General features: G+C 35.8%; 1 protein-coding gene and 1 pseudogene across 9 annotated transcripts; both read left to right on the forward strand.

Annotated features, from left to right (window-relative positions):
- The first annotated feature begins 6,952 nt into the window (after nucleotides 1-6,952).
- Nucleotides 6,953-7,555, forward strand: LOC111758244 (leucine-rich repeat-containing protein 57-like; annotated as a pseudogene).
- An 11,412-nt stretch (nucleotides 7,556-18,967) lies between these two features.
- Znf292 (zinc finger protein 292) lies at nucleotides 18,968-105,430 on the forward strand. Of its 9 annotated transcripts, XM_003474885.5 has the most exons (9): nucleotides 19,003-19,142; nucleotides 19,339-19,535; nucleotides 62,182-62,336; nucleotides 62,519-62,597; nucleotides 65,119-65,254; nucleotides 81,321-81,523; nucleotides 86,102-86,238; nucleotides 89,260-89,401; nucleotides 94,791-105,430. In XM_003474885.5, the coding sequence occupies exons 2-9, from the start codon at nucleotides 19,368-19,370 to the stop codon at nucleotides 101,922-101,924; spliced, it is 8,154 nt and encodes a 2,717-aa protein (XP_003474933.2). In that variant the 5' UTR covers nucleotides 19,003-19,142; nucleotides 19,339-19,367; the 3' UTR covers nucleotides 101,925-105,430. The 9 variants fall into 9 exon arrangements, with proteins under 9 accessions (XP_063089251.1, XP_003474933.2, XP_063089250.1 ...); XM_063233181.1 differs by lacking the exon at nucleotides 19,339-19,535 and having other exon boundaries at nucleotides 18,968-19,142; XM_063233180.1 differs by lacking the exon at nucleotides 19,003-19,142 and having other exon boundaries at nucleotides 19,233-19,535.
- Nucleotides 105,431-125,235: the final 19,805 nt, after the last annotated feature.

A 125,235-nucleotide genomic window follows, 5' to 3' on the forward strand; every position in this document is an offset into this window, starting at 1 on the left:
AAGGTGACATTTTGCTTCCAATCAAGTGAGAGAAACAATGCAAGAAGCTGTTATCTCAGTGTTGAAATTTGGAGCCTGTGCATCAAGGACAGTGCAAACACAAGCACTGTGTTTGCAGTCATTAATCTCAGAGGAGATTTAGAGATGGAAGTTAGTTAGTATTTTCTTGCTAAATTCTCCTTCACTATCATGATATGAATCAATCATAAACAATGCAGAGGCTTTTGTGAGTGAAAATGATCTATATAAAAAGATGTGGAAAAAAGCAAAATTAGCTGCTGCTGAAGTTTTAAAGAGTTTACTAAAAAATTAACCACTAAAAAGTGGTTAATTATACATTTTTTGTCCAATGTTTCTGCATTGTCATTATTTCTAATCGGTTATGTTACAAGAGGAATATGTTACATTCATTGTATTCTCATTAGTATTTTAAAATTTAATATATTTTTGCATGTTACTTTATGGCTATTTTTTCTGATACACTATGATTCGTATCATAAAGCTGAAATCAATGACATTTCATCAGTCAAAAACCCCAAGGACCTAATACAGAACATAGTAAAATTGAATTTGAATTTATTTTTGCTACTGTATTTTGTAGGACATAAAAAAGGCTGGCTTAATTTACTGAGAAAATAATGCAATTCTCAATATCAATTGACTAAAAGAATTAAAGAGATATAATTCACAGTATTTCTTCCTTTCTTTTCTTTTATACCTGCCAATACCATGTTTAAAAAATGGACATCCTGTGCTTTCTCTCCTTAAAAACTTTTTTATTTTAAAACAAAAAAATAAAATCAATGACACAGACTTTCAAAACAAAGTAATAGGACACTAACACTAGTTGATTATTGCATATTGTGATCTTCAAAGTAGTAGTAGTTCAGATTATGAGATACAGGCATGGAAAAAATGATTAAACAATCAAATGATGAAAGCAAAACTGCTTTTTAATGATCTAACAGAGATTTTTCCCTATCTTGTGTGAATGTATATGAAAGAGTTTTTGGCGCGGTTAGAAGACAGAATATAAAGTGGCCTTTATTTTAGGAATGCGGAGAGAACCCCGGCCACTAAGGTCTGGCTTTCTCCCTGCTGGACACGTGGTGTGGGGGCATACACGTAGCTTACTGGGGTGGAGCCTAAGGGGCGTTAGTGGTGCACAGGTAGCCCATTGGAATTTATTTCAAGCCACAGGTAAATTGCTTAGGGGTGGGGAAGGTGACCTTCTGCCTCCCAGCGCTGCAGCGTTCCCTTTAGGGCAAAATCCTTTCTATATATATATATATATATATATATATATATATATATGAATATATGATCTTTTCTCTATCCCAGTTTTCCCTTTTGAGCAGTTTCTCTCACTTTCACAATATCTATTGCACATTTTCCACCTTATTTACTCTTTCAGTTTTGTACACGAGGGGGACAATACAATATTTACACATGAGAGTCTGAATCATTTCACTTACGAGTATGGTCTCAATTGCATTCCTTTTGCTGCACATTATCTTAAACCTCATGACAACCCATGAGGTTGATTTTAATTTCTCATCTTAAGAAACATCCAAAATCATAAAACCTAGAGGTCAAAAGCAAAGATTAAAATCTAAATTCTCTTAAAAAAAGAAACATAATCTAGAAAAAAACTACTGCACATAACTAGAATGTGACATTTAAAATCTTTTTCTTCCATATCCCCACTACCTCTAATATTACGGGATAGCAAGATATTTTTGAGATTAGTTCTATTGTAATTTTTACATAGAAAACCATTAACTCAATAGATTTACAAATTCCACAGACTTCAAATCTCAAAGAAAAAGTACTATTCAATGAGTACTAAATTCCTAAACTTCAATCACATGCAAATAGTCCACATTCCAACCCAGCCCACCAAATTGGACAGATACCAGGAATATACATCCTAAATGAGGACATTCCCAAGAGCACAAAAAGAATCCCAGCCCAGGACCATCGTGCATCTCACTCAAAGTTCTCACATTCTCTTCTTTTTGTGTAATAAAATTTCCTACACCTCTCATTGACACATCTTCAGTGTTTTTATGTGACATAAGTCAGTGAACCTCAGCCTACTCATGAATTGAGACCCCATTTCTTCTCCGGGGTACCTCCTCGGCTCTTGTCCTATGGCAGAAACTCTTGAATTAGAATATGTTAATAGTAACATTAGGAGTAGAAAGGGAAATAGTTAAAATTAAGGAAAATAGAAAATATGTTCTTAATGGGTCCACATGCCAAAAGAATCTGGCTAGCAATCACAGGTCCTCATAATAAAAACTAGATAATTTCAGGCCTAGAATATATAAATGGAATTGTTCTGTTTTGTTTTGTTTTTTTCTTTTGTTTTGCTTTGTTGCTTTGTTTTTGGCCTCAAACTTATTTTGTAGCACAGACTGGCCTTCAACTCACAGAAATCCTCCTGCTTCAGCCTTCTAAGTGCTGGGATTATAGCCATGTGCCACTACTCCCAGAAAAAATAGACAGATTACAGAAATCAGGCAGTATCATATCAGGATGCCAAGCTTTTCACTTTTAGGTTGTTTGTGTACTAAATGCCTATACATTCCTGTACCCCATATGTGACATAATCCTTCTTGATATGTGTGCCCATTATTTAAACCTAACCCATCATAGTTCAGCTTGCCCCTACTTCTTTGGATTCTGGAAACCATCTGCAGGTTTCTCTCAGCTGTCAGGAGAAATTTCACAGTTGAATTTTCCCAAAGAATAATGCTCACATATATTGACATAGCATTGTATTATCAGAGCTGGAAGCATTCTTCTTTAATTAACATAAAAATTTACAATAATTATTTTTATGTATTACCCCCACTAAAGTAATCCAGCATTGTTTGGAAGGTCTACGTTGGTTGCACACGCAAATAAGCTATTTTAAAAAATGCTTCCCAAGAAGTATTTTGATATTAGGGTAAAGGAAAAGGAAGCAAGTGGTGAAATATTTTGTGCAGAATAAAATTTAGCAATTCGGAGTGAATCTCTAAAAGAAGTTGACAGTTGTGTACGATTCATTATAAACTCTCAGGGCTCACAAAATCTTCTGTAGTCTGACTTCTCCATAGGTGTTCTCCAAGAGCTATCCTTCCCTCTTCAGTATATAAGTAAAAGACCATTAATCAAAGGCAAAGTTACAACATTTGAAATGCGCAGCTTGTGAGAAGTCAGGGCCTCTGATCAGAGCCATAGGCTTCTTGACTTCACTATTGCTAATCTTATTTTTTCAGAATATGATGTAGCTACAATATATAGTAACCTACTGAAATTAAAAGTCAAATTATGGCAACAATAGTCACTGCAAATGGCAGTATTCTTTTAGAATAGGATAATTTTTTTTAGAACCTTACATGCTGCTGACTGAAAACAGCTTTTATGAATAAGAATAAGGCAGGTTCTTATCAGATCAATACCTTGTTTTCGAGGAGCCAGATTCTCATTCTGTGTAACTGTAAAATCAAATCACACACTAAGACAGTCTTCACTAGGGAAGTTGCTTGCACAGGTGAACTTTCTGATAGTGCTAGTGAGATTGAAATTCTAAATCCAGCTCTGTTCATTGAATTCAACATTCTGTAATGGGCACACACATAATTTTACTAATTGTTGTTTAAGTGAGAGAAACAAACACAAATCATACAATCAAAAGGCCATCATTTTGATTACTATGACACTCTAGTATCCAAGCACACACTACTGAGAAAATGCAAAAATGCTCTTTACCAAGAATCTCTCGTCTGTTTAATTAGCATCATTTACTTCCAGCAGTTAACACATTAGTAGTTGATTTTCATAAACTATTATATGAGTCAAATTACTGTTTTCTAATATCTGCTTTATATGTCTATTTTAAAACCTCAGAATGTAATTATTGCTCCTAATTACACAAAAATCAGAGGGTTTAAAGAGCATTGCAGAGAGAACCACCTCTAACATTTTGCTAACATTATTTTAACAAATTTCTCCAAATTTAATGACATAACCCAATACATGTTTATTATCTTTCTGTCCTGGAAGGTCGGAAATCCCAAACAAAGCTCTTTGTGCTAAAATCAAGGTGTCTACGTGACACCTTCCTTTTGGAAGCTGAAGGAGACAATCTATGTTCATGACTTTTCCAGTTTCTAGAGGTTGCTGCAATCATTGGCTTGTACTTTCTGACATACAATCTCTCTCTCTCTCTCACACTCTCTCTCTTTCTTTCTCTCTCTCTCTCTCTCTCTCTCTCTCTCTCTCTCTCTCTCTCTCTCTCTTGTTCTCGCTGTTGCTCTCTCCTACACTATGCAAATTTATAATTATGTTGTACCCAGCCAGATATATTCTGGTAATATATTGTGCCAAGCCAAACATAATTCCAATTATTGCAGAATAATTATCTCAGATTAGCAATCTTAATTTCATCTATTACCCTAACTCTTTTTTGTTATGATGTCTAACACATTCACATGCGGACTAGTTTGTAGACATTTATAGGGTGGCCATCATTTTGATTACTATGATACTCTAGTATTTATTATATTTTATATACTCCAATCCTCATTTTTAAAGTAAAATCTATTTCAAATTTAAAAGATCTCCTGTAGAGTCTAATCAGCTATGGGTCACATTGTGTTCTCCAAAAAACAAAATAAAACAAAAAACATATATGTATACTGTAGTTCCTATCCTTTGTATCTATGAATGTTCCTTTATTTGAAACTAATAATTATTGGGAGTGATATATATATATATATATATATATATATATATATATATGTAGTTGAGGACTGACAATCACCACCAAAAGCTAGGAAGAGGCAAGGATGAATTATCCTAAATCAGTTTTAGAGGACACAGGACACTTGGCTCATCAATAATTTGATTTTGGACTTCTGGTCTATAGAACCATGAGCCAACACAGTCCTTTTGTTCTAACTCACACAGTATTTTGCTACATTGTTATAGCAGCTCTAGGAAACTCACATATACTCTAATCTTTTATCACACTTATCAATATGCTGTATGACTACCTTTTAGTTGATCGGTGTCTTTTTTTATAATGCTTTCCAATATATCCAAAGATTTACACAAAATAGAACCTGGCCAAAGATGAGTTAAAATGACTTCCTGCATTTTTTCAAAGTTCTCTACTTAGATGTTCAAATCTTTTTATTTTTTAACAAAAATTTTTTTCCTGCATCGTAAGATCTTATAGCTCTTATGCAAACCTATGGCCTCTCTATAGGCTAAATAAAATTTAATTTGTTTTAGCAGTACTGAGGATTGAGCTGGGACCCTTCATATGGGTTCCATCCTAGAACTTTATTTTAAATAAATTTTGAAGCAAGGTCTCATTAAGCCACTAAGTTTTCCAGCCTGGTCTCAAGTTTGTGACCTTCCTACCTCAGTCTTCCAGACTGCTGGCATTATAGGCATGTGCCACCACACTCAGCTGAAGTTCACTTTTCTACTGGTATTGCTTCAAAGGGTATATGCAAGTAAAGCACAATTGCAAAAACAATGAGAAAATATAAAGGTGATAAAATTACTACTTCATAGTATAATGAACTTATTTCTGATGTATTAAGCATCTTCAGAGCATAATACCCTGACTGAACTTTCTCTGAGGACTGCCTAGTACACATATGGGGAGCTTCCGGCAGCTGTGTTCCTGTGGTATGACCTGTCTGGCAGATGTGACTGAAAGGATGCTCAACATATTTTCTTTTGTAGGAACCTGGAATTGGGGTGCAGAGTTATTTGATCTGTGTGTAGAACTAAATTGATGAAGAAAGGAACTATGAATGGGAAAGGCACATTATTTCTGGGCTCTCAGAGAAGCAGAAAAGCTAATGTGCAGTGTTAGAAAATAAAGTTGATGGAGGGCTGGGGATTTAGCTCAGCGGCATAAGCGCCTGCCTTGCAAGCAGGCAGTCCTGAGTTGGATCCCTGGTACCGATAAAAACGAAAAAGACCAAAAAAAAAAAAAAAAAAAAAAAGAAAGAAAGCTGGTGAAGTGCAGTGTGCAGGCCCCAGAATGACAGTAACTGAACCAGTCTTCTGTGGTTCCTAATCGCTTCACGCCTCTGGACAGCCCTCCCATGTAAGTTAATGATTTCCCTCCTTCTGTACTTAACTTCTTATGAAAAGAAGGTAAGTCAGTTGTAACTGAGGGAATGTTAACTAACACAAGGGAAATTATGTAAAGAAATATAAGGCAAACGAGAAAATAAAGAATAGTTTGGGCAAGTGAAATATGTATAGAGAACACTTAAGCATTCATGACTGGAAAAAGTTTATGAATGCAAGTGAGATTCAGATATAGAGTCACATCATCTGGCAGACAGGTACATTGTCAATGATGGTTTTGTGTAACAAAATGACTGACATTTTCTGAGTGCTGAGTGTCAGAGAGAAACATATTATGTGCAAATTTTCATTCATTCCTAACTACCTCAATTGTTGAATTATCACTATCCACAATGGAACCAAGGAATTAGGGAATGAGAGACAAAATGACATATGCAATTCCCCATACTTAACTCACTCCAGATTTGAGAGTTCAACTCTTTTTAAAACATTCAAACTGTATTTCCTTAAAAATAAATAATCCTTTAGAATGACATCTCTAGTGTATCCTGCAGGCAGAAGCCCTGGGAATACATCCCCGGCAAATACAACCAAGTCTTCTGCTGAAAGCTTCCTCTCTTCCAAGTGGCTATAGGTGATCAAGTTCTGGGATTCCTGGTCACCCAGAGTTGCCAGAGTCAAACCTAATAGAAGCCAAAAAAGCTACAGGATTTGCTGGTAAGATTATGTGTTCTTTGCTTTCTTCCTTGCCTCTCTTGGCTGGTACCCAGGATCTAACAATTGCAAGAAAGGATCTGAAGCATGTATTAGGATGGGAAAGAGTGCCCTCCACACACAACTGGAAATGGTGCTGAAAATTGGTGTCTTTTAGCTTAAGGACCACAGACTGACCAGGTTCCCCTAAAAGCTGTAAAAATCAACAAGCAAACTTCGGGCCATCAACTTGTCCAACAAAGAAATACCGTTGCCTGCGTCTGGTAGTATGGAATTTCACTCTGTTGAAGAGCTTCTCCTGAATAGCTACAAACAGTTCTACCCAATGAGTTAGGCAATCTGAAAAAAATTGATATGCTTAGCCTAAAGAACAATCACTTGAGAGAACTGCCATCTGCTTTGGGCAGCTCTCCTCCCTCAAGAACCTGAGCCTCTCTGGGTACCACCTAGGAGTACTAGCACCCCAACTTGCTCACCTTTGGCAGCTATGTGTGGTAAAACCTCTACAAACCAGATTCAGAATATACCTGACATAGTATAGTTCACAACCTCAACCAGAGCAAGATACCTCAGCTCTCAGTAAATTTATCTTTCTGTCCTCATCTTAAAGGTCTCCTGAAAGAGAGTGTCTTGAACTCAACATGCTTCCCCCAGCACCCTCAGTGATCCCCAGATCTGCCTGCTCACTGCAGAAAGTAATCTTTGGGAAATAAAGAACCTTCAAGAACTGTAAGGCTCAGATAACTACATGGGGATGTTCACAGTCACTGAGAAGTTTGCATGATGTTCTCCAGGTCTTTGGGAACGTTGCAGGACATGAACTCAGAACCTTACTTGGAAACTGGCTGCATCAAAGGCTCCTGTTGTTGAGGATATCTGCAGTAAGAAGACAATACTCCAGATCATATTTCATTCAATAATCTTCCTTTTCAGAGTCATCTCACATAAGCAAAAAGACAGGAGTCAGGAGACTCATGAAGAATGCTTCATCTTGATGGATAGGGCAATGGACAGTGTTGCTCTTCAACACCAATACCTAGTTGTACTTATCAGATGAGGGACACTGCCTGCTAATCCAATGGCTGCAATACACTTTGAGATTATGCTTAATGTCAATAGGAGCATTCGTAAAGTCAGCTGCCATTCCACTTCTGTGTTCACACTTCATATTTTGACAAAATTCATGTAAGTTGTAAGAAGTTTCTATTGCTAATCTAAAGATTTATTATACTTATATGTATTATATAATATGTAATAAGTGATATATAGTATATAGTATATATCTATATATCTGATGTCCACTTTATCAGTGCAATGTTCATATTTTGAATTTTAGACATACCTATTTGTCTTGATTAAAGTGTGCTTTAACAAAGAAACACCAGTGCCACACCAAAAAATGTTTCCAAAGGCTGCAGTAACAATCTTTTTACTATTGCATGTTCTTTATCAGTGGAAGGCTCTGAATAACTAAAACTCTATATGCAACACATATAAGATTTAAAAGCGATTTTAATAATCAAGATTTTCCTGAAACTTTATTTTAAAAATTATGACTTATTTCTGGTAACCTCCCCCACCTTTTTTTTGGATTTACAACTCTACTAATAAAATTACCTTCAGGAAATCATTGCTTACAAATATTTTAAAATGACTTATGTTGCTGGAAAAATAAAAGGGAGAGGAGAGTGAAAAAGAAGGTAACTGGAATGGTTTTGTACATGTATCAAAACCTTACAGTGAATGTAGTCACTATGTATTCCAAACAGATGCTAACAAAATTTTTTAAAACCTTACATTTATCAGGTTTATTCTCTGAAGGAGAATAACACATTAGTAAATAAATAATGTTTAATGAAAAAAAGACTGCTCTAGGTGAAAATACTTAATACAAAAGGAAGAGTTAGAAGATAAAGAGATAAGTAAACCTTTCCTTATGAAATATTTATTATGAAAGCCACTGGGAGATCACATATGGAATGAAGACAAGAATTGGTAGAAAGATGTTACTCCTAAATCTGCACACAGATGGCACTTAAAGGAAAGGGAAAGGAAACAGTCAAAGTGGAACTGAAGCTTTGGGACCAAAAACTTTGAAAGATGATAATTTCCTGAACAGAAACAGGAAAGCCAGGAGAAATCTTAGCTAGGTGCTATGGTCTAAATCTAGAGTGTCCCTCAAAGACTTATGGGTTCAGGTCAAGTTGATTGGATCAGAGAGGCACTACGCTCATCCATGGATTAATCCACTGATCAATTAAAATCCAATTGTGCTAGTAGAAGGTGAATCTGGTCAAAAGAGGATGGTACTAGGGAGCATTACCTGGAAGTGTGTCTCTCCCCAACGTGTCCCTTCTCTGTTCCTGACTGCTGTGACATGAGTAGCTATTCCTCTGCTCAGGTCCTTCCATCATTCTCTGTCTGCCTTGGAACCAGCTAAATTTGGTCTGAAATATCTAAAAACCAAGACTCAAAATAAACTTCTCCTCCTTTAAATTGTAGGTGTCAGGTATTTTATCCCAGTGACACGAAAGTGACTGAGTCATGGATGAAAGGAAGAGTGGGAGAGACCTTGAATTCACGTGGGGTTGACATACTGGCAAAATATCAGGAGGAGCTGTCCACCAAGCAGGCGCGTACATAGTTATACGAAGTTGTAGCTTAGGAAAATTTCAGAATGGAGATATCAGTTTGGGAATAGGCTCACAAAAATGAAAAGCAAAACCACAAAAACGGGTGAGATTGCCAAAAGATGGTGTAATGAGAAGGTTGATGGCAGAAGTTTAGAAAACACTTGGGGGCTGGGGATTTAGCTCAGCGGCATAAGCGCCTGCCTTCCAAGCAGGCAGTCGTGAATTCAAACCCTGGTACCGATAAAAACTAAAAAGACAAAAAAAAAAAAAAAAAGTTTAGAAAACATTTAGCAACCAGAAAGAGTTTCTAGTAAGATCAAAGACTCAATATAATAGAAACTTTTGATATTTACTAGAAGCAAAAACAAGGAAAAAATATTAACCATCACTGTTTTAAACAACTCTAACAGAAGTGTAAGTGTTAATGTTCCTTGAAGATACGACCTCCAAATACAAACAAATTTCTACAAGACATTGGTAAATGCAGCACAAGGAAATTATTACCTAAAATACTGCAGTTGTACAGAAAATGGCTTTATGAGATCAAAGATAGGAGTGATAAGCTTTGGCTTAATTCATGAAAGTCTGCAGATTTTATGGATGCTCTATATTACAGATTGTCAAGCACATATAATAAACTCCAACTATCTTAACCAGACTAAAATGGGTTTATTTTACTATGCTTAGGAGGGAGAGCATTTCAAGTAACTGTGAGAGTTTGTAATGCAAAATAAAAGCAAACAAACACAATTTTACAGGAAATTAATGTTGGCGAATTACCCTTCTAAAATTGTCTTTTGCAGACAGAAAACAGAAATAAGAATACATGGAAGGAAAGAAAGAAGGAAAAAGAGGAGGGAAGGAAGAAAAGAAAGAAAAGAGAAGGAAAAAGAGAGGGAGAGGAAAAAGGAAAGAAGGGAGAGAATTAAGGTGTTGAATATGCCAGTTAGCTTGATTATGGTAATGATTGCTCTCTCTCTCTCTCTCTCTCTATATATATATATATATATATATATATATATATATGGAGATATTTATGTATATATGTAAACATTATTGTACACTTTTAGGAAAGACAATTTTTGTTATTATATGTTAACGAAGCTTGAAAAAAATAAATGAAAAAGAATAGCCCGTTGATTCTCTTATAAATAGCTCAAGGTCTGAAGATATAGCTCAAAGGCATAAGCGCCTGCCTGGCAAGGGCAAGGTCTTGAGTTCAGTTCCCAGTACCAAAATAAATAAATAAGTAGCTCAAGTATATATAAAAGATGTGCAACACTCCAAAAGACTGCATTTTTTATAAAACTAGTTTTCATAGCCAGGCCTTATAACTTCAAATAAATATGCACAAAGTAACTTTTAATAACTTTATGAGGACCAAAGCACAGTGATTTTTTGGAAGTTAAGTTTTACTTTAATCTTGGAAATTCATTAGACACACATGGTTTATTTTGAAGTCCTCATTTTATACATTTGACAGAGAAATAAAACATAAATTTCTCATAGTTTCTTCTTTCAGATTTACACCCCTGCTGCGCTGTGCCAGTCAGAGCTCAGCAAGGGATGATTCTTGCTTTCTAAATTATTCACCGAAGCTGCAGAGAGCTGAATGCTAAGTGTTCATGAGTATTCTGTTACTTTCTAGACTCGAAATAGAATGAATCACTGGGGGGTGTAAATTCTATAGTAGAAGGGACAGCAAGATGCAGGCCTCCTGAGTTGGGTGTGCAGGCACACGCAGCACTCAAACAAACAAACAAAAAATATAGGGGCTGGGGATATAGCTCAGCGGCATAAGCACCTACCTTGCAAGCAGGCAATCGTGAGTTCAATCCCTGGTACTGATAAAAAGGAAAAAGACAAAAAAAAAAAAAAAAAAAAAAAAAGATACAAATACCCTAAAGTAAAGGAAGTGTCTTCTTGTATTTCTATATAGTTACAGTGTAATAACCAATTTTTAATAGGAATCTAGACATTTTCTCTTGTGTCACTAATTCAAAAAGGGAATAATAATCCAGAAAACATTCTACTGGAAGAAATTTTAAAGAAAAATAGAAACATTAGCCCTGTAGGGGATTTTTGTTTGTTTGTTTTGTTTTGGCACTGGGCATTAAGCTTAGGGAATTCACACTGAACTATATCCCCAGATTTTATTATATTATTTATTTTGAGGAAGAGTTTCACTAAGTCGCTAAATTTGCTCAGGGTAGGCTTACAATTAAAATCCTGCCTTAGCCTTCTAGAGTGCTAGAATTATAAGCACTTGTTACCACTCACAGTTTAGCCCTATATCTGTATTCATCTATTGATTTAAGAGAATAAATTGTCCTCTTTGTGGTAATTTGAGCATCTAATTAATAAATAATTTCAAGCACAGAATATTAATAGAATCTCATATTAGTAATTGTTATGGTTTGTGTCTAGATGTCAACCCAAAGCCTCATGAACTAGATGGGACTTTTTTGGAGGTAGCTGAATCTAGAGTGTGTGATTGATTCATGGTTCTAAGACAGGATTAAAGGTGCAAAGATTAAGGATGGGTGATTGCTGAATCAATCCACTGATTGCATTGGCTCCATCATAAGCTTGGTTGACTAGATACAATATAAGGAACAGAAAGAGGTCTGTTACCTCTCTCTTGTTGCTTTTTGCTGTCTTCTGCCTTTATGAACTGTGGCCCCTCTGCCATGTGCTACCTTACCTTGGAGCCAATCATAGACTGATAGCTCTACAAACTGTGAGCTAAAGAAATCTTTCCCCCTTTAACTTTAGTTGTTAGGTATTTTGTCTCCGCAACAAAAGAAAAGCAACTATGACAGTCATATATAGGGTTAATAATTTTTTTTTTTGGTACCAGGGATAGAACTCAAGACTGCACGCTTGTAAGGCAGGCACTTATGCCGCTAAGCTAAATCCCCAGCCCCAGGGCTAATTATTTCTTAAGATTATGTAAAATTTTAATTGATTATATTATTTTAAAAAATCATGCATGGTATTACACACCTACAAATTTAGGATTGTAGGAACAGATACAGAAAGATTGGGAGTCCAAGTCCAATTCCAGTCTGGGCACTTTAGGGACTTACTGAGACCTGCCTACAATTGTAAAAAAATGTGGGAATATAGCTCTGTGGGGTGACCTTGGGTTTCATTCCTAGTCCCAAAATAATAATAGTCATAGCTTTGAACATCTTTTGTATCAAAAGATGTTTAATTTGAATTAAAGTTTAAGAAATGCTCATCAAAATGAGATTACTTTGAAACTATGAAAATGTTTGAAAAGTTTCATAGACCAGTCTTGTCTCTCAGTCTCCCAAGTACCATGTACCACAACTCATGCTATCATTGTCTTTTTTTAAATACCCATTTTATTCATAGGTAAAAAAAAGAAGAAGAAACCCACAACAAAATTACAAAACACAACAATCAGGTACACACACAGAGCATGGTATAACTGTTTGTGAAGGGGTTTGTGCCCCAAGAGTAGATGGTATAAGGAGGGTGGTCAGGCATTTATGATTAAATTGGTAAAAGGACCTTGAGATAGAGGGAAGAAGGAGAGCAGAACTAGACAGCAGAGGCTATATCAGTATAATTTGAAAGACTTAGGAGCGATGGTTAGAAATGCAGTCTTCCCAGGGCCCAACCTCAGTTTGCTAAATCAAACTTTGTAGAAGTGTAGACTGAGAACTTGCACCTAAGTGTTCCTTACACAGGATAAACTTGAAAAAGCTCTAAGATTATTCTCACTCTGCAGAATAAATCCCACTTGGAGTCAGAAATTATATTTTCTCCTTACAGTTCTAGAAAGGTAGTAAGGGCTCCTAACAGTGCACTAGACGCTACTGGTAAACTCATGGTGAAGAAATTGAGAAAAGAATCAATCATATTATGAAAAAAATAGGATTGGAAATTTAGACCGTCTTGAGAAAATGATTTTTTAAATCAATATTTTAACAAAATACAACAATGATAAAATTAAATTAAACCTGAAAGGCAGATTAAGTTTGTGAGAGATAGCTAGAGTCCATCTGTCTGTAGTTCATCAGCTATAGGGTAACAAAACAGTATATATCTTGTCTTCTTTTGATTATATTTGCATTACACTCCCTTCTCCCTCCTCCCCAGTCCTCAGTTGCTGGGATCAAACCCAGAAATAGATGCTAGGCAAGGTCTCTAACACCAATCTATATTTCCATATTTCTTATTATAATTTTATTGATAAAATACAGGCCTCCTAAAATATTTTAAATACTTTTGTAAATAAGATCCTGAAGTTTAGAGGGCATTTTCTCTCTCTCTTGTGCTCTCTCTATACACACACACACACATATATATATATATATATATATATATATATATAATTCAAATTAATTCAATGGACATGTATAACCCACTTTTTTTTTTCTTTTTTCCAGTACCGGGGATTGAACTCACGACCGCCTGCTTGCAAGGCAGGTGCTTATGCCGCTGAGCTAAATCCCCAGCCCCTATAACCCACTTATTACATTGCAACTTGCCAAAGAGTATTAGAAAAGGAGATTGTATAAGATACAGTCTCTACACTCAGAGAGCTTAGAGGCAGGAGAATCTCTAGGCCAACCTGGGGTACCTACCCAAAAAGGAGGGGAGAGAGGAGGGCCATCTATATGGTGACTATACTAAAAGGCAAAATTATCCATTTCAAGTAAAAAAAAATAGTAAATACTATACAATGGGAGCTTTGAAGAGTGTTTATTTTGATGGGAAGGGACATAAGAGGAAGCAAAATCTGCTTTGGCTGTAAATATTGCACATAGCTTTTTACTCCATCAGCACAGAACAAAAAAGTCTTCACTGAGGAGCTCTAGTTACAGAGGAACTCAAAAGGAGGGGGATTCAGGAGAGGAACAGTGAGTAAATGAACATTTTTCTAAAAGTGTGATAGAAGGTGCTTGTTTGATCTTTGCCCAAAAATATCAATACAATACTCATGCTCACATTTGTAGCTGTTACATTGCCTAAGAGTCAGGGAAGTAAGCAAAATAGCTCCAAGTCAACATGCCTCAGTAGTCCTGTCTTTTTAAAATTTAAATGCCACAAAGATGAAATTCTCTAATATTTTATTATTGCCAGGTTTCCGACAAATGACATACAATGATTAAAATGTAGCTATACAGGGAAGGAAATTATATATTTCTCTCTGCTTCTTTGGAGAAGTGCTGTGAACCAACCCTGGGATCTACACCAGAAATGATATGCAATGCATTTATGCTTCTGAAGGCTTTATTTTGTGATTATTTTCATGTTTATTAATTTAGAAGTCTGGATAATTGTGTTCCCCCTCCCCAAGCTACCGCTGAGGACTTAAAACAGGGGACCCTCTGAGCTACACTCCCAGCCCTTTTTGATTTTTTAATTTTAAGAAATCCAAGATGACCTTAAATAATGTTATTATTGATCCTCATTTTGCATTTGGCTTTTCCTCATGAAAGAAAAAATTCTTCTCTTTAAAATAAAATAAAAACACAAAAAAGGGAAGAATCCAAGTAGACAATAAAAATGTCCTTTTTTTCTTTGTTAAAACTTCAGGAATAAAATTAATCCTCTTAAATGCGTTTTTTGGATTCATTTCAGTATGAGATCCGCCACTTGTCTTTTGTTTTCAGCATTTTATTTGATTCCTTTGCTCTTTTTCTTACGAAAATGTCTCGTTGGAAAAGTGTGATTTGTTTCAAACAGATGTCCGCGCTGCTTCGGTGGATGCTCCCTCGGCGCCAGGGTCACGGCACCGACTCCTGGGCTCTGGAGCGCTTTGCATTGGACCGAACACCACACAGACGCCGGCCCTCACCTCCTCGCGCCCAAGATCCCGGGTTGTGGGTCTGAGGCTGGGCCGCCCAGCCCCTCAGAAACAGACCGAGAGTGCCCAAGATCACGCAGCAGTGCGCGCGTGGCGGCCTCGGCTGCACAGCCCGGCCCTCCCCTCCCGAGCGGTTTCGGGGGCCCCCAGCCCGGGGTGCCCCGGGGAGGCTGCACAATTTCCCGACCTGGAGGTCCCGGCAGGGCAGCTCCTGGGCCCGAAGGCGCAGCTACGCTGAGGGTTTGATTCTGAACTCTGGGTGGAGAAGCTCGGGCACACGAGTCGGGGTGCAGCCGCCGGCTCTGGCCCCTGAACGCGAGCCATCGCGCGGCTGCGGGCGGTCGCGCCACCGACCTCGGCTGGGAGAGCCGCGCCCGGCCTCGGCTGGGTGGGAGGCGCAGGCTGGGCTGGCGGAGCCGAGCTCGGCCTCAGGCTTCCCGGTCCTCCGGGGCTGGGTGAGGCCACGGGAGAAGAGCCTCGCTCTTCCTCCCCGCGCGCTGGAGGGAGGGTCGGACGCCGGCTTCCCGGGACTGGGGTGGCCAGGATCAGGCGAGCCTTGGAGACGAGCACCATTCCTCTCCTGACGCCGAGATCGCCGAGTCCTCGGCGCCACCCCCAGGCTCTGCGGGGGCGCTTGCTGGCTGTCAGCAGAAAGCAGCCCCCTTCCTGTCCTCGGGCCTTATTATTTCAAGAATTACCAGAGAGTCCACCACCCCGTTTAGCCCAGGAAGTCAGGGGTGCAGCCGAAGAGTGCGGGTGAGAGGCCCGGAAGCGAGCGCATCTGCCCCCCCCCCCCCCCGTGTCTCCCCAGTTTTATTGATGGTCAGGGTTGGGATAGTGGTCTATATCTGACTCCCAGTTATACAATATTCTGAAATTGTCTCTCTTGGGAGTGAAGGCCCAGGCCTATAGCAAATCATGTCTCTTGGCGCTGTGTTCAAAATGAGCGAGCACTCACTTCTGCAGACATCAACTTCCCCAGAGAAAAGGAGATAGACACTCGGCCCTGGGGCCTTTTCTTGTTTATGGACCAGGCTCCTGACATCCGCAGTAACTTCTCAGTAAGCGGTCATGGTGGTGGTGGTGGTGGTGGTGTGTGTGGCGCGCGCATGTGATAAGGACAGTGTGTATATTCATATAAACTGATGGTTTGGTAAAGTGCAATGTTAATTAGACAGTGTCACATGTACTTGTTGACACGTCTTTTATGACTAACAATATTTCTGGATCCTCAAGATTGATCTGTCAAGGCACACTATTTCTAATCCTGCCCTTTAAATTATAAAATAAAATCTGGATTTGAGATCTGTAGGACATCTAGTCCAATTAGACAACACCTTAGACTACTTCGCTGTTCTAAGTTAAATCTAAATGCATTTTCATTAAAACATGCTTCTATATATTGCCATTGCAGGTTATCTTCCCACAGAACTGTTTTTTCAAGGCAGAGATAGTTTTTATACATCTCTAATTTTCCCAAATCAAATACCTTTTGAGAATATTAAATACTCAGTGTGAATATGAATGAAACCACTTTCAGTTCTTAATTTCCTGGAGGCTCTAAACATTCTTACTGCATGCAAAGGAAAAGGAATGGAGAAACAGGCAGGCAGGCTTCACAGACAACAGATAAAAGTGAGAGACAAGGCTTTCCAGGCTGACAGATTTTTATCAGACACTAAAAGTGCTCAGAAACAATTTGCTAATCAAGTCTCCTTAGCGATAGGCTTACTATCAGGAGGTAGAAAGGCATGCGATACAAATGACCTAGAGTAGTCATTTGTTTGATTGATTGATTGAGATGCAGGCATCCAGGCCAGGGGTTCTCCACCACTGAGCTGCATATACAGCCCTTACATCCACTCACCCACCTTGCCCTAGCAATTTTTTAAACATCAACAATTGGGGTTTGCCTCTCTTAGATGTGTTCTTTTCTACCCCTCCTCGCTTTTTTCCTTCCTTCTATAAATGAGGTGTAATGTAAGCTATTACACTTAGTTTAAAAATAGGTTTGTTACAGGGTGTGGTGGCACAAGCCTGTTAATCAGGGCACTCCAGAGGCTGAGGCAGGATGATTGCCATGAGTTTGAGGACAGCTTGGGCTTACATAGTGAGTTTAAGGCCAATCTGAAGTACATAGCAAGGCTTTGTCTCAAGTAACAAAAACAAACTAAACCAAACAAAAACAAGACCCTACAAAATCAGTGTGGTTAATTTTAAACGAACCTATATATACTTGAAGTTACTGGTGTATTTAGCTAATCTCATAATTCTTTTTATATTTTTCATCTTAATGGTAAGAACAAAAATTGTGAAACTTTTTTTAGATATTTGAACTACTAAGGAAAGTGAATAGTAAATATTTTAAAAATATGCAGCTCAGTGGTAGTGTATAGGAAAAGATCGCGGCAGCTTAGTTGGGGTGGGGGTGCTCTGTTATTTTTCCAGCTCAGATACTATTGTATCCCTTCTTTTTAGCCTTTGAATGTACTCTCCGATTTCTTCTGTAAGTAACCATTTGAACATTCTTCCTTGTTATTATGTAAAACAAACATATTCTTTTTGATAAGGGTTAATCCTGGCTTCTCATCCTGCATAATGCTGCATTTAAAACCTAACCACAACTGATACAAACATTCTGGATAATACACTATTTTGAACATTTCTCTTTAAAAGTAGAATGCCCTGAAAGGTATACTGCATCAACAGGAATTCTTTTTTAGGGGCTAGAGGTAGAAAAATATACCTCAGTCAGAACACAATACTGAAAAGACTACATACTCCATCTATAACATTTTTTCTTAATTTCTGTAGATCATTCAATAGTATAAAAGCCAGGCCTCTTTTTCTAATATAACAAAAGATTAGTTTAAAAAAAAATCAACTCTACAGTTAAGCACTTGCATTTCTGTTCTATCTCACCTACTTAAAATGCCAAGTATCCATTCATTCAAGCTTATACGTAAATATGGTTCAGAATGCCATCGCTATTTGTAGCACCGGGTGGAACAATGCTGTTATTTATGATTCTTGACAACCTTGTTCTATTATTTTAGCATCAATTTCCTCTCCTCCATTACGATTTTTAATGGAGTCTTTAGTGCTGTTTTCTCCTTGACCTACTTTCTTTTCAAGAGCTTTCATACACGGTATATGCTGTTTTGGGTGAAATAAATTAGTTGGTTACCTGTAGAAATATTTTTGAGGTTTAAAAATCTTCTGGTACAACGTTCATAATACCATAGTTTGTCTGGATTGTTGTGTTTTTTTTGAATTCTTTTTAAAACTAAGCTCTTTATGAGTTTCTTCCTTCTCCACACTAAGGATTAAACCTCATTCTGTTCTGACCCAATTGCTATTTTGCTTTGTTGCCTCCACCCCCCTAGAGAATGTGTTTCCAGGGGAGAGGCGTTCTTGCAGCTGAAGAGGAGAGTCAAGTGGGACGAGATCTGGTGCTTCGCTTACTGGATTCCTCCTCTCCAGCCGGGTGAGAGAAGTCAGAGAATTTTGACAGTTCGGACCGGCCTCGGCTCTCACGCTCGTGGTCCATGGATGCGTTTTATCTTCTCTCTCTCTCTCCTCGCTTTTGGCCGGCCTACTGGCCGGCTGCCAATGCAAGGATTGCTCCAGGCCACCGAGCGCTCTCCCGATGCCACCCACGTGGGGGACCCGGGTTTCTGACCGCGGAAGACTCCGGGGGCTGGAGAAAGCCTCGCCGAGATCGAGATGCCTGAGAGGGCAGCCACTCCCCAGGCTTTTCCCTGTCGCAGCTCCCACGTGACCTAGAGGAGGCCTCCCCGGCCCGCCCCCTTCGGCCTCCACGGCCCACTTCCCGCTCCGGGGTAAGTGAACCGCGGTTTTCCGCACCGCCTCAGCCCCGCCCTTCTCCTTTCCCCAGCCCTCACCTCCCTCGGGCTCCTTCGCGCCACTCTCCCCCCACCCGCGGCCCACCGGGCCCTTTGTACGTGCTCGGCGGCGTGCGAGCGCGCCCGGCACGTGACCCTGCCGAACGTGGCATTGTGTTATCACGTGACCCAGGTGCGTACGCGACGGAGCGGGGTGTGAAGATGGCGGACGAGGAGGCCGAGCAAGAGAGGCTGAGTCGCGGCGGAGGCGGTTGCGTCGCGGAGCTGCAGCGCCTGGGCGAGCGGCTCCAGGAGCTGGAGCGACAGCTGCGCGAAAGCCAGGTGCCGGCCGTGGAAGCGGCCACCGAGTACTGTCAGCAGCTGTGCCAGGTGAGGGGGCTCAGCGGTCCCCTCCCCCTTTCCCCAGCTCGGGGGGACGAGGGCGAGCGAGCGCCTGGCGGCGGAGCAGCGCTGATCGCTGCCTTGGCGTCTTCGGCGCCGCCGCCCGGACGCGAGCTGGGAGTACGAGGAAGACGCCTTTGTGTGGCCGCTGCCGTGGTGGTGGTGCTGGTGGTGGTAGTGATGGTTGTCTGCAGCTCCCTGCTGGGGGAAGGGAGTTGTGGTCAGGGTGGAAAATTCCCCCTCCTCTTGCTCTCCGCGAACTCGGGACTGCGCGGTCCCCGCGGGCGAGATGCCGTTCGCGAAGACCGGAGAGGGTGTGAGGCACAAGGCGTCCCGGTCCTCTTCCTCTTCGTGCGGGTGCACAACGGATTACAGTGCTTTGCTCCTCTGCTTTCCACTCCGACAGGCCTCCGCCCCCACTGGTTTGAGTCTTTTGCTTTTGCATGCTTTCATCCGTCCCGCCCCCGGCCCGGTCCTCGCTGTCTCCAGGCCTTTGTTGTTCGAGTTTCGCCTAGCGACTGAAGGGGTCTTTGTTGATGTACCGTGGGGTAGTCCCTACCGACCCCTTCTAGCTAAGCCAGGCGTTGGGAAAGGGGCGGAGGCAGACCTTGTCTGCGCCTTCCTTTGCTTAGCTTGGTCCACCGCTTCCATCATAAAGGTTGCTCTCCTTGGTGGAGAAGACCTGTCTGTACGTTTAGCCCAGAGACTGTTGACGACGGTGGCACTTTCCCATAGGACGTTTCTTTTTTGCTTTCCTTTGAAAAGTGCAGTTTTTTCCCCCTTTCACCTCCACCTCACTCCTCTTTTCTTGGTGTCTTTCCTATTTGGCCTCTTGGTGAGGGGAGAGAGGACTGAAGCTCGTGTAGATCTGTGCTTTTGTCAGTTGCAGAATTGCATTTCTTTTCTTGCCCAAGAACACTGTTGACCAGGAACTGCGTTCTAACCTGGTTTTAGGATGTTAGTAACACTGCTCATGACAAAAATCAGAGTTTGCGTCTGCATTTGAAGTTGATCACTAGTTAGGTTTCAAATTCTAAGGGGCTGTTTTTGGCTCTGGTGAAGGTTTTCGTTTGTTTAAGATGGAAAAAGACATTATATAGATCACCTTTAAAGTTAACTTTTGAGTGTATGTATCATTACGGAGAATTTGTTTTGGAAATAGTGAACTTCAGGTTGAACATTGGTGAGTCATTTTAGCATTTCAGAGTAAATTACAATTTTCGCTTGTTTAGTCTTCAGATTTTGAAATCTTAAGATTGTAGAGTACTTATCAAGAATTATTCCATTGCTGTGTGCACTTTATTGTCATGAATTATTTGATGTTTTATTATTTTAACGAGAACTTTGTGAGTGAGATCAAGCGGTGAATTATCAAGAGTATGTGCTATCAGAAAGTTACCCACTTAAGGTAATAGGTCTTCAAAATCAGAGATGCTTTCATTCTTTTGAAACATAACCTTAAAGAATTGTTAAATTTGCCAATTTCTCTGTGCTGGAAGTACCCACTTTTCTTAATTGATCTTTAGATATAAAGATTATTTAAAATATGAAAAAATTTCGGTAAAATAGTTATCATAGGAAATCTTAGATTTAGAACTAGTGTGTTAAAATTGCTTGAAGATATCCTTACATCAGTACTGTCTGTTGGTGATCTTAAGTGTAATTACTGTAAGTACTCTTGGTACCCAGTATTTTTAAACAGGATTAATAATTCTGATAAAATGGGATATCATACAAGCTGAACTTTTTAAAAAGGGGTGTGGCATCATGATTATAAAAGAATTAAATGATATTTCAAAAAACCAGAATGAAAGTAATTTTATATATTTTATTAAGTGGTCAGTCTTACCACATACACATTGTTTTTACTGACTGGTGCTGACAAAAATATCAAACAATAATAAATGCTGAATGGATTTCAGAAATTGTAAGATGTTCCATGCACTTTAATTCCACAATAATTTGAATGCGTTTAAGAGTGGTTGCTATTTTGATAGATTGTGTTTTGATGTTTGAGTCCCTCTCGAACATAGTTAAATATTTTTTTTAAAAAAGCTATTCGTTTTAGTGATCTTGTCAAGTAGGCAGTAACTTAAAAGATTACTTTTTGTTGTTTTGTTTTGTTTTGGTACCAGGGATTGAACTCACAACCTCACGCTTGCCAGGCAGGCACTTGTGCCACTGAGCTGAATCCTTGGCCCAAGATTTCTTTATAATTGTATCTTAGTTGTTACTGTGTTGCATTGTGATAGGAAGCCAAGCAAAGCATTGGTTAAAAATTACAGAATTTATTGGAATAACCTAACTTTAGTGTTGGAAGTAGTAGGAGGTAGAAATTAGGTCTTGGTTTCTAATCTTGAGATTATTTAACTTTTTCTACACTTACCCTTTAAAATTGTGCTATTTGCATGGTTCAATGAATAAACTTAGAATGAATGGCTTCAGAGTCACTAATCTGTCAGTGATGCAGCTCTCTGTTGTGTTTTTTAAATTAGTTTTTTTGTTTTGTTTTGATTTTTTTTTTTTTTTTTTTTGAAACAATGTCTCACTATGCAGTTCAGTCTGGCCTTAAGTTCACTTTGTAGCCCAGGTTAGTCTTGAGCTAGCAATGATCCTCCTGCCTCGGCTTCCCAAGTGCTGGGATTACAAGTGTGAGCCACCAAGCCCGGCTATTTTTTTTTGTTTGGTTTTTAGTTTTTTAAAATGGACATGACTTTTTTAAAATTGACATGAAGCTTGACATGACCTGGCAAGCTAGTTCATCCCTGGTACCAAACAAACAAACCACCAAACCCAAAAAGAAAGTCGATACAAAATAATTGTACACTTTTATGGAGTACAATGTGCTGCATCAGTTTGTATTACAGTATTAAGCAACATTTGAGTCAAGGTAATTAATATATCCATTACCTCAAAAAAAAGAATTTCAATTTCTCTTTGATGAGACCACTTAAAATCTTCTTGCCTAGTTATTTGGCAGTTATTAACTGTGTTGCTTACTGTGTGCTCAAGCATCTTATTCCTTCTAATCGTGACTTTACACCATTAATTGACATCCTCTCATTCCATTTCTCCTTCCACTCCCCAGTCTTTGGTAACTAGTGTTTTGAGATTCCAAATGAGTGGATCATGTAGTATTTGTCTTTGTGCCTGGTTTATTACACTGAACACAGTTTTTTCCATTTTTGGCTGTGTTGTTGAAAATGAAAAATTTCATCCTTTTTTATGGCTGAATGATATTCCATAGTGTATGTATACGCAGTTTTCTTTAGCCCATCCATCCTTTGATAGATACTTAAGTTGATCTGAATAGTGCTGCACTAAATAATGCAGCTATGGCTTCACAGTAATTGAATATATATTCAGTAGTGGAATTGCTGGATCATATGGTAGTCTTATTTTTTGTGTTTTTGACAATAGCCATGAATTGGGGGTGAGATAGTACCTTTGTGTGTTTACTTCTTTTCTTTTTGGTGTTGAGGGTTGAACTCAACCCAGGGCCTTGTGAATGTTAAGCACATGCCCTAGCACTAAGCTATTCCATCAGTTACTTTTTTTGTGGTTTTGATTTGCATTTCCATGATAACTAGTGAAACTGAGGATTTTTCATATACTTGTTGGCCATTTGTATGTCTTCTGAGAAAATTCATTAGTCTTTTACCTGTTTTTAATCAATTCCTTATGCATTCTAGACATTAACTTCTTTTTGGATCCATAGTAAGTATTTTCTCCTCAGATTATTGCTTTTACTTTGTTATGCAGGAGCTTTTAGTTTAATATAATTCTATTTGTCTAATTTTGCTATTGTTGCCCCTGCTTTTGGGGTCATATCCATAAAGGCTTTGCCAAATTCAGTGCTATTTACCATTTTGTGTTTATTTTCTTGTAGTAGTTTTACAGTTTCAAGTTTTATATTTAAGTCTTTAATTCATTTTGAATCGTTCTGAGAATAGTGAGAAATAGGGGTCCAGTTTCATTCTTCTCAATGTAATTATCCAGTTTTCCTTGTGCCATTTATTGAAGAGATTGTGTTTTCCCCAGTGTATGTTCTTGGCACCTTTGTGAAAGATCATTTGGCCACAGATGAGTGGATTAGTAATAAATTCATTCATATTATTATCAGTGTGTAACTCAGCAAAGGATTAGTTGCAGAATACAATAAGACCCACATAAATTGAAGTTGCTTACCGTCTTTATGAATTTTTCTTTTTTAATGATGTAATTTTTCATTTTTAATGATGTAATGATAATTCTTCAGTTAAGAAATAGACTAGAAATAAAAGGCATTAAATATTTTTCTTATTTTTTTAAATCAGTTGCTTCTTGGAAGGAAGCCCCACTTTTGTTTAAATTAATATTTAATAAAGTTTAAGTGTGAAGTGGAAAAGAGTAATTATAGCAAAGACCTAGGAGAGTGTGTGTCACAAGTCTTAAAAGTTAGCTTAATATGGGTAATGTAGCTAACGTTTATTAATTTTATGTGAATGGACTTAGAATGAAAACATAGAATATTGAGAAGTAATTTCTTGACTTGTTTCAAGATCATTACTTTATTTACTATATGGACCAAGCAATTGTTATCAAGGTCCCTAACTTCGTGAAGCTTACAGTATGGAAGAAAGTAGACAAGTAATTATAGTAAAATGTGATTTGTAGTTTTTATTTGTGAGATGAGTACAGTATAGTGGAAGGTTACATTTGGGAATTTAGACAGAAACATTCAAACAGGAGTGTTTAAAAGGATTTTAGAATAATCATTCCTTGAAAAAAATTAAGCCATTATAATTGAAGAGTGGTTTGTTAGAATATGATGTTCACCAACAGCATTTTGTATTGGCCTGAATTACCGATTGGTTATTTGTAACTGGTCATTTATCGTCAGGTGGCCAACCCATACTTAGCTGTTTTGCAGTGCTGGGGACTACAAAACCAAAGTATCAAATGTGCTAGGCAAGTGATGTCAGCGAGCTACAGCCCCAGCCCAAACCTGTTTGAATGGTAGTTCTAGAAGTATTTGTGTGTGATTAAAAATGTGTTTTGCTTTTATTTATTTATTTGGTACTGGGAATTAATTTAGGGCAGCGGTGGTGAACCTATTACATGCATGCCACAGCCAGCTGTTATTATTGAAAGCTCTAAAAGATTTGCCATCACTGACATAGGGCATTCACATTAAGGTACATCTTCAGTTTTCATTCATTCATTCATTCATTCATTGAGACAGGGTCTCATTAAAATGTCCAGGCTGGACTTGAAGTTTAAATCCTTCTGCTTCAGTTTTCTGGTGCTGGATTATAGGGGTGCATTCCTATGCTTGGCTAATTTTCTGCTTTTTATTGAAAATGTAGTACAACTGTATGCTGCAACAATGGACTGTATGTATGATGATATGTATCATATAGCCTGGAAATGTAGTAAGTTGGTACTAAAATTTATGTAAGCACACTGTAATGTTAATACATGCCTTGTGATACATTTTGCAAAATGTATTCCTGTCATTAAGCTGCTCAAGACTACATTGTAATGTGTAAAAAAGAGTAGACAGGAATAAAGTGTAATCAAAGAAAATTTGCTGTTTGTCATATAGACATCCACTTTCTCTCCACAAAGACAATTCCCTATTAGTTTTTCTGTGTATCATTTCAAAAACAATTTGCTCTGGGTGGAGGGGGAGAACCTGCTCCACAGTGCATCTTGCTCTTTTCTGTTTATTTTTGTGGCACAGGGATTGAACCCAGAGCCTCACACATGCTAGGCAAGTGCTTTATCTCTACCTAGCTAATCTTCAGCCCCATCTTGATTTTGTTTTGAACCTTAAAATGTGTCATTGAGATCATTCCATGGTTGTATAACTATGGATTTTTTTCCTTATAACTGCATGATTGTGGTCTGTGGTTATGTCAGTTAATTATTGGCAGATATTTAAAAGAATAAGTTAATTTTATGTATAGTGATTTCAATAGAATTCAAAATAGGCAGTAGTCTCTTCAGGCTGAGGTTAGAATTGAGGTAGACCCCATTACCTTTAATGAACATTATTCGTTCTTTACTGCTGTAAGAACTAAAAATTGGACTTAAAGCTGCGTATTTGAAATAAATACGTGTGTGTGTGTGTGTGTGTGTGCGCGCGCCTTTTCTGAACCAGGGATCAAACTCACAACCTTGTGCTTGCCAGGTAGGTGCTATGCAGCTGAGCTATATCCCCATTCCTGAATTGTATGTTTAAAACATTTCTGTGTTTGTTTCACCCGTATGATACAAGTTGATTCTTTTTAATCTGTATGGTTTGCTTAGCTTTATAGTAATTGAGTCCTTGATAATGTGAAAGTATTTTTCTTGAGAAAATAGCTCTTCTTTCCTGCTTTTCCTCCTTTCCTTCTCTCTCTCTCCCCCCCCCCCTTGGTAATAAGGATCAATCCCATGTCTTACACATACTAGACAAATGCTCCATCAATGAACTACATCCCTATCTCTTAAGAAACTAGCCTTTTCTCTGCCTTTTTTGACTGTTAGAAGCTATTTTATTTTGTAAGGCACATCAAATCAAAAAAAAGATGTTAACTAGCGATAATTACTTTACATATTGAAGGAGTAATATGTCATTTAAATTTTGAAGTTTAGATAATACTCCTGGGAAATAATTTTTAAGTGTTCATAATGATTGCATGTCAGAGATACTAAATTCACTCTTGAGACTATATGCTTATGCCAGTTTTACCAAAGAGAAAACTTTACCTAGCCTTGTTTGCCTACTTCTTCATGCTTTTTGGTCCTAAATTAAAATGAGGGATCAGAAGATGTATTTTGTAGTTGTCTTTAATTATTTATAAATAAAACTTTATTTAGTGATCCTGGGGAATTGAACCTGTAATATCAAACATGCTAGGCAAGCACTGTACTGCTGGGATACCTAGCCTCATAACATTTATAACCTGCAGAACAGAATTTTTAAAACATAGTTTCTTATATTTATGTGATGGAAAGTTTGTTTTCATTCTTGCATTTGTCACATGTATCAGATCTTTAAGTATTGTTTCCCAGAAACACTTCTGGTGCACTGTCTAGGAATGAATGAATGGTCCTAGCTGGTCTCTTTCTTATGTCTGGTGATTGTCAGAAGAGTTAGTTTTGGGGTTTCAGGCTGATTCATCTTTTCATTCCTATGCTAATCTTCTAATAAAGTAACTCAACTGTATTTTATGCAGCAGCAGCAAGAGAGTAAGCACTATTACCGAGGTGCTTTACCCTGCAGGCCACTCTTTGGCGTCATGTTTGTTAATGGCTTGTTGAATCTGTAAGTTGTATGGTCAAACCTAGCTTCTTTGTGAGAAGGGAATTACAGTGCCATGAGTACAAAGAGATGTGATTCTTTGGGGAACATTACTGTAACTGTCTATTTTATGTCTAATTTTTCTTTGTTCTTCACTATAATCCCAGCTGCTTTTATAGGTTAAAACTTTGCTCTTCATTATATGCTTTCTTGTTCTTCTGTAACTAAACATGGTCAAATTGTCCCTTTTCTCTTACATGGGCAAAAGGCATTCACATTCCTGCTTTCTGATTTCAATCTATAGATAAGGTGTCCTAAACCCATTACTATGACTTTGAAAGATTTTGGGAATGACTTCTTTCATTACTTAGTCTGAATTCGGACATTAGTATTGGTTCCACCTTACACAGCCGTAATGTTCTAATTCTTGTCCTAATCTTTAACCGATTATCTTGTTTTTAACTTTCCTTTGAGTTGGTGAATTTCCTGTAAGTCTTTGTTTTGTCTTCTTTCCTCAGTACTTGTAACAATGTTTGTCAAATTTCAAAGTATGTAGATACTCTGTATTGTTAACAAGCTTTAACCTAAGCTCATATGGTAAGGTGTGACTGCTTCACATGTCACAATGAAACAAAATTATCACAAAGCAATACTTAGTGTGCCTAATGTTGCACTCTATTTTTACTTTTTAAAACTGTTTTTCTTGATTTTTATTGTCCACTAATCATAATCAGTAGTTTAAAAAACACTGGTTTAGGGAATCTTTGGGCTTCAGTTTGGCATTATCACAGGCCAAGCTGTTCCTAAATTTAAGTGGGTCTTTTGGTCTAATTGACCCAGAACATTTTTACACTTTAAGAGAAGCATCACAATTAAAATATAGTTTTAGGGGCTGGGGATTTAGCTCAGAGGCATAAGTGCCTGCCTGGCAAGCACAAGGTCCTGAGTTCAGTCCCTGGTACAAACAAAACAAACAAAAATCAAATAAACAATGAAAATACAGTTTTAAATTTCTTACAGTGAGTGCAAAAAGCCCAACATTATGTCCTCATAACCTAATTTGAGAAATATTGTAATATTGGTGAAACCTAAATTAAGCATACGTCATTTAAATTGATGTATTTGGTATATGCAAGTATATCTATTCAGGGGTGTTTTTTTGTTTGTTTTTGTTTTTGTTTTTTTTGTTTTTTGTTTTTTTTTTTTGAGATGGAGTGTCACTATGTAGTGCAGGCTGGCCTTGAACTCATCCTCCTGCCTCGGCCTTTTGAGTACTGGCTTTACAGCGTGTCCCACCATGCCTAGCTATCTCTGTTACCATCATGATTTGTTTAGATAGCATGCAGTGTTATATAGTGGAAAGCCAAGTGGCTTTGAGTTCACATTTGAGATTTGGTGGGATCTGGGAAAGCAGGTTAGCTGTCCTCCTAAGTCATGCTTTTTCAGAAAAATTAAGCTAGTTCAAGGAGATGATAATGATTACTGATATGAAGTAGTTGACAGTTAAAGCACTTAAAACAGTGTCTGGCACAAGGAAGGCATTATAAACAAATATTTATTAATTGTTTCTTTAACTTACTTTACCTTAAAGCTCAATGTGATCAAGTGTTTTCCAAATGTAAATAATGCCTACTGAGAGATTATTTTGAGTATCAAAATACCTTTCTGGGAATTTATATCTATTTAACTACCTATTAACTACCTATTTAACTATCTATATATTTGTAAAGCATATTTATCTGTTTATTTGTATATGTACAAAACATGTTTTCTTTTTTTTTGTCTTTTTCCTTTTTGTCGGTACCAGGGATCGAACTCATGACTGCCTGCTTGCAAGGCAGACGCTTATGCCGCTGAGCTAAATCCCCAGCCCCGAAACATGTTTTCTACTTATATCTTTGGTGGTACTGGGGATCAGACTCAGAGCCTCACGCATGTTATGTAACTGCCCACGCCTTGCAACTTACCTGCATTGATTGCAAGTATTTGTAGTATGGTGTTATCTACCCCCCCCCCGAAACTATCTTTTATAGATTTGTTCCAGGACCTGATGTAGATATCAAAACTTCATATATAAAGTGGCATGGCAATATCATATAATCTATACATGTTGTCCCATATACATATTTTCAATCATTACTAGATTGTTATTCATAGCATAATGTAAATATGACTTATATGTTAGATATTATACTATAATATTTAGGGAATAATGATAAAAACTACATGTTCAGTATATATGCAGTTTCCCTTACCAAATAATTTGGTCTTTGGCTCAATCCCTTGGATATAGAGGGCCAACTGTATACTTAGCTTGGCAGCCCATCAGATAGATTAAAGTCTAGGGACTCAAAGGTCAATGGATTTAATTTTTACATTACTATTTATCGTGACTTTACAGTTTTTCTTTATCCTTGAACTGTAGGTGAAACTATTTCTTTATCTTCAAAGTGGAGTCTTTACTAGTACGTAGATACCTTTTTTTTGTTCTAAGAAAGACTGATCAAAGGCATAGTTGTATTTAAAATGATTATTGTAATATGAAGTAATATTTTCATTTACATTTAGACTACTTTGGATGTTTTATGTATGATAACAATCTAGCATAATTTAAAGTTAATTCCATTATTTTTAGGTAATCTGTTATTTTTTGAAAGCTAACGTTAGATTATTGACATATCAGCTTGTTTAAATTCTACATTTTAGAGAAAGTAGGATAAAATTTTATAATTTATAAAGGATGATTTTTTCCAATATGGGACAGGATTCCACTGGTGTATGTGGATGCGTCAGGATGTGTTGGCTTTACTGAAGCCTTTCTTATATGACTCCTATGCCCTAATATTTTAAAAAGTCTTTTTTTTTTTTTTTTTTTTTCTGAGAGAGAAAGAGTGTGTGTGTGTGTGTTTGTGTATGTTTTGCTGGTGGTTGAACTCAGGGATTTGTGCATGCTCTACACCCTACCTTGTGCAAAAATTTAAACCTAGAATTTGAGAGACTGGGAATGTGAGAGGAATTCTGATGATTCACTAACTAAAAGTATAAATTTTGAAATATGATTTGCATCTTGAGTCTGCCACTTCCAGTGGGACCTGAGGCTTTTTTTTCCTGTTACTTGGTGTTTTCTTTGGGGTTTTGTGGAGAGGTGGGTTTTTTTTTTTTTGGTGTTTGTTATATGTAGCCTGGAGTTTATAGTAGTACCTCCCTTAAAGCCTTCAAGCTGTTGTGATTAAAGGGCAATGTTTACTGAGCACTTGACATATGCTAAAAGTATAGAGCAAATGTTAGTGATTATTAGAATTAAGAGAATTTGATCTAAAGTTCATTAATCTCTAATTTCACCTGATACGTTGACATACAAAACAGGAAGAATAGTTTGTCAAATGGTAATCTAGACTACAGCAGCATCTTTAGCAGAGGTTGTAAAGTTCAAGTATAGTTATCTTCTGACATTATTTTCTTCCTAAACAGTTTTTCCCTATTTCCTTGTTCTACTTCTTCCTTCTCTTACAAAAGTGGTGCACATTTTTAGAAACAAAAAAGCCATCACTCAGCATTTACATATCTTTAGTTTTTAATAACTTTATAATTGTGCCACTTACTCTTCGCTAAGGAACATTAAATGACTTTTTTTGGTACCTAAGATTCTAAATTGTGTTTCTCTGGGAAGCATGATACTGGTGTGTGTATATTCTGAAGTGAGTTCATGAACAATTTAGGAATCCAGGCAGCCAAATTGATAAATTTTGAATTTAATTAGGTGAGCTCAGCAACCACTTGGGTAGAGACCTCTGTTTAAGAGTCCCACCGAGTGGCACTGAACTGGAAAGTTCAGTGTTCAGAGTTTTTAAAACAGAGAACCGCAAAAAGACATCCTGTTGGAAACAATTTAGCTAGACTCTTACATTAATTTTTGGTTGACACCTGTATCCTGCTGCTTCTTTGTTGAGCAGGTTAATTTTTCTCCTGTGGGTACAGCTCATTCTGCTTCTCATGGAACTTATATCTTGAGTAATTTTCCATTTTTCTGGGTCAAATACAGGGCACTAGTTAAATGCAGGGCTCAAGATGGCATCAGTTATGCCAAGCGACAACATATTCCAAACACAAAAATTGTATTTTATCAGAGACAAACACTGAATGTTACATGATGAGACTAATAACTGTATAGAAATAGCCACTACTAATGTTTAATTCTTTCTGAAAACTTATTGGGAAGATTTAGTCCATCTTATACATTTCCTTCTTATCTTAAGTTGTCTCTGGTTTTCATTTTCTTCCTTGGTTTTTCAAAGGAGGAAGTGACTGTTTCCTTTCCTAGGTGAGTGTTTTCATCTATGCACTCGACAGTGTCCTGCCCTTCCCACTTTCTGTATTAATGCCACTTTTTTATCACTCTCCCTTCCCGCAGTACTGGGAATTGAGTCCAGGGCCTGACACATGAGAGACAGGAGCTCTGCTACTGAGCTACATCTACATCCATTTTGTAATACTGTAGCAATCTCACTAGATTATTCCAACTAGTATCCAACTTCATATCCTTCTGCTTTAGCCTCTAGGAGAGGCGGGTTTACAGGCATTCACTGCCACATCTGGCTTGTCTTTTTTCCCCCAGTATTAGGGGTTGAACTCACGGCTTTCACACTGAGGTACATTCCCAGTTCTTTTTAACCTTTTTTCTTTTGAGATAGACTCTCATTAAGCTGCTAAATTGCTCAGGCTGGATTCGAACTTGTAACCTACTAGCTTCTATATCCCAGGGGGCTGGAATTACATGTGTTCACTACAATTTCCCAGCTCAACATGTGCGTATACATCTCATCTTCCTGCTTCATTGGTCATCTGCAGGTTTCTCTGACTCCTTTTCTCTATACCTGAAACCAGTCCTGTGCTATCCTGCAGGGACTTTAATGCTTTTTGATTCCCAGTATTTATTGCTAGACTCCTTGGAAAAAATACTATATTTATTGTTTTCATTTTTTAACCTTATATTGCAGTTTCAATTCTGCACCTCATGATAGTAAAGAAAATAGTCACTTACTTGATAAATTTGTGGTAGACCTCAGTAGCAATCTAGAAGCCTTTGTACCACCTGTCAACCCCTAAACGCCTTAATTTGGAATTGAACCCTGGGGCTCCCTTATGTTGGGTAAGAGTGTTGCCATTGACTTGCATCATCAGTCCTTTTTATTTCTTGAGCCAGGGTCTCACTGAGTTGCTTAGGCTAGCCTTTAACTTGCCATCCCACTTTGTGATCCTTGTGATCCTTTTGCCTCAGCCTCCAGGTAGGTGGGATAACAGTTGTGCACCACCATGTTAAGAATTTCTTTGCTTTTAAGACAATTTGTTAGCATTTAAAAATCATGAGAGTTCTCCTTAAAATGAGGATTTTAAAACTGCTTTTGGAAAATCAGAAGATCTGACAATATTGGACTTAATGCATGGCTATAGATGCTTCAAGTGGCTGCTCAACTTCTTTTGGTTGGCACTTAAAATGTCTGTGACTCCATGTAAATTTATGTTTTTAATTTCTTTCCTTTTTTGTTTTTCTGTGTACTGAGGATTGAACTTACAACTTCACTCTTGCCAGGCAGGCGCTTATGCCACAGAGCTAAATTCCTGGCCTGTAAATTTATGTTTTTTCAATGTGTTTGTACCTTTATTACCCGTCCTTAGTTGTCTTTACTCAGTCTTCCTTTCTTCTACTGAAAGTGTGTAAATAGTAGATAACAATCAACGTAGAATCACATTATTTTTTGTGGTCTTTCCTTGTGGGGGAATTGGGGAATCTTTTTTACCACCCATTACTAGGTTCATTGCTGAGACGTGTAACAGAATGCTGATTTACAAACATAAAACATATGTTTTTTTTTTTTAATGAAACGAGAGCCTTTAGAAAGGTCCAAAGAAAGGAAAACATGTATTTTGTGTTTGTTTAGTGAAGAATGAACAGTTGAAGTATGATATATATAGTTCATAAAAATAATGTATGAATTTGAGTATATGATAGGTTATAGTATTTTAGTGGCCTAAATTTAATGAATGTTGACTGTATCAAAAAGTTATGTGTATGAGGTGTCTGTGTGTATGTGTGAGATATGAGTTAATTCTCAATAACGCTCTGAAAGTCACTGTCTCTTTTTATATAGGAGACTGATGAGTCATAGAGAAGTAAAATTACGTCCAAGTCAGCTTTCTAGGATTTCAATTTTAGTTTCTTTATTTTAGGTTTTGAGACAGGGTCTACATATAGTTCAAGCTGACCTTAAACTCATTATGTAGCACAGACTGGCCTCCAACTCGCAGATAGCCTCTTGCCTTGGCCTCCCCAATGCTGGGGTTATAGGTGCACACTACCACACCCACCCTTTTTAATTTATTTTATTACAGGCTTTAAATTTTACAAACAAAAACTAGGTAAAACAGACTTTTTTCTTTTTAATGAGAATGTGTAGGTATTGTTGAAATTTATTTTAGGATACTAAGGCAGTTTGCAACACTAATAAACTTTAAAAGTAAAATTAAGCTTTAATAAAGTAGAATGAAGAATTTTATTATGTTATACTGGAGTTTGATTAGTAGCCTTATATAAAGATGTGTTAATTAGGATTCTTTAACAGTAGTAGGAATTTGTAGTTTTGAGTAATACGTAAATCTTTTAAAGATAAACAATTTTATTTGACTTATAATGAACAATTTGCTGAATAACTATTTTCAGTCTCCAAATATAAGATCAATTCTCTGTTTCACTGGATTAAGAAAATAAGTCCCATGCCTGTGATATGTTTGGTCATAGTTTTATGTGTTACAAAGGAGTACTTCAAATCTATAGGAAAAATGTGAGTCAACTGTAACAGTGATCTTTCAATTTTTTTAATGGAAATATTTGAATATGAAACCTTAATATGTGTCTAATCATAGGTACCCCATCTCTTTTTCTCTCTCTATATATGAACACACACACACACACACATATATATATATATGAACTATTTAAGCTTATAAAGCATTACGTTTTTAGATAAATTTAATACTTCCCCCCCACAAACAGTGCTTCACTGTACATTCTCCATTTGGAAACCACTTGTTTATAGTGCTAAATGTAGGTAAGATTTCTGAGATATATCAAACAGCTTCCTGCTTTTATATGCTCCATTTCTACAGTTTACTGGAGTAGGAACTGTAGAGGCCCATTTAAGTTTTTAGTCAAATTTAATGTGAAGTGTATTTCTAGTTTATTGCTCTGTCATGCTTTGTTCTTTTTGAAGGTCCCTAGTGGTGTGTGTGTGTGCCAGCTACTGTATGCCTTCTCAACTCCAAATGAGCTTTTCTTTACTTGATTGCAGTGCTGGAGATATTTCTTTTCTGTGATACGAGGCTTTGACTATAAAGCATATTAGAGTGGCAGTGTACAAAGAAGGGCTTCTGATACTCTTTCTGCCTACTTCTTCTATGTGACTGCTGATGACTTAGCTATTGGACTGTTTTGTTCATTGATCTCTGCCCTAGGTATGTGGCCTGAGTGGGCAGACTGTAGATGGATTCATGGCCCTAACCACAATTTATTGTCTTCCTCATCACAGCTTTCCTTACATAATCCAGACGTCATACTATTGGAGAGCCAGTTGAGAACATCCCAGTTCCCTTGCATGTCTTCTTAAACTCAGGAGTGTTACTACCTGTGTCCCTTCCTATACAAGCATTACTGGTAATCAGGTTTTTAATATCCCAATTTGTTTTGCAAGTCAGGCCACCAGCCTCTTAGGTGCAGACATCTCTTAAAAGATTTTTGCCATCCAGTGGGCTACAACCTTACTTTAACAAAGTTGGATCCTTAGCTTGGGGTAGGGAAAGGGGCATTCTGAGTTTGTTCCTTCTTTGAGCACTCACTGAACCATAGGATATTCTTTTGTATTCTCTCCACGTATTTATAGTTACTTCCCTGCTTTGATTAATTGGTTTTTGTTGTTGTTGTTGTTGTTTTAATATGAAAGCTTTCCCTTTTCAATTACTTTGTGATTTGGTGTGGTTCTTCTTGGTTAGATTCTATCAGAGAGAGAATCAAGGGGCTAAAATGAGTTAAATTATGTATTGTTTGTATGGGTAAAGACTGTAAGATACCAATGTTTTCACACACATCCCTGCCCCATCCTATATACAAGACATATTTATCTGCTAGTCCACGGAAACAAGTGTTGGTATTAAAAAGAATAAAATATCATGTTGGTAAATGCAAGTATTCAATCCAGTGAAATTATAACTATACAGGAGTTCCTTTTTTTAGAAAGACAGGTTTTTGCCATGTAATTCAGGCTAGCTTTGAATCACTGTGTACCCTAAGTTGGCCTTGAACTTTGCAGTGATCTTGCTGCCTCAACGTCATAAATACTGGGATTATGGGCATGTGTGGCTATACCCTGTTAGGAGTTCTTAGAAGTCATTGATTCCAAAAATAGTTGATAAGAGATAATGGAATAATTGTGGAAATGTGTTTTCATAGCTGAATGTTTCCGTTATCTTAATTTATCTTAATTTGAACAATCAGAGAACATCAAGAACTTTTCATTTCTGCTATGAGCATGTTTGGTAGCTCAAATATTTTGACCTGATCATTTCCTTTTAAGTAAATTGGCAAGTGACAGTCCTGCGAATTATCTTTAAAATTTTACCCAAGTTGAAGGTTGGAATAAAAGAAAAGTACACCCACACTTGTAGAATATGTAGGGCTGGTGAGGCAGAGTGACACTGAAGAGCTATTATGACTAATTTACTAATGCTAACTTATTAAACAGTTTATTCATAGACATCTAAATATGTTCGTCATTTTTATGTTTAAATTTTCTTCTGGATATTTAAAATCTCTAACTTTGCTAATTTTAAGACTTTAAGTTTACTTTTTTAAATAAAATTTGCCACATATTTGTAGCTATAAACACTATCTTCATTCCCAGAATTTTTTCTCAATTCAGTACTGATTAGATTTCTGACTTAGACTTCTAGCTTTTATGTAACCTAATTGTAGTTTTTTCTTTGGAGATATGGTATGTGTTTCGGTGGTGAAAATATGTTTCAGGAAGTTAAAAGTGAACAAATAAAAGTAAATTAATGATCATATTATTGCTTCTGTAGCAAAATTTGTCAAATTTATTTTTCAAGTCTTCACACTACCAAATTACAGAAGTAATGCCTGTGTATTGTATTTAATATATATATATTTTTAAAAATCAATGAAACAGCAGGACACTGGATTTTTTTTTTTTTTTTTTTTTTTTTTTTTTTTTTGGTCTTTTTCGTTTTTATCGGTACCAGGGATCTAACTCACGACTGCCTGCTTCCAAGGCAGGCGTTTATGCCGCTGAGCTAAATCCCCAGCCCCACTGGAATTTTTTTGAAGGGTTTCCTATCTCCTGGTTATACAGCTTTAGCTTCACTCTTTGTGACAAGTTTGGGTGGAAATATTGAAGGTATAAAACTGATGGCCTGATGACAATGTTTCCAGTGAAACATTCGTTCATTAGTGGTTATTTTGTTACAGAACTATATACAAAGTTGATTTTATGACTGTTTCATTGGAAGAGCAGAGCAGATAACACTAACTTGCAACCACATTAATTTGAAAGTTAAATGATTAAAAAATTACTAGTTCTAATGTTAAAATTAGTTTTTAAAATGTCACTTTAAGTCAGTAGTGGTGGCTTATGCCTATAATCCCAGCATTCAGGAGTCTGAGGCAGTGGAGTTACAGCAAGTTCAAGATCAACCTGAGCTATTGAGTTCAAGGCCATTCTGAACTATGTAAATAAGATCCTATTTCCAAAAAGAAAGTTTCGTTTTTAAAAAACTTTCACATTGTATAAAAATTTCTTAGGTTTAGATTAATTCCTAGCCAACCATATTTGGTTACTATAGAAAGTTTAGTATACTGCTGTCTCTCAAATAAAATTGTCCAGTTTGAACATGAACTTATGATAATGAAGATGTTTTTAAAATAACATCTTGGGGCTAGAGGTGCATCTTAGTAGTAGGACCACATCAATAGGCCCTGAGTTTAATCTCCACTAGCAAAACAAGACAAAAGAAAAATTTAAAAATTGTATTAAAATAGTTTTAAATTTATGGAAACAGTGAAGATACAAGCGTAATGAGTTCTACCACATAGCCAGTTTCTCCTGTTATTCACATCTTGCATTTGTATTATGCATTTGTCATATCTAATGAACCAATGTTTTATTATTTTATGTATGTATGTATGTATGTATGTAATTTTTGAGACAAGTGTCTCACCACGCAGTTCAGCGTGGCCTTGAACTCAATTGTGTAGCCCAGGCTGGCCACCTCCCTCAGCCTCCCAAGTTCTGATATTACAGGCTTGTGCTACCACACTGGGCTTGAATCAATATTAATACCAAAGTTCATATTCTATTCAGATTTCCTTAAGTGCTTTGCCTTGTTTAGTTCTTGTGCTTGAGACTGAACCTTGGACCTCATGCATACAGTGGTAACAGCTGAATCCCCCTACCCTAAATTTCCTTATATTTTGCTCCAAAATACTACACACATTTGTTATGTTTTTTAAGGTCTTTTGAGGGCTTGTTTGGAGATTCTAGATGGGAAGCACAGCTACTCATATATATTTGACCAAGGGAATGTTCCTGCTCTGTACAGGGTGGTTTTCTGCACTTCAGGAGGGACACAATGGAGTGGAGGAAGGAAACACCCGCCTAGCCAGCCAGATGAGCCAACTCAACCCTGACACTCAGTGAGGTGCCAGAGTTGCAGTCAGTTCACCCTAACATCCAACCTTAAGGGCTCTTAACCGGAGATACTCTCTTAACCTTTTCTTGTTTTTGATGATGACATTGTTTTTAGAAATATTGATGATGTATTTGTAGAATATTCTTCAGTTGGAATTCGTCTATTTTTCTTACTATTAGACAAGGTTTTAGAGATAAAATGCCATTGTTACTGTAATCATCAAAAGTATGTACTGTCAACATAATTTAGCACTGTGGCTGTTAACTTTGGTCACCTGGTTTAGTGGTGATGTCAGGTTTCTCCACCATACTTATGCTCCCTTGCCCTCTTACTATACCATGATCTTTGGAAAGAATTTTGTAAGTACAGCAGGGAAAATTACCAAGTTATAAAAAAAAAAATCCTCCAAAGGCAAATTTTTAAAATCCAAAATATGTGTTTGTTTTGCTTTTGATCAATTTTAATATTTTGTAATAGAACAGAAAATTGGATTCTAACACATGATCTGGCCCAGAGTTTTTGATATCCAGAAGACAGCATGTCATTGGTTGATATGGATCACTGGTGCTAATGTATCTGTAGAAATGTAACTTAATCATTAACAGTCTTTGAAAGAAGTTCCAACAGCTTTCTAGAATCTGGAAGCATTCTTTAAGGTAAATACAGACTTTGTATGATTAGCTTAATTCTCCAATACATACCATTAATAGTCTTTTATTCCATTTGTCATTACTATTTCCTTTCAAGTTATAAAAATAACATTCTTGTTCATTTAAAAGTTGAAGTAATACATAGGTATCATTCTTCCTTTCCGCTCTAGAAATAACTGGTTATAAAATAGTATTATTCTATACATCTTTCTATACAGTCATGTAAATAAACATTAAATGTTCATACTTAAGTAGTGAGATCATGTGATATAGCTCTGTCCTATACATTTTTTCACCTTATTCTGCATTACATGGCAGTATTTAAAACTACTTTATTTAATTTTCAGTACAACGTTTCATAATTTATTAAAGTAACTTTTCACTTTTAGGTTTATTTTCAACGTTTTGGATTATAGTTAGTTTCACAGTGCCCTTAGAGTAGTCATCCCTTATCCAGGACTTTGTTTTCCACAATTTTAGTTACTCATGTCAGCTGTGGTTTGAAAATATTAAACAGAAAGTTACAGAAATAATTAATTCCAAACTTTTTGAGTTGTTCTGAATATTGTAATGAAAGTCTCACATTTCCCCTCCATTCCACCCAGCATGTAAGTCATCCCTTTGTGCATTGTGTCCATACTGAACACACTCCTTAATCACTTAGTAGCCATCTATGTTATTAAATCAACTATTCTAGTATTATTGTGCATGTTTCAGTTTTAACTTAATAATGGCCCAGACCTCTGTTCCCAGTTGCTAAATGGGGGGGGGGGGAGAGGACGGGGTGGGGGGCGGGTTGAGATGTTTGATTCTCAGTCCCTGTGCAGGTAGGCTCACAGGAGACGCTTCCTGGTTCTCTTCCTGGCTTGCCGATCGCTTGCTCAAGCCACGGCTGCTTGCCAGGAAAGTGGGCTGGTTGCTTTCTTGCTTGGTGCCCTAAGTTTCACCATGGCTGGATGATGGGAGCCGCTGACTGATTGTACTTGTGACTCCCACCAGTGGTGCTTACCAAGAGGGCAGGTGAATTGCTTCCTTGTGCAGCTGCCTAAGTGCCGCCATGGCTAGATCTCGGAGCTGCTGATTCTGCTTCCCTTTCAATTTCATTAAAGAGTTTGAGAAGTAGTGAAGTTAGGTCTTCACTAAATTTGTTATAGAATTCAGCAGTGAATCCATCAGGGCCTGGGCTTTTATTTACTTATAGGTTTTTAATTACATCTTTGATTTCATTTACTGATAGTACATTATTTGGGAGTTTTAAATCTTCCTGATTCAACTTTGGTAATTTATATGTATTTAGGAATCTGTCCATTCTGTATTTTCCATCTTACTAGAATACAAGTTTTCATTAGTAGGTATAGGTGATCTTCTGGATTTATACATGGTCTGTTGTGATTTTTTCTCATGTCATTCCTTTTTTTTTTCCCACTGCTATACTAACGAGGATCTCATTTCATTCCTAATTGCATTCTTTTCTTTCCTTTTTTGGTAAGGTTGAATAAGAGTTTGTCAATTTTATTTAATCTTTCAAAGAACTAACTCCTGACTTCCTTGATTCTTTGTTTTTTTTTTTTTTTTTTTTTTTTTTTTTAGTCTCCAGTGTGTTAATTTCTGCTCTGATTTTTATAATTTTCTCCCTTGATCAAGCTTTTGGCTTGGCCTGCTCTTCTTTTTCTAAAAGTTTGAGGTTTTACATTAAGTTGTTTATACGCACTTGCACTGTTTTCCTGATATAGGTATTAACTGCTATAAATTTCCCTTTCAGACTGCTTTCATGGTGTCCCATAAGTTTCAGTATGTTGTATTGTCATTGTCATTCACTGTAAAAACTGTCTAATTTCTTGTTTAACTTCACCTGTGACCCATGGGTTGTTCAGTAGGGTGCTATTTAATTTCCATGTGTTTATGAAGTTCTTGTGGTTTCCTTTGGCATGGATTTCCAATTTGATTGCACTGTGGTCTGACAGTATGCATGGGACAATTCCAATTCCTTTGTATTTACTTAAGCATGTTTTATGAGCCAGTATATGGTCTATTTTGGAGAAGGTCCCATGTGCAGCTGAGAAAAATGTGTATTCTGGTGTTGTGGGGTGGTACACTATTTATACCACTGGAAAAGGAGAAGCCTGGCAAAGTAAAACACAAACTTCATTGAAGATACATGGATTGATTTGATGACAGAAATATAATCTTTTTACAGTGGAAAACATGACTAAAAGGCAAGGAAGCAGCAGGCTGGGAGAAAATGTTTGCACTGTAGTTTTTTTGGTTTGGGAGTATAATTTATCACAGGTTGAACTGCAGTTTCTTCTTATGACTTCTGCTATGCGTTTGAAAGTCCAATACGATACCTTAGTAGCCTAAGTTTGATGCAATAGTTCTATGACTTTAAAAAGTAACATAAAAGTCTAGCTACAGTTTTCAATGGTTATATTTTCCCTCAGTAAAAATATTTTTTCATAAGTCATCTAGGATTCCACCATTATTTGATAATAGCTGGTAACTGTTCTTTCATGCATGTTATATATTCCATTATGCATTATGTGATTTTGTACAAAAAGATATTTTATACCTACCGTCCAGTACTGGGAATTGAACTCAGGGCCTTTGCACTAAGCTACATTTATAGGCCTTTATTTTATTATTTATTTTTGAGCAGGAGTCTTCCAAAGTTGTCCAGGCAGAACTCAAACTTGCAATTCTTCTGTCTTGACTTCTCACAGTGCTGGGATTTCAGGCATATTCCACTGCATTCAACTTGTTGTTACTGTTTTCATTCTAGATACTCATCCGCATATGTTAACCCCTATAGGAACTTTTTATTAACTTGGATTTGTGCTTTTCCGTGATTATTTTTAAACTCCTATAGTACTTTACACAAACATACACATACAGGTGGAAAAAAATGGCAGTTATAAGTTCTGATTCTTCAGAAATGGGATCATATACTTAATTGTATTTAATTTTTCAGTAAATAAGAGTTCATGTGATTCTTCCTATTGCCTATGTAATAGTAGAGTAACTGTCCATTCATTTTCTAATGATGAATAATTCTTATCAGTTTTTGCCCATAATGAACAAATATTAATACAGGTCTCAGAAATTTAAGGTCATACATAATGGTATTTTTATTTCGGTGTGCCAGATCCGAGGGATCTTATTGGATAAAGAATGTATTTTACTGAGTCTGTGACTATTACGTAAGGACTGTTTAAAAAGAAGACCTTAAATAGGAGAACATAAAGCACTGATTTATCTTTTTTAAAATTTTTTTATCTTAAAGATAGCAAAATACAACAAAAGGTAGAACAAAGCCTGTCAAGATAATGCAGCAAAACTGGTATAGAACTTCAGAGCAGGACACTGGGAAAAACAATAATAGCTACTATAGTTGTCCATTCCATCAGGTATAGCAAAATCAAACCAAAACCAAAACACAATAAAACCAATCAAAACAGAATATTGAATAAAGGAAAACAATCAGAACAAAGCAAAACAGTGAAAACAGTATTGGACTTCAAAGACAAGATAGGAGGAAATCCCTCATATTCACTATATTGCATACTGTCATCCAAGAGATGCTCAGACTGCTGGCCCCAGGTCAGCATAATCAATCAAACAGCACAAGCGTTTAGTTGCTTTTTGTACATTAGTTGCTATCAACTTAGGCTGTGCTCAGAACCACAGGTTACTGGGGAGTGGGGTGTTGATTTTCATTGGTAGGCTTTTGTTGCTTACCAAGAAGACTGGATCATTGCTTTCATGGTTGGTCCCCCAAGACCCAGCCTGGCTGATTCTTGGGAGATGCTGGCTTTTCTCTTCCTGGCTTGTGCTGCTTACCAGGAAGGCTGGATTGTTGCTTTCTTGGTTGGCCCCCCAAGCCCTGCATCTATCTTTTTTTTTAAGGGTTGTTTTTTATTCACATTGAGAACATAGTCTAGATGATTAAGAACTTTCCATTTAATTAGAAAAGGACAGGTTTTTAAAAATCAGGAATCAAACTCAGGTCCTTGCACTTGCCAGACAGGTGCTGTGCCGCTGAGCTGTATCCCAGCCCAGTACTAATTTACCTTAACAAAATTTGACAACTGAAATGAGAATGAGAAGTAAAGCATCTTAAAGGCCTAATTATAGAGGAAGTGGTGGAGGAAGATGATCAGAGAAAATACCAGGGTAGGAGGGAGTAATAAGTGAAGAACCACAAAAGTAAAGTTAGCACAAACAGAAACGGAAAAGGAGAAATAAATGATAAATATGGGAGGAATAAAATACCTGTTACTTAAGTACTGATCTGAATTCATTCATGGAGATCAAAATTGCTCTTCAAGGATTTGTTTTTGTTTTTTGATGCTGGGGACTGAACCTATGGCTCCACACACAGTAGATGAGTTAATACTGAGTTATGCCCCAGCTCAGTACTGTATTTTTCTTATGAAATTAGAGAGCACCCTGGCATTGTAATTCTAGCACTTGGGGGGGGGGTGCTGAGGAAGGAAGATTGCAAGTTCAAGCCCACACCCAGAATGGGCCACTTAGGAAAAAAAAATCATGAGAGTTAGTAAATGAAATTAATCAAACAGGAAAATAGGGCAAAGAATTAAAAATTTTATGGATTCTTTGAAAAATAGTTAAATTTTTAATAATTACTCAGTTGCAAATCTCACTTAGTGGAAGAAAAATGCAACAAAAATAGACAAAATCAGGAATGACATAACACAACTATAGATCTAGAGAACACTAAAAGAATTTTAATTTAGCTGGGCCTGGTGACACATGCCTGTAACTCCAGCACTCTAATCCCAGCTTTGTGAGGCTGAGGCAGGAGAATCATTCTGAATTGAAGGTCAGTCTGGACTACTAGGGCTATGTTGGTAAACCTTTTAGCATTTCCAGTGGTAAAGTCTACTCTAGCATATGTGCCATAGAGTCACCACCACTGGCCAAGAGAGACCCTCTGTTGAAAAACAAAACCAAAGTATAATGTATATGCTACTCTAGACCAACAGACTTGAAACCTAGAATAAATGGTGGATTTCCAGTTGTGAATTGTGAAATGAGCGAGATCATAATAAGTTAATTGTGTGTGTTTGTTTCATTACCTGGCTGTCCTCAAATTTCTGGGTTCAAGGTGATCTTGTCTCAGCTAGGGGGTAAGCTGAGACTATAGGTTACCTGCTCTTTCTAGTTTTATAACTGTTTTGGCCGTAAAAATGACATTTTAAAAAATTTCCTTCATAAGCCCAAAATAAATACAATATAGAAACCTAAAAGATACAAACATTATATGTGGAAACATTTAAATAAAATATTAGGAAATTGATCTAATACTATATAAAAAGTTAATCACTTGTAAAAAAAACGTGTTGTAGGAATCCATAGTTCGCTCAGCATATATTACTGTCTATATAATGTATAAATTACAAACCCCATCCAGTAGATGGGATTTTACTAATACTTGAAAAAAAAACATATAAAACAGAAGTAGAAGGAAATTAATAAACCAACAGGAAGTTATTTTAAATGACAAAGCGTTGGTAGGATACCTGTTATCATTATTATTCAGTTATTTGTTGGTCCTTTGAGTCTAAATCAAAAGTTGAAGAATAGACATGTAAACTAAGTGAATGGTGAGAGATTTATCTTACCACATTATAGACTTTAGTAATATGTCAGCAATTTCAGAAATAAAAAAAAAATGAGTGTAGTAAGTAGAGAATAAGAATTTCAATACTAGTACAGATTGGGAAGTTGTGTATAATAACATAGTGTGCAGCTCATTGAAGAAAGGTAACATAAGGGTTGGTATAGTACATACAGTCAGTTCAAAGAAGAAATAAAATGAATCCTCACTTTATACCACATTCAGTACTGTTTTTTTGATGGTTTAAAGGTGTAAATACAGGTACTGTTTGTATTGAAGTACTGTAAAAATGACGAAGCCAGCTGAAAGTACAAAGTGATATTCTTGTTTGAAAATTTTCCCATTTACTTGTGATCCTTAAAATTTTTAACAAAATCATGAAAACTCAACTCTGGTGTAAACATATAAAGAAGTTAGAAAAAAGTAAAAGTATACACTCAAAATATACAGATGCAAAATATGGCATGATTTAATACTTAAAATTAATTTTTAATTACTTAAAAAATCCCCATTTGGGGGAAACCAAAGACCTTGTCTATGCTAGACAGGCGCTCTGGCACTGAGCTGTGTTTTCAGCCCTAAAATTATGTGAATAATGTGAAACAGTAGAATAATTTAAAATTAAGGCATGCTGTTTGTTTTCAAATAATACGTTAAGAATAGTTTCACTGGTGCATTGGCTTTTCATTGAGTAATTTTAGGTATGGACGAAGGATCTCTTCTGTACTTACCAAATTATCGTATTTTTTAAAAATTATATTAATTTGTAACTGGTTTATTTTGCAGTGCTAAGGAGCAAACCCAAGGCCATATGCTATGTGTCCAACTCTAATGTTTAATATTTCATACTTCATGTTTCCGATGTGAAATTCTGTTACTGTGAAGTCACTTCCTCTAGGACACTTTCATCCTTTTAGTCACAGTCACTTTCTAGTTTCATTGCCAGCATGCTAGTTTTTTTTGAGTCTTTGCTACATGTTAATCTATGCTAATTCCCTGTTTTGCTTTTGCTTTCTTTTATTAAAAAACATCACATACATTTATCACTGGGAGTCAGGAACACTGCACCTGTGCCTAGATCTGCCACTCTGTATATTGTACATTGAATAACAAATCAGTGACCAGCCAATGACAGGTTTTGAAAGGTGGTAGGGCTTGTATCTGCATGTAACATAGGTGGGGCTTTTGGAGCTGGCTGGATCTAGTGTGTGTAGATGAGGCCCTGTATTCACTCTCCAGCACCAAGAAAATAAAAACATAAAAAAGGTAGGCCTACCTGTAATACCAGCTACTAGGGAAGCTAAAGCAGAAGAGTTACAGCTTCAGGGTTACTCTGGACAGCATACCACTTAGGAAGGCTTTACCCAACCCCCCAGAAAGAACTAGAGGTGTGGCTCAGTAGTAGAGCACTTGCCTGGCATATACAGTATCTTGGGTTAAATCCTCAGTACCACAAAAAACAAAAGTAACTTATTCTAGCACCGAGATTTTACATGACTAGAGTAAGAAGATAATTATAGTAGTATTTGTAATAATAAAAAACTGGAAATGATGCAAGTACTGTACCCTAAGCTGTATCTTTTAACAGCATATAATCATTAGAGGACTGGTTGAATAATATTTCCTTATTTCTCCTCTTTCCTTTTTTCCTACCTCCCTCCCTCTTCCTCTCTTCCTTCCATCCTCCTGTAAGGATTAAACGAAGGGTTTCATACGTGTTAGGCCAGCACGTTACTGTTGAGCTCCACTCCAGTCCTTTGTTCAGTAATTGTCCAAAATAATTTTGTGTTATTAAAAAGTATGGGTTAAATCTGTACATCTGACTATGGAAAAAAACCACCAAGATAATTGCTAGGTTTATAAAATAAAACAAGGAACTAAATAATGTGCATCTTGTCTTTCCATATGTATACAGCAAAACCCTGCAACACATTGATATGGGACCTCCAGAGACACAAGGGAAATAACTGTAACTCCTAACCTGCTAGATGTCAGCTGCACCAAGTTCATGTTCCCCAAAATTGAAGAATGAATTTTAAGGAGAAATGGAGATTAAGAGTAAGAAAAATGTATTGAGAGAGAATAGCTTCTGAGAGACAAGAGGGGATCCGAAAGTGGATTTGCCGTAGACCCTGCTTCACAAAGGAAGTTTTATAAAGCAAAATCACGAGGTGGCTACAACGTGGGTCAAAACTATGACTCAAGGGGTAGGGTGACCCTTTAGGTAATGTTGATCCAGTGAGGAAGCAGGTTATGTAGCAAGTATGCATGGAAAGAACACGGAGCTTTTTAGGAACGGACAGATCAGGAAGTCTTGGTCACTCACTTGGGTGACTGAAATCTATTTACTCTATTGGATTGTACTAATATATATTATATGGGATTTACTATAGTTTATATAGAGTATCCTGTATATTGTATAACCTTTAGTTTATTGTTTATCCACCAGGGAGGTGTGTAGATCTGGTTATTCTGTCTGTATTTTGAGGCCTGGCCTTCAACAGATGCATCTCCAACCACAGTTGTAATGTGTTCGTAATCTTCTGCACTGACTCTTGAGGGCTTACCCCTGTCTGACTGCCTATACTATTTCTACCTTAGCTGTCTACAATAAAATGACTAAGGTGTGATTATAAAGTGAGGAGTATTTTTTCCTTTGTGAAAATATGTTTTATGAAAGTCTAGTCAACATACATAATCGGGTTTTTCTTTGAGATAAATACCTGATGGCAGCTCCGTACATTCTAAAAGTTAATATGCAACCATTTTTCTAGTGTTAGTGATGTTGGATATGTAATCGTAACTATCATGAGTAAAAGTTTTGATAATGATTTTGTGCTTCCTAAATCACAGCTACTAAAAACTATGATAAGTGAAAACTGACAGGTCTATTTATGAACACTAAATATCTGTCTTCACACATGTGTAAGTAGGTTTTACTATTATCAGTAATTATTTCTCCATAGGCAAACACATGGAGGTAGATTGAAGTTCTACTGTCTTTTAATGTTTCTTCACAAGCATAGGCATGTAGATGGTTTGAAATACTGTTTCTGATAATTGTTACCTTTTACTTGCCAACTCATACAAGTATTTGTAAGGTCTGATATATGGGTTTCAATTTGATTGTGTGTAACGAGGTGGATTTGAGCTATACTGAGCCCTCCCCTGCACAGAGCTCCGTGGTTGCCTGCACAGGCTGCCCTGGCCCACAGTGCAATGCAGTTATGCAAAACACTGCTAAAAATTATGTATTAATGTTGTAAATTACTGTCTTTTGGAGCTGCTTAACTAGCTGGCTAGGGTTTTGGATTGGATATAACTTTTAAAGCACTGAGTAGGGAACTAGAGTTTCAAATTAAGAACTATCAATTATATTTGAAAGAAACACATTCATTTCTAGGTTTTAGCACATAAGTGTTTTCTGTCTTTGACTCGATTCTGAGAGTACTACAGTTAAAAGGGTTTTCAGACACACCCCTTTTTGAGAATATTTTAAGTACTGTCTCTGTATAGCAAGCACCTCAGAATTGTTCATTTTTCTTGAAAAATATAATAGGATATGAACCATGGTTTTAAGCTATGTTTAATTTGTTCATTATTTATTCTTCATTGGTTAAAATTGATTATAATACATAAATCAAAGTTCAGAAAGTTAGAGATTTATGTTCTTAATGACAGTAATTTGATGAAAATTTAAACCGTAAATTGCTATTGCATGTTTATGTGCCTCATGTTCAGCAAATACAAACAGGAAATTCATATTTTGCTCAGATTGTGTTGAAACAGATTTGTTATTTTTGATTTATTTGTTTTTGTGAAACAGGGTCTCCCTATGTAGTTCAAACCGGCCTTGGACTCACTATATAACCCAGGTTGGCCTCAAACTCATGACAGTCCTGCCTCAGCCTCCCAACTGCTGGGATTATAGGCGTGCACCACTGTGCCTGATTGGAAACAAATTTGTTCTTGAAAGCCAGAGCTGAAAAGGCATTCATTATAAAGATGTGCTGTTAAAATTCCTTTAATTACAGCCTTCAGATTTTGATATATTGTGTTTTGGCTCTACTTTTTATTATAGTTTGTCTTTCATGATTTAAGAGTACATTTAAAATTTTTTCAGTTATGTGGTTTTCTTTATATCTTATAATCATATTCAAAGAGTGATATGTATGTTATTGTTTGTTACTGCTGGTGATCTAGTTTATGATCAGCTTTGTAAATGTTTTCTTTGTGTTGAAATAATGTGACTGTATAGGTTTCTCTATATTTTTTCTTAATCTTTTATATATTTATCATCCAGTTCAATACAGTGCTCCCCTAGTTGTATAAATCTCTTCTCCATTCATGCAAATACTTTTGGTAACCTGTCAATTTCATTTTGAAGAAATTTCTTCTAAAGCCACCCCACAGAAATTCCTCAGACTCATTACAGAACTAGCTTCTTTGGAATTTTACTTCCTCACCATTCCTCTCTTTGTTGGCATTGAACCCAGAGCCTTCTGCAGTGATCCCCATACCCTATCTGTTAGTTAGTTTGTTTTGCTATTTTTGAGACAGGGTGTGCCTAAATTGCTCAGACTGGCTTAAAATCATAATCTCCCTGTCTCAGTCTTCCAAGTGTTTGTACTGCAGGCCTGCACCTTTGCACAGAGCACTTGCACCTCACTTATGTTAGGTTTGCCTTCCTTGGCTTATTTTCTCATTTTGGTGAAATTCTTCCTTTAGCGTGGCGGGGGAGGTGCACCTAGAAGAAAATGAACTTTTTGAGACTTTGCTTGTCGGAAAATGACTTTTTAATCTTAGTTCTTACAGTTGTTAGAAGTAATTTCCCCTCAGTTTTTAATGCAGTGTGTCATTTTCCTTTTGCCTCAGTGTTGTTACTGTTGAGAAAGCTGCCACCAATCTCCATGCCAAATTTTTTTGATGCTTTCTTTGCCCTTGAGCTCTGAAATTTTATGAAAAGTTTCTTTAGTTGTGGCCCACTTTCAGTAGTTGTACTAAATACTCAGTGCATCTTTTCATCCTTAAAATTCATGTTCAAGGAAATTAACTTGAATTCTTTTATTCTCCCTCTCCATTTTTCTATCCTGACCTCTTGGAAGTCCTGTTGTTAATTTTGGGGAACAATATCATTGTCTTCCAAATCTTTTTCTTTTTCTTTCCAGTCACTTTTGGCTTGCTTTCTTAAAAAATTTTCTCATTTCATCTTTTAATTCTTTTAAGTGAGATTTTCATTTGTTATTTTAAATTTTTGGCAGTCTTTGTTTTTCTGTAAGTATTCTTTAATGATAGTGTTTTTTTTTTTAGGTATAGTATGTTCTCTTCTCTGGTAGTTTCTTGAAATTTTGTGTTCTCTTTGCATAATCTCTGCTCCCTTCAAGTTACTTTTTCTCCTTTTTGTTGGATCTCACATATTGGAAGATTTCCTCAAATTCCTGGTGGTACTTCATTGTCCACATTTAATCGCTCTTACACTGGTAAGAGCGATTGCGAGCCCGAGCTTAAGTGTGGAGTTTATTGTGGTCTTTCATCATAAGATCTACTGATCTTGTTACGTAAACAAAGCCTCATATCAGACTCAGGGTCTGACCTCTTTGAACCCCCAGAAAAGGGTTTAGTGTAAAGGTTCTAGCAGTGAGTTGGAAAAAAAGGACTTGAGAAAGAAACTGTCTGTATAATTAGTAAATAAAGTCAAGTGTAAGAGATTCTTGCCTCAAAAATGTCAGAATACTTTTTTAAAAAGTTTTCTGTTGGGGGTAGATAGTATTTATATTTTATTGCTGTCTACTGTTTGTGAAGAGTAAACACCAAATCAGTGGTGCTTAACTGTGTATTTTTTTAAATAGCCTTTGCAACCAGTTCTGTTATTTTTATCCTTACCTTCATTCCTGTTTCAAAAGTTACCTAGTGCTCCTAATTCTGGAGCTCTGTCTTGGTTACTTTTCTCTCATTACTGATACAAAATACCTGACACCCCAAATGAAGGAAGGAAAGGTTTATTTAGTTCACACTTTGTGGAGCATTCAGTCCATATTCACCTGGCTCCAAGGCAGGGTAGTGTGGCGGAGAATAACAGTTGGCGTGGCAGAGGGCAACAGTTCATGGCAGCCAGAACACAGCACAAGCAAGAAGAGCAGGGAAGGAGGAGCACAGAGGCAGGATTCTTTCTGTCCCTTATATTCCTTATATTTTATGTAGGCTACCCACCATAGGATTGGCATAGTGCTCACATCCATCATCCCAGTATTGGGCCATGAATCATTTACAAATTCTAGAAGCCCATTCTCATGACTGTATGAGGCTTTGTGGGGACATCCAGACACAAACCATAACATTCTGCTTCTGCCCCCCCCAAAGACTCATGAACATCCTTTATATAAAAGACATTTAATCCATCTCCAAGGGTGGCCAAAGCTGTAACAGTTTCAGCACTGCAGAAAAGTCTGAGTGCTAAGTCTCTTCCAAGATCTACGGCACTCTTACCTGTGAGCCCCGTACAAATCAAAAAAACACTTCTAACATTCTATGGCACAAGATAAACTACTATTCCAAAGAGTCCAAGAAGAGATATAAAGGAACAGGACCAAAGGAGGTCCAACATCCAGCAAGACAAACATTAAGTCCTATAATTTCATTTGGAACATCTGAAGCAATCTGGCAAGTTGTGAGCTCCAAAAGGCTTGTATGACTCCCTCCTGTGATACTTTTGGTAGTTGCAGCTCCCAGGGTTTCAGTCTTAGACTTGCTCTCCTCAATCCTTGCAGCTTGCCTCAGATGATCCATGTTCCTGGATTTTCCAAACTTCTGGGTTCTCCATGGCACTTTTGGCTTTATAATTATAGCTTCACATACTGCCCAAGCACCCAAGCTGCCTTCTGAATCAGAAGAGTTCTGAAGCCTTTTTAAACCTCAGAACTCCTGCATTATACCATATGGCGCCATATGGATGATGCCAGGGTCTGTTGCCCCCTGGAGCAGTAGCCAGTCTTTCTTCTCCCTTGGCTGTAGAGGTCGAGTACCTGAATTGCAGGGCAGTCTGAATCCAGTTCTGAGGAATAAATTCTCTAGGCTGCTGCCATTCTGGAACCTGGTGTGGCTGCTCACATTTTGGAACCTGATGCAGCCAGCACTGCCTTTCTGGAACATAGTGAGCTGCCACCCTTCTAGAAGAACATGGTGCTCTGTGGCTTTCTCCTCAAAGCAAAGTCTTTCATTTTTTCAGTTTTGAGGCTGCAAGGATGGAGACTTGGCTGCTTCTCGTAATGCCCTCAAGCCAGCTTTTATATTGCCTGTTGCTTCTCAGCAAATGAGATCTCCTTAGTTGTATCATTGCAGTCTACAGTTTTAATAGGTTTCCTTTTTGGCCAAATTCACAACATTTTAAATCATTGTACTCTCCTCTTTGCCCTTGATTCTCCACAGAGATCTGGTGAAAATCCCCCCAAAATAGCCATGCTACCACCTTAACATTGGACTGCCTTAAGGTTTTTTTCTTCCAGTTTAATTAGTCCATTGCCCTTAATCTTAGTCTCAGGCAAAATATTCGGATAAGGGCAAAATGCAGACAAACTTTCTGCCAATTCACAGTATATATCGTCTGGATTCTAGCAGTCAGTGCAGTCTTGCTTCCCAATAGAAACCTCCCAAGCCTGGTCATTACCAGTTTTCTGGCTTTCTAAATTCTGACCAGATTCTGCCATACAGAACAGCCTAAGGCATTCCAGCTCAGTAGAGGCTACATCTCTGAACCTTTCCAGACTCTTCCCACAAGCCATTCCTAAAGGCTCTTGATCAACATGGTCAGGTATAGTCACAGCAGCAACCCAATTTCTCTGGTACGAAATTCTGCCTTTGTTACTTTTTCCTCGTGGCTGAGACAAAATACCTGACACCCCAAATGAAGGAAGAAAAGGTTTATTTAGCTCAGTTTGTGGAGGTTTCAACCCATACTTAGCTGGTTCCAAGATAGGGTGGTTTATGTAACAGTTCATGGTGGTAGAAGATAACACAAGAAGAACAAAGAGGGAGGAATACAGAGACAGGATTCTTTCTGTCCCTTATATTCCATTCGGAGTCCGAAGAGTTATTTGCTTTTTGTTTAATCTAAAATCTAAATAGGAGTCATTTTGCTTGGAGTGCTGTCTTATATAAGCTTTATATGTGGTTTTGTTTGTTTCTTTTTTGTTTGGTGCAAGTGATAGTGCTGGGAATTGTGCATCTTCAGTTTCTTCATTCTCATATAACAGTTTCAGTTTTACTTTTTCTTGCCATACTTAGCTTACAGTGCGCTCATTAATAGAAGGAGTCTGGTAATTTGTAGGGAAGATCTTTAGTTTCATTCACTACATAATTTCTTTTGTAATGTGCCCCTGCTCCTCAAACCAGCTCACAATAGCTTTTGTCTTTGTCTATTTGATGTATGTCTGTATATACAAATATAAATTAGTATATGTGTATAGATGTTATGGTTTAGCTTGAGATGTTCCCCCCCCCCAAGAACTTCTTGGATGGTATTTGAATCTTAGGGACAATATAGTTGACTTTTTAGGAGGCAAGGTTGGTTATTAGAGACCTAGAAAGATAAAACTATCTCTGTGGCTCTTCCCTTCCTGGCTCTCTCTGCTTCCTGGCTCCCTTGGGTCTTGAATGACCCTCCATCACACTGTTTTTTGCCTTGGACCCAGGTGAGGATCAACCAAAACCATGAACCTGAGTACATCTTTTTTTCCTTTAAAGTTGTGGGTGTGAGATACTGTATCTCAGTGACGAGAAAGTGACTAAGACACTAGATATAGTCATTTATTCGGCTTTTGAAGTGATGTGGGAATAAAACAGTGGTGTAATGAAATGGAAAAGTATGGGCCTTTGGCTCCTTTTCTTATTAGAATTCTTAACTTATTCTCACATTTTTTTCATTTCTTCCATGGCTTTGCACTTCAGAGAAGCAGATCCTAGGCAGTATCTTCACCCTTGGAGAGTTGGTATTTATTGGCTTAAAAGTCAGCAATGGAGCTGTGTTATGGCTAAGTGATTACCCCCACCCCAACCCCTTTATTGGTGCTAGGAGCCAAACCCAGGACCTTTTGCATCTTAAGTACAGTCTGTATACTCTTAACCTATGGCTAAATGATGTTTTACGTAGATATGTGGTATGTTTCTAACCAAGGAGACTTGATGGGAAATCTACTCTCAGAAATTGGATTTTGGTCTTCTGGAAAATGAGTTCTTTCTTCCTAAATTCACCTGAAGAGACGTCTGTACTTACCTTCTGGTTGTTGATGAATCTGAATAAGAATCTTATAACACTTGATCATCTGGAGATGGACGTGAGGGAACCAAGTAACTATATTAGAGTGAAGATATGGTAGATAGGTAGGTTCTTGGAGGTATTATTGAACCACTGAACTAACCAATCCTGTAACCTGCCATTTCTCTTAATTTCTTCTTACATAATAAGCCTTTCTTATTTTTTTAAATCTTATTTTAAAAAGGGTAAAATTTAAACAGAACAAAACAGAGTAGAAGAAAACAATGTAAGACACACTGATTTCAAAGCAAGACAACAGGAGATCTTCACTGTCTATCATATTGTCTCTTGTTTTCTTCTAAAAAGTTGTCCGTATCTTCATACACAATGAATTCATACAAAACAAAATAGTATTAAACTGATCAGAACAGGATGGTGAAAGCATTTTAGGTTTTCAAAACCAGACCATAGGGAAATCTACAATGGCTGCCATAATGTCTCCTGTTCTCATCAAAATAGCTGTCCATACCTTTACGTATGTTGAAATTAAACAATACAAAACAGACTAAAATCACTTGGAACAAATAGTAATAGTATTGCTGGATTTCACAGCATGATGCTATGGAATCAGCACTGGGTACCTTAGTGTCTCTTTTTCTTTAAAGTAGCTGTTTATTTCATCATGCATTATATAATCGATTCTTATAAACTGTTTAGGAGAAGTTCTATGCACGTATGAGTCTGTGTATACCTATCCTTTCTGTATTAGTGAGAAAAACAAAAGAAAACAAATTCTTAGAAAAACACGAAACAAAAAAGACAAATAACAACAGCAAAGAGCCCAACATTCTGACAGTATAGGCCTTCAAAACAATGTGGTAAGAACATAACTCGGGTTGATATCGTACGTAATGATCTTTAAGAGTTTTTCAGATCTCCACATAATAATATGCACAATTGTTCCAATCCTATGAAATGTTAACTATTTTATTCCAAGAACTTATAGACTTTGTAGCACGAACATCTTAGCTATCTTAAGTGTGTTTATATAATTTTAGAAATTTTTTCCTTTCCCTTTTCTTTTTCCTCCTTTTCACTGAGATATTATTTTTCCCCCTTAAGCAAAATTCTTATCCTTTCACTGTATTTATTGAGTTTTTTTGCATCGTATGTACTGTTCCCATTTCTTACACTAGGGAGACTGTACAGTATTTACACATGTGAGTTTGATTTATTTCATTTACGAGTACAGGCCTTTCTTATTTTTTATGCTGCTGTAAATCGGACTTTGAAGTAAAAAGCATAACCAGTAAAGACATCAAATTGTGAAACTCTAACTGGAAAATTGAATTAACAGTACTTACCTCACAGAGTTGTAAGGAATAACTGAAATATTTTATGTGAAAGACAATTTGTAATTATAAAATAACTCCACAGAGTTTTATTATACCGCCACAAATGACACTTACTGGTAGTGGGCAGAATGTTGCACAGAGAATGAGACTGCCTGCCTTTGCTACTTAACTGTTGTATTAATATTGTGCAGTCACCAGACCCTTCAGTGATTATGCTGTAAATTGAATGTATTAGTTCCTGAAAGTCTATATATATTGACATTAGAAACAAGTAACTTTTTAAATTGAGGAAGGGATAATTTATTAACCAGTCATGTTGGTATTTTCTATTTTGTAGTGATTCTACTGATCATAGTGCTTTGAGAACCAGAGTTCTGTGGTCATTATACTTACTAGGTATGAATGACAACTCTTAAAACTTTATCCAGATGATAGACACCTGCTTTTTAATCTAGCTTAATTTATTGTTCTGTATCTCGTAAGTCTGTCATTACGTTTCTTTCTCCTACCATCAGGATCTGCCATCATCCTTTATTTTGCCATCTCACTGTATGCGTTATTTGTAGGCCTAAAAATAGCCACTTAAGTGCTCTCCCTGTCACCAGTATCTGCTTTTCTCTTTCATTTATAAAATGATTAAAAGAAGATAATTTTAAGGTGCTTTTTAATGCTTATATTCCATGACTTAATAATTTATTTTTCTTTTTTTAAAATTTTATTTAAGGAGAAAAACAAACCAAAAAAAAAAAATGGTACAAATTATACAGAATTTCAAAAAAAGTAAACAGTAGGAAATCGCTAGTTAACAGATTACATATTGTCATCTTAGAAATAGTTGTTCTAGTTACAAAATTGAAGCATATAAAGTGGACATTCAAACAGTTCTGTTCAATGATCCAACAAAAACTCAGTAATATGTTTATCTATCTTATACACTTAAATATACATGCAGTTATATCCTTTAGAGCACTTTTTTTCCCTCTCTTTTTTACAATGACAATTGCACATTTTGGGTTTTATTATTCCCACAGTTTTTATTACTTTTTTTGAAGCGAATAAAACTAAATGTGACATAACAAAACAGAGTCAGTCAGATCAAAAGGATGGACATAATACATAATGTAAAAACAGAATACAAAGTGATCAACAATGGTTACCATAATGTCTGTTGCTATCTTAAAAAGAATTGCCTATATCATCAGTTATAATAAAATTGAACAAAACAGTAAAGAACAAAACCAATAAAACCAAAACATTGTAGGCATTACAGGACTTCAAAAAGATAATAGTCAAATCAGAATGGGCATCATAGTGAATCTTATTGTCTTCACAGTTGTTGCCTGTACTCTCAAACTTGGTACTACGAAGCAAAACAGAATAGAGTAAAATCAGTCAAAATAAGATGGTGAGAACAATACAGCGTTTCAAATCAAGATAGTAGGAAATCAAAGTGGGTTACTATAACATATCCTGCTATCCTTGAGATAAAAGAGGGCATAACAACAAAACAGCACATATCCAAACATAACCATTTAAGCAAAATAGTGTTTCACCACAAGATAATCCCAACATGAAAGTAGTTACCATAGTGTCTCTTTCTTTGAAATCTTTGAGTATAACTTTGTGTACTGTAGCATCAAACATATCAAGACAATGTAAATCCATTCAAGAGAATATCAGTATTACATGGTATTTAGAATCAACTAACAGAAAAGGAACAATGGTTTCTGTATAATCTCCTTGTCTATGAAAGGTTTTGCTTATATTATCACATATAATAAAATCCAATATGATACATGTTAAGACCTATGGAGACAGAAAAGCTTGATGGGACTCAAAACAAGATGATATTAAATCAGCACGTACTACCTATTATGATGTCTTGTTTTCTCCAAAATAGCTGTTCCTACCATCCAACCTTCTCTGCCTCATTTCTGTCGAGCTCTTTTCCTGTCATTTGTTGTCAGTTTGTCTTCTTCATTTCACTTTCTGCTCCATTCATTGTGGCCTCTCTGCCACTGTTTCTGGAATCTTGGTATTTTTCTTTTTTAGAATATCCTGCAGTATTCTCTGTAGAGTCGAATTGGTGGTTGCATATTCCCCTAGTTCCTCTTTATGCTGGAAGCACCTTATTTTTCCATCAATTTCTAGGGACAGTGTGCAGGATATATCAGTCTTGGCTGGAGGTTATTATCTTTCAAAGCTTGAATTATTTCCCCCCATGCTCTTCATGATTTGATGGTTTGTGCTGAGAAATCTGCTGTAATTCTGATGGGTGTTCCCTTGTAAGTGATCTGTTTCTTGTCTCTGATGGCTTTTAATATTCTGTTCTTATATTGGATATCTGGAATTTTGATTATTATATGCCTGGGTATAGTTCTGTTTGGGTTGTAGATGGCTGGGGTCCTGTATGCCTTATACATCTGAGTATCTTTACCTTTTGCTAAATTAGGGAAATTCTCCTGTATTATTTCTCTGAATAGCTTTTGTAGTTCATTTGTTTGTTTCCCTACTTCTTTTTTTATGTTCTTAATTCTTAAGTTATAGATCCTCTTATCATCTTCAAGCCTTTGTATTATTGCTGGTTTTTTTTGTTATTTTTAAGAAGTTTTTCATTTCATGCTCCCACCTTACAAATCTGTCCTCCAGTTCAGATAATCTATCCTTAGTTTCTTTCAAGCTGTTATGCCAGCTTTCAATAGAGAGCTGGTAATCTCTTTGAACCTGCTTCATGTATTCTGTGTTTTCTTTATTTTCTCCATCAAACAATTCTCCCTTTTTTTTCTGTTTGTCCATTCTACCAGCTGTTTTTTCTTGGGTGGTGCTTAGCATTTCTCTAACTATTCTCCTTATTTCTTGCTTTATTTCATTAAATACTTCATTTTTGAACTCGTCTATGAGGCTCCGGAAATAACACTTTATGTCTATTGGTGTCGTATCTGATATTGCATGTTTTCTGTCCTCATTCTCCTTTGCATTTACCTTTCCTGGATCAATGTTCTCAGGATTGGGGGCTTAGGACCCTTTCTTGTTGCTCCCTCTTCCCATACTTTTTGTTCCTTCCCTACAAGCGTATATAGTAGGCCCAGTTTCTTTCTTTTTTGGTTACAGTTTGTTTGAATCGCGCAGGCTAGGTGTTCTTGCCCACTGCGGTGTACTAGGGAGACACAGCCCTGGGCAGCCTAAGCTGGGCCTGCCCTTGTAGGTCAGTCAACCTCCTGTGAAGGCTTCACTGCATTAGGGTGCACTGCCAGGTGCAGGGACCTGATTTGGGCTAGCCTACTGAGTCTTAGTCCCCAGTGTCACCCAGGTCAAGTGTTCTTCACCAATTCCGCTTGAGAGGGGAATATGTGACTGAAGTCAACTGCAGTGTTCTGTTCTGGCTAGTCTGCCTGGTCCCAGAATGTCCTCTGTTGGACTATGGAAGGATCCCTGTTCATTTCACTCACCACAGGTTGATGCAGGGATCCCCGCCATCTCTGCTCTCAATTGGGTTCGCCAGTTCCCACTCTCAGAGCTTTCGAGTCTATATCCCTGCCGTGCTGATTCAGGTGCAGCAGCGGCGGCAGGAAATTCAAGCCACGGTTTCCAGAGGCACAGGTTCCAGCTCCGGCACTGAGACTTTAGCTCTTCCAGTCGTGGCAGCTGGATTGCATTTCCAGTTGGTTTCTCTCAGCTTAATTTGTTCCTGGGTCGGCAGGGTATATCTCCCCCTGCTTAGGACTCCCCACACTACACCATTCCTGGAATCTAAGCTGGCTATCTCCGAGAGCCTCCGTAGCTGCTGTTATGTATCTGCCATGTTCTTCTGGACGTCCTATTTCTCAAAGATTTCATTGTGCAGTTTAAGGGTCTCTAGAGTCCTTTCTATACAGGATGTAGGTTGTAGAGATCACAGAAAGCAGCCCATCCAGCCAGGGTCCTCTCTGCAATGTCAGTAATTTATTTTTTTAATTACAAATTTTTTAAATTGATGTTTTGGTGCTGAGGATTTAACTCATGATCTCATACCTTCTAAGTGTGTATCCCACCACAGAGCTGCACCCCTGTCCTCTAAGTTCATATTTTTAAAATTTGTTAAATTTAATAATTTAATTTTAAGATAAGATCTTGTGTTGCTCAGGCTGCCCTCAAACTTCTAGACTCAAGCACTCCTCTTGCCTCAACTTCTCAAATAGATGTTACTATAGGCACACCCAGTTAATTCATATTATTACGGACTATTGACAGGGTTTTTTTTTTTATCCTAATACCAAGTACATAGTATCTTTTGCATACTATTTCTCCTAGCCCAACACCGAATCAGTGTTGTACAGTTCAGTTTGAACTCCCACAGTTCACTAACATTAGAAGTCACAGGCTCAAGGGCTCACTTTCCAAGCTATCCTTACTGCAGCCTCAATTGAGAATACCAGGTCCTAAGTTATCTATACTTTTTTCAGACTTGGCTGCAAAGTTGGTGGTTCATAACCCTTTCTTCTAGTTTGATGATTTTCTGGAATGAGTCACATAACTTAGAAAAATGTTTAAGTTACTATTACACTTTATTTAATAGCTAATTGTTTGGATGTGGTCATGTGCACCTACAATCCCAGTACTGAAAAGGTTAAGGCAGAAAGACAAGTTGGAGGCTAGCCTGGACTACATAGCCAGACCCTGCCTCTAAAACAATTAAAAATTGTCTCTCTGTGTGTGTGTGTGTGTGTGTGTGTGTGTGAGATACAGATGAAGAGCCAGAGGTAAAACAAAATCTGAGGCCTCTAGGTATAAGAACCAGTTCCTGTGGAGTTGGGATATTCTACTCTTCTGGTACAAGGGTGTGATTGTCAGTTCAGAAGTTCTCTGAACCAAGTTGTTTTGTTTTAGTGGAGTTTTCATTAGGCATGACTGATTGAACCACATATTATTAGAGAATTCAGTCCCTAGCCCCTTACACTCTGTAGTAGTTGATGTAGTAGGGCTGAAAGTTGCCGTCTTAATTGTGTCAAGGTCTTTTTAGTGATCAGCCCCCTCTTGAAATGTAGGTGCTCCTCAGCCAAAAGTCATCTAATTAACATAAAAGAAAGATACTCATTAGTCAGCTTCAAGATATTTAGGAGCTCTTTGCTAGGAACTCAAGACAGAAACCAAATTTTCCGTTTTACTAATCATCAATGTGCCATGCTTGTTAGCTTCAAAGATTGATAGTGAATATAACATGCCCTTCAATGGACGGTTGCATAATTGAATTCCATATTTTCTTGTATATTTTTTCTAGTTCATGGTGTTTCCAGCAGAAGTAATCCTACTTCATAATTGCTCCAGAGTCACATGCAAGAATACTTTTATCTTCCAGGAGTTCTCTGTCACTGTCATCCGAATAATCTAGCAGGTCAAAAAATTGAAATGTATACCCTTTTCAGATTCATAAGAAATGTAAATTATTCTTTATCTTAGAGACATTTAGAAGAAAATAAGACTTCCATAGAGTGTGGCTTAGAATATGTAAAACAGTGACATGTACAGTGAAGGCTGAATTGTCTTTTAAGAAATGGGCAGGCAACCTCAGCTCATTGTCTATATTGATGAGCTACAATGTCATTCTTTTATAATTACGTTTTAGAAGCCCCACATCCCCAAAAAGAATGATGTCTTGAGAGCACTTTGTACAGAAACACTGCTCCTTTCTCCTCCCAATATTTCCATTCCTACTTCATTAACAGTTTAGGGAAGGCTTAACCTTCCGTTTTCTGGGTACTTCAGATTTCCATAAAACTAGGGAACTTACTATTGGTGCTTCTTTTTATTCTGTATAGTATGTCCCTAATTTATAAACATTTGAGTTTCAAATTTTCTCAGATAGGAGTAGACCTTGCATTACAAACATTCGTAGCTGTGAACAAATCACAAAAATAGTTCACAAGTCTGCCGCATTTGGTAATAGCTGTACTGCTGTGTGCTTACTGTACTGTGTGAGTGTGTGTGCAGTAGGCCACTACTGAGCCCAGGTTATCCAGAGCAAGAGGAAAAGCAGTGGTGATGTGGAGAGGACTGCTAGGAAGCACAGAGCAGAATACTGTAAATTGTTTATTTGTGTCAAGGGTATGAAGAAGTCACTTTGTCAAACTTGCAAACATTTTTGACTTACAGATGTTCTTCCGGAATGAAACTTGTTCATATATTGAAGAATTACTGTAAATAGTATGTATTATTCCTTGACAGTTTTGAATATAGTAATTCTGCAAAGTAAAATAAAAGTATGGATCTGAAAACAGATTGGTTTCCAAGCTCATCTGGGACAGATTTTGGTTCCCCTCCCCACAATATCTAAGCAACTTTACTTGAGATTTTGCTTTTGGGTTGAGTTTGGACCTAGTTGAATTTCCCTGACTCACCTCACTCTCCATCCCACATTGTGGCTATAGCTTTTCTGTCTTTGCTTGTAGTAAGTATTTGCTCTCCTTTCTTAGGGTGAAATAAAAGGAAAAGATTGGGATTGACAGAGAGAGGGTCAAGAACAAGCTATTTTGAGTGTTTGGTATTAGATAATTCCCATCTTTTTGCCTCCTTCCACACTTAAAAAAGTAGTAGTTGCTTTTCTGTACCAGAAGATACAAGTTCTCATGGAGATTTAAATTTTTAATTTTCCCTTCAAGATACATTTTTTTTATGTAGACGATCTCTTGAATTTATATATATATATATATATATATATGCACATACATACACACATACACACACACACACACACACATATATCATTAAAAGTTTCTTAAACCTTGAACATGAAGGACTGTTTGTGGTAGTCTGTCTTATGAAAACATTTAGTCCCACTTAGTATAACTATAGTTAATTTTTAGGTAGTTTTTACCAACTCATGATTTTACCAGATGTAGAATCCTTCTGTTTCTGTGTTCAGTGCCAGGTTCTCAGTTCTATGTGTTAAGTAGAACTGAGATAGGCAATTTTTTGTTTGTTGTGTATTTTTTTAACCAACTCTTATGAAGTGAATTAGAAAACATTTACTTCATTGAAAGGTCATGGGTTTTTGTTTTTGTTTTTTTGGTACTAGGGACGAAACTCATGACCTTGCACTTGCCAATCAGGCGCTTATGCTGCTGAGCTAAATCCCCAATCCTGTTTTTTAATTTAAAAGACTTCATTACAGAAATTATTAGACCTTATAGTCATTCCTTATGTTAGATTTTATACATTAGAAGTCTTCAGATAAACTTTTTTTGCTAATTTTACTTTGTTGTTTTGGTTTTCAGAGAGTCTCACTAGATAACTTTTTAAGTGACAATTTGTCAAGAAGTAGTTTGAGATGTTATTTTTGGACCAAAAAAAAAATCAATTTGAACATATGTAATTCATTTCTAGGTACTTAAATTTCTGTTTCTTGTACAAAAAATAGGGAATATGAATTTGTTTATTGCATTCCTGGTCAAATACTACTTGTGACTTCTGTGACATTTAAATCTTAAAGTGGCATTTTGTTTAGGAGAGAAACAATATAACACACTGTTTGAAACTAACCTTGATGAAATGATAGTGTTGCTGGATGAACAACATACTTTTTTCCTATAGAAATATGAATGATCTTTAATATTTTAATTATCTGTCTTTTGTTTTAAGCTAAAAATGTTATTTCTCAGTTTCTCAGAGAGAAATAGTTCAGTAGTCAATGTGTTATTTAGATTACGTTTTGAATACTTTTTGTTATTCCTTCCAAAACAGACACTCCTTGAATATGCAGAGAAATGGAAAACTTCAGAAGATCCCTTACCTTTATTGGAGGTATACACAGTGGCTATCCAAAGTTATGTTAAAGCCCGACCTTATCTTACCTCTGAATGTGAAAATGTAGCATTGGTTCTGGAACGCTTGGCATTGTGAGTAGACCTTTGAGTGAATAAACTATATTTAGCTGAGTTTTTAACCTTTGGGTCTCAGGTTATAATGATTATTGAATCTTAAATAGGTTAGTTACATGGAATCTACGATAACAGAATAAATAATTTTACTTTACATTGAATTTAGTTTTTGCTATTCTTATCAACTTCTTATTTTGTAGAAGCTGCGTTGAACTTTTGTTGTGTCTGCCTGTTGAGTTATCAGATAAACAATGGGAACAATTTCAGACATTGGTACAGGTAAGACTATTTATTAAAATTTTTTGGCTAAATTTTAAAACAACTAAGTAATGATAAATATCAGCTGATGCTGTCATTAACACTAGATGCTTAATGAATGTACATATTTAGATAAGTTGTTGACTATTGTGCAATTCTATAAAGTCAGATAATTAAGAGTTTTGCCAGAGCAATAAGGGAAGGTGAGAAAATGCTTTCATTTGTTTTGTTGGGAACCCGGGGGAAGCTTAAGGAAATATTTAATGTACAACAAGTGATTTCTTATGATTTGAAAAATACAGGAACATGAGCAAAGCTTAGTACTTTTAAGATTTATTTTGTAAAAACATGTTGACAAATAATAAATATGTTGCCTGCATTTTGAACATTAAAACAAATATAAAACACAAAAATCCAACTTTAGCACTGAGCTTTCATGCCATATTTGGATTTAGATACTAAGTATTTTATAGAAAGAAGTTTTCAAAGTTTCATCAATGCTCTCATTGTATGTCTTTTCTATTCTTTACCAAAGTCTTTGGTGAAATTTAAAAAGTTGCTGTTGACAAGTAGTTATTTGTTTTCTGAGATATTCTAAAACATGCAAGAAAATGCTTCCATTTGGATTTAGAAACAGCTTAACTAATTGCTGAAAATCTGCAATAGCCTTCATAAGAATTTAATGTATTCTTTTTTTTTTTGGTACCCAGGATTGAACTGACAACCTTGCATTTGCCAAGCAGGCACTTCTGCCACTGAGCTAAATCCCTGGCCAATTTAATGTATTCTTGTTTAGCAGTTGCGAAAATTTGTTGTGTGAGGTTTGTTTTCCCCATTTTAAAGATGAGGAAACTTAGACTTATGGTCTAAAATACTTACCTGTTCCAGTTCATGTAAGTAGTGTCACAGAGTAGTTGTTTGAACCAGGGCTGTTTATTCAAAGTCCGTGGTTTTCCTCCAAATCTGAAAACACATGCTTTGTCTTTTATTTAATGCTATTATTCTACAACACAATTTAGTATGTAGTTATTTTGGAATATTAAGTTTTGTCTCAAGCACTAGGTTATGCTGGCTATATTTTTGCTCAGGTGAATTTCAATGAACTGGATAGTAAAAAAATACATTTATCTAGTTTCAAATTGTGTAGTTCTCTTTCTACATTTCTCAGGCCAGCAAAATATTTTCTGGCTTTAAGTTTCCCTTTAAGAAATATTTTAAAGAGGATTAGTCTTAAATTTTAGAATCTTGTGAAATAAGCTCTAGTTAAGCTGAGATATCCAGCTTTTCTATTTTAATATTACATGTTAAAAATTTACATCCAATGATGGATTCCACATAGTGTCTTCGCCATAGTAGATGCTTATTAACTATTTGTTGAAATGAAAATGCCTTGTCATACTGCAACTAACTTTTTGATATTGCCATTTCTAGTTTAGCATAGTAGTAACATGTGTTTAGCTCCCAGTGTTTATTTTGAAATGGTTACTACAGAGCTTTTATATCATTCATTCACAAATGTAATACATCACAACCTACTGCTGTTGTTTGCCAGCATAAAGCAAACTTTTAAATTTTCACTTTTGAGGCAAAAACACTAGTTGATATCTTTTTTATATATAGGTTAATAAAGAATTGGGGGGGCCGTGCTGGAAACCAAACCCAACCTTGTGAATGGTAGGCAAGGTCTCTACCAGTCAGCTACAACCTTGCTACCAGGAAATAACTTTTAAGACCCTGACTGTTTTGCCACTGCTCAAAGAAAATTTCTTAAAGTACTTGAACTTTGTTAAAATAGATTTTTATGGCTTTGAGAAATATTTTTATTTAAACATAACGTGCAGCTTTAGGAGTTTCTGCAACAGTTTGCTTTCTTGTTTGCGTTTCTTCAGGGTTAGCTTATAACTAGTTAGCAACTTTATTTTCCCCATGTTTAACTATTTAAACATTTCTTTATTTTCCTAGTAGAAAATAAGCCCTATAAAAGCCGGAACTATTACTATCTGCACTAGTACTTTACTTATAGAAATTCTCACCATTTTCTAAATTGAATAGAAACTGCAGTCTTTCATGAACTGAAAAATATTCCATTTACATAAGCACTTAGAAACAGTAAGTAAACATGGTTTAGTATTACTCATAATGTGAAATTATGATGATTGTGTAATGAATAAATGACAAATCAAAGATTTGATTTTCCTCTCATAAATTCCTTTTATTGGAATTTGTGTAAATTGTCACTTAGAAAATGCAAATATTAAAGGTCTTTTATCTTGTAGATATTCTGATGGATTCCCAGAGAAACTATTTTTCGTTCAAGTTTTGAAAAAATTACATACTTACTTCTATAAGTGTACTTACTTAAAATTTAACAATTGGTTTTTATCTTTGAGGTTCATTTTTAAATATCAAAAGGAACTCAGCATTTTACATAACATTTTAAAGATTAAAATATTTTTCAAAAATTTAGTTTTATATTTAAAACCTAATAAGCTTGCTTTAAAAATCTGTTGTAATTCTTTGGATGTTTATTTAATATTTATAGGTAGCTCATGAAAAGCTGATGGAGAATGGCAGCTGTGAATTGCATTTTTTAGCTACTCTAGCTCAAGAGACTGGGGTGTGGAAAAACCCGGTACTGTGCAGTATTCTTTCCCAGGAACCATTGGATAAGGATAAAGGTAAATTTTCTAGAGAGAGAGGGGAGAAGAAAGAATCATTAGACTACAAAAATTAAAGTTGCTTAGTTATAATTAATTTCCAACTAGCCCAAAGAAGGTCTGTTTAATTAAATTTCACCAGAGGCACTTGAAACCCTTTATTTTATTTTGGGGAAGATATATTTGTAAGATTATAAGTCAGGTGTTGTGGAACACATCTATAATTGCTCTCCAGAGACTGAGGTAGGAAAATTTTAAGTTTGAGACCAACCTGAGAAAAAAAAAGATTATAGAGTCTTAGAATGATAGATAACTATAATTCTTTCCTAATATCTTTTGAAGAGTAGTTCCTCTGTTGAAAATAAGCTTATTTGATAGATAGTAAGGTTTATTGGATAGATAGTAAAGCAGGCTACTTAGGTGGGTTTCCTTAAAATAAATTATTGCTAGAATTCTCAAAGGTCTTCTGTCTCTGACATTAGTACTCTTTCTCAGTTTACTATTCAGTCTCATACTGTGTTTTGTTACATGAACTGAGGCAGTTGAAGATCTCAGTTAAACTCAGGTATTCTCTCAGAAGTAGATAGCCAAAATCACTTATATATGCAACAATATTCAGATTTTAAATTATGTGTATTGTGAACAAAAAGCGCAGTTGTCTTCTACATGTATTTCTTGAGATTATTTTGGATCGTGTGCCCAGATTTCATTCTAACCTTTCCCCGAGTATTTAAATGGAAAAGTAAATGATACAAAATTAGTATTTCCAATGGGAAGGGACATACATTTACCACTCTCTGCTCCTTCCATGAATTACTGCTGCTTTTCTTGTTTATGGATGGTAAACTCTGGGTGATTTCACTATGTGACAGCAGTTATGAAGATCATAAGGAGCGGAGTTAACCACTTCCTTCAGAGCTCCACTGGTACTGTGATAACTACCAAATGTTTTCCAACCCATCCTTGAACTTTTCTTCACATTTTCCCCATGCTTTTCTCATAGTTGTACTGTGTTAGCTGTTTCTTAGTTCTCACAAGAATTTATTTTTATCATCCCTTTCTTTATGGATATCCACAGATTAACAGTAATGTTCTCAAGACCTTGAAGAGATGGAAAATAGATCATCATTTAAAAATACTAATAAAGATAATACATTTGAAAGTTGAAATATTAAGTTTATACCTAATAGATTAGCACCAGTGTGGTTGATTTCTAGCATCAAATATATATCTTTCTGGTCTTTTCAACTTTTAAAAGTGTTGAATGTGATACATTAGTAGTAATATCTAGTTTTATCATGTTTTTTTTTAGAGTTTGGAAAATGCTTTTATGTTCATGGTTTAATTTAACCTTCACAGTGATCCTATGGTAAAGGTAGGATCTTTATTGTTCCTTTTCCCTATTTTATGGATGAGAAAATGAAGGCTTAAGTATTAGTCTTGCTGGATGTGGTGACACATCTTTGTGTTCCCAGTGGTCTGGGAGGCTGAGATAGAATGATCACAACAAATGCAGCCTGTACAACTCAGTGATTTTTGTCTCAAAAAAATAGAAATTTAAAATGGGTTGGGGATGTAGCTCAGTGTTGAGACCATGGGTTCTGTCTCTAGAACCAAAACACAATAAAACAACAAAAGCTCTACAACTTTTCTATCACATTTGTAGCGATGAGAGACAGAGCCAGGAGTTAAAGTCAGTCTGCACCCTCTCCCTTGTATTAATGCCCTGTTTGAACTTAGCCTAGTAAAATTGGCCTGACCTAAGTAGAAGATTAGCAGCTTTTTTCTGTTGTTAACTTCTAAATACCATTTTGTCAAACTCGTACATTATGTAAATGCAGGAAAAACCTTTATTTTGTTAGAGATTTAAACTTTATTTTAAAAGACACTATATACACAGTTTCCTTGTTTAAATGTGCCTCACATTGTATCTGCTAACAGATGTCCCTGCCCATTTCTTTACTGTTTTTTTTTTTTTTTTTCCTTGATCTTTACCTGACATAGCCACTGGAATAATTTGAATCATACAGCCAGGAAAAATTTCTGCAGAGAAGACTGATTGACATAGGTAGTCAAATTCCAACACAGTTTATGAAGCAGCCAAATGATTTGAGAGTTTGCAACCATAATTTTTACTTGGTCTTCGATTATGTAGAATGTTTCTTTGTTAAATAATCACATGAACCAAAAGAGTATGTTTATTTCCTTCTTTGAAAAAATTAAAGGGATTCGCATTTTGTGTCTTAGTACTAATTTGCTTACATTTTCAAATGTGGGCACTCAAAGATAAGGCACATTGTATGTTATAACTAGCCCCTTGTTTTAACTTAATGCGTTCTGTATCAAGTTTACAAAGTAAAGTAACATCTCACAATAATCAGTGTACTTCTAAAGACTATACTCATGAGTTCATAGTGAAGCCTGTGAAGTTTTGTTCTAGCATTTGACACTGAATAATCAGTCATGAATTATTTTGGTAGTTTTTTATTAAATTGATTGAATGTCGATCTACTACTGTTTGTTTTTTGGGGGGTTTTTTGAGACAAAGTCTCTGTAATACAGGCTGGCCTTTAACTTACTGTGTAACCCAGGCTAACCTCAAAGTCATGACAATCCTGCCTCAGCCTTCCAAGCACTAGGGTAACAGGCATGCACCATGCCCAATTACATCCTATCTAATCCAGAAGAATGCTCTTTCGTTTGAAAGAGTAAGGGAAGACAGGACTGAAATGCTGGTTTACCTTTACGGCTTTTGTATCCTAGAGTAAGGTAACTCTAGTAACTAAACCAACATAAGTAGATGGTTTTGAATATCAAGGAATGGTTATGCCTTCTTAATGTATTATTTGTGCCTTTTGTCGTGATCTGTGGATTGGAAAGGCACTTACTGCTCAGTTACCTGTCACCCAATTTTAACTACCCCCTAAAACATTACTGAAAACAAACACAAATAACTAGAATGGTAACTCTATTTCAGTCTATTTTTAGCCTGCTGTTAGAAAAATCTTCATTGTAAAAACTACATTTTTAAAGTTGATATGTTGAATCTACTGCTATTCCAAAGTTGTAGCAAAAAAAGTGTAAATCCCTCTTTTGCCCAAGAATAATCGAAATTTTTGAAGAATATCACCATATCTGTGCTTTGTCTTCTTTTCAAATGTAGACTGAAGACTTGCTTGATGTGACATGATTTTTAAATCTACAACCATTATTCTTTATATTCAAGTATATTTTATATCTGTTCTTGTTCTCATTAATGTATAATTCTCAGTATTTAATCTTTATCCTAAATATAATTCAGTGAGCTTTAGATCAGTGACTCCTTCATCCTCTTCATCTTAATTTCTACTTTAGTATGACCTTAGATGACATCGCCTTTTTGAGTAACCATATCACTCTCCTAACTCAGTGAAGTTATTAAAATCACAAATTTTTTAAAAATATTTTTAAACTTTACTTCTTCATTTTATTTCACTGTATTCCATCCATTTTTTCTCATTAACTTGTCAAAATACTTTTGAATCCTGTATTATTCAAGATTTTTGACCTTCCCAGTTTCCTTTCATTAGTAGATCTTATTAAATTAAGAGTACCTTCTTAGAATGTGGGTCCTTGATTATAAGCATAAAAAGATTGTGTCTAGAAACAGGCCCTTGATATTTAAATCTTCCTACTTGCCTTCAGTCTTTTTAGCTATACCCTTTTATTATTGTTATTTTGTCAAATATACCTATTTATGTTCCCTTACTGTCTGGCCCACTGATGTCTTTTTTTTTTTTTTTTTTCTTTTTCCTATAAGGATTTGATAACCAGTGGGTGGTTAGTGTTCTTTTAAGTAAGAAAGTTAAATTTTTTTTTTTTTTGCAATCATTGAGCACTTTATTTTGAAAAAAACAAAACCAAATGAGAAAGAAAAGAAAATAGGGTCATTCAAAACAAAAGGATGGACATAGTACATGATTTAAAACTACAACACAAGGTGATCTACAGTGGTTACTATGATGTCTCTTATTGTCTTCAGTAGAATTGCCTGTATCATCAGGCACAGTAAAATTGAACTTAGCAGTACAGAAGAAAATCAATAAAAATAAAGCATTTGAGACATTGTAGGACTTCTAAAGTGGTTAATAGTCAAATCAGAATGGGTTATCCTAGTGGATCTTTCTGTCTTCAGAGTAGTTACCTATACTCTCAGACTTAATACTATCAAACATAGCAAATTCGAATAAAATCAGTCAAGATAAGACAGTGATCTAACCAGATTCAAATAAAATCAGTCATAACAAGACAGTGTAAGTAATACAGGGCTTCAGATTAAGTTAATAGGAAATTAAGGATGGTTACCATAGTATATCCTGCTATTTTTGGAATAGCTGTCTGTGCCTTTAAATCTAGTACAAGTAGACAGACTGGAACAGAATATAAACAAACTAAACAGAGCCATGAGAACAGTGTGGGTTTCAAATCATGATACAAGATTAACAGTGCCCTCTGCCTTTCCTTTTTAGACATTTCTCCCCTTTCACTTTCACAGGTTGTACATTTTGTATCACACTCATTCCTTTAGTTTTAGATTAGAGAGGCAGTCCGCTATTTACCTAAGTGGTTCTGAGCCTTTTTACCTCTGAGCTTGATCTCAAGTTGCATTCCTTTACCTACAAGAGCCTCAAGGTTTTCCTTCCTTATAGCGTAGTAGTTCTCCATTGTATAAAACTGTCATGACTTTCCAACCTATCTGCAGCTGCTGGGTAAGCTACCCCCATTTTTTTCTGGTTCCCTGTCACATAGAGCATTATTTTCTCATCTTTGAATTTCAGTCCATAATAACTTTTTCAGGTGAATTATATTTCCTATACAGAGCATCATAATGGACCTTATCTCCTGATCCACTCTGCATGTGTTTCTTTTGGTTAGTATATTGAGGGCATTCATGTTTAGTGATTATAGCCAACCTTCTCTGCCATGCTATTTTTCTGCCATTGGTTGTCTACTTTTTGCCTTCATTCTACTGTCTGCCCAGTTCAGGGAGGCCTCTCTGCCACTGTTCCTGAAACCATGTTTTCTCTCTCTCTCTTTCTCTCTCTCTCTCTCTCTCTCTCTCTCTCTCTCTCTCTCTCTCTCTCATGTCCTTCAGTATTTTTTGTAGGGTTGGATTGGTAGTCACGAACTCCCCCAGTTCCTCTCTGTCATGGAAGCATCTGTTTCTCCATTAATTTTGAGAGATAGTTTTGCAAGGTACATCAATCTGAGTTGGAGGTTATTTTCTTTCAGTGCTTGAACTACTTCACTCCAAGCTCTTCTTGATTTGATGGTTTGTGTTAAGAAGTCTGTCATGATATTAATGGATTTTCCTTTATAGGTGATCTATTTCTTTTCTCTGACAGCTTTTAATATTCTGTTCTTGTGTTGCATTTCTGGGATGTTTATTATATGTCTGGGTGTAGATGTATATTGGTTGTAGCTGACTGAAGTTCTGTATGCCACATATATCTGAGTATTATTTCCTTTTCCTATGCTTGGAAAGTTTTCCTTAATTATTTCTGTGAATAGCCTTTGTATTTCCTTTGTGTTTACTCCTGCTTCTTAGTTTTTCTTCTTCAGTTATAGATCCTCTTGTCATTTTCTAGCCTTTGTATTGTTACTTCCTGGTTCTTTGTTATTTTTAAGAGATCTTTCCTTTCGCGATTATATGTTGCAAATGTTGATAGTCTATCTTTAGTTTCTTTCAAGCAGTTTTGCCAGCTTTCAATGGAGTTTTTAATTTCCTGGTATTCTCTTTGAATCTGTTTCATGTATTCTAGATTTTTAAAATATTCTTCATTGAAGGTTTCCTTCCTTTTTCTATGCTCCTCCATTTTTCCATCTGTGTCTTCTTGAGAGGTGCTTAGCATTTCTTTTATTAATCTTCTTATATCTTATTTTATTGTACTAGTATTTCTGTTTTACATTCTTCTATAATGTCATAAAGATGTTTCTTGATGTCAGATGAAGTTGCTTCTGATACTGCAGGTGTGATGCCCCTGCTCTCTTCTGTGTTTACCTTTTCTGGGCCAGTAATGTTTGGGTTAAGTCTGGAGACTTCCTTTTGTTTCTTTCTCTTGTCATGTTTCTGGATTCTTTTTTTTTTTTGTTGTTGTTGTCTTTTTCATTTTTATCGGTACCAGGGATCGAACCCAAGACTGTCTGCTTGCAAGGCAGGCACTTATGCCACTGAGCTAAATCCCCAGCCCCATGTTTCTGGATTCTTAAGACAAGTGTATAGTAGAGGTTCCAGGCACTTTCTGTGTTGGTTACAAATACTCTGAAGCATGCTGGCTAGAGATTGCTACCCTCCTAGTCTGCTGTTGACCACTGAGGTGCAAGAACGGGTCTTGCAAGCTGGTTCCTTCCCTTCTGAGCTGGTCAACCACTGTTGATCTTCACTATGTTAGTGTATGCCGTGAGGATGGAACTGGTTTGGGATATCTTCAGGGGAAACTTCATCCTTGGCTGTTGGATCTCACACAGGGGTGGGACTCAGTCCAAGCAATTCTCACCAATGTGCTCTGCACTAGGAGTGGCTAACTGAAGCCGCTACATTTCTGGATCCGGGCTTGTCCTGCCCGACTCCAAAATGTTGCCCAGCCAATCACTCACTCTTGTGGGAGAACTAAGTTCTGTGCACTTACTGTGGGCCCATGCAGGTCTCAATGCCGGCTCCGTTTTCCACTCCACCACACCCCTCCGCAACCACGTCTTCCCACTGAGGCCCTTGGGTTTGCCAATCCCCAACTTCACCGTGACCGCACATCCTTGGATTCCAGCAGCGCCTTGCACACGGTGGTATTGGCTCCAGTGTGTGCACATCTGGCTATAACCTTCCGTCCACGCCTCTCCCTTTCTTTTTTTTTTTTCTTTTTCTTTTTCCCCATCTTAGTTTTTCCCTGGGCCATGAGGATCCATCTCCTTTCATCTGGTCCTCCCCATGATGTCAAATTCCAGCGTCTGAGATGTTTCTCCCAAAGAGGTTCTTTACTTTGCTACTTATCGATCCGCCATCTTCCCTGCTTCCAGAAAATTCAATATTGAAGTTAGTTTAACTTAATTTATTATTTTTTAATTAAACCTTTTATCTTGGAATAGATTTAAATTTATGAAATAATTGTGAAGTCTTTCCATACACTCCACACCCAGTTTCCATTGTTAATAGTATCTTGTATTAGTATCGTACATTTGTCACAATTAATATTGATACTTTGTTATTCACTAAAGTCCATACTTCATTCAGGTTTCCTTAGTTTTTACCTAATGTCCTTTTTCTGTTCCAGGATACCATCCAGGATACCACATTACGTTTAGTCATCACGTCTTCTTAGGTTGTTCTTAGTTGTGTCCATTTTTGAGACTTTCCTTGTTTTTGATGACCTTGACAGTTTTGAGGAGTACTGGTCAGGCACTTTTAAATGTCCTTCAATTGGAATTTCTCCAGTGTTGTTATTATGATTATTAGAAAAAGTCCATAGAGTATCATCATATCAAGGATACATATTGTCAGTATGAGTTATCTCTGTTGATGTGAACCATTACCACCTAGTTAAATTCTGTGTGTCAGATTTCTCCAATGTCAAGTTACTCCCTCCCCTACCTCTTCCATTCTGTGCTCTTTGAAGGTACTTAAGCAGGGGGAAGCTGTGTTCTGTGTCCCAGAGAGAGCAATATCTACATCAGTTACTTAAAATTCTATACAGATTTATCTGTTCTTCCCCTCTTATTTATTTAGTCATTAATTATATTGATATGGACTGGTAGATAATTATTTTCTAATTTGGTTGTAATCCAGCACTCTTGATTTGTGCTCAGATTATTCCAGCTTTGGCCAGTGGGATCTCCTTCAGATGACTCCTGTATCTCATTAATGTAACTCTGTCATCATAGATTTTGTGGTTTTGGTTTGAGCTACTTCTTAGCTTTCTGGCATAAGTAAGCTGCTCCAGGATCAACGTGCATTTTTTCGGCCTCGCTATAAAGTCAGGGATTTTTCCAAGAAGCCCTGCTTCCTTTTATTGGAGAGTGGTATTAGAAACCAAGATATGGTCACTGTATGTGCTTGTTGCTACTACAGTGTCAGTTCTTGTAGGTCTTCTCAGTGGACAGAGCAAAGAAATTTATGTTATGTGTACTACCTTGTGTGAATATATATAGATCTATAAATATTTTATAGTAACCAGCAATACCTATATTAAGTTATGTGAATTCGTACTGATGTCTCCAACTCTATAATCTTACTACCACAGAATCATTCTAATTTCCTCCTTTTGGTTATCTGTAGCCTCCAACTTCAACAGATCATGTTATTGGAATCACATATATAGCCTCTGTACACTGACATCTCTCACCACTAGTCATCAACTCAATTTTAGTATATAACATAGTGGCTTAAGGTAGCATGTACCCTGTGGGAAATAGCTTTACCAATTAGAGCACAGTGATCCTATAAGTCAAAATTTTGCCTTTATTCTTTCAGACCATAATCCAAAGTTAATTTCCAAAGCTAATTCAGTTGCCATGTTATTTCCCTATACCTTTCAATGAGATTTTGTTTTCATGTATTTGTAATAAAGTTAGATTTTTTATTCCAGTCTATATTCCATCCTAGGTTATCCCAATTTCCTGATTTTTAAAAAATTTCCCTACCTTAAAATTCCCTCTATGCTGGTTTTTATTTTTGTTTGTTTGTTTTGTTTGATCTTGCAGGGTTTTTTGTTTTTGGTATCAGGGATGGAATGCATGACCTTGCATTTGCCAGACAGGCGCTTGTGCCACTGAGCTAAACCCTTGTCCCCTACATTGGTTTTGATAAATACACAGTGTCATTTATCTTCCCACTATTACAGTATTATAAAGAAGTTTCACTGCCCTAAATATTATCGTCTGTGTTTCACTTACGCAACCTTTTGCCAAACACCTGACAGCTGATTTATATGCTGCCTCTGTAGTTTTTTTTCTTTTTCAAAATGTCATGTAATTACAGATTTTTTATGCTGGCTTCTTCTGTGTAGTAGTATACATTTAACATGTATCCATATTTTTATGTTGCTCAATATTTTATTTTTATAGCTGGATAGTGCTTCATTATACACATAAACCATGGTTTATGTACTTACCTACTTAAAATATCTTGTTTGCTACCATTTCTATAAACATTTATATGTAGGTTTTTGTGTTAATGTCAGTTTTCACATCAGTAGGGTAAACATTTAATAGTATGATTCCTCTATCATGGTAAGTCTATGTTTAACTTTGTAAGAAACTGCCAAACTGTTTTTTGAAGTGTCTACATTATTTTGTATTCTCATTAGCAATGAATGGTAATTCCTGCTTCTCAAGACTGTCACCAGAAACTGATACTGTTTTAGTCTTTTAGCCACTCTTAATGAGCCTACTGTGATACCAGATTGTTTGAATTTGTATTTCTTTAATGAAAAATGATATTGAAATCTTCTATTTGCATATATATTTGCCATCTGTATATTGTTGGTGAAGCATCTGTTCAGATATTTTGGCTACATTTTAGGTGAGTTATTTTATTAATAGGTTTTTCTAGTTATTTGTATTTTGAATATCATAAGTCCTTCAGATAGGTGTTTTGGGTATTTCTTCCTTTACTCTGGCTTTTTCATTTTCCTAGCAGTGAGTTACAGAGTAGAAGTTTCACACTTTAATACAAATCCCAGCTTTTCAGTTTTACAGATGTTTTTTCATTTTTAATGTATTTTATCCTTTTGCATTTTACATTTGAGTGTGATCCGTTTTGAGTTAATGTCTGTGAAAAGTGTGACCAAATTTTTGTTTAAAAACTGTATGTTGGGGGCTTTCAATTTTGAAGGCTCCTATATCACCTCATAGTAGCTGTGTGTCCTCTTTCTTTTCCATCTTTTTTTTTCCCAGTACATCATCTTAAAACAAAAAACTGTATCCTGGTTCTTATTAGTCACACTTATTTTTTCCAAACACTTGCAAACGTTTTGTTAAATACAATTAATTTTTGGACTTTTATCCAGTATTACATCTGTCTTTTCTGCAGTTTTGCAAATGTACCATCAACCTCATTTTGAAATCTACATTTTGTGTCTTATTCTTTTAAATCTAAAACTTATAAGACCCATCATAAGAAAAGAATTCTTTTCTGTGACGTCATAAGTATCATATTTACACTTAATCAGTAAACCTTTCTCAAGAAGTTACCACTTCACCCAGTTTTAATGCCAGAGGTTTGCTTTTGGATTTTAGCTTATAGCATTTTGTTAGTACAGGTCTCTAGCACTAAAGGCACATCTGTGGTTTTAAGTCACCTTTTTCCTTCTGTATATGTGATTTTAAAATATGGATTTAGCATTCTCATCACAGTCTCACTGAATTCTTTAGGCACTTTCATTTCTCCTTTATTAAGATAACTTACAGTTTCATGAGTTGCATTTCTTTCAACTTGCCATTTCTTTCCTGAATCTTGAGCACTGCAACTCCCAGTCCCATATTTGACAAGAGAACTTTCTAAAGCTGCAAGCTTGTCCAAGTATTGCTTCCATCCACTTGGCTGTCATGAATAACACTACTGTAATCATGGAAGGACAACTCTTGCTTTAAGAACATGCCTTTAATTCTTTTGGATACTCAGAGATGTGGTAGATAGATCGTATTGTAGTTGTATTTTTAATTTTTGAGAAACAGTTATACTGTTTTCTGTAGAGATTGTACCATTTCACAATCTTAAGAATGTTCAAAAGTTCCAGTTTCTCCACATCTTCATCAACACTATTTAATGAGTATGAAATGATGTTTCATTGTGGTTTTGAATTCTAGATCTTTGATGATTTGTAGTGTTTATATGCTTATCATTTATGTATCATCTTTTGAGGGAAGTCCATAGCCATTTTTAATTGGATTTTCTTCATTATGAGTTACAAGAGTTCTCTGTGTATTCTGAATATTCACTATCAGATAAATGATTTTCAAATGCTTTCTTCTATAGACTACCTTTTTACTTGCTTGATTGTATCAAAAAGACAAAAGTATAAATTTGATTGTTGCATTTGTTTGCTTCTGTTGTTGTCTGTACCTTTGATAGCCAAGAAACCATTCATGACTCCAGTGTCATTGTTTTTTCTCTATGACTTCTAAGAGTTTAATAGTTTGGGTCTTAAATTTAGGTCTTTAATCTCCTTGAGTTAATTTTTGTGTATGGTGCAAGAAAAGGGTCCAACTTCATTCTTTTGTCTATGGATATTGAGTTTTTCAAGCACCGTTTCTCGATGTCATTTCTCCATTTAGTTGTCTACTATGCTTTTGGGGTTTTTTTTTACAAGCAATATAAGCAGTGTTTTATACTTTGAAGTTTTATGTGCTTTACACAAAGCAATAGGAAGACATAAAATTACACACAGATAATATATCTACAAATCATTAAATTGTGGAATGAAACCTTCTGTTGAGCAAATAGATGTTAGCACCCTTTTTGAAAATCAGATATGTTGAATTTTCTTTCTGGACTGTGTTTTATTGCATGGCTGATACGGCTTTTTATGCTAGTACCATATTGATTTAATTATTCCAGCTTTATAGCATGTTTTGTAATAGGCAGTATGGTGACTTCAACTTTGTTGTAGTACGTTAAATTATTTTGGCTATTCAGAGTTCCTTGTGAGTCCATTCAATTTTAGGATGAATTTTTCTGTGGCTACTACCATTGAGATTTCGATCGGCATTCTGTTGAATCTGTAAATTTCTTTGGGTAATATGGATATCTTAATTCTTCAAATTCATGGACACAATATGTATTTCCAATTGTTTGTTTAGTTTCTAGTTTCTTTCAGAATTTTTTGTAGCTCTCATTATATACGTCTTTGAGCTCTTTGGTTAGCTTTATTTCTAAGTATTTTTAATTTTGGATTCTATTGTACATGGGATTATTTTCTTAATTTCCTTTTCAAATATATTATTGGTTTTATACACAATTTGTACACCAAATTTTCACAGAATTCGACTTGTAAGTTGTAATATACTTAAAAATAATTAACTCTCGCATAGGAACTAACTTTTGTGTGTTGATTTCTATATTCTAACTATTAGATTTATTAATTCTAGTAGGTTTTTTAGTGGAAACCTAGGACTTTCTAAACATAAGATCACGTCATCTGCTGAAAGAGATGACTTATTTTGTTGCCATTTCCTATTAATAATCTCCTATTACTTTTCTTGCCTAATTGCTGGATCTTTTCTAAGAGAAATAACTCTAGAGATTTAGACCGTGAGGATAATTTTGTGATTTACCCTTTGAAGGCAAGAGAAAGCGACTGAAAGGTTTTAAAAAGACAAGACAATCATGTGTGTACTTTTAAAATAAAACTAGTGATTCTTAATGGAGAAATGTTAGAGTTGATAGAGAAAAATAGCACACCACTGCAGGGTGTGGTCTGAGTGATTTGGGCTGAAGGATCAGGTTGTGGTGGTAAGAGATGGAAGTGGAGAAAAGGCAAATAAAATCAAATGTTTAAAATGACAGAACTAGCTAATCCAGTGGTGGTGAGCCTGTAGCACACATGCCACAGTGGGCTTTGTTTTCATTAAAAGATTCACCAATCACTGACCTAATGGATTGCATGTATGGGTAACCTGTAAGAAGAAAACATTTTTAACACCAACTCTTAAGTTTGTAGCTTAAGCACAACTGAATAGATGACCTGGAAGTTACATAAACTGTGGTGTGGAGATTTTTGTATACTTATGAAATTCTTCTGAAACATCAAGTTAGAAATGATGCAAAACCATCTTAAAGTTAATTATCTTTAATGTAGAAACTAATACTTTCTTATTCAGTATTATTAAAGTGGCATTTTATAGAAAGAGTTATTTTTACTTTCTCAAACTGGCAGATGGTCATGTACTTCATTGTTACTTTACTTTTATTGATAGTGTCATCTGCCTATACTGATAGGTGGTGGTTAAATTTCATGCATCTTTATTGATATATATCAATTATTGATATCAATATATCAAATATTAATATTTCAAATATATTGATATAAGGCACCTTTATTGATAGTATCATCTACCTTTATTAATAGTAGGTGGTTGTTTCATGCATCTTTATTGATATAATGTATATCAATTATTGATATATATCAAATATCAATATCAATATATCAAATATATTGATATAATATAAGGCACCTTTATTGATAGTATCATCTACCTTTATTGATAATAGGTGGTTAAATTTAATGCCAACTACTCAGATGACATAAAACTTCTTAAATCTGACAAACAGTAAAGCAAATAGTTCTTTTATAAGGAAGAATAACCTAGATTATAGTGTGTACGATGCAGTGGAATGAGAAGAAAGTCAGTGAAAGAGAAATGGACATAAGGGAGGAAGTGGGAGGTGTGAGCTTTCAGTGGGCTTAATTAGAGTGTATCTTAGTTTTCTTTTGATTCATGAGTTTCAGAATATAAGGAAAAAGACAAAAAGAATATATAATTACCAACTAAAGGTTAGTTTTACATCACAACTCTTTATTACTATAAAGTATCATTCTACCCAGAAGTGGAGACAGTAATCAAATACGTTTTTCTGGTCCCTCTTTGTATAAAGATAGAAGTCATAAATCCATTATTCTACTCCTGGTTCTATCATGAGGTGGCTGTATAACTTTAGGAAATCACTTTTGTATAAACCTCAGTTTATTCATCTCCCAAATGATGGAGCTGGACAAAATCATCTATGAAGTCCTTTCTGTGTAATCCATATTTCTTTGAGATCTGATATGCCATAAGTGGTAATGACTTCCTGACATTAAAAACAAATATACCTATGGTTTTGAAGCTTTTTATATCAATATATATTCTTTTAGTACGGTGATTTAGTTCAGACATTTGCAGTTTGTCATTCCAACTTACGTGCTGCTATTGAGACTTTTAGGACTGTTCAGGATGCCTTTTAGAAGTGCCATCATTTTGTTAGATATTTTCTGCCTTTAAAATTTATTTGCCAGATTCTACTAGTTATGAGTTGTAAAAATATTAAAATAATTCTTTTTGTGATAATTGTTTCCTGAGAAACTTAGTAAAGTAAATCTTTTTTTCTAATGTCAACTACTTATTTATTGTCAAAATTGTCTTACTTTATTTCTCTTAAATCTTCGACTTAAAATCTTCCCAGATTTTGCTTTGGTAGTAAACGAGACTATGAAAACTTACTTGCAGTATTAATTTTCTACATTGCTCAGATGTTTGTCACTATAACCAAATACCTAAAAAAAGTTAACTTAGAGGAAGAAAGGTTTATTTTGCCTGTTTCAGAGACTTCAGTCTATGGCCAGCTGACTCTAAGGCACAAAAATCATAGTGGAGAGCATTATAAAAAGAGAACTGCTCACTTTATGGCAGCCAAGATGCAAAGAGAGAGGGAAATGGCCCAGAAAAGATAATACCCCTCAAAGGTCCACCCCCAGGAACCATTTCCTCCAGCTAGGCCCTGCTTCCTATTAGTACATTCTGCTGTGAACTAATTCATCAATGGGTTAGTGCATCCCCTTAAACCCATCACCTTGAGGTACCCCTTAATCCAGGCAAGATGAGATCCAGATTCACCATTACATAATCCTGAATTAGGGTCATGTGATATTTAAAAAAACAGTGCCATTTATCTTACTAAGATAGAGGTATCAGAAATGTATGCATTGGGGCTGCGGGTTTAGCTCAGCAGCATAAGTGCCTGCCTTGCAAGCAGGCGGTCGTGAGTTCGATCCCCGGTACTGATAAAAAATGAAAAAGACCAAAAAAAAAAAAAAAAAGAAAGAAAGAAATCTATGCATTTATTTGTGTATGTTGTCTTTAGAATTTTTTTGTTAGGTTTAGTCTAAAGAACAAAACAGTAGGTATAGAGGCCTAGCCTTCAACAAAAGGATAAAATTTGGGATCCTGTGTCATATCATCTGCAGATTCATGATTTTCATACTGAAAAGCTACAGTCATGGTACTTGATAGAAAATCTTTTCATGCTAATATTGAATGCAGTTAGATGTAAAAATAAAAGTGCTAGAAAGGAGCCTAGGATATTTAAAGAAAGAAAGAGCTTTTCTCATTTTTCATCTTCTAACCCATAAAGTATTAGATGTATCTTCTAGTCTGTTTACAATTAAGGAAAGTAATGTTATATTTTATTTCTAAAAGTTTTTCACAGGTTACAGAATAATTATCAACAAATAAATGTTTAAACATGATTTGCATCCTGATAAAGAAAACTTAAGGAAAAGCTTAAATTTGAAATTGTTAAAGCTTAAAGTTAGAATTGTTAAAATTTGAATTTTTTTCATAAATACCCATAATAAAAATTAATTCCTGTTTGTAGATGACCAGAAAAATACTAGGAAATTCACAGATTTGAATAGACTAGAAATTTATTGTGCTTAACTATCTCTTAGCATATATTGAGATTTTTTTTAATGGTGTTTTAAAATAATAACACAACCGCCACAGTTTTAAGGAATTTGTCCTTTGGCATACTTTTTCCCTGTTTTTATTTTTCTGTAGCTATTTTAACGCATTCTAAAACATCTACTTAAAAGAAAATCTTTGTGAAACTAAGAATTCATCATTTATATTGAACACAAGATATTAGTTGAATTTCTTTATCTAGAATACCCATAAATCCTTTATGGTTGCCCATATGATTTTGTAATGCCATGGCATTACAAACATTAGGGTGCTGACCCATATTATTCACAAATAACTGATATAGGAAGGATTTAGTATCATTTTCAATAGCTATTAGAATTTAATACTTATTTTTATTTCAGAATTATTTTTATCAAGTAGTTTATTGACCTCATTTCACATAATACTTTTAAGTGGCAAACATTCATCACACCTTTAAAAAGTTAGCAGTATACCTCTTCTTATAGGTTAATATTTTATGGTAGCCTTATTGAAAATAATGGAAAATGAAAAAAGTGTTTAGCTCCTGTGTTTAAAAAAAAATTCCTATAAGTATTTGTATTGCAAATGAATTATTACCTAATGTTAATAATCTATTGTGTCTTGTTTTTTAAAGTGAATGAATTTTTAGCTTTTGAGGGTCCCATCTTGTTGGATATGAGAATTAAACATCTAATCAAAACAAATCAGTTAAGTCAAGCAACTGCTCTAGCAAAGCTGTGTTCTGATCATCCAGAGATTGGTACAAAAGGTAGTTTTAAGCAAACTTACCTTGTCTGTCTTTGCACGTCATCACCAAATGAGAAGTTGATTGAAGAGGTAAGTATAATTCTTTGTTAGTAATTTTTTTAATGGAGAGATTAATTTTAATTAGAATGTTTTTGAGTTCTCTTTCTTGTAAATACTTAAAGGACTGTTGTCAATCGTAGTTTTGACGTTCTCCTGGGTGGTGGTAACTTGATTCTAAAGAGCTTTCAGAATTATGTATAAACTGATTGTATTTGGCTTCCACTTTTTAAAAATGTGATCTTCTAAACATTTTGATTAAAGGTAAAGATGTTGATGGCCTAACAGGTTAGTGTAGAATATTTATGTTTGACATTATTTTGGCCATAACTTGAGATTTATCTGGTTGCAAAATACTTTAAAATCTTTTTAACTAAGTTGTCACCAAGCTCACCCCATTATATCTGCTCCATAATGCCCAAGTTATTAGCCCTTTCAGTAGAGATATGCTTGGCATATGTGTCTTAGTCTCTCTCCTCCTGTCTCTTTTGTTCATTTATTTTTGCCTGATTCTTGTTAAGCATTTGAGTTTTTAACCTATTCCTTAGAGGGTAATGGGAATAGACATAGCCATGGCCTGGATTGATGGTCTTTGTGAGAAATCCTTGTCCAAGTGAGCCAGTAGGCAAGGAAAACAGCAGCTATACCTAAATTCAGAGGAATGGCAGTAGGAGAAATGAGTGATCATCGGGCATCTTTGGAAGGAATGAGCTTTGGCTTGGATTCTTGATATAGGTTGGTTGGCAGTGTTTATTTTAGATCTAGTGTTTTTGCTTTATCTTTAAAACAAACTTTCTTATCTCTAATCATCACTTTCTTATTTAATACTTTCTGAGGTAATACAGTAATTAAGTCTGAAATTCGATATACAAGATTTCTTACATTTTTTGTGCATATGCACATACTTTTCTGTATTAAAAACTACATGAACACACCCTGACTGTTAGTCACTTTCCTCTCATTGACATCTTTTCCTTTCATTCCATATAGATCAACCTCATTTTTTTCCCCCATGGCTGGATAATTGCATAGTGTGGATTTGTAGTTATTTTTAACCAGACTGATAGACACTTAGATCGTTATCTTGTACAATGCGTCCTTGTCTCTTTGCTGGTAGATACGAGTAGAATACATTTCTGGAAGTGGAATTGCTAAGTCAAAAAACCTATAATGTATGGATAACATTAGATTATATGCTTCCAAAAATAATGTATGAAATTTCTTCTAACACTAGAAATTATTAGTCATTTGAAATATTTGCTAATCTGTGTTAATTAATAGCTTATTGCTTCACTTATACAATTTCTTAGTAATGATAAATATCAGTTAAGTACTTTTCTATATGAAAAGCACTTCTGTTTTGATAAATGAATCTCAGTCTCAAAACTATTCTTGAAGTGATTAGAACATATACATTTTAGTGATTAGAACCAGTGCATTTAAAAGTACACTTTGTAAACATACAACATAGTCAGTATTTTATGCCTTTGAGTATTGATTTAAAGAGCCGTATTAAAACCTAAAAAATATTGTTTGCACCTTTGATTTTTCTGCTTTAAAAGGAATTCAGCAGACTAGTTCTTCAACTGATTAATCATTCCACTTTGTTTGTTTGTTTGTTTATTGGTACTGGGAATCAAACTCAGGATCTTGTGCTTGCCAGGTAGGCACTTGTGTCGCTGAGCTATATCCCCTACCCTGGTTTTAAATATTTTGTTCAGAGTTGTACATTTCCTGGTATTTAAATTTTGCTCACTTTTCGAAACTATAGAGAATAGATAGTTCCTTCCTGGTAATATTCTGATTAATTCTGAATTATGCTGGCCATAGATTTTTAAAATAATTTTTGTTTACTGATAGCTGTGTCTCACTTTTCATAATTTTTAATCCAGTTATTAACTTAAATACGGCTTTATTGTTTCTGCCATTGACTTTATCACGTTTTTCCTAAAGAGCCATCTCATGGCAGATTAGGAAATGAAAGATTTCAAATGCACTCTGAGAATTATTTTGTTAGTATGTCTGCAAAAGAGGTTTTCTTATATTTGAATGTAGCAGATATTTTAGTTGTTATATATATAGATGTAGATAAATATAGATACTGGTAAAGGATCACCCATTGCAGTGAAATACGTATTTTTCAATATTAAAGGTAGTAAGCTAATAAGGGTATTTCATTGAGGAAATGTCTTTCCTTGTAGATAATACATACATTTAGAATCATGTGGGCATGCTACAGGATGGCTCAGATTTTAAAAGAACAAGAAAAATTTTCATTCAAAGTAAATCTCACCTTCAAATAAATAAGCATATATCCATAATTAGCAATATAGAGCCATGATATGCTTGTGCATATGGAATTCTGGAAATGGTATGGACTAAGTAATCCTGTGCTGAAATTTTTAATGCTGCCACTGTGTATCTTTCAAATAATTCAACCTCTCTGGGCCTTTTTCTAAGAAGTATAACTTCTTAGAAAATCAAAAACTAATCTAAACTAATCAAAAACTTTCAAATGAAAAATGTTCTGAAATCTCTTTAATTTTTTATACACTAGTATAACTCCAAAGCCGTACCTGGCTTTATGAGTCGTAGTCAAAACCCAAATACGAAAAATATTATATAAAATTATTGTCAGGCGGTGCATATAAGATGTATATGACAATAAAGAAATTTTGATCCCTGTCACAAGATATTATGTATAAGCAAAAATTCCAGAATCCAAAATCTAGAACACTTCTGGTCTCAAGTAGTTTGAATAAGGCACATTCAACCTATATTAGTACCTAACTGGCAAGCTTCGTGTAGATTGACAATACCATTTTTGAAGAAGCTGATAATAATAGTAGCTGTTGTTACTGTTATTAACATTTTATGAAAAACTTGAAAAATCTGATGGGTTGACTGTATCTGTATGTATGTGTGGTTCAAGGTAATTGTTTAAATTTAATACAGTTTCTAATAAAGATGATGTGATGAAGTAGCAAGAGTGTTGATTTTTGTTAGGCAAATTAATTTGTGGCTCAAGCATTTAAACTGTTGCAGGTTGAACACATAACATAACTGTTTTGAATCCCATATTCCTAATATATAAAATGTTAACAATTCCTAGTGAAAAATCTTTGATGAAATAATAATATGCATAAAATATTTAGCAATATGTTTAACATATTGTAGATACTATTAAAATATCGTATAAATATACCCTCTTAATTCTCAGTACTGCATATTGAATCTAGGACCTCTACACTGAAGTGTATCCTCAGGTCTTCATTGCAGTTCATTTTGAGATAAGGGCACATTGAGTTACTAAGTTGCCCAGTCTGTACTCCCAATTTGTGATCCTCCTGCCTCATCTTCCAGAGTGCTAGGATCACAGGTGTGCCACAGTGTCTGGCTCTGCCCATTTTTTTTTGTTTAAATAAAATTACTTCTAGAAAACAGTGTATTAGAAAGTGGCTGACAGGAGTAGTGAAAAGAGCACTGTACCAAGATGAACCAACTTTGCCACTAACTTCATGCTTCCTTTAAGAAATCAGTGATAATAATTACATAGACAGAGTTAGGTATCTTTTTTGATTTGGTGTTTTCTGGCCCACTTTCATTTAAAAAAATATAGAACCTCTGAATCTGTTGTCATACAGTTTTTATCTTTTTTATCAAAGGTTGACCTAAGATTATCCCCATCACCCATTTAGACATCTGTTCAATTTAAACACATTACATTTTACAAATACATTTTTGTTTACCTAGTATTTGATAGGTGAGAAAATCAACTAGAAAGGATTAGGTGCTAATGTCAGTGTTTGGTGTTCGGTTCTTTTTGCCATCTGTCAATTGTACTATGCTGGAATTAAGCCTTCTGTCTGGAACACAGATGCTTTGTGATTGTATGCTCTGTAACTCATCCCTTGTCTTATACCATATGTTTACAAAGGTTGTAGGTTATTCTCTTTGTCTTAAATAATATGTTATTAAAATGAGTTAGTATTAATTTTATAGAAAGTTGTGAGGATATCATTAAATGAACCAAGTTGCCTTCATCTAGGTTATATGTACACATGTATGGCTGTTAGCCAGTTTAGAATAAATTTATATGAAAAACAAAATAGTAAAGACTCATGGAAAATTGAAGTTAGCTTATTTTAAGTGACATAGCAATTTAAAGTGTATTTCTTCCCTTCAGTGAACAGATACATAGTTTATTAGTCTAAAATCAGAATCTAACTTTCTGATTCTATTCCATTTAAATCACTTAAATCAGTGGGTAGGCAGAATAAAAGTATTACTGCTTTGATTCTTTTTTTATTATCAATTATTTAATGAATAAAGGATACTTAACATTATTTGCTTAACACATGATTTCTTGAGAATGATTGATTTCCCTATGTTTAATATTCTCTCAGAATTACTGTTAATATTTACTAGCTATGAATATATTTTTAAGTACAGCTCAGTCTTTGTTCCAGTAATGACCAGTTTTGATGTGATAGTTTGTCAGACATTTACTGATGAAAATTATCTATACATATCTAATGAAAAATTTGAAGTATATACTATAAGTATATTCTAATATAAAGCCATATTATAGAATATTTCTGTTTTCTCTAGATTTCAGAAGTTGATTGCAAAGATGCACTAGAAATGATCTGTAACTTAGAATCTGAAGGCGATGAAAAAAATGCTCTTGTTTTATGTACTGCATTTTTATCACGTCAGCTCCAACAAGGAGATATGTACTGTGCTTGGTGAGTTGATTTTTGTTTCTTAGAGGAAAATTTGTTAAGTCAGAATACAAAATAAGGTTTTGGTGATTTTGATAGCTTAGTATTTTTTATATATACTTGAGTCTTGGAAAGACCAAAAAAAGCTGATTTTCAGATATTATGTGCTATACAAATTGATTGTCAAGTAGTACACATTGAAATTTTAAAACTTTTTGAATTAATGACCACACAGTTACTTAGCAAGCATACTTGATGGCTATCTGATCAGCAAAGTTTTAAATGTTAGAAGATGAAAGAAAAGTTTATTTTGTGTAATGCCACCACAAAACTTTTTCAGTTGTGTAACCTACCTGTGATTTGATGTGTATGTTTTTTTCCGCTGCATATTTTTAGCTACTTGACTGCCTGCTATTACTTACATGGACCTGTAGTTCATTTCCTTCCTTTCAAAAATCATTCTATCTCCCTAACTTCTTCAGGCTTTTCCTTCAGCATGCTTCTTTGTATATGACACATTTCCCAAGTGGGCCAAACTTCTTACATTCATAATCTTTTGAGACACTAAAAGTAACAGAAATGTTGACTTCAGTTAATTAAAAAAAAAAAAAAAAAAAAAACCTGCTGCCTTAGATTTGTGTTAGCCAAGACTGCAATTTGTATGGGCAGTCAGAAGCATTCTTCGTTTATAGTGTTGCATTGGTATTACAGAAACAGAAAAGAAAATTGGGTTTATAACATGCTGACATTTAAGACTATATACCAAGTGATACATGACAAACAAATGAATATAGAATAGACAAACAACTGTGTAATAAAAAATTAATGTAACAGTTACCAAGATTTTCTGAACAGCTCAACTTTGTTATGAAGGGAAAATTATTCATGCAGTATAGATTGTTATAAAAGGCAAGTAGGAAGATTCTGAAAAGGAAAATAAGACGTATTTATCAAAAACAAGTAGATTTTCTAGATCAAATACAGAACACGAAATTCAGCTGTACTCACTAAATCAATGTATTATATTAGTTTAAAAATTTTAAATTCTGTGTGATGAGCAAAAGAAAAAAGAACAGTATAGAAGTATATAATGAACAATTTCTAGCAGTTGAGAATTGGTGGAAGAATAGTGAAGGTAGATAGGACATAGGAAATGGCAGTACAGCGTGAGAAGAGTCAGGTATCAAGCCTGTGAATAGTGTGGGTAGGAAGTGTCAAAAGCTTCTTTGTGGATGTGACATGAAGTGAAAGAAATGCCAGAGATAACACTAGAGGATGCTAACAAGCGTAGTCTAATAGGTCAGCAGTGATGCATTAGTAGCGTGGCCAACTGGAAAAAGAATGACAGGCATTCTTTTCATGTACTGTATAGCCACATTTGCTCAAAGACAGGTGCTTTCTGAAGAAAGCATGGTTAGAGGTAATTTCTTCATTATGTGAATATCATAGTATATACCTTTATTAACTAAAGGGGTATAATGGGATGACATCACTAGGCTATATAATCTTATGAAACCACTGTCCTATGTGTGGTATATAGTTGATAGAGACATCATAGAATGTATGACTGTACACTAGGTTCAGAAGAGATCAAACTAGAGAATTCTTATAAACAGTTTAGTTTCAAGCAACAAACACCGGAGAAGCATTTTTTTTCAAACTTTATTCATCTATTTAGTAGTACTGGGGATTGAACCCAGGACTTTCGTGCTAAAGTATAGCCTCAGCTCATTTTAATTTTTCATTCTGAGATGGGATCTTGCTCATTGCTAAATTGCCCATCCTGGGCTGGAAATTAGGGTCCTCTTCCCTTCATACCCTTGAGTCTAGAATCATACTGTCACACCTAGTCAGAAACAGATTTTGAAGTCCACATTATGCATGTTAAATTTTAAGGAAATGATAAAAATTACAGTGGTACCTCAGAGGTTCATGAACACTTTTGTTTGAAAACAGTTTCATTCAGAAACATTTGGCAAAATTTGTTTTTGTTTGCAGGCTGCATTGGACAACAAACGCAAACATGGCCATCTTTTCCAAAACTGTAGAACAAGTTAAGTTCATGAATTTGAGGTCCAGTACCACTATATCCAAGTAGATAGTGAAAAGGACGGAGTTCCTAGGAGTAGAAACTGAGGGAAATTAATATGAAAGGCCTGTATTGAGCACAAAACTTGAGGAAAACATTGAAGCAAGGTAGTATTTTGTGAAAATTAAGAACAGAAGAGAAATAGAATAAGCATAAGAGTGACAGTGATCATTTTAGCCAGATTATTTTCTATGAAAATGCAGTGTTATCACTGCATTTGAAATAAATTTCATTTACTTTTATTTTTCACAACAGAGTTTTATTATTTAGCAGCTAAGGCACAGATTGGTTTTTTCCTTGTGGGTTCTGTGTTGTCGTTGTTTTTGTTTTTCATTTTATTGGGTTTTTTTGGTTTATGAGGGTAGGGATTGAACCCACTGCCATGCAAGTGCTCCACACTGAGCTGAACCTCTGGCTCTCTCGTAACTGGTTCTTCTATCTTTATTCATCTGATAACAATGATATTGTTGCTTGGCTTTGAGTTTGTTAGAAGATTAAATGATACTCTTTTTTTTTTTTCTCCACAATTGTAGATAGATCCCAGAACCTCATGTCTATTCAACAGTGTCTTTACCACCGAGCTACACCCCCAATCCTACATAAATGCTTTTTAAAAAAGATTTTATCACTGAACATGTATATAAAGGCACATATTTTGTGTTTTTATGTCACCATAATTAAAAGTACATGTTACCATTTTATAACCAGCTTAAACATTAAGTTCCTAACAAAAGGTGATGTTACTCTGAAATTAAAAAATATTGAAACTTATATCTTGATTTTACTTTATCTTTAAAAAATCGAGAGGGACCTGTTGCATTTAAATTAAATTCCACATATAGAATTGAAGCCTGAAGGTAGTTTTAATTTCAGTTGTAATGACTGGACTGCCAGAGTCCATGAGTATGACATTACTACTCCAACTTATCTTTTAAACCTTTTTTTTTTTTTTAAAGGGAACTTACTCTATTTTGGAGTAAATTACAGCAAAGGGTAGAACCATCTGTACAAGTGTACCTAGAGAGGTGCCGGCAACTTTCTTTGTTAACGAAGACTGTATATCATATTTTCTTCCTGATTAAAGTTATTAATTCAGAGGTAAGACTCAAGATATCTTTTCTTAATTTAAAATGCATAAATCATCTTTTAAAAAAGGCCTTTTATTACTATTTTGGCACTTCTTTCAGTAATTATTCTTTCATTGAATGCTTTAGACATTGATTTTATTATTCCTCTAAAACATTTGAGTCAGAAAAATTTAACAGTGCAGTTGAGAACAGAGGGTCTGTTTATAGCCTATAGGAAAGTATCTGCATTTTTTCACTTCAGTTTTACTCCTGGGTGTTATAAGTCTTCGATAAAGGTAACTCTTTGGAAACTTAGAGTAAAGAAGAATATAGAAATAGATTCAGTTGCTAGTGTTAGAACAAATTATGTTTTGTAAGACCCATCTAATACAGAACAGCCACAAATATTTTATAAATATCTTTTTTAATCCCTTAAAATTGTTTAAGACTATTATCTCTACGGTTGAAAATGAAGAAGAACCTAAAGACAGGAACAGCAAGTTTGAACTAACTGCCTAGCTTACTGAAGATTAAGATTTGTTGGTTCTTGTTTTACTAGAATAGGAAAGATAACAATGGAAATCAGAGATAAAGACTTAAGCTTTCTCAAGTTGGAGAGTTAGATCTTAGGCCTTCTCTCTGTTACATACAAAAAGTTGGACCTATAAGGAACCATAATTTCACTAAAAAAGTAAACAGGTAATACTCTTGAACACTGTTAGGTAATAGAAAACATATGTCTAGCTGGATTTTGGATCAGAGGAGGAAAGTCTTTTCTCTTAAGAAGTCATGTTATATCTGCCTCATGTAGGTTTGGAGGCCAAATACATCCTAGTGCTATAGTTTAGAAATCTTCTATGTCCCGCAGAATCCTCAGCTGATAATAACCTAGGATGTACTGCAGAAGTACATGCAGAACTACTTTGAAGGGACATACTATCAATACAGTATACTCATAGATAAAGCTGTGCTTAAGATGAGTTCACCATCCAAGATTATAAAACACGGGCCACTAGTAGGGTAGTTTACCTAATGCTTTAATGTAATTACGTATGAATTTATAAAATACATAATGAAGACAAAAGTAAGGAACTCAAGCATGAGAAAGACATCAAAATGAGCAGTCAGGTTTTTTAAAAATCAAAAGAACTTCTGGAAATATTAACGCATAGTAATTAAACAGTAGATGGATTATATAGATAATACTGCACAGCTGAAGAGGAAATTGAACAAAGACTGCATTTGTACTTCCACTTAATATTATTAAGTATTTGAATCCAAGTTACCGATGTGTGTATGTTTCTGGCATTGAAGATCAAACCCATACACCACCCCAAATTTGTTGTTTTTTTGTTTTGTTTTGGTAGTAACTCTTGTAAGAATGAAGCTTGTTTCTATTTACATGTACATAGAAGGTCTCTTCAGAAAGTGTCATCTCAAAGAATCTACAAATGAGGGTTGACTATTAAAATTGATATTTTAAAATTAATGTATGATTTTTTGAAAGGATAAACCAAGAGACATTTTTTTATTTCTTTTTAACGGTACCTTTTACAATCTATAGTTGGACAGTTCACTCTATTTATAACTTTATTTTTGTATCTCGAAATAATTTCTTTCCAGAGTAAAGAACAATAATAAATTCTTCTGGTTTTGTACTTTTTCCTTTTACCAACCTTGTTTAATATGTCTTGATTTTTCATTTTATATATTGTAGTACTGCAGTTAAAACACACACTAGAAGGGCACAATAAATTTATTAGAATATTTCTGTACAGTTTTAGAATTCAGATTGTGCTTCTGCTTACTGTCTAATTTAACAAATGACATGGCAAAGTAGAAGGGATACGGAACTAGAAACCCGACAGACTAGCTAGAAAACTTGGCTAGCTACCACTGCATGACCTTAACTTAAACTCTGGATTTTATTTCTTAATCTGATACATTTAGATTAGGTAAATGTAGCTGCTCTTGACCTTACTCCCTGATCAGAAACGGCATTTCACAGGGTGGGGAAAACATTTGTCTAGGAGTTGTTCTGTTCATTAGGATAGCCACTTTCTAGGTAATCAGTAGCTCCATGTGGCTTGATCGAGGTACCATGTTGGATAGCACAGATAAAGATTGTTCCCATCGTAAATAGTTTTGTTGAGTAGTACTCATCTAGAAAAAAAAGAAAGAATCAAAGACTGAAAGAAAGAAATTAAAAGAAAAGTATAACTACGTTGGAAAAGTTGACCAGTCCAGCAGACTGTCTGACAAAGATAATTTGCAACATGGTAATTGCTCTTTACCCTAAAATTTTCTTTCCTTTTGAATGAAATGTTTCTTAAACGGAAATCCACGCAGAGATGTTTATCTTAAAACTGGAATCAAAGATTGTTACTATTTTAGGATGAAAGAAACTTTAAAGTTAAGCCTAAGTCCCCTAAATTGCCTAAATACTAGCTAGTAATGTAACTATTTTCTAGAGGATGAAATACAACCTCAGGGTTATATTCAACCTGGGGGTTGATTTGGGTTAATAACTCTCCTTGTGTTTTAAAAATTCCAGCAGTTATTGAGGACTGTCAGCTAGTTACTCATATATAATGGTCATTTCCTTCTTAAATGTTTGTTTGTTTGGAAAAGGTCTCATTACACTGTCAGAGCTGACCTTCAACTCACTGTATAGCCTAGGCTGATCTCAAAGTTGAAACAGTTCTACTGCTTCAGCCTCCTGAGTGCTGAGATTACCGGCATGCACCACCACATTCCACTCTTAAATCTTAATTGAGATCTGCAAAGAAATTGAAGAGATTGTGTGGTGCATCTTTTTATTAATGGGATATATGTAGTGTTTCTTAAATACTTCGAAGTTAAAAAATAAACAATTGCAGTCTAAGAATGAGTCGTTCTACTGTGGTCAAATGTTGAGACTCACAACAGAGCAGATTTCTTAGTTAAGAGTTGCTGTAAAGTGTGGTCTGAGTAAATTTAAAAAATTGAGTTATCTTATTCACTTGTCTGTTTTGATATTCAAGTAGCAATGGTTAAGCAAAGCAGGAGGGGAGGAAGTTTCTAATCTCAGAAAGCAGAAAAAAGCATGTAAAAGTGAAAGGTATCAGGACAAATGAAAGAATGGGATATAAGGGAAACTATAGGTAGCTCAATTTGCCTGGCTGTTTGGTTGGAAGGGCAACAGGCTGGAACAAATGAGGAGAGGTCAGTATTGTTAAGCCCTTTTGTATTCTACTTTGTATTTGTGCAGATAACCATTTAAAGAATTTTAAAGGAGGTTAAGACACAATGTTATGAATAAATAAGGAATGGCTGAATGGAATGTCACATGTAGACTCGAAATCTACATGAGACCCTTGTATAACTTTGGGTCAGGGATACTAGGGAAGGGGATACCAAGACAGACTTTACTTTCATCAGAAGCTTGCCTAAAGCACTAAGGCTTTCTCTTACAAATTCATACAACCTAGCTTTCTGTAACCCAGAGTTTAACTGGAACTGTAAGTATTCTGTTGGATGATGCTATGACTTAAATAGATTTCTTAAAATAGGTTAATCATTCATTTAATCACATTGTAATGTAGAAAATTGCTATAATAGAGAAAATTCAAACTTGACTTCAAAAGCATACTGTGATGTCAGTCTGTGATTCAGTATTGGACTGCAGATTCAGTTTTTAGCGCATACATACAAAGATTAGAAAATCAGGAGAATTTTGATAATTTCTTTTGTTGGCATTATTTGTTCGGTTACAACATTAAAATGTTTTTGAAGCAAATTTATGAAAATTATTTGTCCTTAATAAGTTGAAATGAACCCTTGGATTCAGGATTGGAAATATCTCTGGGATGCTCCTCTAAATAATTTAGTCATGTTTTATAAATTTTTTAATCCTTTGTCATTTCTAGAGAAAATGTATCACTGAAGGAAGCTGTTTTCCCCAAGGCACATCCTTCTTCCAGAAATTCTCTGATCTTTGAATCCTTTGTTAAAGTTCTTTCATCTTTGTTTTCTGAAATTTCAGACTAATCACAGCCTTTCCCAGAATTCTCACCCTTTATACGGTAGAGATACCTACCATTTCTTACTGAAATTCCTTCATTATGGTTGCATATCACCTTTGTAGTTGGCTTGGTCTCTGATTCCTGTAAAACTTTCTTGGGCCACTGCTTTCTTGTATGCTTTCTCTCATACGCAGCTTCACTTACCACACGTGCCTTTTGTGTCATAACAGAGGAGTAACTGCATAGTTTGTGTGAAAACTAGAGAGGTTCACGTGGTCTCACTCTTCTTCGGTCTTTCTTCCCTATTGGTTAATTTTTCCCTGCCTTATATATTTTCTTCTTCACCTTTGTGCCCTTTCTTTCCCTAAAACCAAGACTAGTTCAGTATCTAGCTGCCTTCTCTCCCTTTTCTTTTAGTCCGCAGATCTAATCTTCTGCTTTCATATAATATATTGTTTCCTTTTTGCCTGTGAAAGTACATACAATATTGGTTTTCTTTACTTTTTTACTTTTTTTTTTTTTGATCCTGTATCACAAATATTCCATTCCAATAAATGTGGCCACATTCCATGACTGGCTTATTTCTCATATATCTCATATATCCATCTTCTGTTTTATTCTTTAAAGAAAGAATAAAAACTTTCTTTTATCTCTTCATGTATCTTTCAAATGACTCTTATCTTCATTACTACTGTCTAACAAGGATTCAGCTTGCAAGTCCAGAAGAAAATTCTGTTTATTAGCTGTATATCTCTTCTTACCCCTAATTCTTAAGCTGGTCTATCTTAAGTATTATAAAGTAAAGGACTGAAATTCTGAAATATGTAAAGTCCTCACTATGAAATGGCAAGTAAATTGTTTTGCTAGAAGTGAAAGTCTTTCACTAATAACAAGTTAGAGAATCAGAAAACATTCCCATTTTGTAATTGGGTCAGGAGGGTTGTATTTTGAAAAGATTGTAAGTACATACTAGGAAGATTTATGATAAACATTTATTGATCCCTTATGGGTCAAACATAACCATGTTAAATACTTTAAAATTTTAATCTGTCTTAATCCTCACAACAGCAGTTTCACTCAAAGTACTGTTTTGTCCTCTGCTTTATAAATGATTTATGAAAAATCAAAGACATTGAATAACTTCCATGTTTGCCTAGATTAGATGACTTCATGCCCAGGTCTTTTCTTAGTTTCTTTATGGGATTTTTTTTTCCTGCCACTCTATGTAGTTCACTTCACAGATAAACTTTAGAGTAAGCTGCAGAGCTTTAGAAGTGCCATCTTTTCATATGTCACTATTGTGTAGAATCTGAGAAAAGCACATTTGGTTTATAAAAACTGGGTTCCAAAGTAAATCTTTGTAGATCAGCATAATAAACTAGTGTAGATTAACATTTCCTGTTTGCTTTTTCACAGACTGAAGGGGCTGGACTTGCTACCTGTATAGAATTATGTGTAAAAGCTCTTCGCTTGGATGCCACAGAAAATACCGAAGTGAAAATTTCTATTTGCAAGACCATTTCATGTTTGTTACCTGATGATCTGGAAGTTAAACGAGCTTGTCAACTGAGTGAATTTCTTATTGAGCCTACAGTAGATGCATATTATGCTGTGGAAATTCTGTATAACCAGCCAGACCAGAAATACGATGAAGAGAATCTTCCAATACCAAATTCTCTACGCTGTGAGCTCCTCCTTGTTCTGAAAACTCAGTGGCCTTTTGATCCAGAATTTTGGGATTGGAAAACCTTAAAACGACAGTGTCTTGCACTAATGGGAGAAGAAGCATCCATTGTGTCTTCAATTGATGAATTAAATGACAGTGAAGTATATGAAAAAGTAGTAGACTACCAGGAAGGAAGTAAAGAACCTTCTGTGAATGGACTTTCTGGTGCAGTTAGTGCTAACTCTGGCTTCCTTAAAGATATCAGTGATGAAAAGCAAAAGAAGAAGGAGATAAAACAATTGAGAGAGAGAGGATTTATATCTGCTAGGTTTAGGAATTGGCAAGCATACATGCAGTACTGTGTACTATGTGACAAAGAATTCCTTGGCCACAGAATAGTACGACATGCCCAGAAACATTATAAAGATGGGATTTACAGTTGCCCCATATGTGCAAAAAATTTCAATTCTAAAGAAACTTTTGTCCCTCATGTCACATTGCATGTTAAACAATCTAGTAAAGAAAGATTAGCAGCTATGAAACCATTAAGAAGATTAGGAAGGCCTCCTAAGATCACAACTACCCATGAAAATCAAAAGACTAATACGGTAACTAAGCAGGAACAACGACCTATTAAAAAGAATAGTCTCTATTCAACAGATTTCATAGTATTTAATGACAATGATGGTTCAGATGATGAGAACGATGACAAAGATAAATCTTATGAGCCCGAAGTGATCCCCGTCCAGAAGCCAGTACCCGTGAATGAATTTAATTGCCCTGTAACTTTTTGTAAAAAGGGCTTTAAGTACTTTAAAAATTTAATTGCTCATGTAAAGGGGCATAAGGATAATGAAGATGCCAAACGCTTTCTTGAAATGCAAAGCAAAAAAGTTATTTGCCAGTACTGTAGACGACATTTTGTAAGTGTCACTCATCTCAACGATCACTTACAAATGCACTGTGGCAGTAAACCATATATCTGTATACAGATGAAATGTAAGGCTGGTTTTAATAGTTACGCAGAGCTTTTAACCCATCGAAAGGAGCATCAGGTCTTCAGAGCAAAATGCATGTTTCCTAAATGTGGCAGAATTTTTTCAGAAGCTTATTTACTATATGATCATGAAGCACAACATTATAATACCTACACTTGTAAGTTCACAGGTTGCGGTAAAGTTTATCGTTCTCAGAGTGAGCTGGAAAAGCATCTCGATGATCACAATACTCCTGAAAGTGTCATGCCTCCTGAAGACCATCTTATTTCATCTGGAGAGACTGTCCAGCTTTCTATAGCGAATCAGAACACTGGAGAGAATAGTGAGAAAGAAAGACTTACGCTTCCTTCAGAAAATAATATGGAAAACAGCATAACAGCAGACAAAAGTGATGCCTGGGATAAAAGCAAATCAGAGCCAGCTGTGACCAAACAAGATCAGATTTCTGCCTCTGAGCTCAGGCAGGCTAATGGATCATTGTCAAATGGTTTAGAAACCCCTGCTACCACCACCACTACTACTACTACTCTTCAGTCCAGTGAAGTAGCTGTGTGTATCAAGGTGTCTCTCAATCAGAGGATTGAAGATAACTTTGGAAAGCAAGAAAATTCAACTGTGGAAGGTGCTGGTCAGCCACTGGCCAGTAATGTAAATACACCAGTTGAAGACACTTGTAATGATGTGTGTCATGCAGATTTCCAAGAGAAAAAGGAACAGGATTGCTTTAATGAAGCCAAGATTTCTCAGAATTCTTTAGTAAATTCAGAAACTCTCAAAATAGATGACCTTAACCCACAAAACTTAGAAAGACAAGTGAACAGTCTGATGACCTTTTCTGTGCAAAATGAGACAGAATTTCAAAACAGTGTACCAGCTTCCAAGTTTGAGTGCGGAGATAATGCTAAAGCATCATCCAGTCTTTATAACTTACCTCTAAAGACATTAGAAAGTATCACGTTTGTTCCTTCCCAGCCCAACCTAAGTAGTTCATTAGGAACTCCATCAGTGCCTCCAAAAGCTCCAACTCAGAAATTCAGCTGCCAAGTTGAGGGATGTACTCGAACTTACAATTCTTCACAGAGTATTGGGAAACACATGAAGACAGCACACCCTGATCAGTATGCTGCATTTAAGGTACAGCGCAAAAGTAAAAAGGATCAGAAATCTAACAACTTAAATACACCAAATAATGCAAAATTGGTTTATTTTTTGCCATCACAGGTGAGCAGCTCTAATAATGCATTTTTTACACCACAGACCAAAGCCAATGGGAATCCTGCTTGTTCAGCCCAGTTGCAGCATGTCTCGCCTTCCATATTCCCAGCTCATTTAGCAAGTGTGTCAACTCCATTGTTGCCCTCAATGGATACTGTCATAACTTCAAATATACCTTCTCAGGATAAAAATGAACAAGGTAGTATGTTATGTTCTCAAATAGAAAATTTACCTAATACTACCTTGCCTGCACAAATGGAAGATATAACCAAAACAGTTTTGCCTTTGAATATTGACAGTGGCTCAGATCCTTTCCTTCCTTTACCTGCAGAAAGTAATTCAATGTCTCTGTTCCCTTCACCAGCAGATAATGGGACTAATTCTGTTTTTTCCCAACTGGAAAATAGTACAAATCATTATTCCTCACAGATTGAAGGAAACACTAATTCTTCCTTTTTAAAGGGAAATAATGGGGAAAATGCAGTTTTTCCTTCCCAAGTGAATGTTGCAAATGATTTCAGTAGCACCAGTGCCCAAGAGTCCACCCCTGAAAAAGTAAAAAAAGACCGTGGGCGGGGCCCAAATGGGAAGGAAAGAAAACCCAAGCACAACAAAAGGGCTAAATGGCCTGCAATTATCAGAGATGGGAAATTTATCTGTAGCAGGTGTTACAGGGCTTTTTCTAATCCCCGATCGCTGGGTGGACACTTATCTAAGCGATCTTACTGTAAACCACTGGATGGGGCAGAAATTGCTCAAGAACTTTTACAAAACAATGGACAGCCTTCTCTTCTTGCCAGTATGATTCTCTCCACAAATGCAGTAAATTTGCAGCAACCACAACAGTCTACCTTCAACCCAGAAGTATGTTTTAAAGATCCATCATTCCTGCAGCTTCTTGCTGCTGAAAATCGGCCATCAACGTTTTTATCAAATATGTTTCCTCGGTCTGGTGTGAATAACTTTAGTAGCAGTGTTAGTCAAGAAGGAAGTGAAATTATCAAGCAGGCTTTGGAAACTGCTGGCATTCCCAGTACTTTTGAGGGTGCTGAAATGCTTTCTCAGGTTGTTCCCACAGGTTGTGTCTCAGATACAGCACAAGTAAATTCAACAGTGCTGCCAAATCCAACTGTTTCATCTTTGTTGCAGACTGTATGTCACTCAGATACCCTGTTAACAAATCAGAGTAGGACATCAAATTCTAAAACTTCCACCATTGAGAAATGTAGCAGTTTGCCTGTTTTTCCAACAAATGACTTACTACTGAAAACTGTTGAAAATGGTTTGTGCACTTCTTCATTCACTAACTCTACTGGGCTATCACAAAATTTTACCAGTAACAGTCCACGTGTTTCTGTTATAAGTGGTCCTCAGAATGCAAGATCCAATCATTTAAATAAAAAGGGAAACAGTGCTTCTAAGAGAAGAAAGAAAGTTACTCCTCTACTAATTGCACCTAATGCATCCCAAAACGTGGTACCAACCGACTTAACAAAAATTGAACTTGTAACAAAAAGTATTGAGATTCCCACTACTAACTTTCATTCAAACGTAATTCCAAATTGTGAGCCTCAGAGTTTGGTGGAAAATCTAACACAGAAATTAAATAATGTTGACAATCAGTTGTTTATGACTGATGTAAAAGAGAACTTCAAAACCAATCTTGAGTCCCATGCAGTGTTACCATCTTTAACTTTAAAAACTGAAAATGGTGATTCCCAAATGATGGCTTTGAATTCATGTACAACTTCAGTAAATTCTGATTTGCAAATTTCTGAAGACAATGTTATACAGAACTTTGAGAAGACTCTTGAAATTATTAAAACTGCTATGAATTCTCAGATACTTGAGGTAAAAAGTGGATCTCAGGGTGCTGTTGAAACATCACAGAATACTCAGATAAATTACAATGTTCAGCTTCCTTCAGGAAACTCTGTTCAAAATAACAAATTACCTGAATCATCTCAGTTTTCCTCTTTCTTAAGTGTCATGCCAACAAAAAGTAACCTTCCTCAGCCTGAAGTATTACATAAGGAAGATCAACTACAAGAAATTTTAGAAGGTTTACAAAAATTAAAATTAGAAAATGATCTATCCCCTCCATTGTCCCAGTGTATACTAATAAATACATCAGTGACACTGACTCCTACTCCTGTTAAACCACTTTCAAATGTCACAGTTGTTCAACCAGTTTCTGAAATAGTACATGTTCAGTTTAGTGACAAAGTTAATAAACCCTTTGTGTGTCAGAACCAAGGCTGTAACTACAGTGCTATGACAAAGGATGCACTATTTAAGCACTATGGTAAAATCCACCAGTATACTCCAGAAATGATTCTTGAAATTAAGAAGAATCAGTTGAAATTTGCTCCATTTAAATGTGTGGTACCTACATGCACAAAAACATTTACAAGAAATTCTAATCTCCGTGCACACTGTCAGCTGGTGCATCATTTTACAACAGAAGAAATGGTGAAGTTAAAAATCAAAAGGCCTTATGGAAGAAAGTCTCAGAATGAAAGTTTATCAACCCCACGAATTACACAAGTGAAAAAGCAGCCAGCTATGACAGAGGACAATAAAAGGGAATTACACTCCACTTTGCATTTGAGAGCAGAGACAGAAAATCCCCTCCATAATGTAGCAGTGATACCAGAAAAACAGCTTTTGGAAAAAAAAAGTCCTGAAAAATCTGAAAGTTCACAGCTGATTGTAGTTAATTCTGAACAGTGCAATACAGATTCTCCCACAGATACTCAAAATAAAGGACGAAAAATTAAGAGGCATAAAAAAGAAAAAGAGGAAAAAAAACGAAAGAAGCCAGTTTCCCAGTCTCTTGAATTTCCAACAAGATACAGTCCCTATAGACCGTACCGTTGTGTTCACCAGGGGTGCTTTGCTGCTTTTACAATACAGCAAAACCTAATTCTTCACTATCAGGCTGTGCACAAATCAGATCTTCCTGCATTTTCTGCAGAGGTTGAAGAGGAGAGTGAAACTGGGAAAGAAAGTGAGGAAGCTGAAACTAAACAAACAATGAAAGAGTTTCGGTGTCAGGTGAGTGACTGTTCTCGAATTTTCCAAGCAATTACTGGGCTAATACAACACTACATGAAACTTCATGAAATGACTCCTGAAGAAATAGAAAGTATGACAGCTTCTGTGGATGTTGGCAAATTTCCATGTGACCAATTGGAATGTAAATCTTCATTTACAACGTATTTGAACTACGTTGTTCATCTTGAAGCAGACCATGGGCTTGGAGCAAGAGCAAATAAAACAGAAGAAGATGGTGTATACAAATGTGATTGTGAAGGTTGTGACCGGATATATGCTACGCGATCTAATCTCCTCCGACACATTTTCAATAAGCATAATGACAAACATAAAGCTCATTTGATTCGGCCAAGAAAATTAACACCTGGCCAGGAAAATATGTCAAGCAAGGCAAACCAAGAAAAGTCAAAATGTAAACTACGAGGAACAAAACACAGATCTGGAAAGGAAGGAATCAAAATGCCAAAGACCAAACGAAAGAAGAAGAGTAATTTAGAAAACAAGAATGCAAAAATTATACAGATTGAAGAAAACAAGCCTTACTCTCTGAAACGAGGAAAACACGTATATTCTATAAAGGCGAGAAATGATGCCTTGTCTGAATGTACAAGTAGATTTGTAACCCAGTATCCGTGTATGATAAAGGGGTGTACGTCAGTTGTTACAAGTGAAAGCAATATAATTAGACATTACAAATGCCATAAGTTATCTAAGGCATTTACATCACAACATCGCAATCTTCTTATTTTCAAACGGTGTGATAACACAGAAGTAAAGGAAACATCTGAGCAAGGAGGTGACAAAAATGATGTGAAAGGTTCTGATACATGCCTACCAGAGAACAGTGATAACTTGAGAACCACTACTTTGCCACAGAAGGAACTTGAAAAAAATGAGAAAGATGAAATGGATGAGCTAACAGAATTATTTATTACAAAATTAATAAATGAAGATAGCACAATTGTGGAAACCCAAGCAAATACCTCTTCCAATGTAAACAGTGATTGTCAGGAAAGTAACCCCTGCCAGTCAGAAAAGCAAAAAGCAAGTAGTTTGAAGAGAGTTATTAAAGAAAAAAACCTCTCACAAAATAAAAAAAGGAAAGTTGAAAAGTCTGAACCAGAATTAGCAGTAGAAACAAATAGCTTGCATAAAGAAGAAGAAACTGCTGTTGCAATTCAAACCACTGAGGAGCATCCTGCATCTTTTGACTGGAGTTCATTTAAACCAATGGGATTTGAAGCATCATTTCTGAAGTTCCTTGAGGAGTCTGCAGTGAAGCAGAAAAAAAATACTGATAAGGACCACCCAAATAGTGGAACTAAAAGAGGATCACATTCAAATTCAAGAAAAAATACTGATAAGACTTCTGTGACTAGTGGAAATCATATATGTTCCTCTAAAGAAAGTGAAATTTTTGTACAGTTTGCCAATCCATCACAGCTTCAGTGCAGTGGTAATGTAAAAATTGTTTTAGACAAGACTCTTAAAGATTGCACTGAGCTTGTCTTAAAACAACTTCAGGAAATGAAACCTACCGTCAGTCTGAAAAAACTTGAAGTACATTCAAATGATCCAGATAATGTCTGCTGTGAAAGAAATCAGTATAAGTAAAGCCACGGGCAGAGGGCAGTACTGATAAGTGTACTATAAATACATCATTTATAGTTTTATTTTAAGTAGGAAGCCATCAAGCATGCTGTAATTGTGAAACTTTTATATTTTTTGTTGACATGAATTAACCTGGCCAAAAAAAAAAAAAAAAAAATCATGACATTTGTCATGTAGAACTTTTTATCCCTATGGGACTTGAAGACTAGAATTAGTACTTCAGTTATTGTAAACATTTGAGTTAAACCTCAAATTTTTATCACTCAATTGCCCTTTTCATGAATTACTCAATTATCTGTGTGATTGGTATGTTTCACCAGGTCACTGCTTGTGTATAACAGTACTCTTTATTTGTAGATACTGTTTTGTATATATTTATTATTGTAAATCATTTGCTGCCACCAGCAGTCTGTAAGTCTAAACTATTAAATGATACATTTATATTTGGAATTTTAATTTTTAACTAATTGATCAAATTTTTAAAACTTCTTTTATTGTTTTAAATTATGAACTTTTTGAACTAAAACTAGAAACTGCCATAGTTTATGATTTTTACATGAAACATTTATTTACAAGATGATCTCAAGACTGTTTCACAGCATAGGCACATGGAATCAACATTGCTTTGTAAATTTGCCATTTTGGATTTTTGGGTGGTATATCCATGTAAAGTTAAATCAGATTCTTCAGTAGTTTCCTATAGCTACAGGACACCTGCCCCCCGCCATTGCTTCTAGTTGGATATAGTTATTTCGAGTCCATGAAATATAATGGAAATGTGAATAAAAGTTTAATACATTGAAGATTTTAAACATTGGTATTTTAAGAAACCCTTTGTGAATGTGATAGAAATTAGTGGTGTGGAGCAGTGTAAATATTGAGGTGGTGATTTGTGAAGTAGCCCAGTATTGCCTTAAATAAAACCACATTTCATTCTTGTTTTATACACGTGATCTTATAAAGGTTCCCCCCCATTTTCTCAGATTTATAGATTGGTGTATAGCTTTAAACTGTAAAAACTTTTGTGAAAAGAATTTTTTAAACATTTTTATAAATCTTTAAAAAATTATCATTAAAGTGAGCCCATCTTGTGTTTATAAAATACAAGAATTTTAACATTTATAGTTAGATGAAACACTTTCTATAAGGAAGTTGGATGTTTTGATTTTACTATTTATAGATATTAGACTGTACAGCTACATCTGTATTTTCTCACCATATCTAATGATACTCTTCATTAGATCAGTCTTCAAGAGCAGTATTAGTTATTATAATTGATTATTTTGATTATTCAGTATATAGTTAGCTCTTACGATTTATTCACCATATTTATACCGTGGGTTCACAGTTAGAAGCAGAGTTTATATCAGTAGAGTTCATGGCCTCTTAATGTCTAAAGTCAGTTCTAGAAACAGAAGAAACCATCTTTTCAATATTTACACTTTTGTTTGCCATAACATAAGTTCAATGTACTTTTTATATTGTGTTATAGTTACTCCACAATATTATTAGTGTGGGATATTGATGATATTGTGATGATAGAAAGATGTGTATATTCCCTGTGCAGCAGTATCAGATTTGCAGAAGAAATGAAGCACTTAACAGAAATTGCTGGTACTCTTAATAAATAAGCATGGTCAAGGAATGATCTATTTTCTTTGGAAAATATTTTTTTAAGTTTTACTATTAAATACAGTTTTTATTTTTAGGGCTCAGTGGGTTATACTGAATAGTTGGTTTCACTTTAAGGTTTATTACCAGTATGCATAAAACTTGACATTAAAATCCCTACCATTTGGCAAGCCCACTGTTATTTATTACAATAAAAGTTGTTTTATGGATGATTAATACATGTTTTTTCTAAACAATAATTTAAATCAGTATTTTAGAATTTTTTTGTTAACTGAATGTTTTTGTACAATTTTCTTAGAACTTGATCTGTCTGTTAAAGATGGGCATTTAGCAAAACTGCCTGATGTAGCAAAGTTTATTTCTGACCACTGTAATAATGAATCACTGTTAAGTGAAGATGCCAATGTTTTAGGGCTTTTCCTTTGCTTATTAGCTTAAGAAGGTTGACCACTAGACAGTTCTATAATTGATGTCCTACATTTTAGTGGCATTTGCCACCATTGAGTGAACTACTTTTTATTCCAAGTACTGTATGCAAAAAGTAATTATGCAAAAGTGAGCTTCTTAGCATGGATTTTTCTTAGCAGAAAAATCAAATTACAGTATAAAATAATGAATTTATACAATAGCATGTTGGTAAAATTTAATATGGAATGTAATGCCTAAGTATTAAAAAAAAAACTCCATGTGTTTTTTCATGGTACAGTTTTCCTCAATCTATTGTCTTTGAGATAATTTCTTCTGCAATACGTGTTAGTCTGAGATATTGCCCAAGATTTCCTCACTTAAAAATTGATTTGCTTCTATACTCAAAGTATTTTAAAATTACAGTTCAGAACTGTGTTGGGAGAATAAATCATCTTAAATGTCACAGCTTGGAAGTTTGATTGTTAAATACAAAATTTTTTTAAAAGGCTAGACATATATACATTTTTATCCTCCTCCAAAAAGTGGCTACTACATGCATTTAGGTAGAACAGTTAAATGAGGTAATAGTTGGCACCATGTTAAATGATTGGGAGATTGGACATTGGTTGCAGGGAACCTAGAAATGGACCCCCCCCCAAATGGGAGTCAGAGAAAAGCGAGATTAATAAGGTTGAAAGGAAGAAAAAACTGATGTTTACAAGAAATGCTAAAGAATGGTGTAGGGCAGCCTTTTTCCAAGTGATTGAACTGAGATTCTAAAGGTAAGTAAGGTGAATTATATGACCAGAGTAAGTATCTAAAGTACATGTTACACTTCCCTCGGAGAATCCAGTGCACATTAACATTAGATACTGCGAAGACTGCTAATGAAAACATGGGAACTACTAAAGTGAGATGTTCCAGATTTAATTGACCATGAACACATTTTTCTGATAATATTATGTATGTTCTGCTGAATAATATCTTGAGGAACAGAATTTGGGAAGTGCTAATCTAAAATGTCATTCATTCAGCCAGGACTAGTATCAACATGTATGCACAATTCAGCTGTATCAGCTGTTTTAAAATGTTGATTTTTTTAGTTGGTCTCTTTGTCCAGTCATTTGATTTGATTTCTATACTGTACTAGTTGTTAATGCTTTGCATATCACCCCTTATTCAATAATACTTACCAAATGTCAACTAAGTGCACTTTGTTGAAAATCCATTCTTCTTACTTGCTCAATTCCTGCTGCCTGTTCCAGGTACTCTCTTCCTACTTCACGTTTCCTGCTGTTTGACATTTCACTGCACACACACTAAGCTGCTGCCCCTCCTCCGAAAGTATTCGCACCTATACCATGTCTGGCTGGAATGCTTACCTCTTGTTTTTATGACTTCTTGTCCATCTGTTAGGAAATGTCATCAGATGCCCAGGTCACTCTAAAATAAAATGATACCTATGCCCATTTTTGTAAGTGTTTATATTTGTTAATTGCCTGTTCTCTGTTTCTTCCATTACTACCACTCGATGAAGAAAATGAGACTGAGTTTTCTTCAGTGACCTTGCTCATTAGAAATGCCTCTCTCATTTTATGGAAGTAAGATAAAAATTTCATAACAAAATGATAAAAGCTAGTACATTCATTGCTCAGGGTACAAGATACAGTCATAAAAACTTTTCCAATGGGTATTGGCACAAACCTTTTTGATAAACTGAGACACGTATAAATGACGTGCAGTTTCTCTCTTTCTCCTACTGGCCTTTCATCCATCCTGGTTCCTTTTGAATAATTTCTTCCCATTTTACAATATTGATTGTACATTTTAGAACTTACGTTTCCCACACAGGGAGACAATGCAGTGTGTACACATGTGAATCTGATATATATATGAGTATGGTCTCAAGTTGCATCCACTTAACCTGTAAGTCCCCATTTTATCCTTCTTTATAACTGGGTAGTACTCCATTGTATAAAATACAATTTTTTAAACTATTCCTCAGTTGATGGGCATTTATGTTTTCAAAATTTAGCTATTAGAAATTGTGCTGTTAGGGGCTGGGGATTTAGCTCAGCAGCATAAGCGTCTGCCTTGCAAGCAGGCAGTCCTGAGTTCGATCCCTGGTACTGATAAAAAGGAAAAAGACAAAAAAAAAAAAAAAAAAAAAAAAAAAGAAATTGTGCTGTTAGGTACACATATATCGCTGTGGTATGATTTTAGTTCTTGTGGGAATATTCCCATAGTGGGATTAGCCGGGGGGGGGGGGAGAATGGGGCCTCTAGTCCTAGGTTTGTGAGGAATCTCCACGCTGACTTCTGCAGTGGTTACACCAGTCTGCACTCAAACCAACAGCAGAAAAGATTTCCTTTTCCCTCACAGCCCTTCCATCGTTGGTTCCTGGTTGGTATGTTGATAGGCTTTCTGTCTGAGGGGAGGTGGAATCTCGATTTTGTTTTAATTTGCATCTCTTGAATGTTGTGATGTTGAACATGTTTTCATATATCTGCCATTTGTATTCATTTGAGTAATGTATTCATCTCAGATACCCATTTATAGATTGGCTCTTTGAATTTGGCAGGGGATCTGATATTTTTCAATTATTTTTGTGTTCTAGATAGAAGTCTTTTGTCTAAGGGACAATTGGCTAAAATTTTTTCCCGCTCTGTGTTGTCTTTCACTTTGTTGGTGATTTGTTTTGCCATGCAAAAGCTTTTTATTAAGATGACATCCCTGTTGATTCTTTGAAGTATTCTGGGTTTTGTTCATGAACTCTGTGCCTGCACCTATGTCTTTAAGATTTCTACCTGCTTTCTCGTCCAGTAGATTTACTGTTTCTGTTTTTAATATTTAGATTTTTGATCCATTTTGACTTTAGTGCATGGTGTGATGGACATGGGTCTAGTTTTAGTTTGGGGCATATAAAGAGCCAATTTTTCTAGTATAATTTATTAAAGAGGCTATCTTACAATGAACATGTTTCCCTCTTATTTTAATGACATGTTCTTCCAGAAATGGGACCTTACACCTGACCATAATCAAAACTTTGACTTCAGATTCCCTTCAACCACATACTTCTATTTTGCCTGTTCATGATATCTTCACTAAAATATTGTGCCTCAACACAGCTACCACCCGCTGATTCTTCTCATTCATGTCTTTGGCTTGTTTGCCTTAAAAGACCAGGTCTCATTGATACACATACGTTGTTTTAAATATATTCAAATCAGGAACCCTTTCCTTCTGTCAGAATCTTGTTGGAAAATTTGAAAAAATATCTTAGCAATTGCGTGAAAAAAATTACTCCAATAGTAGATTGGGGGGCTGGGGTTTTAGCTCAGTGGCATAAGCGCCTGCCTTGCAAGCAGGCAGTTGTGAGTTCGATCCCTGGTACGGATAAAAAGGAAAAAGACAAAAAAAAAAAAAAAAAAACCAATAGTAGATTGATGCTGCTGACCTCAAAACAAATGCACCAAAAACAGCCTGGCATTTTTTTCCTATTTTAGCTTGTTGCCACAATTTAAATGGCCTATATTTCACTTTTTTGCAGTATCTTTTAATTACAGTGATACTGAGAAAATTTTTAAATTTAACAGTACTGAACCTTTTTTGTTTTTTAGCCATCGCATTATAAACTTGTATGTATCTGTACTCTTGTTATTTACCAGCAACTGTTTTCTGATTTGTATCTACTTCACATGTCTTAACTTTCAAAACTATGGTTTTAATGAACCTTTCTCTTACTAGATCATTTTGAAATATTTACAGATAGGTCCTAGTAGCTAGTTTTGAAAAAGACATATTTCATCGAGCACTGAACATTATTTGTTACCATTCACAGCTAATCTGATAATCCATTTCCTCATATAAACTTACAGAATTTCTCTTACCATTATTTGCATCCTCTTTGTTGCCGTATCTACAGGTTCTTTTGTTCCTCAGGAAATTCAGTGTAGTTGATGGCTTTCTTCTTGAAAAAATTCTTTCTCTCAGGTTTCTTAATGTACTTTTTGTTTTTATTTTTTTATACTGGGATCGAACTCATGACCTCACACTTGCAAGGCAGGTGCTTATGCCGCTGAGATAAATCCCTGGCTTGATGTATTTTCTTTGTTGGCTGCTCCCTGCCGTTCCAGCTCTGGTTTATCTCACAGTGACCTCTGGATCACTGTGTCTGTTTGTATTACCTTTGGAGTACTTGGTACCTTATGCAGTTTAGTTTTTTCATTTTGTCACTACAATTTATAATGCCAAACTTTGTAGTTGTACACACAACCACCTACCTCAGGGTTAAGGATATTGCACTCAAATCATTATTTCTTTACCCTCCCTTCAATGTTTTTCTCTCCCAATATTCTTTATCTGAGAAAATGAAGTCTGTGTGTTTCTCCAGCTAGGCTCGCCGGTGTTGTCATAACCACCCCACGAAGAGGAAGGAATCTTTCTGCTTCTCTCCATGTTGTAAGACTCGTCCAGTCACCATCACCTGTTTTTCATACACTACAATCTCCCTACCGACTTCAGAATATTCCCCAAGCCGTTTGACCCTTTTCATTTTTAAAAAAACTTAGGTCTTACTGTATTGTAATTTTCGAAGGGGAAAGAAACCTTTAATTTTTACACTGCACTTTGAATGGGATTTTTTAGTTGTGGTTCATTCCAGTCATAAACACTTGCTATTTTCTTCACGTGTCCATTGTGTCCTAGTTACATTGGCCTTTTTAGAGGTCTCCTGACCAGCCAGAGTAGGTGTATTTTCTCCCTGGAAGGTCTACTTGCTATTTTTACTGTCAAAACTTAATTCTATAAGTACTAGATTTTGTGGCCCATAATTGATTGTTTCTGTTAAAACAGCTTTTTTCATGGCATGTATCACAACTTGTAATTGGTTTTTTCTTGTTATATAGTTTTTGCCCCCTCTGAACTATAGGCTGCACAAGGGCAAAATCTTTTATATGTTAGGTTTTTACCAGTCTGTGTCCGGTGTCTTAATATCTTGAGTTTAGTGATTTGGCAATGTCAAATGTTTAATCAATACTTAAATAAGTTGTAAAATATGGGATTCTGACTTATTGAGCTATAACACTATTATGCCTAGAAAAAGTGGTACAGGATACTGCAAGAATATAAAGTAGAACTGTGATACCAAATAGTTTACACTGAGGAAAAGTAGTTAATAAAGACTTAACGAAGGTGAAGTTAGGTGAGAGAATAGACCAAGAGGAAAGCATGTGTAACAGCTGATAGGAGTGGCTTTGTTGCTAAGGATAGAGCTTAAAAGTCATTGGGAAAAGTAAGCAAGGGTGAGGTCACAGTGTCTTTGACCTGTTTATATTAATTTTGCTGAGCTATGAATTCACACTGGGTTTTAATCAGGAGTGAGATGTTCATGTTTTGAAGTTTCACTCTGGTGAAGTATGTCCTTGGGGAATTCAAAAAACCCTATTAGAAATTTTGTACATTTCATTCAAGGAAGAGAAGACAGTGGCTTGAAGTGGTGTGGTGCTGGCGGTGAGAGCAGTAGATGGACTTGGCAGGTCTAGAATATTTTACAAGAATTGATCATTGTAGGTTATAAGAAAGAAGAGGGGAAATTTAGAGAAAATTTGAGGGATTTGGTTTGAATTAACAGTTGAAAAAGCAGGTTGGTGGTGTATCTTGTAAACTCAATTGTTCAGGTAGCTGATGCAGGGGTATCAAATTTGAGGCCAGTCTGGACAGCTTAGCAAGACTTCCAAAAAGGGGTAGGATATATTTCATTGCTACAGTCCTTTGTGGAGTGCATGAGGCCTTTGGTTCAGTCTGCAGTACTGAGTAAGGGGAGGGGACTGAAGTACCATCTAGGAAGTAAGATTAGAAAAGGATTTTTTTTGTCTTTTTGTTTTTAATCGGTACCAGAGATGGAACTCACAACCACACACTTGCAAGGCAGGTGCTTATGCTGCTGAGCTAAATCCCCAGCCCCAGATTAGAAGAGTTATATAAATGTCTAGGGATACAAAAGGATGGAGGGCTGAAATTTTAACAGGAAAGCCATACGAAGAGAATAGTATTTAAAGAAGGTATATAAAAGTTGTCACATTTACTGAGATATGGTAAAGATTTTAAAGTGTGGGTACTTAATGATTAATCAGTGACTTTAATGTTAGTAGACATTTGGAAGTAGATTGGAAGAGTGTAAATACTCAGTATGAAGAAGAGAAGACCGGGAGGTGTCATGGGTTACAATCAAAGTTCTTAAAAGTGATAGCACCATAAGGCATCCTAAAGTGCCAATGGGAAGGATTTGGTAGGTTAAGATGTGTTAAGTAACATTTAAAGTTCCTGTTGGGTTATTATGAATGGTACTGGTGTATTCCAAGACAATATGGAAGGAATTAAGAGGTTCATGTTGAATTTGAGGTTCTTATAGATGATCAAGGTGGAGAGAGATTTTTTTTTTTTCCATTTTTATCGGTACCGGGGATCAAACTCACGACTGCCTGCTTGCAAGGCAGGTGCTTATGCCGCTGAGCTAAATCCTCAGCCCTGAGAATCACATTTTTTAGAGGAACCTGAAACCGTTCTGGAATTTAAATACCTTGAAGGTAAGTAATTTTATTTCCTTGAAGGAAGAAGTTCAGTCTGTAGATAAGAACTACAATTATAATTTTGAGAGTTAGCAGTGTTAACGTTATTTGAAGGGAAATTTTAACTCCTAGTAAGAGAAACTGATACATCTCAAAAACATGTAGGAAAAGATAGATGATCAAGAAATTAAGTCTGAAGGATACCAACATTTAGTGGGCATAAAAGTAAACTAGCAAAGACAACTTGAGAAGGTTCAAATCTGAACTAGTTAAGAGGATGAAAGCAAAGAGCATTAGCAAAGCCAGGGCAGGAAATGAATGAAGGATAGATGGTCATTCCAGACACCATTTGGGAGACTTAACTCGTAGGACTACGTGGTGGTAGTGATTGGTTTTTGCTAATGTTTATTTTCTAGTTAAATATAGCTAATGTAGTGAATAGTGAGCCTAAGAAGGTAGAAGGTGGAGTAAGATGAAACCTAGTTCCAAGATCAAAGGTGGAAGTATTATATTACAGAATAGAGAAGATACCTCTTTGACTGTTAAATACAAATGTTGAGCTCCTTGTTGGGAAGAAAGGAAATAGTCTGTGTTCAACAGCAAGGCTTAGGTAGAAGGGTACAAGGAGGTATTTAATATGGGATATACAAAGATTAGTGATGAGTAATACATGAGGTCTCTTACATTCAAGGTATAATGTACTAGTATTACCTGCTTGATACAGTATTTCTGGTTGTGATCCTCAGTTTGAATGGAGGAAGAAAAGGAGGGTGGATTTATTCTGGTACAAGTAGTACATCAATGAACTGAGACTGGATAGGACAGGAAAGAATTCAGAAGATAAGTGAGTGGCCAAAGGCCAAGAATCAATGTGAGACCAGGATATTAAAATTTAAGATTTTAGGACTAATGCCACTTGGGTGTCTGGAAATGGCCACAGAAGGAGATTATTAAACTACATAAGAAGGTTTTTGGAGTTGAAAAGTTGAAAGAACATTGAGTCTAATTTATTGGTTGGGTTCTACATGAAGGATACATTTAAAAATCAGAATACTGAGTCATGTTAAAAGTCAACAGACAGTGGCTCCAGGTTATGTGGTAGTTGTAAGAAATTTGTGAAAAGGAAGAATCTCTTCTAGGGAGCATAATAAATGGGAGGAGAACTAGAATAGTAGGAATGAAAGTATTAGCAAGGGAAGAAGGGTATTTTCTTTAGAGACCAGGAAAAAATAGCCTTTGTAATTGAATCTCTGTCCAGGGCTTCAGTGCAGCAGGAATCTGCTGTATCTAGCCATTACAAGTTTAGGCCCCATGTACCAGACATGCTAGTGATGGTAACAGTTAATGTTTATTAATTGCTAGTGTGTAGTGACCGTTAAGAATTTTGTATTTTCATTTATTTTATCTAAGACAAGTACTTGTAATTCCCTTTCTAAAATGAGAAAATGCTAGGAATCCTACCTAAGGATTTGACAGATAAGTATGAAGGTTGAATCCTTGGTTTGGAGCTATAGGCAATAAAATGAGATAATAGGTTGTTCCATCTTTTTAGCAAATAATACGAAAATTTGTCCTGGTATCTGAAAAGAATTCTCTTTAGGTGATTAGGAATCAATATTTGGATCTGACTTGTAGTTCATGGTTGAGCCAAATTTATTTTTGTAAGTAGAACAACACTGATTCCAAAGTAAAAGAATTTTAGAACCCACCATGGAGATACGGAGTTGATGGCTGTGTTAATAAAGGTCGACAGTGCAGAACAGAAGGACTACTAGAAATCTGCATTGCAGCTATGAAATCGTAAGCTAAAAGAGGCTGAGAAATGCGAAGCAGTTGTGCAGAAGCTGAGTGGATTCTGACCACCCTAGTCATTGTGCCCTGGAAGGACTGTAGCTGAAAGTCATAACAGGGGGTTTTATTTGTTATCATAATTACCAATTGCTTTTTGTTCTTCAAAGTAAGCTATAAACATAAAGAATCCGATCTTTGCATATATATATCGTCTCTAGTAGGAGTATTACTGTGTCCCCTAGGTTAGGTAGGTTGCGTACATGGAATGATGACAACAGTGGTCTTCCTGTGAGGTGCAAGAAGTCACTCAGCGTTTGAAGACAGGATGGGTTTCAAACAATTGTGATTGCACCACAAAATTCTTCAGTGGAAAGTGGTGTCTTTGAGGCATCCTTACAAGGGAAATGCCCCTTTCTTGCCAACTCAAATTGACCCGTTTTATAGGGAGGCTTTAAGATGTTAGCCAAAACCTTAACGCTTTGTTTTCTTGGAAGCTGGGGATGGTGGTGCAAGTTTGTAATCCCACATATTCTAGAGGCTAAGGAAGGAGGACCACAAGTTCAAGTCCAACCCAGGCAACTTGGTGAGATTCTGCCTCAAAGTAGTACTTTAAAAAACAGAAAGGGTTAGAGATGTATTTCAGTAGTAGAGTGTCTGCCTAACGTGCAAAGTTCTAGATGAACTTTAGGGGAGATAGGTATACAGAGATTCTTTTATTTCCAAAACACTTTCACAGTCAGACTGTCTAAATGTATTCCTGGCAGTACTTGTGTGCTACCCCAATCCTTAAAAGCTGAAGCCTCAATATATTAGTGAAATTTAAAAACCATCTTTAAAAACTAGGGCTGTGCGTATAGCTCACTGGTAGACACTTGACTAGCATGCCACAAGCTTCTGAGCTTAATTCCTAGCACTGCCAAATCCAAACAATATGTATGAAACCTACTATGACAAAAATGTCTCAGTTGCAGAATCAGAGAATTGTCTCAAGCATATAAAGTGTGATAAAAACAAATGGTGAATGTTTTTTAAAATTACGATAAAAGACATTGCCATGAATGTCTCTCGAAACATGTTCCTTCACTTTGAACACATCCTGTCGTTCTCGCCACTTTGTGAAGCAGTTTTTGAGGTAGTCCTTGGTGTCTTTGTGAGGTGTGATTAAATGTGCAGTGACTACTGCTGCTGCTGGCTACCATCCAACAAAAAGCCAGGCTCATAAAAATACTATAGTGTGTCCTCCTCCACCTAATTCACCTGATCTGGCAACATGCAAATTCTGGCTCTTCAAGGTTAAAATGACTGAGAAATACAAACTTGTAGAATCATTTCAGGATACTGAGACAGCCATAGCAACACGACACAAAAGAGGACTTCCACAACTGCTCAGGAAAATTGCAAGAATGGTGGAACAACTGTCCAAGACAAGAGAAAGTATTTGAGGGACATTTTGTGGCAATGTGTCTTTCATGGTAATAAATATTTAAGGACATCATATTTTTATCATGCCTCATATACACTCAGAGGAGATTTTATAATTCCATGATGGCATTTGCTGTTCACTTTGTGCAGTTTAAAATTTGTTACAAAAATCCCTGCCCCATGAGAAAAGAAAAATTAGCATTGTAATTTACATAAGGGAACTCAGTAACCTGTAGTAAACCTACTGTGTCTCCTGGATCACTGGTTCAGATTACTTTCTCTACTTATTTGGTTAAATGGTGGTGTCATTTCAAAGCATAAGGATGAAGAGAGTGTTAGGATCATTTAGAGAAAGCTTAGGTTTTTGTTTTCGGTGAAAGTAGTACAATATACTCACTCCCAGTTTTGCTGTGTAGTTTTGGCTGGCTTTGAACTCAGTATAACCGAGGCTGGCCTCAGTGATCCTCCTGCTTCAGCTTCCCACCACAGTCAGCTCAATGTATTTTTCATTTTGCTAAGACAAAATGTAAAAGTTTTGTCTCATGATACATATTGAAGTTTTGAATGTTACATTTTTTAAAACCTACATGTTACTAATATAAAATGAAAAGCTGGACCAATTTTTGATTTTTGCAACAAAATCCTTGTCCCACAACAGCTTTCAGTCAGAGTAGATCTACCAGGGGTGTGAAAAGCAACAGCTGCTTTGCCAGAGGTGAAAGGCCCGAAACATACACAGTGGCTGTGATAATACTATAGTCCTTTCCAACACAAAATAGTGGTTGGTTGAGTGTAACTTTTTTTTTTCCAGATGTGAGTTACTAAACCCCGCCACACCATTCCTCAAAATTGTATTGTTGACAACACCTCACCCCTCAAATCTGATATTCTTGACAATAAAAAGGAAATCAGATTGATTTTATAGCTACAGTCTGGGAGTTAGGGGTGCAGCCCAGTGGCAGAGCGCTTGCCTAGAAGGCATGAGGCCCTGGATTCAATCCTTAGCATCGAGACAGCCCCCAAACGCTGTAGGCTGAAAGCCAGCATTCCTGTGACCTACCTACAATTTTTTTCTTCCATTTTATTGACTGAGCTGTAACATCTGTGTAGGCAGCTTTCATCAGAAGTGCTGTGTTGAAGCAAAAAGCAAACGTGCTCCTGAAAATTTGAAGTCTTTTATAGACAGAACTGGCAGTCAGTACACCAGCAGTTACAGAATACCTGGGTCAAAGATCCTGAGAGGCTTGGAAAACCGAAGGGTGAGATCTAGTTTTATGTAGATAGTGAGTACAAAAGTTAGTATAAACGATGTGTCAGATGCTGCTCTTGAGTTTTTACGTATCTACTCAGTTGTAACTGTCAGGAATTAACTGGCATTGGAGGTTACACAATTTTTATCCATGTCACTCCACCTTACTCAAGTACTTCAAGAGACCCATGTGTTCTTGGTGAGTCAGGACAACAATCTTAGAACACTGCTTGAAGGGAAATTTGTATAGTAAGCCAACTATGTTTATAAGGCACATGCACACACATTGTTATTTCTCAAAACAAAGCAAGTAGTTACCTGTTTTATTATCCTATCCATGTGGGAAGACTATTATTACTCTTTGGTAGAATATACGTGAAAATCCTGGTATGACTTTGTTTTCCCATTTTTATTAGTGGTTGTTTCCTATTGGTCACATCAATATAGTTACCTAACCGTCTCATTAAATGTGCATGCATTATCTATTAAATAAATAGTGTTTTTTAAGCACCTTTTCTCAGAACATATTTTTAGGTGATTTTCTTCACTTGTAGCTGCCAGAATCTTTCTGACTTAAGGTTTGTCAGCTTTTACTAGAATAAAGTTGGTCTGGTGAAATTAAAAGTACAGTTAACCTATATGCTGTATATAAAATCAGTTTCGGGCTGGGGATTTAGCTCAGTGGCACAAGCGCCTGCCTTGCAAGTGTGCGGTTGTGAGTTCCATCCCTGGTACCGATAAAAAAGAAAAAGACAAAAAAAAAAAAAAGGAAATATAAAATCAGTTTCAAAGTGTGTATGTGTGTGTGTGTGTATAGAGCAACAGTGAGTGACAGGCCTTCAAACTGCATAGCACAGGAACAAGAAGCCACAAGATGGCACACCAACACTGGAAATGTTCGTTTATAGCTAGGATCTAGATAATAAAGCAGAAATTATTTTTCATTTTCAAACATTTATACATTATAAGAGATGGACTAGTGTGCAGTAGTTACATACCTTTGAGTGCTTATGTCAAACTGGACAATTACTGTATTATTTTTAAAACTTGATGACTGTGACACATTAACTGTCAACCCATTTGAGGATAAATATCACAGCCTTCATGATGGAAACAGGCTAGGGGCACTTTGTAGTGGTTATGCATATTTATGTCTACTAAGATAAATAAATGGTTGTAGCACCCTTGGTCATTGCATCATGGAGATGTCAGTATTGCAGAGGCCTTTGAAATCTTCACAGGAAACTTCTAGAAGACTATTTGGAGTTCATTTTAGAGTGAAGCTGTCTCAGTTGAATATTCCTTTTAATTCCAGAATATTATGCTATTTTAGTTTTACAACATAGTCATGCTATGGGGCTCAGGAATGTGTTTGTTGTTGCTGGTCAACTCACTGTAGATTGAGCCCTGAAGGCAAAACATTGACAGATGTGGTACATGCATTCAACATGACCGTGAATTAGACAAATTAAGGAAATAATACAGGGATAAGTGATACCATATTGTTAATTATAATGCTAACATTTTTTTCATTTTATTTTAAAAAAAGGATAGAAATGATACAGAATTTCAAAAAAGAAAAAACAATATATTGCATGTTGTTACCTCAGAACTAGTTGTTCAAGTTACAAAATCTAGATACAAAAGTGATTAGTGACAGCACAGACTGTTCTTTTTGATGAACTAAGACTAGTAATACAGTTATCTAGAACACATATGCATACGTAAATTAAACGTTTGCCAACATACAATCTTTTCCTTTCTTCCTTTTTTCTTTTCACCTAGGAGTTCTGTCCTTTTGAACACTTTCCCTTTCATTATTACAATATCTATTGTATACTTGGGATCTTATTACTCTTAGATTTTTATTTTTTATACTAAGATGATATATTTATAAATGTGATTTTGATTTATTTCACTTATGAGTATAGTTCCAAGTTTACTCCATTTGCCTATAAAACCCTCAAGGTTATCATTTTTTATAGCTGAGTCATATTCTATTGTATAAAAATGCCACATCTTTTTTATCCATTGTGTGGTTGATGAGCATTTTGGTTATTTCCAAGACTTAGCTATTACAAATTGTGATGCTACAAACATAGGTGCACATATAGCACTGTGCCATAACATTTTTAAATACCCAGAAGGGGAATAGCTAGATTAAATGGGACTTCCAAACCTAGTTTTTTGAGGACTCCACACTGATTTTCACAGTGATTGTACCAGTCTACACTCCCACCCACAGTTGAGAAGTGTTTTTTTTTCCCGCAGCCCCACCAACTTTTGGAATCAGTTGATTTTTTGATGGCAGCCATTCTTTTTGGAGTGAAATGGAATCTCAATGTTGTTTTAATTTGCATTTCTTGAATGACCAGTGATGCTGAGCATGTTTTCATGTATTTGTTTGCCATTTGTATTTCATCTGAGAAATGCATGTTCGTTTTGAATAACCAGTTTTGGATTGGGTCTTTCAACTGGGGGAGGGGGGCTTCTTTATCTGTTCTACATGTAAATTCTTCGTCTGAGTGACAGCTTGCTAAAATTCTTTCCTATTCTCTGGGTTTTCCTTTCACTCTGTTGATAATTTTGTTTGAAGTACAAAAACTTTTTTTTTTTTTTTTTTTTTTTTGTCTTTTTCCTTTTTATCGGTACCAGGGATCGAACTCACGACTGCCTGCTTGCAAGGCAGGCACTTATGCTGCTGAGCTAAATCCCCAGCCCCTGAAGTACAAAAACTTTTAGTAAGATGAGTTCTTAATTCTGGGAAATATTCTCTGTGCAATTTGTGTTTTATTCATGAACTTTGCCCACCCCTATGTTTTCAAGATTTCTACCTACTTTGTCTTCCAGCAGATTAAGTGTTTCCTTTTTAATATTTAGATCTTTGATACATTTTGACTTTAAACATGGGTCTACTTTCACTCTTCAGCATGTGGAAAGCCAACTTTTCCAACACCATTTATTAAATAGGCTATCCTTTTTCCAGTGAACATGTTTACCCCTTTATCAAAAAAAAGTGGCTGAGTGTCTTTGTAGTTCTGTCTGCATCTTCTAATGTATTCCATTTGTGTTTGTTTTTTTGTTTTGTTTTGTTTTGTTTGATTGGCTTCTGTTTTCCCCCCAGTATCATGCTAATTTGTAGCATAATTTCAAGTCAAGGATTGTGATGCCTCCTGCTTTGCCTGTGTTGCCCAGGATTGCCTTTGCTATTCTAGGTCTCTTCTGTTTCCAAGTGATTTTTAGGAATGTTTTCTCTAAATCTGTAAGGTATGTTATTGGCATTTTTGATCAGAATTATCTTAAATCTGTATAACAGTTTTGGGAGTATGGCCATTTTCACAATATAGGTTCTTCCTAACCAAGAGCAAGGGATAACTTTCTATTTTCTGATATCCTCTTCAATCTCCTGCTTTAGAGTACTATAACATACAGGTCTTTTACATCCCTTAATAGGTTGATTCCTAAGTATTTCATTGTTTTAGATGCTATTGTGAAAGGTATTATTTCCATAATATCTCTCTCAATGAGTTTGTTGTTTGTGTAAGGAATGCTATTGATTTTTGAGTGTTACTTTGTATCCAGCTACACTGCTAAATTTGTTTATTAGCTCTAGTAATCTTTTGATAGAGTTTTTGGGATCTTTTATGTAGAGTATCATGCCATCTGCAAGTAGTGATAATTTAACTTCTTCCTTTCCTATCCTTATTCCTTTTATTTGTATCTCTTGTGTAATTGCTCTGACTAATGATTCCAGAACTATATTGATTAGGAGTTGTGATAGTGGACATCCTTGTCTTCCTGATTTTAGAGTGAAAGCTTTCAGTTTTTGCCTATTTAGTATAATGTTGGCTATTGGTTTGTCATAGATGTCTTATATCAGATTAAGCTAGAGACCATCTATTGCAAGTTTCTGAAGGGTTTTTATCATGAACAAGTGTTGAACTTTATCAAATCTTTTTCTGTGTCAATTGAGATGAGCATGTGGTTTTTGTCTTTAGCTCTATTGACGTGATATATGACATTTATTGATTTGCATATGTTAAATCATCCCTGCATTCCTGAGATAATTCCCACTTGGTCATGATGCATAATCTTTGTGATGACTTATTGCAGTCTATTCACCAGTATTTTATTGAGAATTTTTACATCAATGATCATTAGGGAGATTGGCCTATAATTCTCCTTTTTGGTTGAGTCTTTCTCTGGTTTTGGTATCAGAGTAATACTTGTTTCCAGGAATGAGGAAGAATTGCTTCCCTTTCAATTTCATGGAAAAGTTTGAGGAGTATTGGCATTAAATCTTCTCTAAATTTCTTATAGAATTCAGCTGTGAATCCACCAGGACCTAGGCTTTTCTTTGTTGGTAAGTTTTTAATCACATTTTCAATTGTTGTTTCTTGATTCTGCTTGGGTAATTCGTATGTTTCCAGAAATCTATCCATTTCCTCTGTGTTTTCTACCTTATATGAGTAATGATTTTCAAAGTAGGTATTCATGATCCTCTGAATTTCCATGGAATCTGTAGTGATTTTCCCCTTTTCATTCCTTATTGCATGAATTTAAGTTTTTTCTTTCTTTTTCTTGATAAGGTTGGCTAGAGGTTTATCAATTTTGTTTATTCTCTCAAAAAACCAGCTCTTTGATTCATTAATTTTTTGTATTGTTTTCTTAGTCTCGATTGCATTAATTTCTGCTCCGATTTTATAATTTGCTTTCTTCTTTAGGTTTCACTTGCTCTTCTTTTTCTAGAAGCTTGAGGTGTACCATTAAGTCGTTTATTTGTGCCCGCTCTGTTTTCCTGATGTGACTATTCATTGTTACATATTTCCCTCCTATGCATTCCACAGGTTTCAGTATGTTGTATTTGCATTTTAAGTATTTGAATTTTAAGTATTGTTTAATTTCTTTTTTAATTTTACCTCCATCCTTTGGTTGTTCAAGCAGTTGTTATTTAAGTTCCATGTGTTTATGTAAGTTTTGTGTTTTCTTTTGAAATTAATTTCTAATTTCAGTGCACTATGGTCAGATAGTATGCATGGGATAATTCCAGTACCTTTGCATTTACTTAAGCATGTTCTGTGAGCTAACATATGATCTATTTTAGAGAATGTCCCATGTGCTGCTGAGAAGAATATGTATTCTGATGTTGTTGGGTGGAACACTGTGTAAACGTCTACTCAGTCCATTTGTTCATTGGTTTGATTCAATTCTGTTATTTCTTTACTGACATTTTGTCTTGTTGGTCCATCTCTTGGTGACAGTGAGATATTAAGTCCCCTGTTTCAATGTGTTATTGCATATTTCATTTTTTCATATTTATTAGTATTTATCTCAGATAGTTGGGTGCTCCTGAATTTGGTGTATATATATTTGTGATTGTTAGCTTTCCTCTAAAAAAGTAGGTAGTGACCTTCTTTATCTCTTTTGATCATTTTTGGTTTGAAGTGTACGTTGTCTGCAAACAGAATAGCTCCCCCTTTTTTCTGGGTCTGTGTTGCATGGAATATTGTTTTCTATCCTTTGACTTTTAGTCTATAAGTTTCCTTTTGAGTCAAATGTGTTTCCTGTATACAGCATATTTTTGGATTGTGTTTTGTGATCCATTCTGTCAACTTATTTCTTTTAACTGGTGAATTGAGGCCATTTACATCGATGGATATAACTGATATGTACTGGCTCAACTTTGTCATGTTATTTTCGTGCTATTGGTTTCCTGTTTTTCCTCATTTAATTGCTTGCCCCGTTAGGCAGTTTCTTTCTGTTGTTGTTCTGGAAATTGTAGTCATTCTTTCTCTCTCTAGTATGTCTTTCAGTACGTTTTCTAAAGTTGGTTTGCTTGACATGAATTTCCTTAGTTGTTCTTTGTCATGCAAGTCTTATTTCTCCATTAATTTTCAGAGAAAGTTTTGCAAGGTACATCAATCTGGGTTGAAAGTTGTTTTCTTTAAGGACATGAAAAACTTCACTCCAAACTCGACTTGAGGGCTTGTTTTGAGAAGTCTGCCATGATTCTAATAGGTTTTCCTTGATAGGTGAGTTGTGTCTTTTCTTTCACAACTTTTAGGACTGTATTTTTATGTGAAATTTCTAGAATGTTAATTATTATGTATCGGTGTAGATTTATTTTGATTATGACTGTTTGGCATTCACTTATCTGTATATCTGATTCTTTTACCATGTTTGGGAAATTTCCTGCTATTACTTCTCCAACTAGTTTATCAGTATCATTTGCATTGACTCCTATATCTTCATTGATGCCTATTAGTCATATATTGTTACTCTTTGCGTCATCTTGAAGCTATTGAATTTCATGCTGTCTTGTTATTTTTTTAAGTTCTTTCCTTTCATGGTTGCTAACCTTGTCCTCAAGGTCCAAAATTCTATTCTTAGCTTCATTAAAATGGTTTCTCAGCTTTCAATAGAATTTTTATCTCCTAGATATCTCTTTGAATTTGTTTCATGCATTCTATTATATTGTTCATTCAAGGTTTCCATTATCTTCCCATGCTCCTGTACTTTTTAAAAATCTATATCTTCTCTGGCTATGCTGAGCAACTTCTTTATTAAGGCTGTCATTTCTTTCTTTACCTGAGAGATTATTTCTAATCTGATTTCCTCTATAGCCTCATGAATTTGTTTCTTTGTTTCACTTTTTATCTTTTCAGAATTTCAGGTGTATGACTTCTAATGCCCTCTATTTTGGTGTCTCTTGTACTTGTTCCTAAAGGACTGGACATTTGAGATTGCATTTTGCTTTTTTGCTTTGTCATGTTTACCTCTTGGATTAATATTTTGGTCTTTTAAATCCCACTAGTCTCAACTGTCCATTATGTGTGTCTTAGGGTCCTACTTTGTGGTTGATGGTTGTCCAAGTGCTGGGTCCCAAAATGAAGGAGAGGTGCCAGTTACCTGAATTCCACCTGTAGGGCCTGTTGGGTGAGTCCTGCATTTTTTCTAGGCTGACTATCCTAGGAGGATTGATATAAGTCCACCTTTAATTCCTATTGTTGCTACAATTTCAGGCTATTCCAGCTCCCAGATCTACCTGGCTACATGTGCACTTCAGCTGGGAACCTACTGCATCACTGGGTGTCTCAGGCCCTTTTGATACCCCTAAGTTGGGGGAGGCCTTGTCAGCACTATCCTCAACCTACCTGATGTTCTCTGTGTGGAAGAAGGACTCACCAAAGTCTTATAGCTGGTGAGGAGTTCACTGCTGCTTCTTTTAACTCACTGAGGTCCTCTATTTGAGGGGGTAAATTCAGCACACTGTCGCAAACCCATTGATGTCCTCTGTGTGGGTGAGAGGTTGCTGAGGCTCCCACCAGCCCACCAGGGTTCTGCAGGTGGTGAAAGAGTTGCTAGTTGTCTGTGGGCAGTTGTGGTCTTTTGGGTGGTGGGGAAGGGTGACTGACAATCCCGCCAACCCGTGGGTCTATGGAGAGAGGAGACAGGGCAAGGCAGACATTCACCTATCCCTGGGTCTGTGGAGGGAGGAAGAGAGGCGAGGCCAATGTCTGTGAACCCCTAGGTCTGTGGAGGAAGGAAGAGGGGCAAGGCTGACATCTACCAACCCCTAGATCCATGCAGGGAGGAGGAGAGGCAAGACCCATGTTTCCTCCAACCCATGGAAGGGGGCCATGGAAGGAGGCCATGCGAAACATTCTTAATAACCTCTCTATGTTATTATTTTGCAAGAGTCATTTAATCTGTGTGCTATTTCTATTCCATAGACACTACTTTTCCCATTTTACATTACATTTTGCTCTCTGGCTTAAGTATTTGATTCAAACATTGAAACAATTTGAGATAGAGAAAAAAATGAAATCATTTTAAAGAACATAAATCTTATTAAAACTGGTTCTATGGAACTGCCTAAATTGTTTATTATAATGAGATATTTTGTATCTGAAATTTGTTCTTTAAGGGTATTTTTATTAAATATTTTTATATGGACTTGGGTTAATGTAGTGATATAGTCAATACAAAACCTCATTTTACCATTGCTTACTATACACTGTAGGTGCTTATAACCATAGTCTTAAAGGAAACTTAGAAATTATCTAGCTATACAATCCAGAGATATTCAACATTCCTTTCAGTGTTAAGTATGTCACTACTTTATTTGGTGATCATTTCATTGAAGCAGTTCAAATTAAAAGAATGTTCCTGTATAAGGATTTAAAAACTTTATTTTTGTTTTGATTTTCAAACATTGGTCCTCATTTTCCTCCACTGCAACTTTGGAACAGCAGATAAGCTATTTGTCTTTTAAGCATTGGGAATGTAATTTCCTATAGTCTGGAAACAAATAGATGCAGGTTTAAACTAGCCTTTTTAAAAAATAGTTTCATGCTGTACTTTGCTTATCATAAATTACAGGAAGCTAACCTCCAAGGACATTATATTATGAAATAATATCAGTCCTGGTCTTATTAAAATGATTGGTATAAAATGGTTGCTTATTCCATGTCATCTAGCTTCACTTTGTCATTCAACATAGTAGCCATTTCTTATGTTTTCATTAAATACAAGAATCCTTTCTGTGTCTTCACCCTTGTCACTAATGGGAAAGAAATCAGAAATTGATTTTGACTGTAAGTAAAAGAAATAGACAATGACTTATATCAGGTAAGACTAGTCTTGCCATGACAAGAGCAGATAAAACATAGACATTTAGGGATGATAATTATATGATATGATACTTCCTTATTAATGGTATGATAATTCCTTAGTGGTATGCCTCTCCCCGAACACCTCCTTCAGGTTTTTGTCATAGAAATTCGACGGAATGCTGACATTGTTTTGTCTCTACATGTTCCACCATTTCTTTCCTTACCAATTTTTTAAAAAGCTGTACATGCCAGATATCTTTTGTGTTTTGTGCACTTTTAGCCAAACAAAAAGGATCATTGTAATTGATATTTTAGTGAAACATTACATGTATGAGATGGAACATAAGGTATCATGAAAAATAGGACACTGGGCTTTTAAATTATCAAAATTTTAAGACTGTAAGTAGCATGTGAAACAAAGGAAAATTTTCCTCTCCTCTTATTGTAACCTGTATTGAGGTCTTTCCACAACTTTCTATTGTATAAATGTAGATATACCTACAGCGTGTTAGCTTTTTATTGCTGTGACAAAATATCTAACATGAACAATTTAAGAATAGATCTATTTTGGCTTATAGTTACTGAGGTTTCAGTCTGTGGTTGGTTGCTTTCATTGTTTTGAGGTGGTGAGGCAGAAACATCATCATAGAAGAGCGTGACAGAGAAACGCTATTTACCTTGTGGCAGCCAGAAAGTGGGTGAGAGGGGGGCACAAGCCTGTGTTGGCGGGCTTCCTTCTGTTTCATCCCAATCCCAGTGCTAGTGGATGGTGCTATCTATGTTCAAGGTGTTTCTCCCTTTTAGTTTACTGTTCCACAAGGCAGTCAGCTCTGCAAGTGCCCTCAGAGACAGACTTACAAGTTTGCTTCACTAATTTCCTAGGCATTTTTTGACCTAGTCAGATGACAAGATTAGCCATCATAGACAAGTAAAAATTATTTAGTTAGAAAGGATGGATACAAGAGATGTGTTTTACTCCTTTTTTCTATGATAAAAGAATGAAATTTATGAAGAAGAGAGGTTTTAATAGGGATGACTGCTGGAAGACAGAAAAATCTGACTTGAATCAGCTTAAGCAGAAAGAAATTTATCTTATAGATAAAGGGTAGGGATGGAGCCAGGCTTGGAGTCCACAGGATTAAAGAATTGAAATATCTTAAGTCTTTGCTTCACCCTCCCTGATTCCTTTCTCATCTTGTCTTTCTGCATTGGCTTCATTTCCTCAGGAAAACTGGAATCATGCCACTTACAGTGGTGGACATTCTTTTTGTAAAGGCACTGGAAAAAATTTTCTCATCAGGTTCTATTAGAAGAAATCTTGTGATCAGGGTAAGATCAGAAAGATTGAGAGGGCAACTGCTAAGCTTTCAAGACACCCAGGTCACCCTCTCTTCACCTCCATGCTTTTTAGTAGAAGTGGATATTTTCTTGATCAGGTATCACGTGTTATACCTCAGAAAGTGCGTAGCACAGTGTCATGTACCCTGGTAGTTAATGAATACTAACTTATTGATAAGATGATATAAATCAACTGACAGTTTATTTTAATCAAATATTTGGGTGCTTTACTGACAATGGGACAGCTTTCACACTGTTCTTACAGGAAGCTGATTTGGTCAGTTAAGGTA

This window comes from Cavia porcellus, unplaced genomic scaffold (assembly GCF_034190915.1).
Source record: "Cavia porcellus strain 051 isolate PalLab524CR breed Dunkin Hartley unplaced genomic scaffold, mCavPor4.1 scaffold_22, whole genome shotgun sequence".
Taxonomy (NCBI): Eukaryota; Metazoa; Chordata; class Mammalia; order Rodentia; family Caviidae; genus Cavia; species Cavia porcellus.

Coding starts and splice junctions, on each gene's coding strand:
- Znf292 (XM_003474885.5), top strand. CDS start 19,368: ATGGCGGACGAGGAGGCCGAGCAAGAGAGGCTGAGTCGCGGCGGAGGC. Junction 65,255..81,320: donor ACCATTGGATAAGGATAAAG/GTAAATTTTCTA, acceptor TGTTTTTTAAAG/TGAATGAATTTTTAGCTTTT. Junction 86,239..89,259: donor GGAGATATGTACTGTGCTTG/GTGAGTTGATTT, acceptor TTTTTTTTAAAG/GGAACTTACTCTATTTTGGA.